Source organism: Nelumbo nucifera, chromosome 2 (assembly GCF_055504915.1).
Source record: "Nelumbo nucifera cultivar China Antique chromosome 2, China Antique-T2T, whole genome shotgun sequence".
NCBI classification, from domain to species: domain Eukaryota; kingdom Viridiplantae; phylum Streptophyta; class Magnoliopsida; order Proteales; family Nelumbonaceae; genus Nelumbo; species Nelumbo nucifera.
Window position 1 is genome coordinate 3,254,794 of NC_142650.1, and position 137,746 is coordinate 3,392,539.

At 38.1% G+C, this 137,746-nt stretch overlaps 5 protein-coding genes across 25 annotated transcripts; all 5 read left to right on the top strand.

Moving 5' to 3' along the window:
* Window positions 1-5,213: 5,213 nt before the first annotated feature.
* LOC104594579 (SEC14 cytosolic factor family protein / phosphoglyceride transfer family protein) lies at window positions 5,214-44,252 on the top strand. 3 transcript variants are annotated; one of them, XM_010254923.3, is made up of 8 exons: window positions 5,214-5,459; window positions 5,774-5,858; window positions 11,504-12,105; window positions 13,412-13,554; window positions 15,142-15,243; window positions 33,970-34,226; window positions 41,135-41,355; window positions 43,574-44,252. In XM_010254923.3, the coding sequence occupies exons 3-8, from the start codon at window positions 11,755-11,757 to the stop codon at window positions 43,943-43,945; spliced, it is 1,446 nt and encodes a 481-aa protein (XP_010253225.1). In that variant the 5' UTR covers window positions 5,214-5,459; window positions 5,774-5,858; window positions 11,504-11,754; the 3' UTR covers window positions 43,946-44,252. The 3 variants fall into 3 exon arrangements, with proteins under 3 accessions (XP_010253225.1, XP_010253224.1, XP_088753685.1); XM_088897559.1 differs by having other exon boundaries at window positions 5,284-5,459; window positions 5,774-5,852; XM_010254922.3 differs by lacking the exon at window positions 5,774-5,858 and having other exon boundaries at window positions 5,263-5,459.
* Window positions 44,253-54,194: 9,942 nt separating this feature from the next.
* Window positions 54,195-57,204, top strand: LOC104594975 (P-hydroxybenzoic acid efflux pump subunit). Its single transcript, XM_010255529.2, has 3 exons — window positions 54,195-54,815; window positions 55,085-55,252; window positions 55,414-57,204. Exons 1-3 carry the CDS (start codon window positions 54,273-54,275, stop codon window positions 57,193-57,195), a joined length of 2,493 nt encoding a protein of 830 aa, XP_010253831.1. The 5' UTR covers window positions 54,195-54,272; the 3' UTR covers window positions 57,196-57,204.
* A 769-nt stretch (window positions 57,205-57,973) lies between these two features.
* LOC104594580 (rhomboid-like protein 19) lies at window positions 57,974-66,056 on the top strand. Of its 10 annotated transcripts, none has more exons than XM_088898791.1 (9): window positions 59,042-59,108; window positions 59,378-59,421; window positions 59,605-59,723; window positions 61,931-61,991; window positions 63,049-63,215; window positions 63,850-63,964; window positions 64,065-64,267; window positions 64,857-65,003; window positions 65,663-66,056. In XM_088898791.1, exons 1-8 carry the CDS (start codon window positions 59,057-59,059, stop codon window positions 64,960-64,962), a joined length of 867 nt encoding a protein of 288 aa, XP_088754917.1. In that variant the 5' UTR covers window positions 59,042-59,056; the 3' UTR covers window positions 64,963-65,003; window positions 65,663-66,056. The 10 variants fall into 10 exon arrangements, with proteins under 10 accessions (XP_019052875.1, XP_010253229.1, XP_088754922.1 ...); XM_088898792.1 differs by having other exon boundaries at window positions 65,707-66,056; XM_088898789.1 differs by having other exon boundaries at window positions 65,725-66,056.
* Window positions 66,057-92,272: 26,216 nt separating this feature from the next.
* Window positions 92,273-96,575, top strand: LOC104594581 (uncharacterized). Of its 4 annotated transcripts, none has more exons than XM_010254928.3 (5): window positions 92,279-92,993; window positions 93,187-93,225; window positions 93,790-94,173; window positions 94,298-94,474; window positions 96,162-96,575. In XM_010254928.3, exons 1-5 carry the CDS (start codon window positions 92,805-92,807, stop codon window positions 96,246-96,248), a joined length of 876 nt encoding a protein of 291 aa, XP_010253230.1. In that variant the 5' UTR covers window positions 92,279-92,804; the 3' UTR covers window positions 96,249-96,575. The 4 variants fall into 4 exon arrangements, with proteins under 4 accessions (XP_010253232.1, XP_010253230.1, XP_010253231.1 ...); XM_010254929.3 differs by having other exon boundaries at window positions 94,301-94,474; XM_010254930.3 differs by lacking the exon at window positions 93,187-93,225 and having other exon boundaries at window positions 92,273-92,993.
* A 2,631-nt stretch (window positions 96,576-99,206) lies between these two features.
* On the top strand, window positions 99,207-137,127 carry LOC104594582 (uncharacterized). Of its 7 annotated transcripts, none has more exons than XR_016082498.1 (10): window positions 99,207-99,689; window positions 99,801-99,886; window positions 125,889-126,033; window positions 126,223-126,319; window positions 126,505-127,181; window positions 131,683-131,761; window positions 131,894-131,952; window positions 135,294-135,459; window positions 135,918-135,972; window positions 136,461-136,495. XR_016082498.1 is itself a non-coding variant. In XM_010254931.3 (10 exons), the coding sequence occupies exons 1-9, from the start codon at window positions 99,621-99,623 to the stop codon at window positions 136,502-136,504; spliced, it is 1,311 nt and encodes a 436-aa protein (XP_010253233.1). In that variant the 5' UTR covers window positions 99,207-99,620; the 3' UTR covers window positions 136,505-136,545; window positions 136,645-137,127. The 7 variants fall into 7 exon arrangements, 4 of the variants coding, with proteins under 4 accessions (XP_010253233.1, XP_010253234.1, XP_088754195.1 ...); XM_010254931.3 differs by lacking the exon at window positions 135,294-135,459 and adding an exon at window positions 136,645-137,127 and having other exon boundaries at window positions 136,461-136,545; XM_010254932.3 differs by lacking the exon at window positions 135,294-135,459 and adding an exon at window positions 136,645-137,127 and having other exon boundaries at window positions 126,508-127,181; window positions 136,461-136,545.
* The last annotated feature ends 619 nt before the right edge of the window (window positions 137,128-137,746 follow it).

A 137,746-nucleotide genomic window follows, 5' to 3' on the forward strand; every position in this document is an offset into this window, starting at 1 on the left:
CTCTCTCTCTCTCTCTCTCTCTCTCTATCTATCTATATATATATATATATATATATGGACTTATAAGAGGAAAGCATTATAGATATTCCCATGCATGTGGGAGGGGGAGTTGGGGGTGCTTTTCACACGTGCGAGCCGAGCCGAGCCGAGTCGGGTTGCAAGTGCATGTATACATGCATTACACCAAATCGGTTTTGTTTTTAACTGAATTAAACTTTTGACTTTTAAATTCAAATTTATTTTTTAAAAAACGTTTATTGTCCGATTGTGTCTCTTCATCATTGTGTCTTTTCGAACAGGTGCACTATTCTAAAGAGGCTTCTGTCTGAAATGACACTTTTGTGTCCATTCGGGTGACTGAGAACACTCTATAAAAGGAGTGTTGGTCGGTCCAGTCTCACACACCAGAACACATTCGAGGGTCTTCTCTTCTCTATTTTCTTTATCAATCAGATCATTATTCTTTATGATTTGCAAAGGTCTGGTAAGCGAGTACACGCCTACCAGTGGCTTGTGAGCTATTTTATCTTGTTGACCGATTTGCGATCACCCGATTCCACCGTAGGGGGCAAATGCGGTTTTAAGGAGAGTGACCAAGTGGCATGACTCAACCCTCCTCTCTACAAATTCTCGGTTTCACTGTTCTGCAACACTACGCTACTGCAAGTTCCTAGTTTAGAAAGCAATTACTGATAAATACCATTCTGCCTTCTTTATTATTTTCCAACATGATTTACTGAATGCCTTCACAATGTTGTTGGAGGAGAATGGGAAGAAGCCAAGAAGGGGCATTAGGCCATGAAAGGGCCTCAGTTAAATTATATAATACCATTCTAAGTTTTTTGTTCCCCCAAATGTGCTCCTTCAATATAAAATGAAATTAATTAATATTTTAGAAAATGAAACAAAACAAAATGTGATGATCATAATGAGTTTTAGAAGAAATATAAGAAACACTCAAGAGATCATTTCAACACATATTTCCATGCAATATTTACTAAATGTCCCATTGTGGGTCCAACACTACCTTTGAGTCATCTTAATCCTCTAAGATACCACAAATATTGTAAAAGCCTTTATTTTATTCTATGTATGGATAATGACACCCCACCACGTCAGCCATATCGATGACGTGATCCATAACTTATGCAATTGTCTAATATGGGGACACCTTGGCATCCCAACATGCATCTCATCATGTCTTCTCGACCTCCAAACCACTTTCTCATGTAAAAAGGTAGACAAGTAGACACAACCTCGCCAAAAATAATAGAGCACACGCCCCAGGCTTATTGGGTAATCAAGTCTACAATGTATTCAAGCTAGGCTGGGTAGTAGGGGTGGAAACGAATTGATCTTTTCATGAGCTATTCAAGCTTGGCTTGTGAAAAGTTTGATTCAACTCGGTCTAAATTGAGCTTCGAGACAAGCTCGAGCCCAATATATAGGCACGTCTGCTAGTCAAGACAAGCTCAAGCCTAATAAAGCTCGGCTCTTGAGGCTCATGAGCCTAATTGAGATTATACACACATACATACATATTTAAAAAATAATTTTACTATGTATAATAACATTTTTAATTTTTATGTATAATAATAAATATTATATATAATTTTTTTTTTATTTTTTATATATGACAATAAATGATTTTTATAATTCTTAAATATTTATATGTAAAATAAAAAATAACTTTTATATGTATGATTTTTATCTTTTATAGGAAGCTTTGCTCACATTCAAGCTTGAGTTGAGTTGAGCTTGAACATGTGAACTCTTAAGTTGAGTCGAATTCGAGCTCAAATCTCTACCTTGAATTGAGCTCAAGCCTGATGATTTTTTGGCGAGCCATGATTGAATAGCTATATATTTGGCTTAGCTCAACTCAAATCCACCCCTATTGGGTAGCCTTATAATATTAGGTCAATCTAGCCCAAATCAAGTTATGAAACCCTCAACCATAAATCTAATGCAACCTAAAAGCTTGTAGTTGGGGTTGGGTTCAAACTTTTCAACATCTCTCTCTCTCTCTCTCTCTCTCTCTATATATATATATATATATAAGTTTAGAAATAAAGTCCATAATTTTCTATAATTTTGATTATAAAAATAAATTGACATTTTATATTTCTTTTTCATATAGTTTATTACTTAAATGGATAGCCAGTTCAAATGCCAAGCCCAAGACATATTATCAAGCATAATGTATGGGCCAATCAAGCCTTTGCAACATTGAAAGTTATTAATGGTCTATAAAAATTTGACCTAAGAGTATCCTTACGTAGAATGTAAATGAAATTTTACTAATTTTTTTAAATATCTAAATGTTTAACATATTCCCCATTGTTCGGATATATCAATTTCAACAATTCAAATGTCCAAATGCATTATATTAATTTAAACAATGATTATGAGAAAATGTCACTACAAATAATATCCCAAAATGAAGATGTTGTAATTTTAATTTGTAACAAATACCTAGTTACCCATCACTATAAATAAAGATTTTGTGACCGATATTAAATTATTCATCACTATAAATCAACTTTTATAATTTTGTGACAAATAATTTTCTATTTAGTAAACTTTAAATTTTCCACTATAAAGTTGTTTAGGACACCACTATATGTCTATCACTAAAAGCCATTTTTCTTGTAGTGATATGGCATATGGGTCCATGTTGCTCAGGTCTAAGGTATATGAACCCAAGTCAACAGGTTGAATTAAATCCCTAGCCAAGGCTTTAGGGTGAGGTAGGTCTCTAGGTGAAAGATTCTAGGTCGAAGTAGGATTTGACCACAGGGTCTGATTTGACTCCAGGTCGGATTAAACATCTAAGAATGAAGTGCTAGGTCTAGATAAGCATAAATGCCCCAGACTATTGAATTATGAAGGTCTATGTCAATTATTTGTTTTATTGCAATTGTGGCTGGTGTGCTAAAAATATCCCCAACAAGGTTATATTTGGATAATATTCTTTTTTTTTTGTGTGTGTGTGCGTTTTTTCTAGAACCCAATTTCATGAAGCATGTTTCAAGCTTTTAATGTGCAGTTGCAGCTTCATAAATATTGTTTTTCAAAACAAGTTGTTGAGATTAAAACATAAATAGGTGTTTAGTTACATCATATTGCTTTACAATTTGACAAGATGAATTCTGTGTCACTTTGTTATTGTTGAAATATATAATCTTTACATTCTCTTAGTTGTGCCATGCTGTGTGGTACAAAATAATGCCATGTGCTCTATATTTTGACACATTTGTAGACATCAAATCTGGCATATATTTTGCCATGTCTTGTAAATTTGACATATGGCATATATTTTGTCATATTCATAAAGTTATCATGTGGCATATATTATGCCAAGTGTCATATATTTATGGGCATCATGGCATATATATTGTTATATGTTGTAAAGTTTTCACATGGCATATATTTTGCCATATTCATAAATTTGCATCGTGTCACATATTTTTGGTATTATGGTATATATTTTGCCATATTCACAAATTTCCATGTGGCATACAATATCTATGGATATCATGACCCATAGTTGTTCCACATGTGGCATACAAAATTTGTCATGTGATATATATACATTTGCATCTTATGCATTTTAGTAAGAAAATATATTTGGCAGGCCCAAATGTGCTTCTGAAACACAAAGTGAAAAAAAAAAACACTTTATACTTTTCTTTTTTGTTGTACAAGTGTCTCGTTTGTTTTTATTTTAAAAAACACATGTTGTCAAATACTAAAGCATTTATTTATTTTAATATTAAGGTTTATTTTAGAAAGAGTACAAATACAAATAATATGTACAATATAAATATAATACAAATATATACAAAATAATACAAAATTCAAAGTTTTATACTCTACAAATTTGTACAAAAGTATTTCAGAAAAACTTATCCAAATATAACCTTAATTTCCATACAAAATATTCCTTCCAAACTGAGCGATACATGTTCTCGATCATTGCACATTAACGCATATACCTATAAAAAATATAAGATATTAATATTTGAAGCACCCCCCGACTTTTGATATCTTTTCGGATTTCGGTGCAATGAAGGATTGTGAGTTAGAACTAGAGATAGAATATCTGACAACACCTCTACATGGTACAATCTTTCTTCGTTCTAAATTGGTACCAGATGGCTCTAGATTGATTTAAGCCAATGGTTTTTCTCTCGGATTCAATCCAGCGTTTTTAAAATTGGATTAGAAAAATTTTGCTGCAGGTCAGTCATTCAATTTTCCAAGTCAAATGTTGCATAATAAATTATAAATAAAAATTTAAGATCAAAGAAAAATATAAGCAACGTATTAAAGTAGATAAAATGTACCAAAAACGTATAAAAAACGGTAAGCAGCGAAACAGTTGTAATATTTATATATTTATATATTCATTATATCAGATATTAAATAAAAATAAGTATTAAGAAACAAAAATTATTATTATTATTATTATTATTAGATAAAAATATAGAGATGTACAAAATATCAGAAAAAAAATAAAGGATTTAGTCTCTCATTGTTGATATATAATTAATTTAGTTCTTAGCTAAAATATACAGTTTTTATTTTCTGATAATTGCTAAAATAAAATTTAACAAGGAAATAGTGAAACAAGATTGTCACTGTGATATGTGAATCTGCCATTTACAAACTGTTTTCAAGTCTCCACTCACAAAATATTATGGTTGTATATTAAAATATCATTTTCATGAATGACAATGAAAATATTCTCAATAAGCGGCTGTAATGTCTTGTGGATAGGGATGTGGATGTGGGAAGTGGGAACAACTTGTTAGCAGATGCCAGCTTGTACGTAGGGATGATGAAGATGACGAACTGATATAAACATTCTTTACAACAACCAGTTTCTAGTAAATGGACAATCAGATTGAAGATTGAAGGGATGTTTTGTAAGGCAGCTGAAAGGTATAAGATTGTGATATACATTCAAATCGTTCACAAGTTCACGACAGGAGTCCGCGGCGCTACCATTTCACGTGCTTTGATCAAACGCTGCAGGGTGTTATTACATCAATAGTTTTCTTTCTAGCCTAGCTCTTGTTTCATATTGACGTGGACACATGGCACGAGGGGAAAGGACCAGGTTGACCCCAACGTTTTACTTTTTGACATTCTCGCTCCAGGTGTCAGCAGGTTTGGTAAACGTCACGTTCCGGTGTGGCCGGGCCCTCACTCCCGTGTTCCTTGTTTTCTCTCTTTTTTGGCACATAGAAAACTGTCAATCGATCAAGACGAGTTTTATTTGTATTTCATTTATTATATTCAACTTCTCAACAGAAACAGGGCGCCAAATCCACCAAACCCTAACTCTCTTTCTGGTAACCGGAATCTTCCATCAATTCTTCGCTGAAATCCGGATTGGAAAAGAAATCGATAATCCTCAAATGCATTGGAAGAACTTTGTTGCCTCCGACTGGGTAAGAAACAAGTTTTCAGGATTGATCCGACCTATCTTATTTAGTTTTTTTTTTCCCGAATAAATTTCATCCGAATTCGAAGATCTCTCTCTCTCTCTCTCTCTCTCTCTCTCTCTCACTAACACACACACACAATGTTTATCGTACCTCATCTCTGTTTCTCCGGATATTCTAAGAATTATTGATGCATTTGAACTTTTGTAGTCGAATGGATTAGTAGTAATCGTAGGTTCAGAAATTCAAGTTTTTTTTTTTAAGAATTAAAAACGGAAATTTTGCTAATAATAGCGTGGACCGCGCACTTTTGATTGCAGGTGTTTATTTGCTAATATATTGCAGCTAATTTAAATTGTAACTATCTACTATCGAAATGACAAATTGGCTGAATTAATTGTACGGGTAAATACTTTACAGAGTATCTGGTGTTTGTCTAGTTATAAGCACTGCATTTATAATATTTCTGCAATAGCGATAACTGTACATATTTTGGCATAGCCAATATTTTACTTAGTACATGAAATGTTTGATCTCTTGCATATATGATTGGCTTTAATACACAATACGTTGCCGAATCAAATTTATCTGAAGTTTTCTTTCCTTGCGCACAAAGCTTAATAAAAGGCAAATTACTTGTTTCCCACTGATGCTATGCTTAATATATCTTGTATTGTCATCTATAATGAAAATAATGCGAGAGTTGGAAAGAAAACCTCAAAAAATGTATTCAGATATTTATAGAGTTACAGAATCTAGAATCCTCCACTTGTTTAACTGGCTTCCACTTGTCTAACTGACTAACAGCTTGTTCGATCTAGAAGATCTTTGTAACAGATTTACAGCTAACTCGGTTAAGTACAAATGATGTCCAGCTGGCTAGTCTAATACCCCCCTCTCAAATTGGTGCATGAAGAGACATAATGCCTAGCTTGCCCGATAAGAAGGCAAACTGATCAATACCAATAGCTTTTGTGAACAAATCTGCTGACTGGGATTTGCTAGATATGTGAAAGGTCTGGATATCTCCACATTGAATGTGTTCACGAATGAAGTGGCAATCTACGTCGATATGCTCTGTTCGTTCGTGAAATATGGGATTTGCTGCTATATGGAGGGCTGCTTGTCTGTCACGGTGGAGTTGCATTGGTACTGTGAGAGGAATGCCTAGGTCTTGAAAAAAGATATTTCAACTATAATAACTCAGTGGTTGCTACATCCATGGCATGGTATTCGTTCTCAGCCGAGGACCTAGAAATTGTGTGTTGTTTCTTCATCTTCCATGAAATGGGAGAGTTGCCAAGCATGATGATATATCCCGAAGTAGACTGGTGAGTGAATGGACAACTGGCCTAGTCAGAATCACAATAAGCCTTCAATGTGAAGTCGTTATTAGATGGAAGGATAATACCGTGGAGTGGTGAGGACTTGAGGTAACGAAGGATGCACAGAATAGTGTCAAGGTGCTCTTGATGCGGGGCACTTAAAAAACTGAGGTATTGCATGGACAACATAGCTGATCTCTGGGTAAGTAATGGTTAGATAAACCAATCGTCCAACAAGGTGACGGTAAGACGAAGGATCTGTGAGAAGAGGACTAGTATCATCAACAAAACACCACTGCTGTTCCATTGGTGATGAACATGGCTTGCAGTGCAACTATTGGTTTCTTGAAAGATGTCCATCAGTTATTTATGTTGGGAAAGGAAAATACCCTTGGCAGACTGTTGGACTTCAATTCCAAGGAAATAGGTCATAGCACCCAAATCTTTGAGATGAAAGCAATTGTTGAGATATTGTTTGAATGAGGTGATCAACTCAGGAGCATCTCTAGTGAAGATCATCTATGTATACCAGCACAACTAGGTAGTGACCATCATGTCGTAAGAAAAATAACGAGTGGTTGGCAACTGATTGTGTGAAACCATAGTTCCAAACAGAGTGGGTGAATTTCTCACGCCACATATGGGAAGCTTGTTGAAGAATATACAAAGATTTATTAAGTTTACAGACTTGACGATTGCTGGAAGAAGAGAAACCAGGTGGAATCAGCATGTAAACTTCCTCATGAAGATCCCCATGCAAAAATGTGTTATTCACGTCAAGTTGATGGAGTTCCCATCTTTTTATAGCAGAAGTGAGAGTAAAACAATTACAAGTTTGGTGACCGGTGCATAAGTCTCATGAAAATCCAAACCTTCCACTTGTGTATGACCTTTGGCAACTAATCGTGCTTTATAGTGCTTGATAGTTCCATCAGAATGAAACTTTATCTTATAAACCCAACATGCACCAATGGATTGCTTGCTAGGTGGTAGGTCCACCAAAGTCCATGTATTATTTCTCTCCAATGCTGCTATTTCGTCGGCCATAGCATTCTGCCAATTCGGGTCATTGATAGCTTCTAAGAAGGATCGTGGCTCTGTATGAGAAGATACATGGCTGAGGAAGACAACATGAGAAGGGGGAATCTCATCATAGTGTAAAAATCGAGGCTTTGAGAGTTATTTCATATGTAATCATGGAGTCGGATGGGTGGCCTATGAGTGCGTTGGGGTCTGGTAGATGGTTTTGATAGGTGGGGCTCTAGCGAGTGCGTTGGTCCAGTGGGCCCAATAGGCTCAATGGTATGATGGCTGCCAATGTGGCAATGGGCCCAATGGGCTCAATGGTATGATGGCTGTCAATGTGGCATTATGATTCAGTAGGAAGGATGTCATCAATAGGGGGAGGTAAAGGAATTGTAGGAGTGTTAGAAACAATTGGTTGTTGGTTCTCAAAGGGGAATTTTGTCTCATAGAAAACCACATCCTGTGACACAAATATGCGCTTAGAAGAGAGATCATAAAGCTCCCTTCTGATTGAAGGGTGACTTAGAAATATGTATTTAGAGGCACGAGCAGCAAATTTGTCTCGTGGTTTGGAGTAGTCATGGGCATAACAAAGCACCCAAACACCCATAAATGATCATAAGACGACACTTGATCAAAAAGGGCTTCATATGGTGATTTCCCTTGAAGCATTGGTGTGGGAGTGAAATTGGTGAGATACGTTGCTTTCAATACACTTCCCCCAAAGTTGAATAGGAAGAGATTCTTGAAAATGCAAAGCCTGAGCCACTTCCAAGAGATGACGATGCTTGCATTCAACAACACCATTTTATTGTGGCGTGTCAACACAAGAGCGTTGATGCATAATACTATGCATGATCTTGCAGTAGGTCAGACACAAATTCATGCCCATTATCGGAATGGATCACATGAACATAACAATTAAATTGGTTTTTCACCATATTACAAAAATATATGAGAAATGAAATGGAATCAGACTTATATTTGAGAAGGTATAACCAGGTATATCTATTAAAATCATCTACAATGGTAAGGAAAAATTTAGCACCCAACAGCGAAGGAGAGTGATATTGGCCCCAAATGTCTACGTGAATAAGATGAAATGGTGCCGGTGCCATTCTGGAACTAGAAGGAAATAATGCCCTTGTCTGTTTGGAACTATGGCAGACATCACAACAGAAATCTGGAGTAGAAATAGAAGGTAAACCAGGAACCAACGACATTTGGTGTCGAGAGGCATGTCCTAAATGCATATGCCATGTGCTGAAAGAAGCAACACTTATTGCCGAAGAAGAAACACAGTTCAGTGGCTGTAGGGTGTAAATGCCACCATCCATATCAACCTTTCCGATGAATTTCTTCGATACTGAATCCTGAATGAAACAAGATGCGGACAAGAACGGAGTAACACAAGTGTGTTGTTTGGTCAAGTTTACTAACTGACAGTAAATTGCAGTGGAAACCAGGTACAAGTAAGACATCACTAACTATGGAATCATTGAACAACAAAATAGAACCCTGTTGTGTGGCAGATAGAACTGAACCATTCGGTTATTGAGCGGATTTAGGACAAGCTAATTGAATGGACTCAACAAACAGATTTGGATATAAAATCATGTAATTAGAAGCTCCGCTATCTAAAATCCAGGAATGAACTAATGCATTCTTACCAGAAACATCAGCAGTGGATACGACTGGTTTGTCATTTCGTAAAAGATTCTTGAGTTGTATGTATTTGTCCATGGTGAAACCAACTACCAGAGAAGGTTGGGTAGACTGATTTCCTGCACAATTAGCCTGAGCACGATTATCCTTATGGGAAGATTTGTTATGATCCCAGTACGGTGGATAGCCAACTAGTTCGTAACATCTGTCTTTGGTGTGCCCAGTTCTGTTGCAGTGATCACATTGCAGCTTAGACTTGCCGTTAGAGTTTCAGGCATTGGACTTAACATCATTGCATGTAAGGCTGTAAGATCAAGATCTGGATTGCTGCAACTGACTGAAGTGAGAGAGAGATGCTTTTCTTCTTGATTTACCAGTGCATATGCACAGTTAATATTTGGAAGAGGCTCCGTGCTCAGAAATTGATGCAGTTTATCATTCTCTTGATCAGCAAGAATCTCCTTCGTCGCTCCACAAGAACACTCAGGAACAGGATTGAGCACAGTCAGTTGATCCCATAAGGCCTTTAGTTTATCAAAATAGGTTGCAACTGAGAAATTACCTTGTTGAAGGAGTGCCGGGTTGCATTTCAATTGATGAATCCAAAGAGTTGTTTTCTAAGAGTATTGCTCGTCAAGATCTTTCCAGATCTTAGATGCTGTTTCAGTGTAGACAATGCTCTCGTCTAAGTCTCTAGCCAAAGAAAACAACCAGGATATGATCATGGAGTTGCACTTCTCCCTTGCCAACTCCTGTGGTGAACCTCGATTTGGATGAGTAAGTGAACCGTCGACAAAGCTGTACTTGTTCTTGGCACTGAGGCCAATTCTCATTGCTCTCTGCCAAGTCAAGTAGTTTTCACCATTAAAAGGACACAAAACCAGAATCATCCCCGGATTATCTGACTATGGAGAAAATATGGCGAAGTTGGATCTGCTTCAATCGCCATTACTGTAGAATGAGTTGCTGTGGACCGGTTCTGTATAGTTGCGGCGGATTGATTCAGGGAAGACATCAGGCTACTTCACCATAGCTCTGATACCATTAAAATAATGTGAGAGTTACATAGTCTAGAATACTCCACTTGTCTAACTGACTAACAGCTTGTTTGATCTAGAAGATTCTTTGTAACAGATTTACAACTAAGTCGGTTAAGTACAAATGATGTCCAGCTGGCTAATCTAATATATATGGTCCAGATGTTTAGCACAATGGACTATAGTGGGTTTCTCTTTAGAAAGCTTCTGATACATGCACTGAATATGTACACATTTGTTTATTTTTTTCCTGATTGTAACCGATTAGCCTTATTCTAAACTATATTCTATAAGTTCTTTACACTGGAGGGTAATGATGGGGGGGGGGGGGGAGGAAGAGGGAGGGAATTGATTGTTGTACTTGACAAAAAGACAGAGTAGCTCCATATTGTTTGGAGAGACCTTGGTATCGAAGACACTTCACCATGGAGGGCAAACCTTTAACTACTACTACACTGAATATCTCATTCAGGATTGATCAATATATATATCATTCAGGTGGGCCAAGATCAGCAGATTCACCAGTAGTCAGCTTGGCGCATGAATAACTAGGGAAGGTTTCTTCATGGGGCTAGATTTTAAAAGAGATATGCAATAGCCTGTAGTCCCACATTACTGTGAGATTTAAATTTCAAAGAACATTGCTTTATTTGAAATACTCTCTGCTTTCTTTCCAAGCAAACAAAGAATGTATCCCAGAGTACCTCTAAGAGGCATTCCCTAATATTTAGAAGCATGCTCATAAGTTTGTAACGTGGTTTATGGATGAGTCTATGCCTAATCCTATGAGTTAGTTTGAGTTGGAGCATCCCCTTGTGGGCTGATTCTGGCTACTATTGAGCTGATTTTTATCTAGAGGTATGCCAACCAAAGGCCACTAATTGGTCAATGCACTAATTAGCAATTGCACTAGTGTCATGGTGGGTGCTGAGATAACAAGACTCTGACAGTATTTCCCTCCCTCAGCAAGTGCTGACATTTTTAATGTTTCTTGCAGGTTGATATTTGATGCTTATATAGACTTCACTGCTGCCCGTGTTTCAACAGTTATGTAATTCCAATGTCAACAATGTGTTATCTAAATCTTGATATTCAAGGGTTCCATAGTATTGCATAAACAACCTCATAATACGAACAGTTAACAGATACTAGGAAGGTGGTTATGGATTACTTCTAGCTTTTGAAGTTCATTCTGGTATACAAGTTAATTGAGAATGTAAATTTTTGGTTCTTCATGAGTATTTCTCAATGGGAGACCCATCACATGCTTCTCATGCAAGTAAAACCTTGGAAGTGCCAACTGTTGTCATGCATAGAAAGAGACAAGATAGATGTTTAGTTGCTTCTGCTCCTAAGTCTTTCTCACGGAAAGTCTTCAGACATATAACTTCTCTGGACCATGGTAGACTGGGATTTACAGCTGGTCCGGCGGCACTTTTTTTACTGAAAGTTGCAGCCCTGGAGATTGTGCGAAGGGTCTCCAGGGCTAAATGTCCATTTGCTTGGTTCAGTCTTCAGACACTGCAAATTCTTTGCTATCCACCCTTCAAGTGGATTGAGAGATGGCCAGTCTTCAAAGGTTTGGTTAAGGGTATGCAGGTTAGTTCTTCTATATACATGCCCATATTCATTAACTCTGACTCCTATAGCATAATATTTATTTATTCTAATGTGAAACCTAAGTACTCCATAAAACCATGCTGCAGATCTTACAAAGTTATGATAATGTATTCCCACAAGACTGAAGAATGTAAATGTAGTGTAATGAAGGCTAGGTGGTTATAACCAGTCTAGATTACCAGGATTGCTGGGCACATATTGTACATTTGTAAATTCCTTTTCATTAATCTATAAAACTAATGTTGTTTTCAATCAAATAAGTATGATAATGCATTAATGTTCCTTTAGCTCTTCTGGTTTTGTTACACAATTTTCTTGCACATGTTTTTATTTTGATTTTGCATTGGTCAGTTGTCACAATGCAGATTAATAGTCTGGCTAACAAATGCTTGTTAGACTCTGGGTCATCAGTGTGAATCATTTAGATTTATTATTAGGGCTATCAATGAGCTGAGATGGATTGAGCTTTGCCCAAGTCTAGATTCTTGCTACCATTGAGTCGGGGTTTATTCTTAGTTAAATGCAAGAAATTAGGTTTAACCTTATGGGTGTGTTAGGTTGAAGAAAAGGTAGGGAAACCTATACAAACCTTCAAACCAAACACAACCTAAAGGATTTCCCATATTTGGTCCAAGTCTTGAAACAATGCCTACTCTGGCCAGCAGTTCAGTTATGCACAAGACCATAATCCAAGCCTGGGTCTCAAACCAATTGAAAGGGTTAAAAAATAAAAGCAATTTAGATAAATTGTTATACTGAGGTTTATTACATCCGATACCTGGATTTAAACTTAGTATAATAGTGGAATACCTAAACTTGTAGAGGTTAAACTGACATGAGACCATCTAATTTGTGAGGGCTCATTTAGCTAATAAGTTGGGCTGAACTCTTGGTCTCACCTGCAAGCTGATGCTAGTGTAGCTCTTTGATAGCCCTACTGGTTGCAACATTGAGACTGAACCTAATGCTATTTAATGCAATTACCCTATGTAATGCTGTACTTCCAAAATGCTCTTGAAGGTTCTAATAACTGACATTACCGCCATGAGGTGGCATTTTTCTTTCTTCCTAAAGTTAAGCAGTTATGTAGGTCGTGCTTGATCGTTTAGTTATAGTAGATTGCTGAAGTTTCTCAATTCAGATAAATACAAATTCAATGTGTGTTTTGGATTTCATCTTATGCCTTTCTTCTCATTCTTTTGTCTTTTTTGATTCACTTTCTTCCTTTGGATGTAGTGGCTGTTGGGCCCTGTTTCTTGATAGTTTTTGGGTTCAATTTTGCTAGACATTGTCGAGGCCATTATTGTTCCTCTCAATTGCGACGGTTTTTTCTGATCAATCAGAGTGCAGTAAAGAAACCTCAGAGGAGACCACTGGTTCTCAACAATATTTGGAACCACAATCAGAAGAGTCAACTCTTGATACAAGGTATAGTGGATGAGTGAACATTTCAATGCCCAACTTGTTTTAGTTTTGGTTATTCATATTTTTAATATATTGTATTACTGTAAAAGCAAGATGATTACATCAAGCACACATATACACCAAGGCACCTACATTGGAACAAAATGGAGGAAAAAGAAATGGTATCAAACTGATAAAAAAGGTATCAATTATCATGGACCAAACTTATGAGTGATGATAATTTTCTGTGGTGTTCTCAAAGTTACATTTTGGACTTCCCCCCAATCTGAATAATTCTAAACATTCTTAACATCATAACCATATACAAGAAGACTTGGGCCTCATTTTTTTCCCGGGAAGTGGGGGCAAGTAAGTTGGTGGATCCCAAGGAAAAGAAATAAACTCACATTCGTATTTCATTATTAGTGGGTCCTGCGGAAAAGAATGATTTCCGAGCAGCTCATTTATTTGGGCAAGTAATACCCTCTTGAGACTTGGGTAAATCACTTACCCATCTGTGCCAAAAATTGCTAATATGTGATGGGACAATATTGTCCCTTCAATAATGTCAAATTTTTGGATAAAACAACCATTGTACAATTTTACCTGGGGAATAAAAGAAACATTGGTAAGTGTTTCCTAGGAAACACTTGGGTTGAATAAGTGCTTTTCTAGGTAAATGACTTACCTAGACGCAAGTGAGGCCTTAAAAGCACACAAAAATCTAGAGCTTTTAGGTGGGTTGTGCTAGGCACGATCCAGTCACTATAACAATTGGGCCATGCCACGGCCCGACCCATACCCCTAGGCTGTGTTGCGCTTGGGTTTTGCAGCCCATGGACTGGCACAACATGGCATGATAAAGTGGGTTGTGCTGGCATGACCTGCAGCCCAACACGACACGGCCTATATATATATTATGTATATAAATTTTTATTTCCAATTTCATTATACTATTTTATTGTAATTTTTAAAATTTTTGTCTATCTTGTTAATTTATTTTAACCTTTTCATTTTTTTTTTCAATTTTTCTAAAAAAAGTCATGCTACTAGAACTGGCAAAAAGTTGACCCAACCCAAGTCAAAAAAGTAGGGTTAGGGTCTCATATTTAGCTTCCTGAATTCGAGAATGACCCAACCTGGAAAAACCTGGGTTGGGTTGGGTTGGGTCATGGATCAACACACTGACCCGATTGTTAGGTCTAATTGGAACTATTTATGTATTGTTATAAATTTTCACTCTTATCTTTACTATTCAGTCTTTACTCTCTATCTTTTACTCTTTGAACTGATGAATGTTCAAGTTTTTTTATTTTATGTTTGGAATTTTAAGGTTAATTCCTTTAATTTTGGCATTTTAAATGGATTTCCTCTTTATTTTTTAAAATTCATTTTCTTGGTTAATATAATTTAGCTAGTGAACTATGGATGTGAAAAATAGTTGAGTGTTTAAATATGTTTTTGAGTTAAATGGACAAGCATGTTTCTTTGATGGGATTCACCCTTTCCTTTTATTTACACTCTACGGTCACACTTGTGTGTGTCGCTTATTATATTTACTCCAAGACAAGTTGTAGTTGGCTCAGGTTATTTTCTTCATGTGCTTTTCAGGACCAATGATGAAAGTGAAACTCCCCAAAGTATGCCATCTGAAAGTTGGTTGATACAACTTCACAGAGAACTGGAAAAGCAGGGAATTACTTTACCAGAAAGGTGATCAAGTATAATTGCTTTAATATGTAGTTTTGGCTGCTGTTTTATGTATATATTTTTTATTGTCATTTTCTCATGCTTTATCTCCTCTATGCAATCCTTTTCAATGAAATTTGCAGGCCAACAGACATGTAACTATATTCAAAAAGATTTTTTTTTTTGTTTATAATAACACTAATGGAATTTGTTTAATACTAGGATAAATAAGTAGTGAGGAGAAAAAACATGGGACATGTAAAGAATGGTATGGTCCTAAAAATCATAAAACACTGGCCACAGGTACCTCTGTGTGGAGCTCAAGTCCATGAGATTGGTCTTGTTGTACAAGCCCTCCTTTGAAAGCATTCATGCTAATAATCTGCTTCCATGTGATGTTTTGAAGTATTTTTTTTCTCAATTAAATCTTCTAAAGGGTATCTCGTAAATCCTTAAGATTTGCTAGGGTTCTACAAACATGGTTCGTAATTTTGGTATTGATGAACATTTTCCATGTAGAGTTGGAGAAATTTCGGAGATATTTCACTAAGATATTTGGAAAATCTAAAAAATCAGGAAAATTTTCTAGAAACATGGAATTAATTAGTTAACTTTCAAGAGATCATTAGAAGAAATATAATTGCACATTAAGGCTCAAAACCATAGCAAAGAACTACTTAAATCAAATATGAAAAAATTACAAGAGACTGTAATAGTTGTGTTTCTCCTTGTCTCCCTTTTGGTCTTTGCCATCTTCTCTTTTTTTTTTTTATATATATATATATATCAATTATTTGTAATTTTAACTTTTTTCTTTATTGTTTCTATTTGCTTTGATTAGATTGAGAATACTCTTTTATGGTTATATATATATACATATAGATTTTCTTTTTCTTTTGAATTATAGTAGTGACTTAGTAAGTAAATCATATCAAAGTACTAAGCCAATTATCCAATCACCAATTCCCTGTTGGTTCTTTTAGGAAAATATTTGAAAAAAAAATGATGATTTTAATGAAATATTGAAAAGTTTTTAATAATATTTTAAAATTTAAATATATAGCCTATCAATGAAATCTGAAATGTTGTCAGCATATTGAAAAAATATCGTAGATATTTGGGGGGAAAAAAGATTCCCGGAAGTTTTTTGTATCACAACCTAGAAAATGGGGATACTTTGGGGATATATCGCTGAATATCGTTGTTATTGCAGACCATGCTACAAAGTACTAACAGGGTGTTCCAAAGTTGATCTTGCTAGATTTCCAACGTTTCTTTTGATCAGTAATGAAGAATATATTCATTGCAGTAAATAATTCATTTGATAAAGGATTGTAAATATTCATTGCAGTAAATATTCCAACATTTCCAACCTATCAAAAAAAAGATAAAAAATAGATTATACCTTCCAAAGGTACTGAGAAGAACAATTCATTTGATTAATTGTGGGGAAAAACTGAGAAAAGCATATTGGAAACAGCTTCTGATTATCAAGGAGAGGGAAATAAAATTAGTATGGGGGAGATGGAGGAAGACTGTGAAGATGGTGAGAAGGATGATAAAGACAGAAGAGGAAGGGGATCAGGTGGTTGGGATCAAGTAAGAGAGGTAGAGGAGAGTTGATTTAGAAAAACTTGTTGAAACAGAAGTTCAATTAAGCAAAACTTTGGGGATTCTCTTCTTGGGCGGGACCGTGGGAAGTAATTTGAGGGAGACCTATTGTGGGAGGGTGCTGAGTTTTTCCTTTTGATAGAGTGATAGCTTATCACCTTTTCTTGTAATCTTTCTTTTTTTTTTTTTTTTGATCAGCAAAAAGATTTTATTAATAACAGAGAAATATTGAAATACAATAGATATAGGTTGCAGAAAGCATTAACCCAATCTGCAAACACTACAAACCATTTACAGTTCTGCCCAGTACAAGGTAGATCTATTTGTCCCCTGTTTTGCTAGAGTGTCCGCCAACCCATTTGCAGTCCTTTTGATCCAGCCAAACTGAGTGTTGAACTTCCTTGCAATTATGTCAATTTCTCTGTATATAAATTTGAGATTCCAAGGTGCTGATGTAATGTTTTTAGCCCAAGAAATGACTAGCAGTGAGTCTCCTTCTATTTCTAAGTCTGTTGCACCAATCTGCTCAGCCATCTTTAAGCCTTGAAGTAGAGCCAATGATTCAGCCTGTATTGAGTCACCAATAACTATTGGTCCTGAGAAGAGTGCCATAACTTCACCTAGATGATTTCTCCTGCCCTTCCCGGGTTGCCAAAGGAGCTCCCATCAAAGTTTAGTTTTAATTTGTTCAGTGCAGGTGGCTTCCACTCCGCTCTCACAACTTCTTTAGGAACATCTGTTTGTGCTACTTCAGTCCAGCTTCTTAGAATCTCATTCGTGGAGAAGTTTTTGAATAGATCCGTGGTCATCACCCAATGTGCAGTTCTGATTTTTATGGTTTCAATGACTTCCTCTTTTTATTTACTTTTTCCTAAGAAGATTCTTTGGTTTCTTTCCTCCCATATAGTCCAAACCACATATGCTCTTTCTGCCTTCTATAAGCACTTTCCTCTTTTCTTCTGTTGCCTCAGGAAGGAGGGGTTGAATAGACTTACCACATTCTGTGGGGGAGCCCATCTGCATCCAAAGAGAAAACAAACAATTCCCAAATACAAGAAACAAAAGAGCAGGATAAGAGTAAGTGGGGTAGGGTTTCACCACAATCCATACAAAGGACACACACATGAGGAGAGAGGCATTTATTTGGCCTTCTTTTTTGTAGCACATCACAAGTGTTAACCTTCCCTAGGAACACTTCCCAACAGAAGGTTTGCACTTTAGGAGGGATTGGTTTACACCAGATTTCTCTCACTAGAAAGTTCACCCCCAAAGGATTAGAATGAGTGAGCAAACCGAAGAAAGAGGCACAAGAAAATAAACCATCAGGAGTTGGGGACCATAACTCTACTATCAGCTGTAGTTTGGTCTAAATAGAACTTCTCAAGGGTTGAAAGCAAAAGCAATAGGGATTCACATTCATTTTCCCTTAACCCCCTTCTGAAGCCAAAGTCCCAAGAGATACCTAGATCTGAAAATATGCCAACCCTAGCAACAAGTTTGTTTTTAAGGTTTGATAAAGAGTAGAGGTCTGGAAAAATATCCTTAAAAGGCAAATCCCCAACCCAAAGGTCTTCCTAGAATAAAGCTTTATTGTCACACCCAACATTGAAACGAATAAATTGAAGAAAAGTTGGTAGTACCTCAAAAATTGCCTTCTAGGGGGAGTTCAAAGCTGCATTGGAAGCTAATTTTGCATCCCAACCATTTTCAGCTTCACCATGAATGCTCTTAATGACCCTGTGCCACAACCTATCTTCTTCACAAGAGAATCTCCATAGCCATTTCCCTAGAAGGGCCTTGTTTTTCTGTAAGATGTTCCCAATACCTAGGCCACCTTGCTCCTTAGATTTACAGACTTGCTCCCACTTCACTAAATGATCCTTCTTTTCATGACCAGGTTCCCACAAGAAATCCCTCATTATCTTCTCAAACTTCCTTGCTATTTTCATCGGGATCTTAAAGGTGGAGAGGAAATAGGTAGGCAGGTTTGCTAGGGTGGACTTTATCAAGGTGATTCTACCCTCCAAGGAAATGTAATTTCTCTTCCACATTGCCAACTTCTTTGTGAATCTCTCTAAAATTGGCTTCCAAAAGCTTTCAGTTTTCGGGTTTCCCCCCAATGGCATACCTAGGTATTCTAAGGGCCAACTTTTCACTTCACAACCTAGCAAATTTGCCAAGGCTTGGATGTCACCCTCCCCTATGTTTATTCCTGCTACACAACTTTTTTCCCAATTTACTTTTAGTTTGGAGGCCTATTGAAACTTGTCCACCAAAATTTTCAAATTCCTCAAACTGGATTCATCACAACTCTTACAGAAAATGATTGTATCATTTGCAAATTGCAAGTGAGACACCACCACTTCTGAACTACCAATCCTCCAACCTTTAAACTGATTTTCTTGGTTAGCCTTGATGATTTGTCTACTCAGAACCTCAGCCACAAAAGTAAATAAGAATGGGGATAAGGGATCACCCTGTCTCAGTCATCTTTTAGCCGGGAAGAAATTCTTTGCTACCCCATTTAGGAGAATAGAGAAGTGTGCCAAGCTAATACACTCTTTTATCCACATTCTCCATCTTTCACCGAAACCCATCTTTTCCATGAGATTCAACGAGAAGGACCAATCCACCATATCATAAGCTTTTTCTAGATCCAACTTACAAACCAAACCTTTTCCACCTTGTTTTTTCTGAGCTGCCACACATTCATTTGCCACTAAGATTTGATCCACTATTTGTCTCCCTTCTACAAAAGCTCCTTGGTTCTATGAAATAACAAATGGCAAGACTGTTTTCAACCGACTAGCCAGAACTTTAGCAATGATCTTGTACATGCTACCCACAAGACTTATCGGTCTGTAATCCTTGGGGGTTTTGGCCTCTTTCTTTTTTGGCACTAGAGCAATAAATGTTGCATTTGCTCCTAGAGAGAGTTTCCCCTTTTGATAGAACTCACCAAAGACATCCATTAAATCATCCTTCAGGATTTCCCAACAATCTTGATAGAAAGCCATTGAAAAACCATCCGGCCCCGGAGCTTTTGATCTATCCATCAAGAAGATTGCTTCATGGACCTCCTCTACATTGAAGTCTCTTTCTAAGATGGCAGCTTTGGTTTCTGGCACTCTATCCCACTGTAATTCTCCCATATCCAAATTGCTTTCAATAGAGGATCTCAGGATTGACTTAAAATGATCCACAAAGCACCTTTCAATTTCCTCCTTTGAGTTTATTTATCTTCCCTCCACCTCTATACTGGAGATTTGGTTTTTCCTTCTCCCATTTGCTAGGGAGTGGAAAAATCTAGTGTTTCCATCCCCCTTCAGAAGCCATTTGCATCTTGATTTTTGTCTCCAAGAAATTTCTTCTTTCCTTAGGATCTCCTCTAGTTGCACTTTTAAATTCCATCTTTCGGCTCTATCCTCCGGCCCACATTCTTTATTTGCTTCCTTTTGATCCAACTCTTCTATTTTCCTAGCTAAATCCTCCTTTAAGACCTCAAGATTTCCAAATTCCTCTTTGTTCCACTCCTTGATCTTTTCCTTCAATCTTTTCAACTTCTTGGTGAATCTCACCACCTTCTCTCTAGCCCCTATTCCACCTTCTGACCACCAATCTTTTACCTTTTGCAAAAACTTTGAAACTTCCAGCCACATATTCTCAAATCTAAAGGGTGTGGGGCCTCCAATAAGGTATTCTTGGTAGAGGCTTAGAGGGCAATGGTCCGAGGTTACTCTAGGGAGGGCTTTTAGTGTTAAGTTTCCCCACAACTCCTCCCAATCAAATGAGAAAAGAAACCTGTCCAGCTTTGAGCATACTTGACTTTCTTGAAGATTTGACCATGTGAAGGAGGCTTGCAACAATGTAGGTTCTCTCAATTCTAGGGATTCAATCAAGGAGTTGAAATGTCTCATACTTGTTGTTATGGTCTGATTGGGATTGTTTGTCTCACTTGTATACCTTATCACATTGAAATCCCCACCCAAACACCATGGACCATCCCATAGGCCCCTAATTGCGGCTAACTCTCCCCAGAATGTATCCCTCTCTCTATATGAGTTCGGGCCATACACATTAGTCAGCATCCACATCCTTCCATCACTCATCCTCTTGGCTTTTATTGATACTGAGTATTGTCCTATCAACTCCTCCTGACAATCCACAAACTCATTCTTCCAAATTGTGAGGATACCACCCGAGACACCCTAAGATGGGGAAAAGGACCAACTTAGACCCCTGCTACTCCAAATACTTCTTATCCATCTTCCATCCAAATCCGAAAGTTTTGTTTCCTGGAGCATGACCACTACCAGTTTCTCTTTTCTTATCACATTCCTAATGATTCTCTTTTTCTTTGCACTCCCTAATCCTCTTACATTCCAACAAAGAATCTTCATTCCACTTTTGGTCTAACCCAGTCCTAGTCTCCTCTTTTTTTCTCCCTCTTCTTGTTTACAGATTTCTCATAGGATACTCCACAGACTAGTTTTTCCACCTCATTCATTCTTCTTTTTCTCTTTTTATCATCTCCTATCTCCTTTCTAAGATAGACCTTCCCTTTGGTAAACTTTCCTCTAGCTTTCTTTTGTTCATGCCTTTTTAATTTGGGTGGTCTTCTGCATTCATCATTTTCCTCACCTAACCCACTAGGTACCTTCCCCTTTTCTTCTATACCGACAACAGTTCCAATTTCGCCTTCTTCCTTCTCTAATAGCTTCTCGTGATTCACTACCAGGATTCCTCCCTCCTCCCTATCTTTATCTCCTCTCCCAACTTCTCCTTCCTCACAGGGGTCATTATCCGCCACCGGTGAAGTTTCTATGGCTAGAACTGCAAAAACCAAATGTTGAGGATTACTACTAGGAATAATATCAATTGAATTTTGAGAGTAAAAAGGGGAGGAGGAGAGAATTGGAGTAAGGGAAAGGGGGGAAGGAACTCCCTGATCATGAATCTAGTTTTTGCCGACCACTCCAAAGACAAACCCTGATGGTTCAAGTTCAGGTTCAGTAGCCACCTGTGCAGCTGGGGGGATCTGTTCCCCAAGTGGTTCCATGTTTGGTTTGCAGCAGGAACCCAACTCCTCAAGAGCCTCCCACTCTCCGTAGAAGAGTCACCAACCCCCGAATCCTGTAGCTCCAGAACTTCCGTACTATCTTCTTCAATAAAAAGGAGTTTCGTTCCATAGTCCTCGAGGCTATAAAATTACAGACTTTTGCTAAGTCAGGGATGCCTATATTCGACGGCTGATCCACTTCTTCATCACCCACATCTCTCAAGTCCTCCCAATCGGAGCCATCTTTAGAGTCCCCTTGCGAATCCCTATTGTATCGAGGGTTCGGCTTTTCAGGCGTCGTGGAGTTCTCTTCAGTAGCCGTCCTCCATTGAAGAGTCTTTCCTTGTGCAGAAGAGGCGCTTGCAACCTGAGAAAGAGAGGGGAAGAAGGCTTTGTTTGTCGTTCCCGTAGGCGCACAAGCGTGCAGGTCCTAAAAGGTTTGTTAAAGTTTGACCTGCCCTAGAATTCTGTCTTGTTCGTTGACTGTAAAGTAAACAGCAAGAAGTAGGAGAGGAAAGAGGAAGAGAGAAAAGAGAGGAAAGAGAGAAAGGCTGGTTCGAATTAGAGAAAAAAGTCATCCCTAGATTCGGCCAGACCTGTTATTATATTATTAACTTATTGGAAAAGACTTAAGTGCCCTTCTTTAAGTAAGAGACACTCGAACTAACATAACAGTACACATCAACATTCTCAACAAGTACAAAGACCGAAATACCCCTTCACTAACACCACTAACACACACTCCCCCTCAAGCTGGTGAGTATATATCATATAATCCCAGCTTGTTACATATGTAGTCCACTCTCCCCCGACTCAAACCTTTTGTAAACAAATCTGCCCACTGGTTTCCCGTACTAACATATGCAGTTTCTATCACCCCATTCAGCACCTTCTCTCTCACAAAATGACAGTCAACTTCGATGTGCTTGGTTCTTTCATGAAACACCGGATTGGAAGAGATATGAACCGCTGCCTGATTGTCACAATAGAGCTTCATTGGAGTACTGATGTCATATCCTATCTCCTGTAGAAGGTTCCTCAACCACACTAATTCACAAGCAGTATGTGCCATGGCCCTATATTCAGCTTCTGCACTGCTTCTTGCCACAACTGTTTGCTTCTTACTTTTCCACGTTACCAGGTTACCCCCCAGAAAGGTGCAATAGCCTGTGGTAGATCGTCTATCAGACATAGAACCTGCCCAATCAGCATCGGTGTATCCTTCTACTACCAGTTTTCCACCACTCCTATACAACAAACCACGACCAGGAGCTCCTTTCAGATACCTCACAATCCTTAGCACTGCATTCCAATGTGGGACCAAAGGTTTCTGCATGAACTGACTCACCACACTAACCGCAAATGAAATATCTGGCCGAGTAATGGGTAGTTTAGTTTGCCTACAAGTCGTCGGTATCTGCCAGGGTCTTCAAATACTTCACCTATATCACTGCTCAGCCTCGTATTTGTTTCCATAGGTGTCTCAGCCGGTTTAGTACCCAACAACCCTGTTTCTTCCAGTAAATCAAGTACATATTTCCTCTGACACAAATTAATGCCATGCTTAGATCTTGCTACCTCTATGCCCAAAAAGTATTTCAACTTGCCAAGGTCCTTTGTTTGAAAGTGTTCCTGTAGGAATACCTTCAATCTGTCAATGCCCATTTTATCATTCCCAGTCACAACGATATCATCCACATACACCACCAATATTATTTTGCCTGCCGACGAGTCAAAACTGAAGACAGAGTGATCAACTTGGCACTGTTTCATACCAAACTTCTTGACCACCTCACTGAACCTACCAGACCATGCTCGAGGGGACTGTTTAAGTCCATAAATAGCCTTCTTAAGTCTGCATACCTTACCATCCTCCCCCTGAGCAACAAACCCTGGTGGTTGCTCCATGTAGACCTCCTCGAGCAAATCACCATGCAAAAAAGCATTTTTGATATCTAGCTGATGGAGAGGCCAATCATACATAGCTACAAGGGAGATGACGACACGAACTGACCCTATCTTAGCAATCGGGGAGAATGTCTCTGTGTAGTCAATGCCATAGGTTTGGGAGTACCCTTTGGCAACCAGCCGCGCCTTCAGGCGCTCAACACGACCATCTGGCAAGTACTTAACACTATACACCCACTTACAACCGACAGCCTGCTTCCCAGGAGGGAGAGCGGTGAGATCCCAAGTGTGATTATGATGCAGAGCAGAGAGCTCTTCTTCCATAGCACGACACCACTCTGGAGAGGTAAGGGCTTCCTGGACATCCTTAGGAACAACCACGGAGGATAACAAAGAGATGAACTGGCGATGGGAGGCGGAGAGGTGGGTAAGTGAAACAAAATTGGAAATAGGGTGAAGGGTGCAAATACGTTTACCTTTCCGGAAGGCAATAGGAAGATCTAGGTCGGAGGCTGGTGTCGGAGCTGGAGCTGGATCTGTCGACGGTGATGAAGCTGGAGGAGCTGCAGCCGGTACACGCGGGCGATGTGTATACACGTGACGGATGGGTGGACAGTCAACCGACGGTGGCACCGGAGGCAAGGACGTAGGCATGACTGGAACCAGAGGAGGTGGATCAACCACAGGAAGAGGAAGAGGAGGTGGTGATGTGGAGGAAGCAGCAGCATCAGACCCCACGAAGAACGGAGTAGACTCGAAGAATGTAACATCAGCACATACCAAGGAACGACGAGAACTGGGATGATAACACTTGTACCCTTTCTGAGTTCGGGAATAGCCAAGGAAGATACACTTCAGGAAACGTGCATCTAACTTGTCAGTCCCGGGACCCAGATTATGAACGAAGCAGACACACCCAAATACCCGAGGAGAAAGCGGAAACAGAGACATGTTGGGAAATAAGACACTAAAAGGAGAATGACCATCAAGGATAGACGTGGGCATCCGATTAATTAAGAAACAAGAGGTGAGCATTGCATCGCTCCAAAAGATTTTGGGAACATTCATGTGGTGCATGAGGGAGCGTGCCGTTTCTACAAGATGGCGGTTCTTTCTCTCAGCAACCCCATTTTGTTGCGGAGTGTAGGTACATGAAGTTTGGTGTATAATGCCATGTTGGTCCAAGTATTCTTGAAAAGATGAAGACAAGTATTCACGACCATTATCAGAATGAAAAATTTTGATGTGAACGCCAAATTGATTGCGGATCTCAGCATAAAATTTTTGGAAGATGGCAAATAATCCACTTCTTTCTTTCATTAAATAGAGCCACGTCATTCTTGAACAGTCATCAACAAAAATAACAAAATATCGGTATCCATTATATGACATCACTTTATAAGGACCCCAAACATCTGAATGAATTAAAGAAAAAAAGACTCGACACACAGTTATCGACCCTAGAACGAAAGGGAACACGATGGTGTTTCCCAAATTGACATGACTCACAATCTAAAACAGAAAGTTGACTCAATGAAGGGACTAAGGACTGCAACACTTTCAGCGAAGGATGACCAAATCTACAATGCCACTGGAGAGGAGAAATGGATGACTGAAGGGCCGTTGACGTTCGTCCACCACTATCAAGATAATACAGTCCACCGGCTTCATGCCCTCCACCAATCTTCATCCCCGTCTTGAGATCCTGAAAAACACACATAGAAGGGTAAAAAGTGATGGAGCACTTAAGGGACTTGGTCAGCTTACTAACAGACATAAGATTAAATGGAAGCTTAGGTACATATAAAATAGAGGAGATAGGGATACAGGGTCTAGGTCAACATTACCAACACCACATATAGATGATGTGGAGCCATTAGCAAGGGTAACAGATTGTGATGTTGAGTAATGAGTGAGAGATGAAAACACACCTGGAGTTCCCGTCATGTGATCGGAGGCTCCAAAGTCAATAATCCAGGGGTTGGGTGTGGATGCCAAACAAGCCATACCTGAGTGTGCAAAGGAAGCTGTGTTCTGCTGCGACTTGGATTGAACAAACCTCTCATACTCATCTCGAGGAACACTCACCATCTCCTTGCCTGGACCATCTGATGGAAAGAAGGCATCGGGTCAGCTGACCGGTTCTCCTGTCTAGAGCTGAAACTGGTGTCACTAGTCATGGCATGGTTGGCCCACGTCGAGGGAGGACCATGTAAGTCATAGCAGTAGTTAATGGTATGTCCATCCAAACCACAATGAGTACACTTCCGTGGACCCGAGCCACGTCCTCTACCACGAGCTCCCCCTGAATCTCTGCCTCCAGTACGACCACCACCACGGATATGTGTAGATCCACCACTACCACTCCTGCCAGACTGGGCTCCTCGAGCCCCACTTCTGCCACCTTGACCTCTCGACACTGCGAATGCTGATTTATCGGAGACATTAGAATCCATAGATCCAATGGAAGCCCTCCGAAGACGAGCAAACACCTCCTCTAAAGATGGAAGAGCAGATCCCCCTAGTATCTGGGCTCGTACTGGTTCATACTCAGACTTCAGCCCCACCAGAAACCGTGTCACATCAAGCTGCTCTCACTGTTGCTGTTGAACTTTGACATCAGAAGTGAGAGGATGATAGACATTTAACTCGTTACGGATATTCCTCACACTGGCATAGTACTCCTCAAGGCTCTGATTTCCCTGTTGCAGATTGAAGTATTCCTGATACAGTTGATATACCCTAGTGGTATTATCCTGACCTGAATACAGTTTCTTAGCATGATCCCACACCTCTTTGGTTGTGTCAAGAAACATGAAGTTCACACTGATTTTGGGTTCCATACTATTCCACAACCATGTAATGGTCTGTGCATCTTCTTGTTCCCAGTCTTCATACTCCTGAGAATTAGCGGGGGGTTTCTCCTCTCTTATATGCTTCACTTTCTTCTTCGCCTTCAGAAAAACCTCTACAGACTTGGCCCAAGGGACATAATTCTCTCCATTCAGTTTAATGGTGGTCATTTGGACATTCAGGTAGTCAGTAGATATCATGACACTAGGTTTTCTATCACTATTATCTGCCATTGCCGAACTCCCTTATCACTGAATTCTGAGCACTACACACTGCACACTACACACAGACACTTCACCGAAATCTGCACACTGGTTTCAACAGTAATAAATGCTGAGAACTGCAACACCACAAACCCTACTCACCGAAATCTGCACACTGGTTTCAGCAGTATTAAATGCTGAGAACTGCAACACCACAAACCCTACTCACCGAAGTCTGCACACTGATTTCAGCAGTATTAAATGCTGAAAACTGCAACACCACAAACCCTAATCCACAGCTACAGGAAGTTTCACCATTAAGTAGACACTATTGCCCTTCGAATCACACACAAACCAGAATAAACCCTAGCATACTGCAATCTGAAAACCCATCATGCGAATTGTACTACACCTCTCATGTATTCCATAACAGATAATATGCATAAAAAAACTTTACCTCATTGCCTGAAGGCCAACCACACGAAGGGCTGAGACACCACTGCACCACACGTACCAGCCCTAACTAGGGCTTAGAAACCACAGCAACCAATCACCAACGACACAATCGGAGGCATAGGAACCTCCTAGGGAAGAGGGCGATCACTCCTTTTGAGCCCTTTTCCCAGTCTCCAACTCACAGCTGAGAACCCAAGAGAAACCCTAATTCGAATGCGCAGAAGACAGAATTCTAGCAAGTCTGATTTGTTGAACCTCGCTCTGATACCATGTTAAAGTTTGACTTGCCCTAGAATTCTGTCTTGTTCGTTGACTGTAAAGTAAACAGCAAGAAGTAGGAGAGGAAAGAGGAAGAGAGAAAAGAGAGGAAAGAGAGAGGCTGGTTCGAATTAGAGAAAAAAGGCATCCCTAGATTCGGCCATACCTGTTATTATATTATTAACTTATTGGAAAAGACTTAAGTGCCCTTCTTTAAGTAAGAGGCACTCGAACTAACATAACAGTACACATCAACATTCTCAACAAGTACAAAGACCGAAATACCCCTTCACTAACACCACTAACAAGGTTGAAGGGGAGGTCGATGGGGACGATGATAGATCACATCTATCGTCCCCCAACTGCATACAGAACCTTTGCGTGTGAGAAATAAGAGGGTCACGTGACCCAACTAAGCTCTTTGCAACCGGTTTAAAAGCTTGGGTCGGGTTATGTAGCCCCGGCCCAAAATTCCCAATTTTCTTTGTGAAATGGGCGCGAGAAGGCCCGCTTCTCGATTTCAGCACCTCAGAGTAGGATTTTCTTTGGACCGTTGGATCCCATTCAAATTTTTCCGAAAAATCTCCCATAAATGGCAAGGAGTGCTTCTTAAGGCTTTCCCCCGACTTTTCAGTTTCCATAATTCCCTGGTCAGCTTGACCTTTCGGGCGGTCCACCCAGCTCTTACCACATGGCCTCCAAGAGTCCATGTCAGTGTCTTCTTCCTCCAAATTGTTCCAGAGATTTGCTTTGACTTCCGACACCAACCACACCGTTCTCCAACAGTCATCAGCAAAGATATCCATACTCCTTGGGATACTTGCAGATTTTACTCCTGCCACTTTGATTTTTGCCGCTTGAAGATTTTCCACGCAGAACCCTTCCAAAACACCACCACAAGCCACTGCTATTTTGTGGAAAAAGTGTTCCTGCCAGAGGTTAAAGGGTGACCCCAGAATCTTGATGACTATGGTCTTCTGAGAGATGTTCAATTCATTGCAGGAAGGCGACCAGTTTTCCACTGCAATCTGGCCATATCTTGTTTCAAGGATTCTGTTCTCAAACTGAAGTTCGGCCATGTCAAGTATTGCTTTACATCTCTCAAAAGGGATAAGGGTGAATTTCTCCTTTGGCTGAAACGTCTCCCTCAAGATTTGCCGAACTTCTTCCCTATTTCAACCTATTTTTTTACCTTCATTACCTTCCTCTTGTTCCATTCCACATTCCTTCCATCCCACAATATTTTCGGACAGGTATCTGTTGAGAGTACTGTTATGGGGGTAGTCACTTTATTTTGTTTTAACTGCATTGTTTTCCCAGTTGAACTCTCATTTGCCTCTACTGATTTTTGTTCTTCCCTCTGAGTTTGCTCTTCAGTATTTAGGATCACCCATTTTCCCTGGTTGAACTCCTCAAGAGCACCTGCGACCTTCTTCCACCCCTGTTTAGCTTGTCCCTCCGGTAGGCATACTAATTGTTTCCTCCCTTTGCCATAGAACTCTGTTAATACAATAAAACCTCCATTTCTGTTTCTTCTATTTTCTACTGTAAATCTATTTCCCTTGTTTGTCATTTCATTTCTCCATCCTTGTATTCTTTCTGCAAGTAGTAAACCATCTACAAAACCTTGAAACCAGTCGACCACTTCTGAGTCCATTAGGATCGTTGCTCGTTAGTCTTCTCTTATTTTCAGATGCTTCTTCCCCCTATTTGTTATCTCCTCCATGAGGATCTTCTTCTTCTCCAGCTGAAATACTCTTTTCCATTTTGTCGCCTGAACAAAGTTCTCCGTCTCTCGATTCTCCATCACACCACAAAACCTATTTTTTCTTTGGTGGAAAACCGTAATCTTTCTTTTCTTTGATCAATAAATTTACTTTATTTATTCATTTTTTATAACTTTAAATAAAATTAGTACTACTATCACCTTCCATCCCTCAATTCACAGCAGTCTTGCAAACATGCCCAAAATAGAGTTTCCTGAGTAACCCCTTGCTTTGCTAAAGCATCGGCCAAGGTGTTTGCTGACTTTCTAGTCCATTTAAACTGTACTCTAAGCTCCCTTGTTAGGTTCAAAATTTCCCTTACAGATTGTCTGAGGGACCAAGTGCCTAAGCTATTTGTTTGCACCCAGCCTATTACCGTTTACCAACTTTGGTTGTCCCTCCACTTCCAACTGCTGAAAACCCAACTGTTTAGCCAATCTGAGCCCTTGCAGTAGTGCCATTACTTCTGCCACCAAGTGAGTCACCTCTCCCAATTAATCCAGAGAATAAAGCCAGATTCTTCCTTCCACATCTCTAAAAGCACCCCCAACTCCTGAGGGACCATGGTTACCTACAGAGCTGCCATCAAAATTCAGTTTTACCCTATTCTGTAAAGGAGGGGACCAGCTTTCATGAATAGTAGGAGATGAGGAAGAGGAGCCCGCTACTGCACTCCAGCCTTTAATCAAGTCATCTACTGAAAAAGCATTGAACAGATCCAATGTTTTCATCCAATGCATGACCTTGATGGTTATTCCTTCTATCAATTCATCCTTTTATTTTTCTTGCCCTTGAAAGATCCTGCTATTCCTCTCTTCCCACTGCCCAAACAATAGCTGCTCTTATTGCTCTCCACATCACCCTGCCCTTTTCTTTGGTTGTCAGAAGAATACTTTGCTTATTCATTACCAAAAACAATCCAAAAGTGGAAAGTAAGACTGGTACAAGTTGCTCATTGCCGTCTAGATAGAATTACCACTATTGAGTTTGCACAGCTATATGTCCTTTTGGGACTGGTACAAGCAGCTATGTGTCCTTTTGGGATGATGAATCAGGATTGGATTGGTTTTTCCCACTTTCTATTTGGTATTGATGCTTAGCTACATTCGAGGTGGTCACATTGGTGCTTTCCATACCTCTTGATGTTGATTCCTAAATAATGGCACATGACAAAAGAGGTGGAATTCCTAGGGTTAATTATGGGGAAGAATGGCTTGGGATGCTTGTAGGATATGTTGACCTTGGATGTAGGAACCGCTTTTAAGGAATAGTTACTTTACCTTGGTGCAACAGTTGGGTTGCTCCATTGCAACCTGGGTGACCAGGGTTCAAATCTTGGAAACAACCTTCCTGTATGTGTTGGGGTAAGGCTGCGTACATCTCTCCCTCTCCAGACCACACATTGGCAGGAGCCTCATGCACTGGGATGCCCTTTTTACTTTACCTTTTCTTGAAAAAAAATGTTCCATCTGATTGTGAAAAGAAATCATCAGGAAGAAAGTGTGAGAAAATGGTTAGGGAGATGTTGTTGGCAGTGTTTTAAAGTCCATGCTTTTATTGCATTCTATTCAAGGGTGTACTCATAAAGTCCATGCTTTTATTGCATTCTATTCAAGGGTGTACTTATAAAGTCACAACTTATAATATTTTTGTCATACTTCCCACATATAACTAATTACTGCTTGGAATTGATATTCTAAGCGAAACAATGGATGGAAGAAAGGATTGTCAATCCACAGTGATATCTAAAACAAGTAGTGGGAGAGAAAATGAACTGATAAATCAGCCAATTAACTTCTTGAGGAATAGTTTTAAGGTCAAATAATTTAAACAACAAAGTTGGAGAGATATAGAACTAAATTACCGAATTCTATAATTAATTTTGGACATTTATAGATAGGCTAGTCAAAAAGCAAACACAGAAAGGATTTTATAGGTTGACAAACCTAAAGCAGCTGTTCTTTTCCTGATAAGCAATGGTAACTCATGATTTGTTTTTGATAATGGAAAAAAACCCTATTTTTAGAAGATGGTGGAAATGGTGGAGTTGAAGATAGGGAAGGATGTGGTGGAGTGGAATTCAAGACATGTGAAAAGAAGCAGTTTTGAAGTTGGAAAGGATTAATGATAATGCTAAAGTTGTTAAGGACTTTGAGAAGAACCTTAATGCAGTGAAACATTTTAAAAGGTTTAAATGCCATCAAGCTTTTCCGGTTTCAGAAGTATTTGCTAGATTGCGAGCAAGTGTAGTTGGTGTGGGGCCTATCAGGAAGGTGAAGAAACCTAAACAAGTTATTAAGTAGCGAGGTTGTGGCAGTCGCCTATGGAGTAGCCAAATAATTGAATTCAGTTTGAATGGAGGTTGGTGGTGGTAGAAGATTTTGGTTGGTTGGTATGATGCCGGGGTATCTCGATGGGCGACTCTTACAACACCCTGGAAGGCTATACATAGAATCCTTCCCAAATTTCTCAATTTGGTCAGGTATGATGTTAATTTTGGAAACAATGTTCTTTTTTGGGAAGAACATTTTTCCCTCTCTTTACACTCTTTCCCTTTATAAGAAAGAGCTGGTTTCCAATTTTATTTCCTTCCCAATTTCTTCTTTGGCCTTAAACTGGGATTTTGGTTTCCGAAGAGGGTTACGTGATGATGAAAGTTCTTGTGTTTGAAAACTGTTGTCTTCACTTGAGTCTATTTGCTTAGATCCCCTCAAACTTGACACAAGAACTTGGACCCCTAACCCGAAAGGCATTTTCACATGCTCTTCTTTCTTCAAATCCCTCTGCTCCACTTCTGCACCCTAGAACTTCCTAGTTAAAGAATTTTGGACTAGACTTGTTCCCCCAAAGATTGTTGTTTTTTGTTGGGAAGTTTATTATGGTAAGATCAATACCTTTTAAAACCTGCAAAAGAGGAGACCAAAATGGTGCTTATCCCCTAATTGGTGTGTTCTTTGTAAAGCTCAGAATGAGGACCGCCACCACTTACTAATCCCTTGCTCCTTTGCTGCAGCCTTGTGGAATTGGATTTTTATGTTGTTTGAGTGTAGGTGGAACCTGCCATCTAATACTAGCTTGCTGTTTAGTCTGTCTAGCTTTGAATGGCACACAAAGAGAGGGAGAATTATGTGGAAGTGCATAAGAGCAGCTTTGTTGTGGACTGTTTGGGAAGAAAGGAGCACCAGAATTTTTTGTGAAAAAGAAAGGAGCTTTTCGGAAGTTAAAGAATGTATTTTGACAAGGGCAATTCAGTGGCTGAAAATTCTAAATTTCTTTGATGCATACTCTTTTGATGACCTATGCAGAAGCTGTTTAGCAATGGCTAATACTTCTACCAGGAAGGACAGATATGTGGTTGAATGGATGCCACCTGGGGAAGAGTTTATTAAGTTGAGCTTTGATGGGAGTGGCTGAAGTAACCCTGGACCTTCAGGTATTGGAGGAGTGCAGAGAAATAAAGACGGTAGCATTATATCTTTGTATCCAGGTCCTGCGGGTGTGGGAGACTCTTTAAGGGCCGAGTTACTTGCTGCTGTGCAAGGAATCCAGCTCGCAAACCAGCTAGGAATAGAGCATCTGATTATTGAAGGGGACTTCCAGGTGATAGTGGGTTGGTTGCAGGATGGACTCTGTGATCTGGGGCTTTAGAGGTCTCCTCAAAAAGGTTAAATGGCTAACAAGGAATATGACAATCAGAGTTCAGTGGGTAGGCAGATCAGCAAACTCAATGGCTGACTCACTTGCAAAACAGGGTTTTTTTGGGCTACTTTGGGCTTCTGTGTAATTTCTTTTGAACTTGTAATTCTGTAACTAGTTTTAAAGGAAAGGTCGCACCTCATGCCTTTCCATGGGTTGCCTGTAACTCTTAATTGTTGGATTAATAAAATCTTACTCATTTATAAAAAAAAAAAAGGATTTTTGTTGGTTGGGAGTTTTATTGCTGTCTTCTTCAGGAGTGGTCAAGATTGAAGGGTGGTTTGGGGGTTCAGTTTTAATCTGTTTTGGGTGGAATTTGTGTAAGAGGCTATGGCTAGTGGTTATCTTGGTTTCCTTGGGTCAACGGTGTTATTGTGCTTGAGTTTTGAGCCTGTTGGTTGGGGTTGAGTTTGGCTCGAGTCAGTAGGAGGTATTGTTTTTCTTTGATTGTTTTACAGTTTTTTCTTCTTTCAGGTGATACTTGTCACCTTTCTTGTTTTCTTCTTTTTTCCTTTTAATAAAGTTTCTATTTTATCTTCAAAAAAAAAACACAAGATGCTGAAAAGCAAGGTATCAGCCTCTATGGAGTTTTATTGGTTGGGAAGGTTTCTTGTAAATAATACCCATTCATATGTACAAAGCCTTTTAATTGTTGCTAATGATAAAGAAAAGCCAAATCCAAATTTGACTTTTGTTAGAGAATTCTATCTTATTGAGAATAAATACTACCATGTGATTCCCACCAATATAAGTTTCCTTCTTGATGTGGTTGTTATCATCTTTCTCAACTCTTTCTGCTTCTTCTATTTACCTTTTTGTTATTTATTATAAAATATGAATTATGTTATTCTTCTTACTCGAGTTCAGTACTAGTTAGAAGTGTTTTCCTGGTTTCTTGGAATGTTTGATTGTGTTATAAGTAGGATGTAATGATATGCAGGATTAATGAGGATGAGCTCTGTAGATTCTACACTGCTGCCAATGGTGACTTTTCATGCTTGCTTTCATCAATCAAGAAGACCATCCGTTGGAGGGAGACTTATAGGATACTTTCTGCTCAAGAACTTGAGGTTTGGTCACATCTGGTTTTTTGGCATGGATGTGATGCGAAGCTCCGACCTTGCCTTATTATTCGTCTTGGACTGGCTTGCTCCAGCTTAGCATCTCATGACAGACCTCGCTTTGCTCAGGCAGTGGGTATGTTTTTCTTTCTTTTTTTTGGGGGGGGGGTGAGTTTGGGTTTGTCTGATTATATAGTGCTACTTATCTTTTTTCCGAGATATTAAGAAGTATAGAGGTTCAAGCTTTCACCAATTCAAATGGATTGTAGTTGATAATGTTGGCATACTGAACGAAAGCAATTACACTTAATATATTTTAACTCAACCCTCTGGGGTAAGACGACTATTTTTTATCAGCTTCATTGGTGGACTTGTGGAAACTATGTCCTTTCTTTTTTCTTTTGGCTTGACCACTTGAGCACTGTACTCTTTGTGAAAATATATCACATTCAAGTCTCTAATAACTTCATCAGATCGTTCATTTAGCTAAATAATGTGAACACCCATCTGAGTAAACTGGGATTTTCTTTGGACTGCTAAAAAAGTAAAACTATTCCAAGTCTCTTGATCTGTTCTCAAGGGCTAAACTTAAATTGGATTAGGAACTTAGTAAATTCTTTGTATTATCTTGAATCAAAGTTTCCACTTGATTAGAGACTTCAGCTCTGAAAACCTTGATGTATATAAAAGGCATTCTAGATACAATGGAAAGGAAGATTAATAGAAAAGGAATCGTCTATAGGCATAGTAAGATTCCCTTGTGGACAGATGCCCAAGACAAAAACCTTAGCAGTAGTATTCCTTAGGATTTCATTAGACTGGGAGTATTTATTTCAAAGATCTTGTCATTTCTTTCCATCCAAACTGTCCACAGGATTGTTGCAGGGATCAAGCACCAGACCTTCTTGCCTTTTCTATTCAGCCCACCAATGTGCCAGCTGGCAATCATCCCCAAAGTTATACTTGGGCGTTTCCAGCTCACATTAAGGCATCAAAGGAAATGAGTCCAGACTTGGTGAGTGAGGGGACAATGCACCAAAGAGGTGGTCAGTTGTTTTTGTATCAAAATTGCAAAATGTGCAACGTGTGGGTGGGAGGGGCATGCCTATCTTAACTAAAGAAGCTATCACAGAAGTGATCTTCAATAGAGTATTTAATTGGGCTAAATCCTTGGAACATTTTAAGGATTTTCCCATGGAAGATTTTGTAAGGAACTGGAAGGAAATTGCTTCTTCAGCTCTGGTAAGAATGTCTTAATTCCCTCTTGGACACCCCCAACCAATGGGTATATCAAACTAAACTTTGATGGAACAGTGTTGGAAATCCAGGGCCCTCAGGAATTGAAGGAGTTTTTAGAGATGAGGAAGGAAAGTTTATAGCTTTATTCTCAGGCCCAATTGGAGAAGGTGACTCTCTAAGGGCTGAACTAATGAAAGTCTTTGGAGGGGCCAAAGGGGCAAAGGAGATGAGTATTTGGAAATTAATCTTGGTGACTCCAAGTCAGTGGTGGGATGGCTGAATGATGAGAGGAATGGCCTTTGGAATTACAGCAATGAAAGAAAAACGTTCAAGTGGTTAACACAGGATATTGAAGTTAAAGTGGTATGTACCAAAAGAAGTGCCAACTCCATAGCTGATGGGCTAGCAAAGCAAGGGGTGAATAGAGATGTAATGTTTTGGGCTCGATTTTAATTGTTTTTTGGTTTTTTGGTTTGACTGTACTCTTCAGGGACAGTTAAGAGAGCTTCTCTCCCTGTTCTGTTCTTGCCTTTAATTTTAATAAAGCAACTGCTACTGATATGAAAAAAAGACCTTAATGACCTTGTCTCTAGTAAGATATTTATCTAGAGTTTATGTCCAGATCATAAAGGCCACCTTAGAAGGGGCTTTTGAGGTCCAAGTCAGTTTATTGGGAAAGGGACATGGGTAAAGGGAGCCAGATGGTTTGCTAGATTTCACTGTAAAGGTATCAGACCATTCCCATCTCTAAATTATATGATCACCTGAATGTATGCTTGACTGATGATTTTTGAGAAGGTTAAGCAGGCCCACCATTTATCTGATTTTCCCGTCTTGTAAATTTCTTCAAATCTTATGTGTCCATACAATGTCCTGACCATCCACACCAGCAGTCCATCCAGGTTAACCTTCTCAAAGTTTGGGGAAAACATCATACAAGGTTCATCTTCCACACTAGCAGTCCATCCAGAATAAGATTGTTTTCTGCTGATTGATTATACACAAGAATAACTACAAATCTGATTGAAGAAATGAAAATCAAGAGTTTGAAATAATAGAACTTTTTTCAACCCCAAACTTTGCTCCTGGTGGAGGGGTGGCCACTGTAAATTTTATTAATAAAAATCAAAGACCTAAGAGGGAGGGATGTAGAAACTTGACCCCTCAACAAAATCTATACAGTATGGTTAGCGGTTCATACAACTTGAGGGTCTGCTAGCTATTTTAAGAAGGCCACTAGTCCAATCTAATAGAATGAATCTGCAGAAGATCAAAACGTAGTAAGTTGTGGACAATGTTTTGAAAATCGTAGGGAAAGTTGAATCGAATCGAATAATGAATTGTATCGTAAATCATAAGATTATTTCTATTTTTTATAAACTTGTCAAATTGTAGGATTCAAACAAAAATCATAAGATTTTTGCAGAAAGAGATTCAGACATAAGATTTGAATCGAAACCCTTGGGGTTCACAATTCAAATTGTGAATTGTATCGTAAATTGTAAGATTTTGACAACATGCATTCCGTGGGAGATCATTTATACAAACTAAACACAATCAAGCTGGCACTGTCACAAGCTATATTTGCTAATGCATCCGCTTCCATGTTGCCTTCCCGGAGTGTGTGTTGGAATATGATATTCAGTTCCTCTCTATATTGATAGATCCTATCAATCCAAGTCAAGGCAGTGAATGGAGGCTCATAGATACTGAAATAATAGAACTAGAATGAACAACATCTTTTACCTACTAAAAAGAAAGGAAACTAGGAATGAAGGTTAGGATTAGGATTCAAGATTTCGAGCAAACTGATTAGGGAAATCCTACAGGGTTCATTTGGGAAATGACACCATTTGGGAGCATGTGTGGACTAACTCCATAGAAGAAAGCACAAACAGATTTAGTTCTTTACTTGGTAGCACCACTCTAAATACTTTTCTATCATCCATGGCAATCTGCTGGTCTGCTTGGAATGAAAGAAATTCAAGGATTTTCAAAAGGCAAATGTGCTCAAGTGGAATCTATTATGAGCAAGGTTGAAGGATCTTTAAGGCAATTGGTGGCCTCCCTAAAGGAGTTTAAGGGCATCTCTACTAATCATAATCACCTTTTAAATCAATGGATTTTTGTTATATTTATTCCTCTTTTGTTCCATAGGCTGTTTTTGTTTTCTGCTACCCTATGTTTACTTTTATTGTCTGCTCTTGTATGACTCTTTCTCTGAGGGAACCTTTCCCTCCTTTTGAATAAACCCATCATTTATCAGAAAAAAAAATCTAAACCATTAATAGTTGTATACAGAACTTATGTAATAGCTTTTCCTTAGTTTACCTTTTTTTACAAGGCTTTCTCCTTTCATTTGTTCATTTTCCTCTCTTGTTAATTTTATAATAATGACCTCTCTAAACTAGAGTTGGACTCCCAATTGTACTAATACTAAAATCCAATTGATAAAAACTAGTTTCTAGCTGTGAAGAAAAAGGTATGGTACAATAGGTTATAGGTATGAGATTAAGATACTGAACTATGCTCACTACTTGGGTTTGGGAACTCGTCCCTCAATTGATGAATTGAGTCTACAGGTTGGAGTTTTGGACATGATTGGGAAAGTCCACTAGGTTCTATATAGTAACTGAATATTATTTACCAGATGATTTAGCCTCATCATATCCCCAAAAATGTGCAAAGGAAAGGAAAAAAAGCTTTACAATTTAATGATTGATTTGACTCAATTACTATTCTTGAATATCTAATTATATTTGGTCCATCTGTACATAGCACATGTATGCAACAATCCAGATTCAGAGTTCATTTTTCCTTTCACTTTTTTGGTGTTCTTTTCAAATAGGTCTGCTACTATTGTTTTCAACTTTATCAATTTTTTCTTTTATAATAAATGTTTTTCTGACATGCCCCTTTTTGGTAAAGTAGAGATGACTGTATCTCATTCTTAGGGATGGCAAACCTGGCGGTACTTGCCTTTTTTATGTTTGAAAAGTGGATTTTAGGGTGGGGGTGGATTTTGAGATTTTACAACCCATATGGGTACAGGTAGGGTTAGGCACAGTATTAGGCTAAATCCGACCTTCCCCCAACCTGTACTTTATGTGTTGAATTCAATAATGTTTTGAAGCTTATGTGAAGGAAAATTGATAGTTTATGTGCTTCCTACATATTTCAATTAAACAATTGGAATTTTTTATGTCTTCATGTTATTTTGTGTGTTTATTGCTTATATACAACAATAAGTAACAGGAAATTAGATGCAGGTTTTGAACTCAACCTGCCAACCCGACCCATCACCCTCAAATGTGGGGGAAGATTTGGATTCTGAAAACCCAACCCATTGTGAGTTTTGGGGAGGGTACAAGCTGGGAGGTTTGGGGGGGCGGTGAGGGTCTAGATTTACAAAACCATCCCCGAACCCACCCCACTGCCATCCCTACTCATTCTCTGATTTGTTGCTTATTAGTAAGGCTTATACCCTTACACTTTCATATAATGTCAAACCCCCTGATGGTGTTGACAGTGAGTGAAAATTTACCTAATTGTTCAATATCATTTTTATGCTTTTAAAGCAAAAATTGAGACTAGGTGATGTCTAATGGCAGAGATCATATGTTCTTCCATATGAGAACTTTGGCACATCATTCAGATGGATAGATCCATTGATTCATTTATGAGTGCCACTTTGTCAAATCAGATCATTGGTTTAATTGGTACGGCACTTTTTTGTGATAAATAAAAAAGAAACTTTTATTAATCAAAATGTAAGAGTACATCTAAAAAGGTCATCAGAGATCACCAAACAACAGTAACCGATGCAAAAAACAGAAAATACAAGAAAATTCATCTAACAAAGATAATTTTAAAGATGCCCAAAAATTACTTTCAAAACCTTCCATTGAAATTCCTTCAAATTCTGGAAGCAAGATCAATCCATTGCTGTATGGGACCACTTTGATGGCACTTTTGCTTTGATTTGATACATTATTTAGACAACCTATGTTAGTTGAAATCTTGGCATCACTTGGATGGTTGAGATTAATCCATTGAGCTTAGGAGACCATTTAAATGCTTTAGATCTATTGATTTTCTGCCTCATTTGGATAGGCCAAATTAGTTGAAACCTCATTTCATAATTTGGATAACTGAGATTAATTCACTGATCCTAGGAGGCTGTTTTGATGGTCCAGATCTTTGACTTATTTTGTACGTCACTTTATTTGACTAGATTGTTTGGAAGGTTGGATGCCCAACATTAATTCTTTGATCTTGTGAGACCACTTTTATAGCCTAGATTTTTGGGTTGACTTAATTGTTTTAACAATCCAGATTAGTTGAAATTTTGGTACATTTCTTGGATGGTTGAAATTAGTTCACAGATTTTAGGAGACTGCTTTGATGGCCTAGATCTTTGGGTTGATTGGTTACATTACTGGGATGAGTTGGATTAGATGAAACCTTGGCACATCATTTGGATTGGAATTAATTGTCTGATATTAGGATGCTGTCATGATAGCCAAGATCATTTGAAATAAATGTTTTAAAATGTAGAGATGTTACGTGATGTGTTTCTTTACCTGGAGGCATGGGGTGTAATTTAGAATGCAAGAGACGTGCGCCTCCTCAAGAGGAGGAAGAAGAAGGAAGAAGGAGAAGAAGTTCTTGGTTTTCTTGTTTCTTTTTGGTGAAAGATGTCTTGTATTAAAAAGAATGAAGGTGCATAATACTAAAAGGAGGGTCCTGTCGAAGCGAAGGCCAGCCCAGACTTCCCTTTCCTTTCTTTCTTTATGTAGGAGGCATGTGTGAAAGCATTGGCCTCAGAAGCATAAACACTTCCAGCATGACCAAGATTAACTATTGGTTGATATCTTGTTAGCATTGCTTGGATGTCCAAGATTAACTATTTGCCTATAGGAGACTATTTGGTAAATCTAGATTTTGTGTTGATCTGGTACATTTTTTGGATGGTCTAGATTAGTTGAATCTTGGTATATCATTTGGATAGTTGAGATTAATGCACTGATCCTGAATGACCATTTTGATGTCCGAGATTTTTGGGTAATTTGGTACACAATTTACTAAACCACGCACATCACTTGGATTTTCAATATTAGTTGATTGATCTGTAGGTGTGAATTCAATGGTCTAGATCTCTAGTTAAAAATTTGTGACAAAATATCTCTTTAAGTAATATTAAATAAAGAACAAAATTGTCTTTTAAAGTAGGGCATGGGTATTTTAGGATTTTAGAGATGTCTAACAATGCACATGATGTGCACGTGAGTATTTGCTGTCAACTCATTTGAAAGAATGGTAATGGGGTTCTTTGTCATGATATGAAAGTACAGGGAGCTAAGTGTCGGAAAAAATTAAAAAAGGGGCTAAGTTTCACACCTGAAAAAGTTCAGCATCTCCCTGTAATTTACCCAACGAAGAGTTAGCAATCTTTTTATTTTTATTTTTGATAAATAAATTTCATCAATTTTCATTAGAATCAAAGGACAACATCTGTTACAAGCATCCCAGTGGGAGGCACGAGGTGCAGCCTCATTCTTTAAAAAGAAATACAACAGGTTTACAAATGGGCCCAGTACATCTGATCCCTAGTTACCCCTTGCTTAGCTAGAGAAGAGTTAGCAATCTTGTGATATGCATGTAATGCATATATTTGGACCTTTTTGTTCCTTACTGCAATATGTCAGTAGTATATGGTCATGTGCATGAATGCACACACCCACACACAGACACATTTCTTTGAAGCATCTATTGACATTGCTGAACCATTTTCTTGTTTTGCAGTATCTCAAGTAGAACATGGGGTACTACATCTGGTAAACATAGAAGATCCTCAGATTACAGTCTTAATGGATTGTGAAGGGCTCTCCCCTCTCAGGTTTCCCATGCAAATGATGAGATCTTGTTTAGCACTCATGCAAAATCATTATCCAAACCGTCTTGCCTGTTTCTTTGTTATACGGCTTCCTCCAGTTGTTCGAGTCATTGCACAAACTTTTATTCAAGTAAGATCCTTGATCTGATTAGGATTTGACTGGTCTATAATAGTTTGTTTTCACATATGCTTGGTTTTCCTTGTTGCTGATATCTTGATAATGTCTTGAATCTTGATGATGATTAACATGTAAAAATACTTTTCATTCTAGGCAAAATTCTCTCATATTGTAGACTACAGTTCATTCGTATCAAGTTACATGTGCAAAATATGCATGGGAGTTGGGATGGAACCAAATGTTGCATGCTAGGAGATGTTCCTTGGCCAAATTCGCCATTTAATGAACTTATCCATATCCTTTTCTGAAATGAAAACCAAAACTGAAAATATGGATAATCCTATGATTGTTTAACTATTAAAGTTTGTCCGAAACCACTTTAGGTATTGATTCTTGTAGTTCTTTCTTTTGACTATGAGAATTTCTGTGACAAGATGCATTCTGAATTCCGATCAAAATATCACTTTTGAATTGCTTCTTTACACCATCATAGAAAGTATATTGGCTTTAATGTGTCTGCTTTGGCCGAAGACTAGCATTTAAAGAGAAAGAGGAATTAAGGAATGCAAGATGTTTATTTTTGTTTTTTTTTTCCTTTTTAACTTTGAAATGTTCGTGATCCTTTTGAGGGTGGGCCTTGGCACAATGGTTGGGTTGCTCCATCGTGACCTGGGTGACCAGGGTTCAAATCTTGGAAACAGCTTCACTGTATGTACAGGGATGGGTAAGGCTGCGTACATCTGTCACTCCCTAGACCCCACATTGGTGGGAGAGAGAGAGAGAGCATTTACAAATCACAAAGAAGCTGAGCAATGGCCATGTCAATCAATTATCACACTTGTCAAAAGAAGGGGAATGTCAAGTGTCAACAGAAAAGGTTAAGGTTCTGTCTCAACCAAAATATGATGTTTTTAAGACAATCCTTTGTCTCCACAGGCTTTTTTTATAATAAACTTGACTCCATGGGCATTGCCTGTGGAATTAATCCAAGCCTGGTGCTAGGTTTTAATGGAAAAGGGAAAGTCCAAAAATGACATGAATTAGTTTCTGTTTGGAGTATCAGATCGTTTTGTTCTTTTTATCTCTTCAAGAATGAATATAGGGAAAATGGTTCCAAGTAGGTGTTGACTAATGTTCATGGCCTGGAACCGGAATCTTATAGAGAAAGAATAGATCTTTGGGAAGAGCTTTGGTATTTGAGGTTTGTGGATTGGTGTAAGGGTGAAACTCGCATATAATATTTTCTGCAATGAGAAGGTGGAAATGCTCAGATCATGCTAATTATGAGGAACTTCAATAGATGATCCATATTTAGAAATTGGTATGCAATGATTCTTAGTTTCTTGCATAGTGATCAGATGGCAGGGTGGTAAAATGGGTGACTTTGGGCCCAGCACATATAGTTAATAAGCACTTGTTGTGTTTCTAAACAAAACTATATTGAATCGTGTACTTTCCAAAATATACCTAAAGATATTTCTTTTTTTGTAAGAAAGAATATAATATGAAAATGATATGGATTTTCAAAAATATAGATCCTTAATATATTATCTTCCTACTTTTGATATACTGTGCATGTATTTACATATAAAATATGCCAAAATTTTCATTATGCATTTCTTAAAAGAAAATTTATTAAACATATTTATCTTTCTTGTACTGAATTTATTCAACTGAAGTTTTTTCATCCTTTTTTTTAATTTTTGAAACTGAACTGTACAGGAAACTCCCTAGTCCCCCTGTGATATTTATGTCGTACATAAAATTGCTATTATGCCTGGAGCTCAATGGGTATCTGCTGGAAAATCTGTCTGTGCAAACTGCAAGGTTCCACCTAGGGTGTCAATGGACCGGTTTTGGGTTGGACTCTGTCCAAGTCAAAATCCATTTGGACGGATTGGACAGACTAATAAAATATATTGAATTTGGATAGACAGGATGTCCAATATGACATATTAGATTGGACCTGGTCCGTCTATAATGAATTTATATTTGGATTGAGCCAATATCTGGTCCATTGATAGAAGATAAGAACATAGGTGTCAAAGGATCAGATTTGAGTTGAAACCAATCTAAATTAACTGAATATTTAGTTAAGTAACTAAATATCTTTCAGGAACGTCATAAAATCCATACTCTTCAACATGAAATTTGACTTCTATGAAGCATGCAGCTTTAGAAGCTTGACTAGGATTTGTGTTTGTGCGTTGTGAATGTTGACTCTTACCAGGTTCTGAAACCTGTCACTCGGAAAAAGTTGAGGATTGAAGGGGATACGTACCAAAAGGTTCTCAGCGAGTTCCTCCAGACTCTCCCCGCATTTCTTGGTGGCAGTTGTACATGCTTCAAGTGTGTGAATCTTGGAAGCCGCGATATTTGGCGTCAGACAGGTCGGGAGACTGACAAGAGACGGTTAGTTGTGGATTCTTCAAACCATGAGGACCTATCCTCAGCAGTGGATGCATACCCGGTCGACTTTGACATGAACGGTAACTGGGACCAGGTTCTAAGGACTGCCATAGTAGCAATCCTCATGTTGTTTATTTTTAGTGCCTTTATTGGGGGGTTGTATGATCCAGATGGTCTTCCCATGCTCTCATGATTCATATAAAGCCAATATCATATGCTTCCTTTGGGTGTCTCAAGTCAGTTATGTCCACTCCCTCTTCAAAATTAGTTCTGTTTATGAGCTGAAGAATCTTAACTCCACCGTTGTTACTGAATGTACTGTTGTATCAGTGTTCACATTGGAAGAAGCACCAGTATATATTTTTGACGTGTATGTTTGCTAGCTGGAGAGGTTATTGATATGTAAATAAGCTATTATGCAGTTTGAACCTGTCAGGTGAATTTATGCTGTTAGATGTGGACAGATTGTCATACATAATTAGCTTGGATTGATTTTGTTCCGTGATGTCTGATGGAACCTGTTCTTACCCTACATTATTTACTAGTCCTGAATCGGGTTGATTGAATAGAGCAGTAATACTCATGGATCTGTCTGATAGTATGAACAGAATTCATATTCTGCGCCCCACAACGTCCCACAGCACATCTCCACTGTGTATTGGGAACATCTTTCGATGATGACATCATCGGTTTTAGTACTATCATCGGAAGATGTTTCTAATACATGGCGGGGATGTGCTGTTGGACGTTGTGGGGCGCGGATCTGAACTCGTATGAACATTGGTCTTATTCTAGTGGTAGACAATTTTATTGTTAATTGAGGTCTCTTTATAGGATGGCATGGCGGTGGGTGGACCACAGTTCACAACAAATGGAATTCTAAACCATGGTTTTCAAAACGTCATTGACTCAGATGGTCAGACTGTTTGGCCCGGGAACCATTCAAGCAACTGGTTCCGTTTTACCCAAAACCTGGTTTTTGGCCAAAAATCATTGACCTGAGCTGTCAATCTATTCAACGATTTTTTATCGTTTTTTATTTTTTCATCAGAATGGACCATCTATTCGAACCTGACGGTCGAACCGTCAATCCAAAAATCGATGACCAGAACGGTTCTTTTTCTGGGTCGTTTTTTAAAATCATGCTCTAAACTGCAAAAATGTAACACTGGGCCAGATAATACAACTGTTACGTCAGCAGAAACAATATAATTTTGCCGAGTTGTAGAAGCAAATTTATAATGCTCCTCGCAAAGCTGCGAACGAATTGCAGCATAGAGGTTAAAGATCAAGAGGATATCGTTGCCTGGAGGTGTTTATTGACACGTGACACAGTGACAACTGACAACATGTGGCATTGGTTTTCCTCAAAAAAATTAAATCTTACAAATAATCCCTTCTCTTTATGGGTTTTCATGAAAAAAAAAATCGAAAATCTGAGCTGAACCATGAAACTTAATAAAAAAATCTGTTTAACTAAAACGGCTGATATATTTTTTAGATATTATATATTATATATAAATGTATATGCATTATATATATATATATATTAACTCTTTTACAGAGTTTGATGTTTGTTTGTAAAGCTGAAAGTTACATGGTATCATGCTTTTAAAAAATGATAGCTGAAAGTTACATGGTATCATGCTTTTAAAAAATGACTTGGAAATAGAATTGTTCTGGTCACCGGTTTTTAGGTTAACGGTTTGACCGTCCAGTTTGAATGGACGGCTTTTTCTAACAATTAAAATAAAAATAATAAAAATAAAAAATGGCCAAAAACCATTGAACGGATCGACGGTTTGACCGCCTAAGTAAATGGGTTGTTGAACGATTCAATAGTTTTTGGCCAGTGACCAGGTTTGGGGTAAAACCAATGTTTTAAAAAACGATTCGGAAATGGAACCATTCTAACCACCGGTTTATGGGTCAACGATCCAACAATTCGGTTTGAACGGATGGCCCATTCTAACAAACAAATTGAAAAATTAAAAAAAATAATTAAAAATAAAAAAATTGTCAAAAACCGCTGAATGGGTCAATGGGTTGTTGACTTTTTCAATGATTTTTTACCAAAACCGGGTTTGGGGTAAAACGGAACCGGTTGCCTGGACGGTTCCTGAGCCAAACAGTTCGACCGTTTGGGTCAACGACGATTCAAAAACCTTGGGTAAAACGGAACCGATTGCTTGGACAGTTCCTTGGCCGAATGGTCTGACCGTCCGGATCAACGATGGTTCGAAAGCATGCATGGTATGATGAAGCCTGATTATAATTTATAACTAACTAGCCTTTACAAGGTTTGAAAACCATGCATGGTTCGATGATGCCTGATTATAATTTATAAGGAGAAGTAAGGACATGCCCAATACAAATATCTGATTTCCACCGCAAAACTATAAATATTCAGAAGGTCAAAAAACCACACTCTATGCACCCATACCTGTCCGTATCAATTTCGTGCCGCACCAGCCCCAAATGTACTTTGAGCCTACAAACTCTGACCCTGAGCTGAACCGTTATTCTCCCTAATTTATAACTAACTGGCCTTTACAAGCTATATAAATAAAAAAGGTTTAGTGTGTTGGATTGTCTATAAATATGTACAATACTAACTGATATGAAGTTGGATAACAGTGAACGAAGGTCGGATAACAGTGAACGAAGATGGCCTTCGTAAAAAAGTTCAGTTCATTCAGTAGATCTGCAACCTGTGTTTATAAAACTTACTTAATACTATCAGAAAATGCTATTAGATTGTTAATACTTGAATCTGCCGCAGTCACAAGACCATGCTCACGAGCGGAAACAAATAGGCTTAGCAATGTCAAATTCTACCAAAGTAAAATCCAACTGTAGTGGACTCGAGTTGGATACTTGGAACTATCAAAGTAATTCCTAAGCTTGCATTTCACTTAAAGAATTCTAGGGCAAAAAAAGTTTAGATAAAAGAGTTCGACTATAATACTAAAAAGCTTACAATCAATCAATCTGTATCACAAAAGAGGTAAACCAATTAAGTGGTGTTCATCAAAATTTATAGAGATGCTTTAATTGATCAATCTTTTCAGGTATCATAGATTTTCCCAGATGAAAAAGAAAGATAAGCTTAAGTGAATCACATTCTGACTTATTAATTTGGCCTCAATTTTAAGGCGAGGGTGAATATCTTCTCTCAATTGGATGGGGTCTACAGTGGGTTGTTGAAACTTAGTTTTCAGATAAGCTTTCACTAAGCTTTTCGGCAAGAAGGTTGAAAACAAGCAGGCAAATACTGAAATACTGTTTTATCATGTTTTTGTAAAGGCGGTCTCATTTTCAACAGAAGTTTTTTTTTTCATGGTTTTTAAAATCGACCCAGTGACCGAATCAGTCAGGGGCCCGGTTACTGGGTCAAATGGTTCAACCGTTTGAATTGAATGTTCGGCCCGTTCTGATAAAAAATAAAAAATAAAAAATAGTCAAAACCGTTCGAACGATTAACCACCCAATTTAACGGTTCATTGACAAAAATCAACAGTTTTAAGGAAAAATCCAGTTTTTGGGAAAAACAAAACCAATCAAGTGACCGGTTCTCAATTTTTCTGGTCCGACCATCCAGTCCAGTCCGATTTTGAAAGCCATGTTTTTTTCTTTTCAATACACCAGATATCTTTATCTACAAGGATCTCTGGAGTTCATTCATTGATAGACTAATAATTTAAGAAATCTTCGGTGTGTTTACGAAAATCTACAAGGTGCAATTTCCATGAGATTCGCCTTAACAAGCCTATCATTCTTTGGAATATGTTATTAGATCTACAAAGATCAGTTCAAGGAAAAGTTCTGATCAGTCTCAGATTAATTAAAAACCAAGCTCGTCAAGCCTTTAGAACATGTTACATGGAAAAGTATCAAAAGTTTTTCTACTGCCGAGGATTAAAACTTAGACATTGTGTTTATTTTTGTGCTTATTCAATACATTTTTGTTAGATCACTACTGTTATAGTGTATAATTGTCTCATTATATAGTTTGATACTTTGATTACAGCTATTTCAATCATTTAGGTTGGACACCACTAGTGGGATTAAGGGTGCAATCTAAATGGGCCGAGCCAAATTTCAGAATGTCTTTGATTCGGTTTGATTAAAATACACCTAATTTGGGTTTTTGTTTGAGTTCAATTCGAATTGTATTATCCTGTTTAATTATATTGAACCAGATTAGCAAAAATAATCAAACTTAAATTCGAAAAAGAAAAATGAATTTATCTTGAGATTCAAATTCAATTAACATCAAATTCGAATCAAGCCTAATCGAATTTGAGGCTGAACTATTCAATTTGATCATACCCTAATTGGGATGGTCTTGATTGGCAAATTGACAATAGGCACTGGGAACAGCTCTAGCTTTGCAAGGTTTGGGTCCAAATGTCTCAGAATAATCCGGCCTAACTCTCAACACAAGTTACTTGGTGCTCAATAAATGTTTGAGACTTTTGAGTATAAGCTGCATTTTGTTTTCGGTGGAAAAACCATCGATGTGTAACTCAATCAATGGAAAAGTCAATTGATGGGTTTTATGGACTGTTGAGTTTTTTTTTTTATGTGATAATTGATATAAATGTATATCGATAAAGTCGATGCTATTTACAACGATTGTTGATGAAAAAATCAGTCAATTAGAAGGTTTCAATTTTCGATGTAAATTTTACACTGGAAGCAAATGCCTAAAAATACGGACTAGGTGTGAAGTTTTATATCGGTACAAACACATGTAAACACGAATCGATATTAGAGTTTTACATCAATTATCATTTACACCAAAAACAATCTAAGCCTAAGGATCCTACAATCTATAGGATTTTCTACTAGTGGATCTAAGACTCTAGATCTCGAAGCACCCGTTATACCCCGGCCTTTGTCAACCGAAAGATTCCTGCATCTTCTATATCCCACCGGCCCCTTTAAAATAAGCTTAGTGAAGTGCATTTCCAACGTGTTGCCGAGTAATTGTAACGTTTGCTATTGTAATTTTTTGCTTATACGTGGAAGTGGAAAGGTAAGGGGTAATTTTGGTTTCGTCTCGGATCATCCTTCAGGGTTACTTACGTTTATCTTTCATGGAAGACCTCTCTCGCCATGGATAACCAAGACTCTATTTATAATATTTATCTTATCGTAGTGTATTTGCAATTTTGCATCACAATTCTAGCTTGCCACATCATGTATGTCATCAACTCACCTGATAATACCAGGGGATTGGAGTACATGGTGTCAAGGTTCAAAGTATGGGCCGATAAGTATCGTGCCTGTGGTTTCCCAATACGCCCCTACAGGGTTGTACTGGGTCAGCCACTGGTTCAGACTTCAGACAGTAGCTCTGGATAGTATTGAGCGTGTGATCAGTACTTTGAACGTTTGTATTTGACTATTTGCCACTCTCAAGTCTCAACGCCAAGAGGTGTTCAAGTTGTGTTTGGTGAGTTCGAATAGGTTGAGTGTAAATTCAGGTTTAATTTTGTAATAAAAATAAGAAGTAAAATAATGTAGTCAAGATAATAATGGAGATAAGAGAAGTTATTTGTTTGGGAGTGAAGTAGGAAGCAAGATAATTTGGTCCCCGCATTATTTGAGAGAGGGTGGTGAAAATTTTGTACAAGTTTTTGAGATATAAATTTTACAATTTTTGTGAGTACAAATAAAAACATACAGATTTTGTATCAATAAGAGTCCAAATTATCATTAAGAACAAACAAATAAATACAAAACTGAATTACATGCAAGATTTGTGTCTGATTCAGATTTGCACTGCAATAAGTCGTAGCCATAGAACACTAGAACCTTGCTCTGTTGCTCATTTTTCAAAATGGTAAAACTCCATTCTCCAAATTTCAAAATTGTCATGTTATTTCGGTTCCCAAAATATTTCTCATAATGTGGGAAGTGGGAACCCAAGCTTTGTAGGTTAGGTTTTTAGGTGATTTAAAAATGTTCTTCCAATGCAACCCCCCGCCCAAGTGGTTCAAGCTTTTCATAGCCACTCCCATAGAAGTAGAAGCCCCTTCTCTCCGTTGGGAGCTGTGCACTGCTTGCAGAGGACTTTAAAGAGCGTTTCGCCGTTTCCCATCTTTCTCTATCCATCTTGTCAGGTGGAGTGCTAACAGGGTTGTATCAGTTGGTTAAGCGGGAGGTTTTTAATGTCACCCCTGATAGAGGAGGGTCTAGTCAACCATATACTGATTATAATGGCTCTGGTTCTTTGATTTTGTTCTAATTAATAATTGAATCGATTCAGATTCTTATTTGTCTCAAATCAGTTTAAACTTATAATCGATTATTTTATTAAATTTATATAGAAATAATTTTTTTTCTATTTTTCTTATAATTTTTATCCTATTTTATGTTTCAAATAATAAAATTGATAAATAAAAATAAGATAATATTAATTAAAATGTTTAATATATTAACATATAAAATAATTTAATATTTTTCTATCAATTAGGATGATTCTGGGTTTATGATTTTATCCCGACTCACTCCCAATTAATTGGCAGCCCTAACTTTTTTTTTTTTTTTTGTGGGAGGAGATTCCGAGTTGGCAGACGCCACCTTAGAACTTAGAATGCTTTTGAAGGTCAATTAACAAAGTCGATGCCCAATTGGAGAGATGTGAATGACCAAACACCAACTCAATGCTTGGAAAGGAGTATTAACAAGGGCGTGACACGAATGCACATTTCCACTTTCGTGGCGATTAAGGGCTTTCCATTTAATATTGAACCTTATGGCTTGTCCTATCCACTTTGGTGGGGATAAGGGCTTTCCATTTAATATCGAACCTTATTCCCATAAAAGTATATATGTAATAATGTAAAAGCAATAAAATTGGCCCTTCTAGCTCCCAACGGCTAACCGGATGTGCTGTAACTCAAAATAAATATATAATTTGTCTGGATCACAAACAAATAAAATGATCCACTATTCCACCAATCCAACACGAAATTTAGAAACACATGCATCTCTCTTTTGCATTATCTCAAACCGTTGTAAACCTCTTCAGAATTTTAGAGATTAACCTGCAATATCGATTATGGTTTTCAAAAATGACTTGAAAGGGGAATTATTCTGGCCACCGGTTTTTGAGTTGATGGTTTGATCGTCCAGTTTGAATGGATGGTTCGTTTTAATAAAAATTATAAAAACGGTAAAAAACTATAGAACGGATCGACAGGTTGACGGTTCGACTGCCCGGGCCAACGTGTCGTTGACTGATTCAACGATTTTTTGCCAAGGACCACGTTTGGGGGCCAAACGGTCTAACTGTTCGAGTCAACGGAAATTTGGAAACCATAATCTCGACCAACCACTTCAACCTCGACCTTAAGGATTCCTAGGTTTGATGTGATGATTCTTTTTTTTCTAAGTGCTAAAGTGAAAAATCATTGAAGTTGTAATAAAATGACTTCCATACTCTTTATCAAACAAAGAAATAGATGATAATTTAGTCCAGAAAAACTTCCACTCTATATCTGCAATTTTATATATAGTATAGATCTTTTTTTTGTTTATTTATTAGAAAAATGTAAGACTTAAATGAGAGAATTGAATGACGTGAAAAGTAGTAGTTTAATTTATAATTTAAACCTTATAATTAAATAGAGACTAAATTTAAAAATAAATCTTTTAGTCTTTTTTTTTAAATCGGACCAAATCAAACAATCAAATCATTTTGGCCCAAGAATTGGTCAAGTCACCGGCTTTGTTTTGGCCCTGAACTACTATTTTACAAAAAAAAAAAAACAAAATTGTTGAAATGGTTAGGGAATTGTTGATCATGAAGTTTAATTGTTAAAACGTTCAACCCAATTAACGGTTCTCAGGTTTCTTTCAAACCAATTCCAGTTTTTTTATTTATTTTAAAAATAGAAATTAGAAAAAAAAAAAGACAAAAGAAACTTTCATATCTCAAAATCTTGTTCGATTATTCCCAATGGCCAAATTTGGTTAGGATTTTTAGTTATTCCATTTTGATTTTGAATTTTCTCATTTCTATGATTCTTTTTAAGTTGTAACAACAAAAAAATTGCAACTCCAATGACGAAGTTGAAAAATTAATGCAAAATATGAGAGATCAAACACTGATTTTATATTAAAATATGAGATACACCAATGAATCAAATGATTTGGGATTTGGGAAAGATTTAGATAGATGGGAGAGATGTAAGAGGAAGGTAAGTGGTGTTGTAGTGACAGTTGAACCGTTGACTCAGAAACCGGAAGCCAAAGCAGTTTCATTTTTGGGTCAGTTTTAAAACATTGATTTTAGCCAAAAGAAAGTTCCACTATCTTATTTATATTTTTAATAGTAGTGTAAATATAGAATTATAGATGTATTCAATTTTTTCTATATTTGTTTTACTTTTTTTGTGTAAAAATAATTCCGATATGTCATACTTACCTTTTGTTTTACATGATAATTAATTAATATTATACATGTATCAGAATATTTTTTTGCAATATTTATGTATTTTTATATTTTATTAATTTTTATTATTTATTTATGACATTAAATGTTGATACATTTGACCCAAAAGTTGAACTATTGATCTTTGCCTAATAGTAAAAGAATTTCATTTTTGGTAAGTTGTAAAGTATGTATTTTATTTTCATTATCAATAAAAATAATTCTTTTTATTACACTTATTTTTTTAGTTTGATTAATAAAAGTATCAAAATGTGTCTAATTTTTCTATATTTTTATAATTTTCTATATTTATTTATATTTTAAATTTTTTAATACTTAACTATGACTTCATAGGTTTATCAATTTGATTCAAATGGTTGAATTGTTTAGCCCTCACTTGGATAAAGAATGTTTTTATTTTTTAGCTAGTTTTAAAATATATGAATTTATGTTGTTAAAAATATTGACATAGATCTAATTAGTACCATTTATTGGTGAAAAATAACTTAAATATAGGATTTAATAAGAGAAAATGGAATTAATACCTTTAAGTATAAGACTTAATGAAAGAGGACTAAATAAGGTAGAAAATAATAATTGAAGTTACATTTTCAACCCTTACAATTAGATATAGATTAAATACACAAATATGACTATTATAATAGTCATTAAAATTATAATAAAATAACTTTTATATCATTTTTAAAGAAAGAAAATAATTTTAGTCAAATAAAAAGTTCACACTACATTAACGTTTTTATATATAATATAGATTTTTTGGTTCTAAATTAGGTTTGAACTGAAGTTTTCATGCGTATGATAGCACATGGCTAGGTCCTAAATGGCTCTATTGATGACTCAAAAGAAAAACATTGCTTACCCACTTTTATGTCAGAATGCACAATGTGGGCTCCACCCACAGACCCTAGATGCGTGGACATGCGCGCCATTGGAGAGATTCATACAAGGTTCAAGGTGAAATAATTATAAAGCCAATATACATATGCTGATTTAAATCAAAGGGGGCCTTCCTGTGACAAACCTGGTTCATATATATAAGGTTCAGCGCGACAGGGTAAATCCGATTGGATGGCTTTGCTTTAATTTTCAGACTATTATATTGGGTAAAAATATGACAAATGATCAACTTGACTCTTCCCTATTTCAAGGAGTCAAGGATAAAAAAATCCAAGTACGTCTCCCACTCAAAATATAATCTTAGTGGAGAAAAGTAGGCAACCCCGTACTATGCATTTAAGGTGTAACATGTTGCCTATGTTTAATTTTCTCATCTGGAAAGTTCCAAGTCTAAATTAATTTTGAAGGGTTTAAACAATAAAAGAGATCATATTACAATCATTCACAGATCGCTCAATGAAAAAATAAAACTTTGATTCAATGCATCAATTGTTTTTATATCGAAAGTATCAATACTTTGAACTTCGAGCTCAAAGAAAATGAGAGTTCACATCTACTCTGAACGTGTGACTACGGTCATATGTGACCTATGGAGTGAGTCACATGCCACCAAAATCAGCAAAGTGAAACTTTTATTTAGTCCCGTTCATTTATAAATTTTTAATTTATTCTGATAAGTACATTTATTCAAATAAATATTTATCAAGTATCATTTATTCATATTTTTTTTTTATTTTAAAATGTACTTAATATAACGATGTTGTCCCATTATGTTTTAATTGACCAACTTCCTCCCGTGGAAACATTGTACAGTTCAGAATGGCAATGGATTGGGTAGAGAGTTATTATATCAGAAACGGATGAATGGGCTCTTTCTAGTAAAAGTAAAACGTCCACTCTTGCTAAAACGTGTGAGTAGGATGGGTGTGATATCCACGCTTTCATGCATCTCTAATTTTTGTATGAATGAATAAAGCCTTTTTTTCAACTTAAAAAAGACGTATGGTGCGAGTCCCACTAAACAAGACTTGTGGAGGGGGCCAATTTGGATCTCTCCTCGCTACAAAATCCCACTTCAAATCTCAAACGAGATTGCAAGAGAGACTCATTTGTTTCCTCTCACAGCTCGATCACAAGCTGAAGCTAGCTAGTCAGGATGCTAACGCAGCCAGCAAGTGATAGAACACGAACCATATGGCGTTCGCGCCTTGGCTCGGCACTTCGGACGTCGCTCGCTTGCACCATAGTGGCCTGTGCCACCCTCTACGGTCCCGTCGCTCTCCAGCGCCAGATATCATTCCCGGCTCTCTGCTACGTTACCATCATCCTCATCGTCACCAATGCCACGCTAGGCGACACTTTGCGTGGCTGCTGCTACGCTCTGTATGCTACCATTCTCGGCGTCCTTCCCGCTATTCTGTGCTTGTGGGCTATCGGACCTGCCCGCCTCTCCGCCATCACCATGTCTCTCGCAGTGGCGCTCAGTGCGTTTGTCATTGTACTACCCGAATCGACTCATTTGATAACCAAGCGGATAGCACTCGCTCAGGTTGTTCTTGTGTACGTCGTGGCTTATATAAACGGCGTTCACACTGGTGCCATCACGCACCCTGTCCACGTCGCAGCAAGCACGGCCATTGGCGCCTTGGCTTCTGTCGTGGCCTTGCTGTTACCCTACCCTCGGCTGGCATGTCACGAGGTAATTTACTTGACCAGACTGCTTCTACTTTGCTCCTTTTTATATCGACTGCCTCCCAAGAGGCCTACTTTCCTTTTTTTTTCCATTTCTATTGACATTTGTCTCTTAAAATTCCCCCAGCCTATCCTTGAAAAACATTAATATCCCCATTTGACAGTTGTCAGTGCTCATTTAACGTGCTTAATTACTTTGTTGTGCTTACTTAGATCCGGTTCCATCTCCTCAGTCTGATTATAATTTTTTTTTTTTTTTACCTTTCCGTATTGTAGGTAAGAAAGAAGTGCAAACTATTTGCTGAGACGGCTTCAGAGAGGCTAAACCATTTAGTACATGCTTTCTGTGCGGATGAGAAAACATCTACACTTGCATCTCTCTCTCAAGCCAAATCCTTGTCCAAGACAGAAGCCAAACTTCTTCAGAGTATCAAACTCAAGCAAGTAAGCCATCTATCTATTTCTATTTTCAACCATTATGTGCTAACATGAGAATGGAGGGCTTTTAAATTAACGAACCCCCTAGCTAGTTAATCATAAATTAATAAACTTGTGGCTTGGTAATAGTCTAAATTTAGTGTTAATTGTGGTTCAAATTCGGACAGGAAAGTATGCAATGGGAGAGACCTCGAATCAGCTTCTTTCAACACCATTGTACGAGCCGAGGGGATAGATTACAGGGAATAGAGATATCCCTAAGAGGGATGGAAATTGCTCTAACTTCTTGCCCTTCATTTTCTGTTAAAGTACTGGCAGATGAGGAGCACAAAAGCTTCCTTCATGCACTACAAAAGCATGTGAGTCTGACGTTGAAGCGAGCCAATCTTTATCTACCTAGTTGTGATTCATCAACTACACCGGAGATAAAGGGATCAGAAGCTGTAGATGATAAATTTATGCAAATCCTTCAGGTCGTCTTCCCAACCTACAAGGATCTACCATCTCTTTTCTTCCTCTTTTGCTTGAAACTTCTTCACAATGAATTAACAGGGACCCCAACCCCATCAAACGGGATCTCTCTAGGAAACAGTTCTGCTCCCTGCACCCAATATGGGACGCGCTCAAGCAAACAGTCCTGGGGTGCCATTTTGAGCCATTGGCCTGTTAAAATAGGTAAGCGAAGGCTCATTTTGGCATTCAAGCGAGCACTTTCTTTGGGTCTTTCCGTTCTGTTTGGGACAATGTTTAGTAAGGAAGATGGGTATTGGTCGGGATTGACAGTCGCCGTCGGCATGGCTTGGGGGAGAGAAGCAACGTTTAAGGTTGCAAACGTTAAGGCACAAGGGACAGTTTTAGGGACCGTCTATGGAGTCTTGGGTTGCTTCATCTTCCAGAGATTCGAAGATATTAGGTTTCTCTCCTTTCTCCCATGGATCATCTTCACCAGTTTTTTGGGACGGAGTCGGATGTATGGCCAAGCCGGGGGCATTTCAGCTGTAATTGCTGCATTAATTATATTGGGCCGGAAGAATTACGGTCCTCCAAGTGCATTCGCCATTGTAAGAATCATGGAAACCTTTATCGGATTATCATGCTCAATCATGGTAGAGCTTCTCTTGCAGCCCACAAGAGCCGTTACCCTAGCTAAAGTTGAATTCTGTCGGAGTCTAGGGACACTTCACGACTGTATCCAATGCATAAGCTTTTCTTCCAGCCACACAAACGACGATTATCCTTGTTTACAGGAGTTGAATGAGAAGCAAAAGAAGTTGACTACCCATGTGACTGAACTAGCTAATTTCATCGCAGAGGCTGAGGTAGAACCGAATTTTTGGTTCTTGCCTTTTCACAGTATCTGCTATGGTAAGCTCTTGAAGTCACTGTCAAAGATGGTGGATTTCTTGCTTTTCGGGTCTCATGCAATGGGATTCATTGTACAAGCATCACAAAGATGTAGGGTTCCATGGAAAGAGATCCAGGAACACATTGACGAAGATCTACAACTTTTCAAGGACAAGATCGGGTGTGCCATCAAATGTTTCGAGCAGGCCACGTCTATCAAGTCACTCGCAGCACTAGAAAAGGAGCTATGGAAGAACATCCCTCGCGATCTTGAGTTTGGAAAATCGCCAAAACCAGATGGGTTTAGGGTTTTAGATGCAGATACAGATGAAGATGAAGATGAAGATAAGGTGGAGGAGATGCTTACTTCATTTCTTCAACATTCAAGAGAAATTATAGACAAATTTCATGCTGCTGAAGCTGAGGAGGGGCTCAAAAGCCAAATGATTCTCTGTCTCAGTGCCCTAGGGTTTTGCTTGGGTGGATTGATCAAAGAGACAAGAGAAATGGAGAACGGAATCAGAGAACTTGTTCAATGGGAGAATCCTTCTAGCCGCATAAACTTATATGAGATTTCATGTAAGATACATGCTTTAAACACATAAACCTCGTACTAAGAATACAAATACAAATACAAATATGCTGAAAGCAAAACCTTGTATTTTGTATGTATTTATATTGTTCATATGACTTGGTTTGAAAAGAGTATAAATATAAATATGTAGAGTATAAAACTATATATTTTGCATGTATTTGTACTATATATATTTGTATTTATACTCCTTCCAAATCGAATCTATAATACAAAAATTTGTATTATTTTATATGTATTTATACTTGTACTCTTTTCAAATACAAATAAGACTCATTTTGAAAAAAATACAAATATTGCAGAGTTTGGATTTCCTCTCACAAAATTTGTCCTCATATACTAATAAACAATTGCAGCTTGATCGGAAACATTTCGATAAATGCACGGTTGGATGTCTCGTGAGTGGATGTAAGGAACTAATAATAAATTTTGTGAGAGGAAATCCCGATTGACACACAAATATGTGTTATTTTGTCTTTTAGAAGAAACGCGTGGCATTAGAATTGCGATTTCAGATCTAGCATCTATGCTGGGACCATATCACGTGTCCGTAAACTTGTTTCAAGGAAAGAAAAGGTTAAGAAGATATTTGTCCTTTTTATATCTTTGTCTCTCTGTTTGGTCCATTTAATTGACTTCTGTAAACTTTTAGGTTGACTAAAATGCCCAACACATTTTACCGCTAACTTGCTAAGCTTATTGCATCATTGCATGGTCCGACTGTGCACCGACAAAGGCACGATACCTACAAAAACTGATAACTAATCACCCGGTTTTCATCGATGTTAACGGGGTTGTGTTTACTGATTAGTCACTGTTCTTCCTATATTTAGCCTTCCGGTACCATTATAATGATAGTAACGTAATAAGGGGAAATTAGTCATGTTGACTGGTGATAAAAAAACCCGAGCCCTGCGCTGTATGTAATCCCGCCATTTCCTTTTTCGTGATAGGCACCGCCATTTCCTCTCTCTCCCTAACGTGGATTGAAATTGAACAGCCGAACCAGAAGGAAATCCGCTCGGTATTGCTACAATGTCTCTCTCTAGTGTAAGTACCTTCTCCTCCTTTGTCCTAAATCCTAATAAAATGTAATATCTGCCTTTATTTATTCATACTTGCTTATCTTCATATATTTTTCATTTTTTCTTGCGGAGGAACGATTTCTCTTTGTGGTTTCCACGTCAATCTGACAAACTTTAGCTCTTCTTTCGTGTTCTGAATACCATATCCCAGATCTGCGGTACCAGAGAACCGACCTACGGGAATACCCTATTTTCCATTTGTTTCCTCTCTCTCTCTGGTGGAATTTTCTTCTGTTTTTCTTTCCTTCTTTTGAAAAATATAGTGGACGGTAGATCATGCGAGCTGATTTGGTAGTAGAAAAATATCATGGACTGATTTTTCATCCTTGTAACAAGTAGGAATACAATTGATGAAAGGATTGTCTTCTTTGAAATATAAATAAGGACTTTCTAAAAGATAATGAATCACTGAATGCACGGGAGTGAGGTAAATGCATGGAGAATTAACTAGACGTAGGATAATTACAGTCGACTTGGTATAGAATATCCATCAGAATTTCAAGATTTTGCTCTTTTGTGAAACAAGATGATGCACATCATTCAAGTTAGGGTTTCTCTTCTATTTCCTTTAATGTTGTTGGATTCGAAGCTTTCATCTTCATTAGTTATCCCCTTCGGTAGTCGTTAATAAAAAATAAGAGCAAACCAGCAATCTCTCATTCGAGCAAAAATAATTGCTACCGGAGTTGCATAAATCATGCAGTTTGAAATTCAACTTGAGAAAAATTTGATATGGCATTCTTCTTTTGTAGTCAAGATGATTAAAGATGAGGACAGTCTGCCAAATAAATGGGAGGACCTTTACTAAACACTGAGGGAGATCTGTTTTCTAACCTAATATGTAAATGACTTTTCACACCTTGTCTGATTTGGCCATGAAGTTCAAAAAGAAAATTAATTAATTGCTCATCTTTTTAGCTGAAGCCCAAATATCAAGTAGAACGTTAATAACTTAATATTGTATAAAGCACTTTGCTGTTGGTTCTTCCAGTAACATGGTATAGCTGGATGATAATTATAGGTGGAGTAACCTCTATTTTGTGTTCCTTGGTTTTAATTCTTCTACTGATTGTTTCTTCACTTTTTATCTGACTTCTGTTTACTTACAAGTGGTTTCGGTAACAACTTACAACTGCAATTTTCTTAGCCTACCGGTAAATATATCGTAATTAAGATTTTCTTTTGATTGCTCAATTCTTTTTCATGCATGAAAAACCCATAATAAATTTATCCAGTTATAATCATTTAGATTTTCATTTTGTATTTACTTTTTCCCTTTCATCTGTTTTCTAATATAATTATTTGCTAAATAATTTTTTCAATGCTTTTGATTCCAGCTAGGGTTAACAGAATTTCCTCGACTATCCAAAGGGTTATGTGGGGTCCTTTTCCTTGGGTATCTTCTTCAAATACTATTTCCTTGGATAGTCGGCTATACTGCACTTGTCCCAGCAAAGTAAGAAATAACTTACCTGAAATTCAATAATTGTATTTGATAAAATAAATCATTCTCTTGTATTCTGAATTTTAATTGCCAGTTACTGTGACCCCCCATCTTTGACATGTATTTGATACTGTTTGCCTGCCAGCACTGTATAATAGATGTATGATCATATTCTTACTCAAAGATACAAATATTTTGAATTAATAGGTTCATCCTTTTGGTTATTTCTGTTTCCATGTTCTCATTTGCAATTTATGGTTTATGAAGAATTAATGTGTCCATTGCTCAGGCAGTGTTATGCAAGTCAATATTTCAGAAGGGGGGGGGGGGTTCCCACTTGGAAAAAAATACACTAGTTGAGAGTTGATGTGATCTTTAGTTTGGTCCTATTTTAGAACTTTGAAGCTCCTTGACCAAGACCCAGCATTATCCCAATGCTCCTAACCAGTATTAAGTTGGCACATGACATGGGTGTAAAATGTTCAAGTACAAAGGTATCCAGTGTGTTAAAACATAGAAACCGTGCTACAGGTTAAAAAGGGCTAGAAGAACTTGGGCCAGACAAAGAACATGGATTAAGGCAGTAAGAAATGATTTAAGGGCTCAAAATTTAACAATGGATATGACATTGAAAAGAAAGGAATGGCAAAACAGGATAGATGTAGTCAACCCCATATAGTTGGTACAAGGATTAGATGGTGATGATGATGATGATAGATAACTTTAGAATGTAGTAGAAGTAAGGAATTAAAGAAAACATCTTTTTCATGGCGTTCTATTTATGAGTTTCAAGTTTTTTTTTCCTTTTTTCCTTGACCTCAATTTCAAGCATCATTAAAAATTTAAAATGTTACAAGTGTTCATTCTCATTAACCATGTCCAGCACCACTAAGTTCCCTGGTAGTATTGTTCCTCGCATTTAATCTCTTCCATGTTTTCTACAGTCAGAATAATGTGGTTCTTATGTTTGGAAATTGGAGTGTAGATCATTTAACTAAGCCTTTAACTGCTCATGGTTGCTCCAATATCATGAATGACATCTCTGATGTTAGTTACCGTCACTTCTAGCAATCACAGCGGTAAGGGGCACAATATGGGCTTTGTTCTTATATTGATACAAATATTACTCACAATATTGTTAGAAGGAAAACTACTCATGCATGACCATTGGTGGAATAATCATATTATGATCAATCTGCTTTTCTTCTCAAAAAGGTTTATGGGACATCCGATCTGTATTGTATTTCAGGTTGGGGAGGGTTGGGTTTTTTCTGCTCTTCCCTGCTATGGGAGCTGGTGTACTGTACTACATCCATATTTTATCAATAGAATTTTACTTTACCTTTCTCAAAAAACATTATGATGAACCTTTGCCCTTAATTTTAAATTTTTAACAGGCCTAATTTTAGAGAAAGGCTGGGAGGCAGTTGCCAATGGTTTAACTTTTGGTTATAAAACATGGTAGGTTCTTTTTCTTTTTCTTTTCCTGTTGTAAGAAAAAAGAGATGGCTCAGGAATCTGCCAATGCTTTAGTTTCTTATTTTGCACTAGTACGGGACTATGATTCCTCAAAATGATCATGGTCTATTAAAGTTGACATTGGTTCCTTGAAATCAAATGTGAAGATTGTATGGAAAAAAAACAATTAAAGTTTCAAATATAATCTGAAAAGAAATAACAACGATTAGAAGAAAGCAAGAAAGAAGATGGCTACACTGAAACACTCTCAAGTCGTGATAGGACACTAAATCCTTTTGTATCATTCTGCTAAAACTGATCTATATGTTGTGATTTTGACTAACCCAATAAATAATTATTTAACAATATATATAACAACCACATAGATAAAAATAATGATAACTATTTATAAAAAAAAATAATAATAACGATAACCTAGTTGTCACTGCTTTCTTTCCATGTCTAACCCATTTATGATGAGTCCTAAAATGTCATTTTACCTTAATTATTAGGAGGCAATTCTCCTATCTCTTGTGACCATTTTTCACATGGATCATCAGGTATTGATCTTTCTTTCATGTAGACTTAACGAAATACATCAGGAAATTGAATCAGACATAATTATGCAGGCGTGCATATATTTCTCCTAGTGCATATGTGCATCACCATGTCTTATGATACTATCTACTTTAAAGTCTAGTAATTGTCATTTTTGTGTGTGAGTGTGGCCATGTGAATTCATTGTTTTCTTCTGTATGCAGGACCATTCCTTTTGTGTGGAACATCATTACCGCAGGTTTCATAGAGCAATCAATATTTGGAGTAATTCTTTACCTGTTCTTGTTAGAAATTTCAGAAAGACTTCTTTCCTTCATTTTTTAATCATGAACAAAGCTGCAATGGATGGTTCCAAAAATCTTTGTTGTGTGATCTGGAGGCACATTTATATAGCGGTTGTTCCACTGGCTTCTATATATTGTCATCCCCCTCTTTTCTTCAGAAAAGAAAACAGCAAGGATTTTGTTTACATATTTGTTTAGAAGATTTGGGTATCATAAATCATCCATGGACATGGTACCAACCCCATGTAGTTGGGACAAGGCTTAGTTGAGTTGACTTGAGTGTCCATGGACTCTGCCAAAATGTGAGATTTGTCTAGGACTTTTTATACCATCCCTCAAGATGGGTGCAGACAGAGAGAAATTGTTGTGTGTACATATAATGTGGAAGACAATGCTCAACCACTTCAATCCACTAGAAATCAGTTCTTAATGAGAGAGGAATTTGTTCCAGATGAAAATTGAAAGCAATTAGCTACATGTTCAAGTGACTGCATGTCCTAGAGATGCAAATTTTAGACTTGATTATGTGGTATCTTGCAACAATATTGGTGGGGTAAATTTTGGCCAAATTTAAAACCTGGTTCATTTTTAAACGTAATTCTATTTCTTTGTTTTCTCAGTTGTTTTTGTATTTGTTTCATGGTTTTCATTTTTCAGTGATTTTTGCCTATTATTTTCCAGTCATCATCCATTCAGTTGCTTTAGCTATCATATTGTTTTGGGTCATTAATTTCTTCAGTTCATTTCTGAAACTTCATCTATAAGAAGGAAAATATGCTTATGAAAAGAATTCATATACCAACCTTAACTTCCCATGAAAGTGAAAGTAACTTGCCTGTATGCCATGAGTTTTACAAGAGTGGGTGGTCATGGTTGACTCAGATGCATGTTCTTGAGTTTTGTTTTTGAAGTTGTACCTTTTTTTTCTGCAAGTTTTTTTTAGCTTTTCAGACTATTGTTGACTTCACTGCACATGTTTAATTTTGATTTTTGTATGTAAAACACTGAATCTAAGATATCCAATATTTCTTTTGCAGTTGATTGTTAGTATATTTGGCCTGCTTTTATGTGGCAAGTTACTAGAGCCACTATGGACATCTAGGGAAGTTTTGAAGTTTGTTGTTTTTGTGAACACCTTCACCCTATTTGGGGTCTATGCCACTGCAGTTACTTCTTATTATATAACAGGAAGAGAACGATTTCTGTGAGTATCTCTACATTGCTACTATTACATTCTTCTTGGAGTTTTCCTTCTGTAGATTGCCTCTTTTTATGAGAAACCTTATAATAGGAATTGTAAGTGCAGTAGAATAAATGATAATTGTGTCGGTGCACATTCTGGGAGTCATGAGCCTATGATGCATGGTCCATGCCACCTCACTGGGATCTAACCTCAAAAAATCAACATGGTCCAATAACTGTAGACCCACCACATTCTGTTTGTAGTCAGTTTTGTTGGATAACCACAAAATGGTCTCTAACCAGGTGATTAAGACCATGTTCCTGCAATTCATGACTTTCCTAGGTGAAACTTGTTAGATGGTAAGTTTCACAATCTCTACCACAGGTGTATGGCTGTGATGGTTCTAAACATAATTGAGATTGCTAATGTTCTGACCAGAAATCATATGTGGCAGAAATAAGGACAATGGTATTTATATCTTCAAATATGAAGAGTGCTCCATGATGCTGAGCACCTATGGTGAAATACTAAAATCTATCTTTCTAAATTTCACTGTTAAAATCCTAAGCACAAGCTAATTTTTTTTTACAGCAATCTAAGTTCTTGTAGAACAGTGATGAGGATTTTATCTGATCTGAGTATCTTCTGCAAGCAGATATACAAAGCTTTCTGGGTTCCATGGTGTCCTGGCTGGGTTTTTGGTAGGCGTGAAACAAGCAATGCCTGATCAAGAATTTTCACTATATGGTATCTCCCAGATAAGAACTCAGGTTGTACAGTGACCTTAATAATGATATTTATTCTTTCTCCTGTTATTGGCTTTGGCTATCGCTGACCTTTTCATCTGTCTTCTTGATTCTCTTAAAACAGTGGATGCCATCATTGCTGCTATTGCCATCAATAATTATTAGCTTTGTCACACCAGAAGCAATTAGGTTCTTACCATTCACAATATTTGGAACTTATGGGAGCTGGCTTTATCTGAGATATTTTCAACGGATACCTGAAACCAGTTTAATGGGCAACCCAGAAGATGAATTTGCTTTTGAAACATTCTTCCCTCTCTTCATCCGGTATTTATTCCTTATCTTCTTTAGAATGGATAGTTCATTAATATCTATAAGTAATTTATATTCTGGGTTTTATGAAAATTTCCTCAATTTGTTTCAGTGTAAAAATAGAAAGGAAGCAAAATTTTTTGGCCTTGTGTGCCTACCATGAAAAGAGGCCAAAGGCCCAAAAAATCATTTCTGAACATTCGCATAGAAATAAAAAACTTGCTTAAGGAATTTTCTGAAATTAAAGATTGAAATATTTTTCACTAGGGTGTTTGGGACTTTGAACCACAAGAATGTCCATGAGTTCAAATTTATCAAAATATCCTTGAATTGAAAGGACTTTACAGTTACGCAATCCTATATACAAGATCAACTTTTTTGAGAAGTATTGGGTAATCCCTTTGAGCAACAAACATTATGGAGTGCAATCACTTGTAGATAAGATGATGAAACTTTAGAACCACTTGACTTATAAAAGATTCTTTTTTATTTCCCCTCTTTTATGGAGTGTGAGAGTCGCTATTAAAGATTCTTTTATTAATGTATATCAGTATGGATGCTTATTGACAGCTGGTGATTTCTTTCTTTTCCTCCAATCCTCCAGGCCTGTGGTCCATGTCTTTGCATCTATTTTTCATAATGTGCTGTGTGGGAGTAATCACCAGAGAAGAGATGGCCACCATTCAGAAACTCCATCTGTGGCAGTTTGAAACTGTTGAAGCTTCCCGAAACTTGAAAGAGGTATCTTCAGGTACCTTCTTCATCTGAGTGGTGTTCTTTGTGAATGAACCTGGATTTCTTGCCCACAACTCCCCACCCACAATATGCTGCAGCCACACATCTGACAATACAAGATCACGATATGCAGCTGTAGTGTATTTTGGGTAGAGTGTTGGTGGGCAAGAAATCTGATGTGCTTTGTGAATATGGTTGATGATTGTAGGATTCATAGCTTTAAATTGACTTCCCTAAGGTAGGCTTGAAAGATCAATCAGGAATAAAACAAAACAAAGGTCTAAGCTCCAAAAAATCTCATTCGTTCTGCTTGCAAACCATAACAGGTAAGGAAACCTAAATAGTGGGAGCAAAACATACTCCCCATAGACTACACATAAGAATACATTGCCTTGGCCTCTCAAGGCTGAAATATATTCTATTGAGGAACCTTTTCTTTGGGTCCTCTGGATGACATGCACTGCTTCTACAAGCAGATCAAGAGCATCCTTTTATATTGAACGTTAATTCATTGTGATATCAACTTGTTTTTTATCTCTCTTGATCTGCCTTATTAGTAGTTCCAGATTCATATATTGCCTGATAAGTAGTAACCAGAGATTAATTATGTTGAACTCTGATGTCTACCCAATCCCGTTATATTGGTCATCTGATCTGTCATAATATTTTGAACAGAAATGCTTCAGGTTCTTGATTTTGCCTTTTCTTATGGTCTTTAGCTTCAATGCTCTGTGCAGTCATGCTGGTATTTTTTTGTTGAGGTCAAAATTCAAAGTATATTTGCATTCTTCTTATGAGGGCTATCTGCTAAGAGGGGCATAGTCAGGACATCCCCAGCAGAGCATGATTGTTGAAATCGAAATCTGTGATTCCACCCCAGGAATTGGAGGAAAAATGGTAATGAGCTCTAGATTTGTTTTCTTTTTCTTACTTATAGATGGATGCTAGGCTGTCATACACTATTTGGCAATAGTCCACCTTGTAATCTTTATGGAAGTTGGTAATCAGATTGATTGTATGCTATGACAAGCAATGAGAAAAGTTACGAGTGCCCCACCTCATTCCTTCATTGCTTTTATATATTTTCAGTGGTTTCTTTGTTTTCTGTTGAACTGCTTAGGGAAGTAGCTCTTGAATATGGTTTTGGAAGCAGGTCAATCAACTGTAGCATTGGTATTTACAAACTTTACCAACCTAGCAGCTTGCAACTCTGTCTCAGTGGAGCTTGAAACATCTCTGTTTCAACGTATTTGCAAGCCACTCGGGATCTGCTGCCCAGTAAAGAAAATACCGACTAGGGACTACTTGGCTATAAGATGACCAATGTCGATGTGTGTAGTTTGATAGAACAAACATAATCAGCGAGCTCCCCTACACAATCCACCTATTTCTCCCACTACATGGCAACTGGCAAGTTCTATTTGGCCGAGATTTTTGGCGTGAATAGAGGTTGTGATTATTCCCCGACACATGAGAAAATGTACTCATGCACTCTTTTAAGGAAAATGCTAATATTGTGTAAATTTATGATATGAGAATGAACTGTGACCAGTGACCACACAACCCCCCTTGTATACATGAATGGTTTTATGTAGACTTGCGAGGTCCAAGTAGTACCTTCAGGCAGATCCAAACACATCATGAGGGTAGATGTCCACTTTATGTTACAATGGTGACTGGTCAATGATCTGGAGCACCATTCCATTTCCATCGAGTCCGTGGGACGATGGGAGGTTTGAGTGGATCAGCTTTGTAGGCTGCAAATGGTATATGTTTGTCTGGAATACAAATTAATATGATTCTATCCGAATTTGATCGTAATTTTTAAGTTATTTTATTTATGATATTTAATATTAAAGTACTTTTTCATTCATTTTGTCAATAATACATAGCATGTTGAGTCTGATTTGAATCTGACAGATAAGATTTGATTAATGAATGTTGGTATGTTCAATTCAATTGATCTTTTTGCATCCCCTAAAACCATCCCACGGTACGATGCCCAACAAAATACAGTTAGAAGAGTTGGAGAAATGTTGAAAAAGAAAGTAACTAGATGTTGTCTTGGTTCATATCCAGTGCCTGCTGGAGATGCTATGGAACCTATCCAGTGCCTGTTGGAGGAATCTTCCCTCTCACCTTGGTCCATAGTAGGTGGTTTATCCTCTGCTTTGAATCAGTCTTGGTCTGTCATGTCAAGAGGAATTTCAACCGTGTTGCTCATAAATTTATTAAAATTGATGTCAATGATCATTACTTTTGGGTGGGTGACTCTCTCTTGTATTTCTCTTCAGCTTAATTCTGATTTGTCTACCGGTGAGACTACAGTAAACCAAGACTTAACAGGTGAATGAAAGTTGGCCTCAGGCCTTTCTACTAAAAAAAAGAGATGTTCTCTTGGTTCTTGAAATGGTTTAAGCTGTTCCTTATGAAAATGTTTTTGTGGTATCTTTGAGCAAGTCCGCCTGCCCCGTCCCATTCTATCTTTGAGCTATTAGTTTAGTACCAACTCCGCGCTTTAATATTCATTCGGCAATTACGTTAACCACATTTTAAGAAAATTTAAAAACCATATCCACGCATGGTTAGCCGCTTACTGCCGCTTTGCAGGGCTATCACTTCGTTAAGCAGACAAGAATAACAAAATAATCATTAGGGCTGTTCATAAGAAGGCCCAACCCAACCAAATCGACCAACCTGAACCGATCCAACCCGAGTCGATCGGGTTTTCATCAGCATGGGTCGGTTTCGGGTTGTGCAAATTCTTAAATCGATGATTTGGGTCGGTTTCGGTTTTCACACAAGAAAACCGAAACTGACCCGAACTGAACCGACTTAGTTCCTAGTTCAAACATGAAGTTCCAAAGCTCATTAGGCCACTTTGTTTTTGAATGGTTGCAAGAAACTTTGGATTAGTGAATAGTGATTAATGAACAACTTTTGTGATTAACTTTTCATTTAAATTTTATCATAGGAGATTGCTGAAATGATGTTCAATTTATGACTGTTTTTAAAATTAGCAAGATTTTATCACAGGGATGAACTTAGAACCGAAACCGACTCAAACCAACCAGATCGGTTTTGCTTAACATTGGGTTGGTTTCGGTTTCTATGTCAGGTAACCCGACCAAGTCGGGTCGGTTGGAAAAACCGCAGTAAACCGACCCAACCCGACCCGTGAACAGCCCTAATAATCATTTTTCTATTCAATTAAAAAGAAAACAATCATTTTGCTAGAATGGATGGTTGGATACACCTTGAAAAGCGCTTTGGTGAAAAGTGGGGAAGAAAAATCTGAAAGAAAAAGTTGAGAAGGAGACTAAAAGGTGTATGGGATGGCTTTAACCTAGGGTTGTTTTTACTGTTTGATGAAGATTGAAGAATACAAAGTACGTGTAGAAATAAAAGCCAAGGGACAGTTTAAATGTTTAGTAAGTGGAATCCAAAAATCTTTCTCACATCCAATTATAGATGATGAAATGTTTATTTATGATAAAAAAAATGTGGCTGCTGGGATTGGAGCCCAGGTCTCCACGGCCACAACGTGGAATTCGTACCACTAAACTACAGCCACATCTGTTTAATGGGTTATTAGTGTTTTTTAAAAGTAATTCTTTATTCTTCATTAATCGCCAAAACAGCTCACTCCAACCAACCAAAGGCTGGCTTGCTGGTGTGTGTTATCTGATTTGTTCCAGCGTTGAGGTGGAATCAAATCCTGCAACCAGAATTTTGGGGAAAAAGGGATCAAGGGGAAGTTATTAATGCTGCATAGCATCGAATACAAAGTAGGTGTTTGACATCGGTTTTGGGAGCATTACACTATTTTTTAAGAAAAATGGTACTAGGCATGTAGAGTTGTAAGCACCTTTGTTTGGAACTGGTGCTGCCACATAGGTTTTTTCTGAGAAAATATCACTGGTTTTATTTGGTACCAGTGCTGGAGTGCTGGTAGCAACGTTTTCAACATGGTCTATATTATCAAGCGCCCAAGATGATGCCACATCATTGCACCGCTGGCAGCAATGCACCGTTTTCTTATAAAACATTGAATTTGGTGTTGCTTTAAACCACACTTTCCGGATTTCCAAGGCATGGTTTGGAGCAACGTTTTTTTTGAAAAAATGGTACCAAACAAGAGGGCGTTATTTGAAACACCACTTTCTCTGATGTGGCGCCATTTTCTTAGAGAATGGCACCATTTTCTCAGAGAATGGCATCGATGTCAAACATCGCCAAAATCAGCTCACTCCAAGAAAATTGATGATTTCAAAATATTATTTTATTTCAAAACAAATTAAAGAAAGCACATGCTATATTGCATCATAACATTTTCATGTTTTTCAAAATATAATTAAAAGAATTTTATCTTTGAACTTTTTTAGCCTCATAGGACACACAAGTAATGCAACGGGGTACCCCATCCCTCCCCTTAAACCCCAACCCTGGTGGCAGCGCGATTTCCTTTGAACTACTTTTGGTTTTAAAATCACGTTTTCCTCTTGTTTCATAAGTATGTAGCATTCATATAAAGTTCATGATCAAATGGTAAAATGGGCATTCATTTACATTTTTTATTCATCTTTGAATTGAATCAAGATCCTTCTAAATGTGGTTTTGTATGATGAGATCAATAATCCCATACCTCACTTGTAACTTGTGAAGAGGGTTTTGGGGAATGTTCAATCATACTTTGGAGGATGCTCTTCTGCAAGACCAAACTCGTGCTTCCACTTTGGGAGATGTGAAGTATGGATGGCAACGGGGCAAGTTCGGGGAGGATTTTGTAAATTCTAAATCCTATCAATCTCTTTAAACCTCTCAATTCGCATATGCCCCAAAACGCACAGTGGATTGGATTTTGAGAATCTAAACCCTCCCTACATATGAAAATGCAAAACCCTCTCTATATTCAAGAATAGGGGCAGGTCAGGTTTAGAACATGTATCTAAGGTGGTGTTCGGCACCACGTTCATCTCGTGGACGGGACCGTAGCACCCGCTCTACTGGTTGTGGACAAGACCGGTCCATGCCACACTATTTTTGATCCCCTGCTTCACACTCTCCCTAAAAGGCTGAAACCTTATTGTCTGTTTCATATTTTAATATTTTTTTCAATAAAATATTAATTATTTTACTTAATTTTTATTTTTTTTTAATTTTAATGTTTTTATCAATAAAATAATATTTTTAAATATTTAAAAATATATATTTTTTAATTTTTAACTATTTTACTATTGTTTTATAAAAAATTAATATTTATTGGTTAATATTAATTCATCGATGCATTTTTCAATATATTTATCATATAAAATGCAAAAATTAGATATTTATGATTAATTGTGTAGATCAAGGTTTTTGAACCATCGTTGACCCAGATGGGCGGACCATTCGGCCCGGGAACTGTCCAAGCAAGTGGTTCAGTTTTACCCCAAACCCGGTTTTGGCCAAAAACCATTGAAAAAGTCAACAACCCATTGACCCGAGCGGTCGAACCGTTGATCCATTCAACAATTTTTTACCATTTTTTATTTTTAATTATTTTTTATTTTTTTTTTAATTTGCTTATTAGAACAGGTCATCCATTCAAACCGATAATCGAACCGTCGACCCAGAAACTGATGGCTAGAATGATTTCATTTCTGGGTCGTTTTTTAAAACGTTGGTGTAGATCATTCATAAATGTATATGAGATACATGGGATCAAAAAGTGTGGTGTGGACTGGTCCACACCACGCCTACAAAACACCACTATGGGTGTGGACTGGTCTAGTCCACACAATTTGTCCACAGATCAAAACAGTTGTGGACTGTGGTGTGGTGTGGACCAGTCCATACCCACCAATTTCTCATCCGCACTATAGAACACCCTATAATTCTCTAATCTTTCTTGTTATATATAAGTAATAAATAAATAAAATAACACAAACAAACAACAAGATTTCTAATTATTTGATTAAGACATGTAAAAATCATATAAACTATCAATTATCTTTCACATAAAATTTAAAAGATTATTAAATTCAACACTTAGGGCCCCATTTGGTTCGCAAGAATAGGGGTCCGGAATCGGAATTGGAATTGGAATGGGCTATTCCGATTCCAACTATTTGGGTTGGGCGAAATCAGAACCCCATTCCCATTCCTACTGGAATGGCATTCCCCCATTTGAGGGAATGGCCATTCCCTGCCCCTCCCTTGGGAATGAAATCTCATAGTTTCAATAAATTATTCTGTAATTTCAGTTTTGATTGGGCTCCATCAATACATAGTATGGGATTCCTGTTTGTTGTTGCATGTTTAAATCAGGTTTTCGTGTCTTTCTTTAAATACAAAAAAACCTTCATCTTCTTCTTTTTCTTCTTTTCTTTTAATTTTATATTTTTTCTTTTTTTTTCGTTTTTATTTGTTTCTTGTTTTATGCTGCCCGATAGTCTTAGAAGCAACTCCTACTCGAATGAAGCAGTTTTTCATTATGTTTTTCGATTTCCTTAGATGATAGCTATTAATGACGGTTGGATTCTACCAACCCTTCATATTTCAATTTTCATGTAGATTTTCGTTTTCTTTTTGTCAAATCCTAAACGAAATTTCGTAACACTTCAAGACTCTACGTTTGCTCATGGATCCGAAAAAGAAAATAATAGTAGTAAGATGTTTTTTAGCTTTATTCAGATAAAATCCACGATTTTCTTTTTCAATTTTACACATCTTTTCTTCTTCCCCTTTTCCATGTTTTATTTTGAAAATTTGAAGAAGAGTAAAGGGTAAAATAGTCTTTTTTGTCTTTCTATTAACGGGTGCTAACAGTAAGGGAAGTATTAATCAATTGTCAGAAACAATACGGTAGCGTTAATTAATTTTCAAACAGTAAGGGTACACTTAATCAATTAGCTAAACTATAAGGGTAGGTTAAGAAATTTACCCAAAAAAAGAGAGAAACATATAATAGATTAAGAAAATGCTACTTAAAATACCATCATCAATAAAGTTTTTGCATAACCAATAAATCACAATATGCACCAACAGTTTTTTCAAAACACACACACACACATAAAGTGCATAACCAACAAAGCTATATTTGCAACACCAAGCTTAATCAATCATGTTGTTGCATGATCTGACTACTCCCAGTTGGAGGGCGATCTGGCTTCCAATCGAGCAGCGAGTTGGATCTATCTGCAAGACAGTGGATCAGAGAACCCAGGGTGGCTAACCCGGTGAGGTCGCTCTGATGCTTAAGTTAGTATATTGTAATGCGAGTTGAATGCTTGTGAGTTTGAGAGCTTGAGAGCTAGAGAGTAGAGTAACCATGCGTACCTTTGTCTTGAGGTTCATGTCTTTATATATTGGAGTAGTCGTGGGTCTCACGAAAGAACTTCGGGATCTCCGGGGTGTGGAGATAGGGTTCGTTCTGCTTTCGAAGGAGCAGTACGTAGATAAGGCTTTATCGTTTCACTTTCGACTCTGGCGGAACTGGGATGAGTCCTCATCGTGATCTCAGAAAAGTCGGGATCTGTTAGCTCATCGTGATCTCGAGAGATCCGAGATCTGTTAATTCATCGTGATCTCGAGAAATTTAGGGTCTGTTGGAGAGACCTCTGGAGTCAGTTGTGGCGATTCGGGTTGTTAGGCCCGAGCTTATACTTTGATTCTTTAGTTCCGAACTGGATTGGATGCCGAGGTGCCACGATGCCGAGGTGAGTTTTGGGCCGGGGTGGCTGAATACCCGAGCTCAACTGTTGCGAACTAGGCTTGCCAGGCCGAGCTGTCGTCCCTTAGTGTGTCCATATGTCCTCTTCTCGCTAGGTCGGGCCAAATCACCCTTCATCAAATCATGTTTAGGACTCCAAGATGCAACACCAACCTTTAAAAATAAAATTATTAAATATAAATTATTGTGTAGTAAATTATAAAACATAATATAATAACAAGTAACATCATTTTGGTGAAATGAAATGTGTTTACCATGCATTAGATGAAAAGATCAACTTGTGATGGGAAGGACAATCTCAATTGGCTTCTTCTCTTTCTACAAAGACAAGAAAAAACAGAAAATAGTCTATGTCAAAGGCTGAAATAGAAATACACTAAATACATTGTAATTAATAAAATGAATGAACTCACCTTGTTCTTATTCTTCACTCCATGAATATTACGACACCAATCTCCGCTACAAAGTAAGATTTACACTCTGTCAGGAGACAATGAGGCATGATAAGTATTAATGACTCTACTCCCAGCACTAAAAGTAGCTTCTGAAGCCACTGTAGTGATAGGAGTAGCCAAAATTTCTTGACCCATCTTGGATAAAACATGGAATTTCAAATTATTTACTTTCCACCAATCCAAAGCATTGAAATTGGTCAAATATCCTTCACATATAAAGCAGCCTTCTAGATAAATATCTATATTAGATTTTTTGTGGTTGAACGGTTTCAATTACCCTCACAAATTGTGCAAATTTTGACCAACTCGAAGATGAAGATTGTGCACCACTTGCAATATTAGAATTAAACAATTGAGGTTCAACACTTTGTTCACCATTGCTATAATGATATTCATCCACATATTCGCCATAAAGATCATACATAGCATCTCTCACTCTTGCAATGTTCTCTCGAGCTTCTCTTTCAGGGTACATTCTAGGGAAACAAAACTCGATCACCCTCATTTTGCACCTCAGATCCAAGATGGCAGCTATAGCCATCAACAAATTACATTCCCTCCAATACTTGTCAAACTTCTCCTTCATCTTTCTAACCATTGCTCGAATGAAATATGTTTCATCTTGTGACTTTTTATCTAACATCTTTAAGCGATAGCGATACTATTACGTGCATGGCGCATGTATGTATCCAATCAGGACTCCTAACCTATCTTGTACACTAAGTTCTTCTCCTACTGTACTAATCCTCTTTGTAGATAACCCTTATCCTAGTAATAGTTATCCATGTAGATTATCTTTGTAAAGGATAACACTTATCCTAGTAAGATAAGTCTTATCCTAAATAGGATTACATCTAAACCTATCATAGATCAAATAGAATTCATTCTTGTATATCCCATTCTTATAATCTATATAAATAAACAAGACAGAGTCGAATATATCAATTTGACCAGTATTCAAATCCCTCTCTCTTTGTTATTCTCATATGTTATCAGAGCCATAAGTAGTCGATTCAAGACTTCCATCATGTCTTCTACTATGTCTACCAATTCGAACAACCAATTAAACTTCGAAGCATCAAGGAATCATATTCCTCAATTGATTTTGGTTGGGTTGGATGGATCCAACTACATCGTATGGCATTTTCAAGTTGAGAATGCCCTTCTAATCCATGAGCTCCTCGGCCATGTCAATGGGACTATTCCTTGTCCACCTCGTTCAATGGTAACCATAGCCACTTCAGGATCTTTCACTTCGATGATAGAACCCTATACACAACGGGTCAAGCAAGACCGATACATCTTCAGGTGGCTCTTATCCTCTCTGACAGAAACAACACTGGCACAGGACGTAGGAAGCAAAACAAGCAGAGAAGTTTGGGTAACCCTTGAGAACATTTATTCCCCTCTAGGAGCAGCTAGTGTTGTTGGTCTCAGGAATGAACTAGGAGCATTACAGAAAAATGATCTCTCCATGACTGATTATCTTCAAAAACTCAAGGTATTTAGTGACAAGCTATCTGTAATCGGCGAGCCTCTAACAAATTCATAGTTAATTCATCATACCCCCAATGGTCTTGGTCCAGATTATGATGCTTTCTCTATGGCAATCATTATCCGAACAGATGAGCTATCCTTTGTCAGCTTATAAGGTATGCTTATAGCTCATGATAATCATTTGCTTGATTCAGTAACTGCATCTACACAGGCTAGCTCTTCTTCTGTAAATCTTGCCTCTAAAGGAAAGGATTCCAAAAAATATAATAAACTTGATCTACCACAAACGGGTAATGGATCCTCTAAGCCCTCCAAATACAGCAATAATTCTTGCCAAATTTATGGAGGACGAAATCATTCTGCCAGGTATTGCCGAAAACTCCTTGCACATATTGACAGTCTAAAGAACCCTAAACGACCACAACCTTTAGCGTTTATGGCTGCTTCCGGACGTGACAAGCAGAATACAGATATTTGGTTTCCTAATTCTGGTGTGACTCATCACCTTACTTTAGATCTGAACAAATTGCAAATACATTCTGACTATGATGGTTCTAATCGCATCTCCATTGGCGGCAGTTCAAGTTTGACGATTGCTAATTCTGGCTCTTCTACTGTTTCTGCTTTATCTTCCAGATCATTGGTTATGAATAATATTCTCCATGTTCCCCAGATTTCTTTCAGTTTCCTATCTATGGCCCAGTTTTCTACTAATAATAATGTCTACTTTGAATTTCATCCTCATGAATTCTTTGTGAAGGATCAACGCACCGGGATGATACTTCTTCAAGGGCCGAATAAGGATGGTTTATATCAACTTCATCTTCCAATCAAGATATCAGCTATGGCTTCGTCTCCTTCTACATTTCTAGGTACTCGTACCAGCCCTGAGATTTGGCATCATCAATTAGGTCAGCCTGCTCTCAGAGTGACTCAACAAATTATTTCTTCTCAGCATTTACTAGTAGTTTCTAGTATTGATTTAAATTTTTGTTCAGCTTACTTAATAGCTAAGATCCATGTACTTCCATTTTTCTGGAATCATGCCATTAGTAATTCTCCCTTAAAGTTAATTTACTGTGATTTATGGGGACCCTCTCCAGTGACATCTGCTTCTGGCTATCGTTACTACATTCTTTTTGTTGATAATTTTAATCGCTATAGTTGGATATTTCCCCTTACTTGTAAATCTGAAGCATTTCATACGTTCTTGAAATTCAAAGCCAATGTTGAATTACTTTTTGATACTAAAATTAAATATCTTCAAAGTGATGGTGGTTCTGAATTCAAGACCTTTGAAACCTATTTCAATCATGTGGGTATTTCTCGTTGAATACCATGTCCACATACATAAGCATAGAATGGGCGTGCTGAGCGCAAACATCACCATATTGTTGAAATAGGCCTTGCCCTTATGACTCATGTTGGGATTCCTCCTAAATATTGGTTTGAGTCTTTCTCCACTGCTGCTTATCTCATTAATCGCCTTCCTACTTTGGAGCTTGGATCATGCTCTCCGTTTAAGAAATTATTTGGTCGCCCTCCGGACTACCTCAAACTTTGTGCATTTGGGTGTGAATGTTTTCCAAATGTTCGGCCATATAATAAGCACAAGTTACAGCCTCACTCTCTTTCATGTGTATTTCTTGGCTATTCTAACTCTCATAAGGGGTATGCTTGCTTACATCGCTCTACGGGGCGAATTTTTATCTCTCGCAATGTTATTTTTAATGAGGATTGCTTTTTGTTTCTTATTGCCACTGGTACTGCACCAACCACAACATCAACTCCACTTCTTCCAATTAGGGCCCCTCCCCTTATTGTTGCTTCTAAATTGACTTCTCCAAGTAACGTTTCCCCCTCTCCCCCTTCACCCTATTGTGATGCACCGCCACCTTCAAGTGTTGAATCCACTGGCTCTACCTTGTCGCCTTCATCTTCTTTGCATCCCATGACCGCTTGGGCTCGACATGGTATCTTCAAGCCAAATCCGAGTGTCAACACCCGAATTTTGCTCGGTCCATCGCCTGAACCTCCAATTCACCCCAAACACCCGATTAGACCCTTCCAACCTCTCCAAAACATCCAAAAACCCAGAAAGCCCAACTTTCAGCCCCAAAGCCCTCAAATCCACCATTAAACCTGCTCGATACCTATCTGATGGCCCTGATTGACCCTCACTTACACCTCAACCATTAGATCAGACACAACCAACAGACCCAAGACCTCCCAAAATACCTACCCATGAAATTTGAACTCAAGAATCCTTCGTTCAACCATCCATCAAGCAAAGATTCCATTTAGACCCCTCTCGTTAGCCTAAACATCAAAAAAAAATCCTAGACACCTCCAAATACCCAGTTGTGAAATCTCATCCCAAAATACCTCGTTTGCCCCTTCCTCAAAAAAAGATTCCATTTCAAGGCTCCGGATTGACTAGATTCTAAGTCTGCCTGATCCGAGCCTAGTTGGCCCAATCCAACCTTACTAATCACCTCAAACTACCCAGAAATCCAACCTTGTGAAATTTCACCCAAAACATCCTTTATTTGCCCTTCGATCATAGAAAGGTTATATTTTGAAGTCCTAGATTAACTAAATTGAACCCTTTCCAAATCTGCCTAATCTAGGCTCAGTTGAGCCAATCTGATCCCACCAATCAACCCAAAATGCCTTAAAACCCCACCTTGCCAAATTGTAGCCAAAAATACCCCCATTTACCCTTTCATCTAATAAGATTATGTTTCAGTCAATCTTGTTGGCCCACAGGTACAAAACCCTTCTTGGCAGTCAAAACTATCTCAACCCTCCACTTTTTTTACCCGAAACCACCCACCAATGGACCAGAACCCTGGTTCAACCCTTGGACCTGGTGTGACCCAATTTTCCAAAAATTACCAAAATGCCCCTAGTTACCCAAAATTACGAAAATGATCATGATGCTCATTATAAATTCAACCTAGACTTTCATTCGCCCGGATCCAGAGAAAACTCGAAGATATACACTATTCAGCTCCCCCTAGTTCGAACCAGAAGAGCGGCGACGGATTTCCTCCCCCGCACCACTTCCTGACCATTATATCCCATCTCTCTCTCTTTTCCTCTTTCCCTATCTTCTTCTTCTTCTCCTCGTTTTGCCCACTCTTTTTTTCCCGACCGCCGCTGCAAAGCGATCTGCTTTCAACCGACCCGCTTTTAATCTCCTTTCTTCTTCCTCAACCTTTATCCTCTCTATTTCTTAACCTTTATTATTATTATTATTATTATTATTATTATTATTATTATTAAACAGCAAGAAAGATTAAACAAAGGGTAAAAACCCTTCCCTGCCTCAATATCCCTCATCCAAAATCCCCAAAGATAGTGGAAACCGATGCTAGTGAAATAGGATATGGAGGAATCCTAAAGCAAATAAGGGATGGGAAAGATGAGATAGTTCGGTTCACCTCAGGAACCTGGAACGATACCCATAAAAAAATACTCCACTATCAAAAAAGAAATGCTCATCATAGTTCTTTGCATCACTAAATTTCAGAGTGATTTGATAAAGCAGCATTTTACTCTTCAAATTGATTGCAAATCAGCCAAAGAGATTTTGGAAAAGGATGTTAAAAACCTAGTTTCAAAACAAATTTTTGCTAGATGGCAAGCTATTTGTCGGTTTTTATTTTGATATTAAATATATTAAAGGATCTGAAAATGCTTTGTTAGATTTTCTGACCAGGGAATTCTTGCAAGGTTATTTAATTAAAGATGACCAACAGAAGACTTTGTCTTCCTCTAAGTCCTAATTCCAGGTGCCCTAAAAGGACTAATGAGTCCAATCCAATATCTAATTATGAGATCAAGGCAAGTTCAAGGACTAATCAGTCCCCATTAATGTCTCCCTTAATTAGGGATCTATCTCTAGCAATGGAAGAGGCTAATTCCAGCCAGTACATGCCTAACTCCTCAGATTTCGTGGTAACTATCTCACGAGAGGAAGCCGCCACCGTATCCACTCATGTCAATCCAGAAGGAGCACTCTAGCACCTTGCCCTCTCCATTCTAGACAGGCATCATTTCACTGTTTATGGTCAAAATAAGGACGAGAAGTATTATGAAGAAATTCTCCTTCATATAGGATCTACGCGAATTCAGCACTATTTTAGAAATCAAATAAAACTGAACTAACTTATTCTAAGCTAGTAATAGTCAAGTTTATACCTCTGACTGCCTAGGGTGATGCAAGCAAGCCAAAATTCATTACTAAGCCTATTGATAGAAGACCCAAAATATTCAACTACTGGGATTATCAAGACGCTTGGTATAGAGTATTTCTATTGCAGAATTCCATTTTTAGGCATTCATGGTTCATTCATTTTTTCAAAGATTTTTAAGGTCCATACCTTGACTGGGCATATGTTTGATAGACCTCTTGGGGAGCTTCCAATTATATCTTCCCTCACCAAGAGCTCATGGACAAATATAGAGCCTTTGGTAAAGGGACAGCTTATTTGGAATTTGAGCATGTAAAACAATTCGAGTTCTTCAAGACATTTCGTCTCCCCTGGATCCTAAAATGGAGTTATCACCTAGATATTTCTTGGATGTCTCCAGCTATTGAAAGGAAAATTGAAATAAAATGGTGAGATAAATTTGATCTCACAGATGTCCTCAAGCATACATTGGAAGAAGATGACGTTTTTTAGTCCATCTTTGAATCCTACATGGACAAGCTTCGAAGTAAGTTCCCCGACTTGGACCCATTAGAACTCAAAGAAACGTCCCTACGTATGGACGAAAAGATGAAAGACAAAGGTAAAGGCATCTCGAAGGACCTCGAGACAAAAAGTGTTCGCTCTCTCAGCATGCACCAAGGTCATGACACTATTTGAGGATTCCATCTCATCTGAAACAGTAAAAGTTTTGACAGTTGTTCCTAATATGGCAAGAAGGTAATATGGGAGCATCTCAATAATTAAGATGCACAATAAGAAAAGGTCAAGAGGCATCTCAATTATAGAAGCCTTAGAGATAAGATTGAATAAAGTGGCTTCTAGTTGTCTCGCTTTGGAGACCTCGACCACCTCTATACAAATCTCTCTTCTCTCAAGTAGAGGGTGTGCAAGGTTTTGGGTGCAAGATTTGAGAAAGAAGTCTATAAGTCCTTAGAGTATTAAGTCTTGTTTGAGTGTTTTTCTTTTCTGAGAAGTTTTGAGTGTTCTCTTTCTGAGATATTTCCTGTAATCTTGTAAGAGTCTCTACTGTTGTACCTGTGTGTGCTATATCTCTGTAAGTACTATTATTAAGATTTCTATTAAGAAGTTTTCCAATCATTATATGCTTTCTGAATAGTATTTTTTGAGTATTGTTTATCTCTCTGCATAGCATTACTGTTCATCTTCCCCGTTCATATTATTACTGTATTCTGCTTCGTTTCCTAGGGCGATTGTTCTTTCGACAGTTCTAATATTTAGGTCCACCTTTAGAAACTGTAAATATAAGAAAGGATGAGCTTATAGCTAGCCCAATAAAAAACTCAATGATAATAAAAGAGTTTGGAAAGGTCTCGCCAAAACACTTTCTTCCCTTTTTCCTTGGTCGCAGGCTTGCGAAGCTCCTCTGTTTTTGGTCATGGAGAAGATCGCACAATAGAGGGACCCATCGATTTTCTTCTTGCATTATGTTTGGTTATCCCTTCGTTTTTGTACCCCTGTTTATTTCTCATCGTCTACATCTCTTCTTCAATGTTTCGGCCTCCCCAAACCCCACAAGAAATCTCTGTAACACCCCCCAGTCGATCAAATTTGATGTGTAGAGATAGCACCAACACCGTTATCACAATCTCTTGAGTCCCAACGGTTACTTCTTTCCAACTCTCCCGGTTGTAGCAATCGGTCCCAATCCCAGGCCACATCTCCATCTCTAACACTCAGTCTTTTTGCTCCATCGACTACTGATTTCCACTCGTTTTCTTTGGTTGTACAAGTTCATATCCCTGGCTGAGAGGAGAGAGACCGAGCCATTTCAATCTCTAGTAAATCTCAGTATCAGCCCATATTGATTTATTCGATCCCCCTTTTTAGATATGCATATTTCGTTTGAATTAGTGGTTTTATTTTGTTTTTTTTTAGTATTTTGTTTTTCTTTAAATCGAATCTGCAAGTTGAATCTCAGTTCTCCCTGTCAGTAGTTATCGTTGATTCTATATCGAATTTCAAAGTTCTTTCGAGTAGAATAGTTGAAAATAATGAATACTAGTTGATCATTCGGTCCCATCTGTTCACATGTGTTTATGTTTTTTTTTTAAGTCAGAATGGCTAGTTTAATACTAGATTTTGTTATGATGGTTGAGTTGAATAGCTATATGATTTTCATTTCTGAAATAGATGAAATAAGGATTGTTTGTTGATTAATGGCAAAGTAATCAAAATGATAATAGATATATAAATAAATGGTGTTTGATTCTCTTGTACTAGTTCATTATTGTTTTGTCTCACTTGCTAGTGTACTTGTAGTTAATTGAAGTAGTATTTGTTCATGCTCACGCTTGAACGGAATTCCCATGTGGACCCCAACTATTGGACCTAGGAGAGGGTGCCTAACCCCTTTCCTCTCCCTTCCGAGTCTTATTTGGACTGGTTTGGGCCAGTGCCTTGGGTTTTAGAGTCACTATTAAAAAAAAGCATTTTAAATCATTTTCAGAGGTCTCATCACCTCCACTTCCTTATTTGATGGGTGGCGACTCCATTTCCAGCCCAAGTGGCAAGTGAGCTGGTTCTTCGGCGCTCACACTGAGGTATGCCCTACTTGTTGGTCCCCTCCCAAAATTAGAACCAACATGTTATTCTCAGGCTCACAAGGATCCTCACTGGGTCCTTGCTATGACTGATGAGTATAGGGCTTTACTTCAAAATAATACATGGACTTTCGTTCCAACTCCACCTAATAAAAATATTATTGGCAACAAATGGATTTTCAAAGTCAAATGTAAACCTGATGGTTCGGTTGAACGCTTCAAAGCTCGTCTTGTTGCCAAAGGATACTCTCAAGAAGCTGGCATTGATTATGATGAGACATTCAACCCTGTGGTTAAACCGGCTACAATTCGCACAATCTTATCTCTTTTAGTTTCCTTTAATTGGGATGTTCACCAGTTGGATGTTAGCAATGCCTTCTTACATGGTAATATTCCAGAAGAAATATATATGAAGCAACTGATTGGTTTTGTTGACCCCATTTTCCTAACACATGTTTGTCGTCTCCATCGACCCCTATATGGTTTGAAACAAGCACCACGAGCATGGTTTACAAGGCTACGTGATTCACTTTTATCCATAGGGTTTTTCGAATCCAGAGATGATGCCTCACTATTTATATCTTGTTCTTCATCTGATATCATTTTGGTTTTTGTTTATGTAGACGACATCATCATCACGGGATCCTCTCCCTCTGCCACTAGCCCTCTAATTCAGCATCTTGCTTCTCAGTTTTCTCTTTGAGATTTGGGCTCCGCACATTATTTTCTTAGTATTGAACTTCACCAATCATCCAATGGTTTTCATCTATCTCAGCACAAGTACATTGATGATCTTCTGCATCAAGCACAACTACATGATGCCAAACCTCTCTCCACTCCTATGTCTGCCTCCACTCGGCTCACAAATTTGAAAGGGGAACCTCCCACAAATCCTACTTTCTTTCGCAATATTGTCGGTGCTCACCAATATGTGACTATTACTCGTCCAGAAAATGCTTTTGTAGTCAACAAGGTATGTCAGTTCATGCAAACTCTCACTACTATCCACTGGGCTGCTACTAAAAGGATTCTTCGATATCTAAAAGGAACAATTATTTATGGTATGCTTCTTCAACCATATCGTACATTCTCTCTTGTTGCTTACTCTGATGTTGAGTGGGGAAGCTGCCTCATGGATCGCCGCTCTCAAAGTGGTTATTGTGTGTTCTTTGATTCCAATTTGATTTCTTGGAGTTCCAAAAAGCAACCAACTTGGCTCGATCAAGCACTGAGTCAGAATATCGTAGTTTAGCTTTTGCAGCTGCTGAGGTTCTATGGCTTCATATGGTCCTCCAAGAATTAGGTATCTCCCTCTCTGCGACTCCTTTGATATGGTGCGATAACATGGGGGCTAAATTTCTTGCTACTAATCCTGCACTTCATTCTCACTCTAAACACATCAAGTTGGATATTCACTTCATACGAGAAAAAGTTGCAGCTAAGCTTCTTGATGTACGGTTCATCCCCTCGGCTGATCAATTAGGAGACATTCTCACCAAGCCCCTTGGTCTTCCACAATTTGAGGTTCTTCGTCACAAGCTCACCGTTTCTCCCCCGGTTGCGCTTGGGGGAGGGGTGTAAGCGATAGTGATCTATTACGTGCATGGTGCATGCATGTATCCAGCTAGGACTCCTAACCTATCTTGTACACTAAGTTCTTCTCCTACTGTACTAATCCTCTTTGCAGATAACCCTTATCCTAGTAATAGTTATCCCTGTAGATTATCTTTGTAAAGGGTAACACTTATCCTAGTAAGATAAGTCTTATCCTAAATAAGATTACATTTAAACCTATCCTAGATCAGATAGAATTCATCCTTGTATATCCCATTCTTATAATCTATATAAATAAACAAGAAAATGTCCAACATATCGATTCGACCATTATTCAAATCCCTTCTTCTTTATTATTCTCATAACATCACTTTCACCTTATACATTTCATTAAGAAACAAATTTGAAATTGGATAGTCACTCCCATAGATGATATTAGTGGCATGGCTGAACATTTCCAAAATTTCACAAACTTTCTCCACTTTCTCTCAGTCTTCTGTGCTTGGACAACAAAAATAATGTGGCTCTCGGTCTCTAAATCTTGGAAACACCTCTTTAAACTTGGATGCAGTAGATAACATCTCATACGTGGAATTCCAACGTGTTTTGCAATCAAGAATGAGCCTCCTATGAGGCAATTGTAGTTGTTGCACGATCTCTAAAAACACTTCCCTTTGCTTTGATCAATATAATAAACACACTTATGTATATCCTCAATTATGTCATTGATTTTAGAAAGGTTGTCATGTACCATAATGTTCAAGATGTGTGCACAACACCGAAAATGGAACAACTTCCCTCCACAAAGTGGCTTTCTGCTCCTTGAGAAGTTATCCTTCAAAATCGTTATTGCTGAATCGTTACTTGAAACATTATCAACTTAAAGAGTATATACCTTATTCTCAATTCCCCATTCTTTCAAACACTTATAAATACTATATGTAATCTCAACACCATGACGGGAAAGATGTATATGGACAAAGTTGATAACACTTTTTTGCAATTTCCAATTAGAATCTATAAAGTGCCATATAAGAACCATGTACTCAACCTTCTAATTTTTTGACTTCCATAAATCAGTTGTTAAACTAATCCTATTGACATTCTTCAAAATCGTCTTCAATTTCTTTTTTTCTATGTCATTCACCTTCACATAACCATTTTTATTAGTATTACGTGATATCCTTTCCCATTCAATCATCCCACACCTTTGCATCATATTAAAACCTTCCTCTACTAAAATCGAAAATGGATGCTTATGCATTAATACCCAATGTGTAGTTGCCTCTCTCATCTTTTCCATGTCAAATTTGCCATCTATAAGTACATAAAATGAATTTGTTTCACAATTTGAATCCACATGCTGAAAAATAATTCTTTGTTGTCATTGTCCTTGTTGTTTTTTATGCAACTTTCGCCTATTACAAGACTTCAAGTGTCTTTTAAAGTGGCATGTACTCTTAGTTGCAAGGATGAAAAGCTTTTACTTACAATGAACACACTCAAACTTCTTATAATCATCTGAAAGGTCCACTTCTTTGAACTCCTTCCAAACATTAGATGTTTTTGGTCTTTTTTTCTTTTGAAACGGATTGCCATTTTCATTATCTTCTTGATTTTCCTCTTCAATTTCATTAGAAGGCATTAATGGTTGGTGCTACGTTAGTGTTTTCTAACTTAATTCGACTTTCAAAAGAAATCTCTATTGGCTGATTTGGTGTGGAAGAACCCTCTCTTGCAGTAGATGACATACCTATTATAAAAGTAAAAGAACAAACTAGTTAATTAAAGATCATAAATGGATTATTTCTGACCCAATTAAAGAAAATTGTTAGGCTGTAGCAGATAATTGTGTATAATTAGTCAAACAACAAGGTTGGTAGAAGAAATGTAGTTAAAGAAAATTGTTATGATTGGTTATGCTAAATGTTGATCAAGGAGTTCTACAAAAATGGTAAATGAATGCAAGTTACACTATGAAGAATAGGAATGAGAGCTGCTCTCATACTACTGAAGGGATGAGAGATCCATCATATAGATGGCCGAACCCTGTAGGAAAGTTGGGTGAAATTTCAAAAATTTCTCTCTCTCCCATGTGGGAATCGCATTCTCTATTTTAGAAAACTGCATTTTCAATGATCAATCTTGAAAACCAAACTAGACCAGATCTGAAACCAAAAGGGAGTAAAGGGATATACCTGATACGGAGTAAAGACTAAAGACTGCTTCCACCGAAGATGACCCGGTGCGAGGTGAAGCAAAATCAACAAGACAATTCTTCAACAATAACTGAATTCTTCAGCAAGAATATGATGGAGGGCTGGTGAGCACGACTTCATATTGCCTTTTCTAGCAAATGGCAATATCAAGAACTATTCTTGACCACTCCCACTAGTGGAGATCGAACTGGGTAGGGCGGCAAAAGCAGGAAATAATAACAACAGAAGACATTGCAGTCAAACTGTGTTGTCTCTCTCTGTAATTCAACAGATTGTTAGATGATTTGGATGTTCACCCTGCTCTTCTATTTATAGCCTTAAAGAGAGGTTCTCCTAATCCCATTAGGAGTTTCTTAATCCAAATCTTATATTTGGATCTGGGCTCTCTTTTAAGTGATAAGGATAATCCCTTATCTTATTTGCAAATAAAGATCAACCTTCCTAATCTAATTAGAAATTTTCTGATCCAAATCTTTATTTGGATCTGGACTCTTTGAGTGGATAGGGATAATCTCTTATCCTATCTGCTGATCCAAATCCCAGAACCGCCCTCTTTTAATTAATCTTATTAAACCAATTTGAATTGGGCTTTAGGCCCATTAAGTCTATGTGCTCACTTATCCTCTCAATCTGCTGCCCAGTTGGTTATCCTTGTATGGCATGGGACCCAAACATTGATCTACACATCAGCCACATGGGTTCAGCCTAGCCTCTGTCACAAGGCTTAGTCGAATTCACTATAGAATACAGTGAACCCCTGAGTCCATCACCATGGGCTCTTAATGGGCCCAACATTTACACTAAATGGTCTTTGGGTCAAGCCACCTTATAAAAACCCATGGACTATGGGCAGATGTAAGATTAGCCCATCAGGTATTACCCTCAATGGTTTTACACTTAACCTCTCAGCCCATAATGATCAAACACTACCCGACAAGAGAGGACCACTCCCTCAACTACAAGGTACAGTGTTGCACTCTCTACTCACATGGATCCCGGGAATTAAAACCTTTTGCAAACATAATATATATCTCTTATATAAATATATTTTGCAAAAACAAATTTCAACGGTTGAAATCAACTGCCAACAGTTTTGGTTTCTATCAGAGAGAATACATCCCCGATCATTCACTTTGTCCGACAAAGGGGCTGATCTTGTCACTATGATCACCCACTCAGATGAATTCTCAGACTGTCCCAACATACCCAGGTTTTGACCCCCTCTAAGGATCTCACTGATTGACATATCAAAGACAACCCAATCCAACACCTAGTGTAGTATCATAATCGAGTCTAGGGGTCAGGTGTAGCATTCCAGTTTTGCCCATCTATCTCCAAGGTCCAGGGCAATACTGGAATTTTGGTCTGGTTCAGGGTTTCAAGAAAACCCACACTGCATGTACCTCAGGTCTCACCCTGGCAGCTGAGACAAGCCACCCCAACCAATTTGGCGACACATCAGTGTCAACCTTGGCAGGATAAATCTCCCCAGATCTATCCAACGAGTGTGAAGATTTTAAACTAACACGAGTCTCATATGTGTCCAGTTTAAGGGTATTACACAGAAACACACCATAATAACATGAATCAAATATGTACTTTATTCATTTACATTAAATGTCATAATGTACATCATTCTGATTAGAGCTAAAGGCATACACTGTCTAACAACTACTTTACTCAAAAGAGAAAAAAGAATAAACAAATTGAAAAATGAATCATTCCACTAGTAATATGAAAATTAATTGGAATAATGGAAGAAACAAATTGAAAATCAAATCATTCCATTGGTTTCAGACATTCAATAGGCACTTACCTTAATATTGACGCTGGAGATGATAGATGGAGTTGTTGTTCGTTGGTTCTAGAAATTATAGAAGAATAGTGACCGAATAGAGAGGAGAGACCTTGTGGAGTGGCTAGCTTGCTAGAGCCCAAAGACCAGAGAAGGGGGGTGTTGCAGCAAACCAATGGTAGTGAATGCTCGAGCTAGATTAGATAGATGGAATGGTGTTGTGATTCGGTGGTTCCAGTCTTCCAAAGATCAAAGAAGAGAGAACAAGTGGTAGTAACCATTGAACAGAGTTGTGGACTTGTGGTGGAGCGACTAGCTTGCTGGAGCCCAGAATGCAGAGAAGGGGGAGTTGCGGCTCACCAGAACTAGAGAAAGAGATGTTGGTTTGCGGTTGAACTGTTGGAGACCGTAGATGAAGACCAGTCACAGTCACAGTCACCTAAACTAGAGAAGGAGATGTTGGACCATTGGATTGCGGTTGGACTGTTGGAGACCTGAGACTGGATTGCAGCTGGACTGTTAGAGACTGGAGACCGAAGATGGAAACTAATCATGCGGCACTACAATGGATTGATGCCCGACACTCGACGGTAGTGAGTTTGGAGAGAGAAGGCTCTATTGCTTTATTAGAAAGTAGAAACAATGCCCTAGCCGCTAGCTCACAAACTCTTAAGTGGCATTTGATAAATATGAAATTTCATATCTAAAAAGTTAAAAATATATTTTTTGTGTTTGAAATAAGTTTGTCTGTGTTGGATCAACCCTTTACCATATGAAATTCATTGATTTTACTATTTTACCCCTAGAACATATTATTTGGAATGTTGAGTTCAATTTGCATTATCTCATAAAAAATAATTTTCAACCTCAAACTAATATTGAAATAATATAAATTAATAATTAATAAGTGAAATGATTAAAATTAAAAAAATAATTAATGAGTATAAAAATATAATAATAATAATAATAATAATAATAATTGGCAATGGTAGGAAGATAGGGGAGAGAGAGAGAGAGAGAGGCAAGTAGCGGCAGTGGTGGGAAGACAAGGGAAAGAGGGAGAAAGACATAAAGAACCACCGCCTTGCAGCGGAAGTGGCGAGAAGACAGGGAGAGAGAGAGAGAGAGAGAGATCTGCAAATCGAAACCATACCTGTGAGAGAGCTTAACGATGGTGGAGTTTCGTTCAGGCCACAGTGAGGGTTCGAATGATCTAATTTTCGAGCTAATATGAAGGACAAAATATGTCGTATTTAAATTTCTTTCGGAACATTTTTGTCTTTCACACACCTCTGAAATACGTCTGGTCGCATTAAGGACACTGTCCACCTCTTATTAATTAAGATCTGAATTTGGATTTCATATCTAGTAATAAAAGGTCATAGCAACCAAAGGTGGCGTCTGAAAAGTGTTATCAAACGTCACCTAAGTATCGAGTATCAACTGGTTTTTTTAGGGAAGAAATAAAGTATATTAACTTATATATATATATAATACTTTAAAAAGTACGAATAACCTCAAGAATATTTCTGGAATTTTTTGAGGGCAAAATTTATCCATCTATATTTAAATTTATTGATAAAAATGAGGGCAAATAGGGTAATTGGTTATTGATATTAAATGAGTTGAAAATGGGTAATTTTAAGATATTCGATGCATTTAATTCTCTTGCATTAAATCCAACATTTAAGGTATTAATTTGCACCTTAATTGAATTATATATTTAAGGCTTTTTTGTTTCTTCTCATCATTAAATTCTATAATTAAATCCATACATAATAAATTAATAATTTCGATCCATGTTGCCACAATTAAATAATAAAATTCAAAAATACATAAAATGCAAAAAATAAAGAAATAAAAAAATTGGGAACCTTTTTAACATCATATATTTGACATATTTAACAATAGTATGTATGATAAACAATGTTTTAAAAACCAACTCAGAGGCCGACCTGTTTTTGCCTTTAGGCCATAGGTCACCGGTTCGACTATCAAGGTCAAACGAGTCAAACCGCTTTGTGTCAATACTACATGTGTTGTGTGTGTATAAAATACATATTCTATCAATAAATAGTATAATTATTGATGATGCACAATCTGGCCGGTCTTAGCTGTAGATGATCTTGCCTCTGAACTGAGTAACAGGGACCTGAAACGGAAGGAGAAGAGAAGCTCCGGGGAGAACCCGGCGTATGGGCTCCGAAGCTCAAGTTAGAATCCTTCAAAGGCAAGATAAACCAGATAGCGCGAAAGTTAGCATACCTCGTTCCTGGGGGGTAGAAGCCTTTTATAACCACCTCGCGCACTCACTTCCAGGCCTCCGTCAGGTCGGGCATGATTACTTCTGAACTCCTGTCAGTTCGGGTGTCATTTCCTCTAGCCAGACAGAACCGCCACTGTTCCTTTTGTCGGAGCCGTCTCTGCGGCAAGTGACGACGGTTGCGGGTGGCGGTGGTAGGAAGCCGTTTGAAATGCGGCTGTCAGGCGTCAGATCCCAAATCAGTCAGGTGCGTCGCCCTTGGATACGGACGTCCTTGGTGTCGGGTACGTTTGGCTGGCCTGGTGCTCTGGAAGTGAAGTGTTGGTGTGGCGAGCGAGGTGCCTTGAGTTCGGTTTGGAGTGTTCCGAGCTGCCATGGGCTAGCTCGGGTCAGCTTTGTGAGGCTCGGGGCCTAGTATAGTTCGTTCTCCTTGTAGGGAGCTCGGGTTCTCAGTAGGGAGCTCGCTCTTAATAGGGAGCTTGGACTCCCAGTAGGGAGCTTGTTCTTAATAGGGAGCTCGGACCTTTAACAGGGAGCTCGCTCTTAACAGGGAGCTCGGGCTCCTAGTAGGGAGCTCGGACTTAGGGAGCTAGGTTCTTAGGGAGCTCGGACCCTTAACAGGGAACTCGCTCTTAATAGGGAGCTCGGACTAAGTACAGCGGTCTGGAGTTCGGGCTCGGTAGTGAGCTTGGACTTGCTTCCGATGTTCGCTTTGGGCGCTCTACTGCCCCGAGCTGCTTGCCTTCACCATGTGTCGGGCGATCGCGAGGTCGGGCCAAATTTCCCTTCATCAATTATGTTTTACATATATTAATTACATATAATATATGTATTATGTTACATTTATTTATGTTTTTTAATTCAGTTTTTTATTTTTATTTATAAAAAAATATTAAAAATTATAATTTGGGGCCAAAAAAGGGTTTTTTTGCAAAAAAAAATAGAAAGGAAAAATGCCTAAGGCCCTTAGGATGTATAGATCTTGAAATGTTACTCCAAAAAAAAAAAACCAATTGGACATCAAAGTGCAAGGTTTTGGCTTCCAAAAGTTTGCATGTAATTAAGTGTGCAACCTACGACCTGCTTACTAAGTCGAACGGGTCAATGGTTGAACATCTCGGATTAGATGGCTTTTAGTTGAAATGGGGAGTTTCAACAGAACCAAACCCAAAATCAAGGCCGAGTGACGGTTTGAACGGTTCAATCAACCAAGTTAACAACAAGTTAAAAACATTGATGATAAATAAGAAATGTTTTTATTAATGATGAAAATAGAATATAAAATTTAAAACCAATTGGAATTTGGAAGTAAAACTATTTTCCTATTATCTCTCATTAAGTCTCATATATTCTCTTATTAAATCCTATATTTAAGATATATTTTTCTCATCATGAAATTCTACTAATTAAATCCACAATATTAATTTTAATAATATAAAAATAAATATTTTGAAAATTAATTTGAAAATAGAACCATTTTCTTCCCTCTTAGTGGTGGGTAAGCAATTCAACCATTTGGGGTCAAATGCATTAATAAATAATGTCATAATTAAATAATAAAAAATTAAAATAAATAAAATATATAATACATAAAAATAAAAAGAATCGGGTACATCACTAATATTGTATATTCATTATATTGAACAAAAATAAATATGAAATGTAAGAAGTATTTTTATAAATGATGAAAATGAAATGCCAAAATTAAAATCAACCTATAAATGATAATAAAATTTTTAAAAATAGAAAATACAAAGAATCACAAAATAAATATTATACATAAGATATAATATAATCAAAAGAATATATAAAAAATTATATATTAATAATGTCAAAAAAATTAAGAGTGATAAATAAAAATTATTTATATAATGTTGATAGAATATATAATTTAAAAACGAGCTGATATGAAAGCAAAGCTATTTTGTTATTTAAATGGTGGGTCAATTATCCAACTTCTCAAAGAAATTCATGATGTTGAATAATAAATATTTAAAAAAATAAAAAGTACAGACTTTTGTTAAAGACATTTCGTAACTTTTTTAATGTTATATAGTTATCATATTAAAAAAATAATTATTAAAACAAAATTTATTTTTATTTAAGACAAATGGAATACAAAATTTAGTAGTAGTAGTAATAATAATAATAATAATAATAATAATAATAATAATAATAATTATTATTATTATAATTTAAAATTTCTGCAAATACACATTTAATACTATTTAAGTTTATTTTTAATCATATTGTTACTTTTATTAATTATCAATTTCTATCTTAACTATTATATATCTAGAATCCACCCATAAATAACATCTTATTGATTACCACGTTTGACTCTAATTGACTGGTTAGAAAATTTTTAGACATCATAATCAAACCCCATTTATATATATATTCGAATAGACTCGCGAACCCGAACCAAGTGTTTAGACGTTCAAAGTTCAAATTATCAATAAGTCGAATTCGGGTATTCATCGAATTCGGGTATTCATCGAGTCGAGCTCGAATAACTCATGAACGGGATTGACTAGCTTACAACCAAAACAGGATTCAGCAAAATCCATTCGAACAGCCATCATAGCCTTGTATCGGAAATATCTCCCAATGAAATAAAGCATAAAAATACGGATGCAAGTGTTCCAACAGACTTTGATCTGACTGAAGCAGCCTTATTAGTGTGTGCTAATGAACGACTCGGATTAACCACATTTGACATTTGTGGTCCCTCGCAGAGTGCAAAATCTCCACGTGAATATTACAGTGGGAACGGGCCTTGCAGTGACTGAATCCCATCACGGATACGTCGTAAAGGCGCTTGTTCGACTTCGACCGTTCGTCATTCGACGTTCAATTCGCTTGCCAAACGATGGTACAAGAGTCATTTTTCGTTTGTTTTGTTCCTCGACCACGATGTCAGTTTCATTTGCTTTCACTTTATAAAGCAAATTGTGAATGTTTCTTCACCTACCATATTAAATAACACCGCACTATCTTTTACCGTGAACCCTACAATCACATGTGCACCATCGTCACTCGCTATCTCTGCTTTAAACCATCTTAGATTGTGAGATGAGAATCAGATGGGAGATCGGAAATGCGGGATCATACTTAAGAGAGAGGAGAAAAAAAGAAGAATCCAAACCTTCTACCCTTGTGACTGCAAATTTTATTCTTCGCCTCATCGCTTAAAATGTGGAGTTCCATTACTTCCATATTCTTTGAATGTATTTTCTTCATCAAGAACATATGATTTCCAAGCCCATTTTCGCTAAGGCGGGGTTCTCGTAGTTCTTTCTAAAATCTAAATTTCATTTAAAATACGTAAAATAAAAGAAAGAAGGAGACAAAGAGGAAAACTGAGGACTCATAAATCTCGTTTATAATCTACTCCAGTTCAAAGCCTTTTAGGGTTTAGAAGAATTCCCGAAAAGAGAATCGGAAACTGTAGAAACCTTGGAGCAGCTTTGGTTTTGTTTTTTTTCTTTGTTCCGATCAAACCCTAGGGTTTTTGCGGATACTAGGGTTTGGTGGCGATGTCTGCGGGAGTTTGCGGTAAGCGTCTGGGATTCGAAGAAATCTTCGGATCTTCGACGCCGACGTCTTCGGCTAAGAGAGCGAGGTGTTCTAGTTTTGGTTCTCCTATCCGTTCGGCAGATTTCGGGTTCGGCTCTGAGGATAAGGTCTCCCTTTTGCTACGAATGTTCCCTTCGATGGATCGAGAGGTAGGTTTGCCGGCTTCTTCTAGATCTCCATATTTTTCTGTATTTAAAGATTGAAGTAAATTCGATTAGCATCTTCTGATGTTTCTCCCAATTAATTCTATTAATTTTGGTGGTCGGTCGCCGGCATGATAGGTTTCGAATTGGAATTCGTGTAATTATTACCAGAATTCGATTTTTTTTTGGGTTCTTACAGGTTGTTCGTGCAGAAATCTTTTTCGTTTTGTCCTTTCTGGTAAAGTTCATGAAGCTTTGAAGAATCAAGTTTCAATTCTGTTCGTAGTCTGTGTATACTGTGTAATTGCTTGGGAGTGAGTGCGTTGAATGGACTTTGTATTTGAGATCCCATCCACGCTTCAGCTTGCCATTCCATGAATGCTTGTGAAGCCTCTAAAGAGCATCAGTATGTACTTTTGTATGCGAATGATTTAGCTGGGTTAATGGCGCAAAATTCTGAACTTCTGTTTGAAGAGTGACCGGAATTCGAGCTTTAGTTTATGAGGATCTATGTGATTGCTGTCTATCTTTCAGGAAAATCAAGTGATGGCGTTTTGTATGTTCATCACTTTTGTTACGAAACAACATCAATGCTCTAATCAACTCTTGACATGATTATAATGGTGCTGAGAATGTGTGTTATAGATTATATCATGTCAGATATGTATCCATTGTTGCATGCGATAATGCCCATTATATATCCTTAAACCTGCAACAGAAATTTTGATTAATTTGTTACTTCTGTATTCTCATTACTTTTCAGACTGCAAGCATCTAATTTTTCATTTTTGTTGCTTTGTAGGTGGTAGAAACTGTTCTCAATACTCACAATCACAACATTGAAGATGCTATTGAAAGTCTTCATGCTCTCTGCCTTGGTAGCATTTCTGCCAAAAACGAAGCACAGAACCTTGATCCAATGGTGATTGCAAATTGCCCAACAGGTTTTAGGTCTGCACATCCAGGCAATGAAAGTTGTCAGATATCAGAGCAGGAGACTGAAAATTTAGAGGATAACAATTCAACTTGTGAGGGTAAAAACGCTGCAAGTGGAACTGCATGGATAGACATTTTTGTGCAAGAAATGATGAACGCCACAGATCTTGATGATGCCAGGGGTCGCGCTGCTACAATCTTAGAGGCTTTTGAAAGGAATGTTGTTGCTCAGGCAAGAACATTGGAGGAGGTAGTCAGCAGTTTTATATGGATTCTTTTGTGTTTCTTGAATTATTGAAATAGGAAAACGTATGTGTCTTTGGCACTCACTAACAGGTTGGCTATCTTGGTTGTGGCACTTTTTCATGGGGCAGCAGGAGATTGCTTCTCTAAGAGAGAATCTGCAGAGCTTGTTGAAGGACAATCAAATACTGAAGAGAGCAGTTGCCATACAGCATGAACGCAATTTGGAGCAGGAGGAGAAGGTGAGGGAAGTACAACAGTTGAAGAACTTGATAAGTCAGTACCAAGAACAAGTACGAACATTGGAGGTAATTGCTCTCTCCATCTCTCTAAGATCTGTCATGGGGATCACCAAGGTTTGTTTTCTAGACATCAACAATGTACAATGTGGAAGATTGAGCAATCCCAACTGTGCGAACAGAGGACCATTCGACGTCTCATGTTCATGACACTGTTAGGCTTGTCAATCTTTTACCTCTTCATTTTAAATAAGTGATAATTGATTATTTTCCTTGGCTCCTTTTGTTTGCAATGCAATTTCATTTACACTAGTACAAATGAGAAGAATGCATATTATGGTTTTACTTTAATTTGCTTCAGATTTTAGTTCATTTCATTTGCAATGCAATCACACAAAATAAGTTATTTATTTATTTAATAGAAAATAAAAGAGAGAAAGAAAGTTGAGGGAAAGCTCTCAAGGAAACCATTTGCATTTTTCTCCTTTACACTCCCATATTTTTGCACCAGTGCAAATGAAACCAGGCCTTACAAAAAATAAAAAGAAAAAAGGTAAAAAAAAAACAGAAAGAAAGAATAAACGAAAAGAGGTATAAGCAAGGTTCAAAATATCACTAACGCTATATGATATCAGAAAGCTTGGATAAGGATATGCTTTGAATATGCATTGACATGGTGGAAAGATATGGATAACTTGGATACATTAGAAAAGCTCTTACAAATCCCACAAATACATCAATAACATTAAATCTGAGGTTGAAATAACTATGAATAAGGTATAAACACATGAGAAATGCACATTTTAGTAGTTTATATTATATGAATAGATACATTACAATCAACAATACCAAGAGTTTGGAACATGTAGGTGTCATACAATAACTTCACTAATAACACATTAAACAATATTTGAGCTTCTAATCTACTAAAAATTCATTACTAGACACACCAATTTCTTTTTAGATCAATGAGTTTGATACTTGATAGATCATTGATAGATCCATCTTATAGTTGTTTCTTACCATAAAAATCATTTAGAATATATAAAACAAATTATTTTTGTAATTTTTGGTTTTCCTGAAGAACAAAGGAAAAAATCATTTTTTATATAAATTCATAGATCATTGAATTTAATAGATAGTGGATGGATCCATCATTTACAAATTACAATATATCCAAAAATATTTTTTTTATAGTGTTTGGATTTTTCCATTTTTTTTCAAAAAGTCCATAGATCTAACAAGTTTGGACCACATATGTATTTGGATATATATCAGTGGCCCAAATTGTCAGGACAGGCTACAAAAACTGTCAATAGTTTGGAGGAAGAGGAATATTAAATAGCAATTCATTGACCTATTCCAGTAGTCAGGAACTTTTACCAGTGGTTATAACCACCACCACAGCCATAGGTCCTCAGTGGCATCATGCCAATCCACCCATGCCTTCAGTTTCCGATATGATACGCTTTGTATTGGGCGCCTTATGTCGATACTTTGAACCTTGGGGTGTAAGAATGGCTCTTACTTGCAAAGGTCAACTTGCCTTGAGACCTGAAATATGCTACATTACTTGGCTGTGACCTGTGCTTGTATATAAGGTGAATCATGCTTTCCCCACCCTTGTTATGAACAATCACCAACAGGTCCTTTGCCAAGGTCCTACATTTTAAATAGATAAACTTATTGGCTTCACTTCCAGACCAATATGATGATGGGTTGTTAATTGAAGAGACTTAATGTTCATGTGGTGCAGCTGAACAATTACACACTGAAGCTCCATCTGCAAAGGGCACAAGAGAGTAGTTCCATTCCGGGGCATTTTCATCCAGATGTATTTTAAGCCTATTTTTCTCTCCATCTGTTATTTGTGGGTATGTATTATATAATTTATTTGTTGATTCCCCAAAGTGTTATGAGCCACCATAAAAAATGAAGGTTCTTGCGCGGTTCTGACCAATCTGGCAATCGGTTATAGTGTTATACAGTTCAAACCACCATGCGGCTGCTGTGGCAATTTCCAGTTATCTGCCAAGTCGCCGGTCTCTGCTTAATAGGTGTTTATATATATATATATATTTGAAATGCTAGAAAGAGGGTATGCTTTGCCTTGTATCAGTATTATACATTGCATCTTTTCTTTGATTAATTCCACTTAGATGGTAAGTTATAATGGTTGTATTATGGCATGCCCTTAGATGCTAAGGGCATGTTTTCTTTCTTTTTTTTTTTTTTTTTTTTTTTTTATCAAGTATATACGATACGTTTGATACAGAGTGAGAGAATAGCTCCAAAGGGCCTAACATGTCACCGGTGGAATGATGTATCAGTATTTTTTTAGATCTCTAATTGTGGATTTCAAATCTTGCCATAAAGCTTCAACTCACATCCTTCTAGGATGACTTGGAATTAGGGGTGTCAATGGACCGGTTTTGGGTTGGACTCCGTCTAAATCGAAATCCATTTGGATGGATTGGATGGACCAATAAGGCATATTGAATTTGGATGGATTGGACAGACCAATTTGACATATTGGATTGGACCTGATCCGCCCATAATGAATTTATATTGGATTGGGCCAATATCTGGTCCATTGATAAAAAGTAAGAACATAGGTGTCAAATGGACCAGGTTTGAGTTGAAACCAATCCAAGTGAACAGGAATTTGAACAGATTGGACAGTCTCTGGACCGTTCCAAAATGGTCCAAAATATTCATTGGACTGGATTGGACCAGGTCCATTTGTAATGGACTCACATTGGATTGGACGAAATCCAGTCCAATTGACACTCCTACTTTGAATTAGGGATAAGATTATGATTTTTAATTTTTAGTCATTTACAAAAGTAAAAATACTAAACAGAATTTTTGTCAGTAATTAAAATTTATGAATTTGAATACAATACCATCATAATGGATTTATATTGGTAGAACCAATATCCGGTCCATTGATAGAAGATAAGAATACATGAGTCAATGAATTGGGGTTGGTTTGGAACTAATCTAAGTTGAAACAAATTTGAACAGTGATGGTCTAGAGTATTCGTTAGATGGATAGAGATGTGATGGTTGAGCAATCATCTCCCTTCATCTCTGGATGGTTAATAGAGATTGAACTTGTTGACAGGAGGGAAAGTGATGTAGATGTTGCAATCTGAAAAAGATCCATGTCAAATAAAAGAAAGGTGTTCAGAACGGGTAGGCATGCATCCCATTCAATAAGTAGATGAGAGAGAGAGAGAGATTGTAAATTTGTAATTGTTTTTAGATGAGAGATTGTTGGAGTTTCTATAAGAAACATTGTTGGCCGATCTGTTCCAACTAAATAGTTAAAATTTTCTGTTTATCCAAATTTTTAATTATTAATCCTAGGGCTTTGTTTTGAAGAGAAGATGGAGAAGAAGAGATAAAAGATAACGATTTAAAAAAAAAAGAAGTTTGCCAAACATGATTAAATAGCATTTTTTTTTCCTGATGTGCCAAGCTAGTGAAATGGATCACTTGATACTCATGAAATGCATTGGCGTCAACCACTCACTAAATGACACTGGACAATAAAATAAGTGGAAAATGTGAAAGGGCATAAATTCAGTTTTTTTTTTTTTTTTTTTCAATAATACCCTAAACGGTTCTCATATCAATCTTTTAAAAACAAGCCCCTTCCCCCAACTATTCATGGGCCAGGATGGGGCTTAACTTTTACCAAAATGTATATGGGCCTGGCCTAAAGCCTGATCCCAATATAGTATAGGATTCAACTATGATATCAATCAGGGGGTATTCAACAAAATTCATGGGATACTTTGATTGGTCAAATTTCTTCTGGTACCATATCTTTCCGGGCTTGAAGACAGGCCAATTAACAGGTCCACCGCTTCTGCCCCAAACAGAGATGAATTTGGATTTGCTCCTCATAAAATATGTCTTACAAGTCACACCAGCCTGACAGTATGTTGCAGCCATGCATTAGGAAATGGGAATATACGACAACACCAATGTGTGGCTGCAAGTGCTATAAGGCTGGTGTGAGGCACCCTCTGCGAGTATGAGGAGCAAATCTGGATTCAAGAGAGACACACATGCTTCCAAAGAAAATAAAACCTCCCTCACATTGATAGGGGTGTTGTTGGACCAGAAGACTTAGGTGCTGTTTGGTAAGTCTTTTTTGACAAATCTATCAGAAGATTTGACAGTTAAAAGACATTGTGAGCATTTTCATTAAGATCTTGGAAGCTCAAAGATCATTTGGTTTGAGTCATTTTCTATAAGCCTGAATTGAATTTCTCGCGTTTTGTCCTTTCTAAAAAGATGTAGACATTGATTCCCTTCACAAGATTTGGAAGTCCATTGTATGGTCAGGTCCACCTCAAGATAGCATTAAAATCAATTTTGATTCTTCTCGTATCTTAGATGATCATACTGCTGTGTATTGCCCGTAACCATCTTTGTCATGTCTTGGATGCCAAAACTATTAATATTGGATTTTATAGAATTAATCAAACCAGAGCGTGGGCTGCCTGGGAGGCCATTAAGATGGCCTTGAAATTTCATCAATTTCCGATCATTATCAAAAGAGACTCAAAATTGGTGATTTTGTGCTTCACCCAGAAGACAAAGCCTCCTTAGAAGATGAGGAACACTACCAAGAACTGCATTAGAATGAACAACTTTACTAGAAGATTTATCTTTCAACATGTCTACAGAGAAATGAACCACGCTGCAGATTGGATTGGTAGTGAAGCCCAGATAGTTACGAGTTTGTGTCATTTCACTTATCTTCCCTTCCCCTTCTTTTTTAACCACGCTGCAGATTGGAGTTTATATCATTTAAGTATTAACCAAGCTGCTGGGGGCGCACTACCCCGTTTGATGCAGTGCTCTCTTATTTTATTTAAAAAAAAAATCGATTTTTTCGCGTTTTTTTGGACCACGGTCTTTTGACGAAAAAATCTTCCTCCTCCAACCATATGGAAGAAAATGCAAACATGAGTCAGACGACAGCCCGCACAGAGAAACGCGCCTTAGGCTACGTGCGATTGAGTAAAACAATTGCGAGTTATAGGGGTGTTTTATCAATACGCCAAGTAGAGGATACGCTTTAAAATTCATTCCCACTTGGAAAGAAAAGCCGCGCTTGAAGAAAGCAGCTGAAGGGACGATCAATGATTTTTTAGACTTTGTTAGAATCTGTATCCACTCTGCAACTCCCTTGGTGATGACCACTGATTATGCTTCAAGTCAATCCCACGTTAACAAAACCATATCTTCCTCCTTTCTCAGAACAGTACATCTTCTGACCTCAACACTTGTCGGGACAAATTCCTTAATGATGTTCTATTTCCATCTAAGCATGTTCTTCTTCTTCTTCTTCTTCTTCTTCTTCTTATTTTTTTAGGTTTGTTTACAAGATTGGTGGCTGATTAAAGCTGAAAAGGACTTCGATGGGAAGAGATTAGCCATTGGAGGTTTGACATCCAAACAGTAAGTCCTTCCCTCGCTAGAGTTTTCGTTTGCTGGTCGGCTGGATCTTGTTCCCGTGCTCAGTTTTACTGTTTATGTTGTTGATTTACCAATTTAAGTTCTTACAAGTTAGAATTAAGTGTGAAACTAAGCTGAAAAGGAAAATGCTTCATGGCGTCGATTTTAGGAGAATTGGAATAAAATTTAAATGACGAGTACAGGTTATTGGTTGTTAGGTTTTACATGTTTGGCTATGAGGTTTGCTTTTCTATCGTTTCATCTAGCATGATTGCTGACTTCGTCACTATTTGGCTATTTGCTAAACCCTTGTTCTGTTCTGCACCGAATTTCAGATGCTGATTATTCATGTAAAAGGCAGGTATTGTCATTGGAGCGCTGGCACACCCTACTTCGACGGCATAAAATGATTCCAGTATTTTAACATTTCTCATCCTGAAAAGTTTCCCTTGGAGTTTAATGGAAATAAGGTCCTTCAAAGTCGGCTTCCAATTGTATGTTTTCCTTGCTAGGGTAAGAGAGGAATGGATTTTCTAGCATTTCATGTGAGTATTCCATCCCTGAATCCAATGGCGTGTCAATGTGCTCAAATATCACCTCAACGATCAGCATCATAGGGTTCATTTGACGCCATTGTTGATTCGTAGTAGAAAAGAAACCCATGCCTTGTTGCAAAGAAGAACCTTTACCTATCTTTCCAGGATGCACACTTTATGAAATTGATGGATTCACTGCTCAACCCATCAATTTTATAAGGTTTTAAGTCAGTAGGATTGTTAGATCAATATCAAATTTGGACTGTCTCAAGTTGGTCCTGTAACCATTACCCAGTATTGTAATGGTTCTCAAAGGACATTGTTCCCTTTGTGAAATACTTTACAAGGCTTGTTTTCCTTTAGCAAATTCTTTCCTCAACCAGTGACATGATGGTTGGAGATATCATATAGCTGCATGGTGCTTCACTTAGCATTCTCCTTGCTTGGTCTAACGGTAAAATCTTAGGCTACCAAATATACGGGTTACATTTAGCATTTTCATAACATTGTGCAAAAAAAAAAAAGCCAAAAGTTAGGTTTATATCTAGTCAACCTCACTGTCCTCACTCACCAAGAGAGTAGATAGTTGGGGCCAACATTGGGTTATCATCATCATCTAAGCCTTATGCCAACTATATGGATTACATGAATCCTGTTTTGCCATTCCTTTCTGTTTGCTATTGAACTATATGGGACCATCATTGGATAATGGCCTTCATAACTGCCATCTATCAAGAGCCTACTTAGACGAAGTAAGCAAGATATAGAAGACAATGAAAGCCTTTATTGGAAATGTTGATGATAAAAGTGTCTTAGAGATTGCTCCAAATGGTCAACCACACTTGGTCCAAACCCCACTCTTTCTTGAGGTTTTAAATTGACCAAAATTTTGGGATTTTAGTTTCTTTTTCTGCATCAAAAGTTTTCTAAAGTTTGGATTTATAGAACTGATGCCTTCTATCATTTTATTAGTTTGATATAATTACTAGAGTACACTAAACTTTTAAAAAATTTCTTTATCCAAGTTTGAGATAAACAAAAGTTTTCTAAAGTTTGGACTTTACTAGAGTGAACTTTACAAAATTATTTCTGTTTGTTTTTTTTTTATAATTATATATTTTTATATGATTTTTATGTAATTATTTCTATTCTCAAGTGTTTATTAGATATAAAAGATGCTAATCAAAATGATGTCTGATAACACTGGTACTCAAGCTTACCCAAATCATGAATTATGTAAATGAATTCTTTATTAGTTTAGCAATTAATGTAGGACTGTTTCATCTTGTTGTATGGATTTCTACCTCTTGTTAGAATGCCTAATGGTTGCTTCCATTCACATTGTGCACTGAGTTTGACATGAATAAAAAAAGAGCAAAGTATAAAAGCTAGAATGATACAGCGGATCATATAAGCAATAAAATCATAGATTGAATCATATTATTAAATACAATAAATAACTCAGTTGAAATCTCCTTTTGAGTCTTGATTTATTTTTATTATTATTTATTTTCAAAATGCATTTGTACACCAAAATACATATGGACAAAATAAAAACCAGTGTGTGTGAAAATAAGTACAAATAAAGACATTTACATACTCTCAAGTCTTGTGAAAAATAAGAAAATTTCGAAATTGCAAATAGAACCCCCACCCAGCCACCCCAATTGGTAATTCCTGATTTTGTTAGTCTTCATATTCTGAACAAAATCCCAAAATCTGAAATTTCATAGCATTCCAAAAGTCTAGTAGAAGATCAGTCTACTAGACTGAGAAAAGTGAGAGAAAGAAGAGAGAATAGAAGAGGAACAGGAGAACACAAGTGGTTGAAAGGAGGAACATATTCTAACAGATCTGCCGCCGCCACTTTCTTATTATTTATAGGTTATGTTTAGTATACAATGGAAAGGACACATCTGCCCTTAGTACTTACATAATAAATAAATAACAACTGAATTAACAAACTGACACTACTATAACTGAAACAAATAACTACACATGCTGTCCTACGAACACAGTGGGGACCACTGCAGTGGGGCCCACATCAGTGTTCTCTACACTCCCCCTCAAGTTGGGAGTAGATATCTATCATTCCCAACTTGGATAGGTCTGTCTCTAACTTCTTCCTTGGTACAACCTTGGTGAGGATATCCGCGAGCTGCATATTAGATGTGATGTACGGAAGACACACTTCTTGTGATGTGACCCTTTCTCGCACAAAATGTCGATCAACTTCGATATGTTTAGTTCTGTCATGCTGCATTGGGTTGTGGGCTATATTAATAGCTGCCTGATTATCACAATACAACATTAAGGGCTTTTCATAGTCAATACCCAACTCTTCAAGTAGTGACCTCAGCCATAAGATTTCAGCCACTCCATTAGCCATTGACCTGTATTCCGCTTCAGCACTGGAGCGGGAAACAACACTCTGCTTCTTACTCCTCCAAGAGACAAGGTTACCTCCCACAAGGGCACAATATCCAGAGGTAGACCTTCTGTCATCAACACTCCCAGCCCAATCGACATCTGTATAGACTTCCACCCTCATGTGATTATTATTCTTGAGCAGCTCTACCCGGGCATCTCTTCAAGTATGCTAATATTCTCTCTGCCGCAAGAAGATGAGAAGTTCTAGGGGAGTGCATGTACTGGCTAACAACACTAACTGCATAGCTGATATCCGGCCGAGTGAGGCAGAGATATAGGAGCTTTCCAACCAACCGTTGGAACATAACTTTGTCTTCAAGAGGTTCCCCGCCCTCTGCACTAATCTTGTGATTTTGTTCGATGGGTGTATCAGCCGGCTTAACCCCCAACTTTCTAGTTTCCGCCAACAGATCTAGAACATATTTTCTCTAAGAGACAAAAATCCCCTGCTTGGATCTAGCAACCTCAATACCCAAAAAGTACCGTAGTGCACCAAGATCTTTCGCCTCAAACTCTTGATGAAGGAGTTGTTTGAGGGACTCAATCTCATGATTGTCATTTCTTGTCACCACAATATCATCAACATATACTGCAAGTAGTGTCAGAGAGGACTCCACCCTCTTGATGAATAGTGTATGATCTGACTGAGCCTGTACAGAACCAAACTTTCCAAGGGCTAATCTGAACCTATCAAACCAGGCTCTAGGTGACTACTTCAAACCATACAATGCCTTGTTTAGTCGGCAAACCTTCTTACCTGTCTCAGTATCATAGAATCCAGGAGGCAACTGCATGTAAACCTCTTCCTGTAAGTCTCCATTCAGAAAGGCATTTTTAACATCCATCTGAAACAGGGGCCAAGAATGATTTGCTGCAAGGGATAACAGAACTCGGATGGTGGTCATCTTGGTTACTGGGGCAAAGGTCTCCAAGTAGTCTATACCATAAGTCTGAGTGAACCCCTTTGCAACCAGCCGGGCTTTGTACCTTTCAATAGAGCCATCAACATTATGCTTCACAGTGAACACCCATCAGCATCCCACTGGTTTCTTTCCTCTTGGTGGGTCAACCAGTGCCCAAGTATTATTCTTCAACAGGGCATCCATTTCGACTTGCATTGCATCTTTCCATTCTAGAACTGATAAGGCTTCTTGCACTGTTCTTGGACCAGACGATCATAGGATAAGAACTGTGAGATGCTATGAGCTGTAGAAGTGGTGCAATGTCGTTTCCCTTTGTGAATGGCAATAGGGAGATCAAGGTCATCCACAAGAGAGGAAGTGGCAACAGTGAGGGGTATCTCAGTAGGGTCTGGATCTGGAGCCGCAGAAGGAACTGGAGCTGGCCGGGACTGCCGATGACTAGGATCAACCTGCCTGCATCGCCTGTGATAGACTCTCAACTCCAGCTCCCTCTGACCACCCTCACCACTACAGCCTTCATCATCCAGTGGAATAGGTAAAGGAACAACCCCACTCAAAACAGCCCCACTTCCACTCTCACTGCTCTCCCCCTGAGGAAAGAAACTCAAAACAGCCCCACTTCCACTCTCACTGCTCTCCCCCTGAGGAAAAACCCTAGGATAATAGGGTGTCTCCTCAAAGAAGGTGACATCCATGGAGACAAACCGTTTCCCTGAAACCGGATCATAGCAGCAATAACCCTTTTGAGTTTGTACATAACCAAGGAAAATGCATTTGGAGGCCTTAGGTTCAAACTTGGAATGATGAGGCCCGAGAAGCTGAACGAAACAGGTACAACCAAAGGTTTTAAGGGGAACAATGAACAACTCCTCGTCTGGGTATAGAAGGGAAAAGGGGGTTCTCATATCAAGAACCCGGGAAGGAACTCAATTAATGAGATAAACTACCGTGAGGATAGCATCACCCCAGAAGCGAATAGGTACATTGAAGGTAAACATAATGCTTCTAGCCACCTCCAAGATATGCCTATTCTTCCTTTCAGCAACGCCGTTCTGCTGTGGTGTATAAGGGCAAGTGCTCTGGTGAGTAACTCCATGGCTAAGAAGGTAGGAGGTCAATGGTTGAGCAAAGTATTCCTTTGCATCATCAGATCTAAGGACTTTGATTTTGGTCCCAAACTGAGTGAGAACCATCTGATGGAAGTTTTGGGTCAGAGCAGGAACCTCATCCCGAGAGCGCATAAGATAGACCCAAGAAAACCGGGTATGGTCATCAACAAACAGTAGAAAATATCTGTACCCACCCATCGAAGAGATATGATACGGCCCCCAAACATCAGTATGCACAATATCAAAAGAGGAATTACTCCTTTTATTACTTAAAGAATAATAGGTTCTACAATATATGGCAAACTCACAACTTTCACACCTCAACTTTGATAACTCAACAGACTCAAATAAAGCAGGAAACAGACTTTTCAAAGACTTAAAAGACAAATGACCTAATCGGTTATGCCAAAGCATAACCGAACTCACAGACTGTGAAACAAAAGACTTCTTATCCACTGACTCCTCCCGACGAGAACTCTCTCCAAGCAGATAGATCCCGTTCGTCTCACGGCCAGTCTCAATCACCTTCCTCGTCTCCAAATCCTGAAAAACACATCGGTCGGGGAAAAAGGTTACTGAACAGTTCATGTATTTGGTAATACTACTAACTGAAAGCAGGTTGGTATCAAGCTTAGGAACATGCAAGACAGAAGATAAAGAGATAGTATCCGATAGCTTGATGTCCCCCTTGCCCGAAATGGGAACAAGAGAGCCATCAACAATGGACACTCTATCTCGGCCAGAGGACAAGTGATAAGAAGTGAACAAAGATGGCAAGCTAGTCATATGGTCAGATGCACCTGAATCTATTACCCAGCAGTGGTCAGTATTACCTGGAGCTGAAGCATGGTAAGCTGAGGCCCGAGTACCTGAATGTGCAAATGCAGATGTGGCAGAAGCTGATGGTGACTGAGATGGCTGAGCTGAACTCCCAACTTCCTTTTCCAACTGTATGAGGGCAGCCCGAACAACAATTAAAGTCTCTAGGGATGTGCCTGATGAGGATGTTGAATCAGTGTTCACAGCCACATGAGCATTACCCTTCTTATTTCTTAGTTTTGCTGGGACCAAGTGAGGATGTAGCTTCCAACAAGTATCTTTTGTGTGCTTGGGTTTCTTGCAATGTTCACATATCAGATCCCGTTATCTTCCTTATTCCGGTCCCTTTCTGAGTCACCCTCTGGCTTAGGTTTAATAGCTGTCAAGGTTGGGAAAGAGGGCTGAGGCTGCATCATGACTTTCCTCCTGGTCTCTTCACTATGCACCAGGGAGTATGTTTGAGAAAGGGTCACACTATCTCTTGTCAATATCTGTTGTCGCACAATGTCATAATCTGAATTCAAACCAGCCAGAAACTCAAATACCCTATTCGTCTCGACTTGCTTTCTGTGAGTCTGTGCATCTTTGGGACTCTCCCACTCAAGGGTCTCTAGATGGTCAATCTCATGCCACAAGGATTTCAAGGTAGAGAAGTAGACAGAAACTGACTTCTCTCCTTGTTTAAGGCTGTTCACCTCACACTTCAGTTCATAGGCTCTGGCAACATTAAGGGGTTGGGAATAGGTTTCTTTCACAACATCCCATATCTCTTTGGCTGTCTTTGCTCACAAGAAATTTCGACTGATATGTGGCTGCATAGAATTATACAACCATGCCATAACCAAATAGTTCTCTTGAACCCACTTGGTGTATGTAGGGTCCTCCTTGGAAGGTTCTTTCACATCTCCCAAGAGGTAACCCAGTTTTCCCCTTCCTCCAATAGCCATCATGGCTGATTGAGCCCACTCCAAGTAATTTGACCCATCAAATCTCATAGTTGTAATCTGAAACCCGGTTTCAGATACACCACCAAAACTGTTGTTTTCAAAACTACTTTCTCCCTGACCCTTAAACTCCATCTTTGATCAAGAATCAATGGCTACAAACTGTTAGAGCCACTATACCAGAAAACAGAGTAAAACAAGCAGGTCTGAAATCTGATCTGAAACCAACACAAAACTGATCTGAAATCTGATCTGAAACCAACACAAAACTGATCTGAAATCTGATCTGATCTGAAAACAATCGCCTATCACAGTATATGCAAGAAATCAACTCAAATCTGATCTGAAATCAATCGGCATGCACAGTACCAGGCAGCCTGTCAATCTGAGATGCTATTTTCTGAAATCACTACTGTGGGGCCCACTGCTGCGAGAGCAAAATTAGGGTTTCAACTGTAGGTCTGAAATAAGTGCGCAGCTGCACTCTCCAAACAGTCCGCACAAGTGGGACTTGTCTTAGGGCAATATGAAACCCTAAAAACTAATCACCTCTGAGAGGGGGGGGGGGGTTCGGCCCAACAGTCAAACCCTAGAAACAAACTTAAACATAGTTCGGCAAGTCAAACCCTAGAAACAAACTTGAACACAGTTCGGCCCCTCCTTCTAGACAGGTTCAACCTATCTCGACTGATTGCAGTCTCTGAAACTCAATAAAAAAAACTTATGTACTTTCGGTTTACTGTCTTCTAGGGTTACCTGAACCCTAACCTTTGCTGCTTCTTCCTGATTACCAACTCTCTGCAAGCCGCGACAAGTCTTCAACTGCTGCGAACCTCTCCTGGTAATCTCCAAAATTCAGCCACCGAATACTTCTTCAAAGCTTCCAGCCCTAGCTAGTCCTCATGTGGTCGGCTGGACTAAACACACATGAGAAGCCCTAGATAGGCTCTGATACCAAGTAGAAGATCAAGATTGTAATCAGTCTTGAATCCTAATAGGTTTTAGGTTTACAAAATAGAAGAAAAGTGAGAGAAAGAAGAGAGAATAGAAGAGGAACAGGAGAACACAAGTGGTTGAAAGGAGGAACACATTCTAACAGATCTGCTGCCGCCACTTTCTTATTATTTATAGGTTATGTTTAGTACACAATGGAAAGACACATCTGCCCTTAGTACTTACATAATAAATAAAGTAAATAAAAGCTGAAATAAATAACAACTGAATTAACAAACTGACACTACTATAACTGAAACAAATAACTACACATGCTGTCCTACGAACACAGTGGGGACCACTGCAGTGGGGCCCACATCAGTGTTCAGATCTGCCACCACCACTTTCTTATTATTTATAGGTTATGTTTAGTACACAATGGAAAGGACACATCTGCCCTTAGTACTTACATAATAAATAAAGTAAATAAAAGCTGAAATAAATAACAACTGAATTAACAAACTGACTCAAACTGACACTACTATAACTGAAACAAATAACTACACATGCTGTCCTACGAACACAGTGGGGACCACTGCAGTGGGGCCCACATCAGTGTTCTCTACAACTTTAAAATATTCTGATTCTAATTTTCTACACCAGAATTGAAATTGAAGTTCTGCTAACAACCTTGTTCTCTTTCTATATTGTTAATATCTATATCCATATGTATACTGAGACCTTCTCTATGGGATCTATATATCAATATCTGTCCTAAATCCAATGGCATTGGAGATTAGGCATCTATTGTATAAGAGACATGAATATTGTCTTATTAAGCAGATGTCATTGGAGATTCAATGCTTGAAGGAATAGTTGGTGGGGGCAATTGATTGATATGGTCTCTCTGAAGGAGGTTGTGACAAAATTAATTTTCTCCGTACCTCAAATAAATCTGTTTGGAAGGGAATCCAAAGGACCCATTCTCACTTTCTTGAAGGCATTGCTAACGAACTAGGTAGCGGTACTCACAATGATTTGAAAGGCACACCTAGGTGCACAGGCAAAACACATTTTAGGGTTTGCACCTTTGCCTAGGTCCAGGCGCAACCCCTTTGAAAAGGTGCACACCTAGTGCACCTAGACGTGTACTTGGTGCAAACAAATCCATGTTAGTGTTTTTTGAAGCATGCTGGCCCTCCAATCAAGCCCCTTAAGGTAAGCACAAAGAAATCCATGTTAGTGTCCTAAATTCTTAATCTCTACAAAAAATGATTTTATAATTTTAAATATAGAAAATATCTTTTATCATGAAGAATGATATGAACAACATTAGTAAATAAGGGGTTATCGGACTGGAATAAAACACATTTATTTGCTAATGTTGTTCATTTGATCATTTCATTCTTCTTAATAAAAGGTATTTTCTGAATGATAATTAAAATTATAAAACCATTTTTTTGTATGTATTAAGAACTTGGGACCCTAACATGGATTTGTTTGGGCTTGCCTCAAGGAGCTTGGTACAACAGTGGTTCATAGAATTAGGAATTTAACATCATATTCTCTATTTGAAATAGTGCAGTTAGGAAAGATATAAAGAAATTGAAAGTTTAACATACCTGAGTATGTTTTATATGCTATGATTGATTTTATTATTTGCATTTTCACTTTGAATATTTTTTATGTTATGGTTATGTATTTTAATTTAATCTGTAAGAATTTTAAAATATTTAATTTAAAATTAAAGTTTGTATTTTTAATTAATATTATATTTAATTTATTATTATTTATATATATATTTTTTACATTTTTGCATATTGTTTTTTGGAAGTTTTAAAATTTTGCACCTTGCTTCAAAAATTTGCCTGCCTCACACCTTAGGCACAAAATGCCCTTTGCACTTTTAAAACACTGGGTATCCATGTAAAATTCTAGAAGTATATCTGGTGCAGTGATAGACCTTTGCAGAAGCATTTCCTAGTTTCTTTAATGTTCTCTTCTGATGGCCCCATATGTAAGGATGATGTAGGACCAGCTCAGTTCTAGTCCTTAGAGAATGTTAAATGGTCTTCTTGATCAAAGTTTTATGGCTGTTGATGGCTGTAATGGCTTCTTGAATGAATAAAAAAGAAAATAGGGAGAGAAAGAAGAGAGAAAATACCTGGAATCCACTCAAAGGGTGCCTAGAATCACTCTAGGGCATAGGAATAACTCACCATAGCTAGCATAAGCTGAAGAAAACTCAATATATTTCATTGCCTTTGTGTAAAACGTTCATACATATTTATAGACTCTAAACCCATAATAATCCTAGGAGTCAAACTGTTAGACTCATAATAGTCTTACGAGTAAAATAGTTAGACTCAATAATCCTAGTAGGATTCAAACTAAGTTGTCATATCCTATTTCAATTCAAAGAAGACTCAATAACTTTGATCCTAGTTATGCAATGATTCTGAAATTTTAAATATAAACAAACTATAGCTAGACAATTTAAACCCTATCATTGGACCCCACAGAAAATTGCAAAAATGACAAAAATACCCTTGGTATTTCAATTCAGCCCAAATCCCAAGTACCATCACTATGCCATATCAGGACTTGTTGTAAGGCCTTCTTCTTTCTAGAATAAGTCTTTAAGGGTGCTGATCGATTCCTATCATCTCTCCTCGGCTTGAAAGAACTCGATCTTGACGAGTTAAAAGCATGGTACCTTTCATAAAGATCTGGGTTGAGACGATGAAAGTCTTCAACAGTGATCCAAGAACTCTCAGACATAGTCTTGCCTTTCCACTTGACAAGGAATTTCTGATACCCTCCTGTAGCAGTAGATATTATGTCCTCATCTAAAACATCCTCTGGAATGTCATTTGGAGATGTAATAGTTGGCAATTTAGTTATAGGAGTTTTAAAAGAATCAACATGTCCATGTATTCAACTACAGATAGCGTACCTTGCTTGAGGTTAGTCAATTCCTCATATAACTCATCTTGGAAGTCCATTGGGAGGTACTTGTCTCTTAAATGTTTCTTCATTTCTGACCATGTAGAAATTGGACCATCACCTCTATTCTCCAATTGTCGCTCCATGCTTCTCCACCATACTTTAGCATGACCGCCAAGCTTCATATGTGCAAATTTGGTCCTCCAATCATCAGTCATGTCATACCAGTCAAAGTATTCCTCCAGTGTAGCCAGCCAATCTGAAAAAGATTGAGGGTCTAAATCTCCATTGAAATCAGAAACATCCACCTTTACCTTCTTGGTTATATCATCTGCATAACCATCATGTTCAACTTGTTCCATCATCTCATCAAATAGATTTGTGAGCGATGCTTCTTGATCAATTCTATGATGGGTATTTCGGGTTCGATTAGCTTGTGTAGGTGGTACCCTTGTGCAGTTTGCAGCTCTTTGTCATCCTCTAAGATTAATAGATCCTTCATCTGCATCATTATCATCTTCATGGATAGCTCCGTTGTTTTGCCCTCCATCCCTTTCATTGATTAGAGGCGTACGTATGAGGCATATCCTTGAAGCACCTGAGGCATACGTGTTTCGTCCTCACACGTATGCCTTAGGTGTATCAATGGAGGCGGAAAGAAAGTGGGCTGGGGGGCTATGCATCTTCATTTTCTTAATATAAAATATTTTTATTAAAAATAAAGAAAAATGAGATCTTCCTTCCTCTTCTTCCGCCTCATCCCCCTCCTCTTAAGGAAGCTTACGCCTCCTTGTGTTCGGGAGGCTTATGCCTCTTATGTTCTAAACTACACCTCATGCCTCTAGGTAGTGGAATACCTTGCGTCACGCCTCCGTGTTCTAAAACATTGTCTCTAATACCATTCTAGACTTCCTCAAAGGCTGGTTGCTGGAGAGTCTTTCCAGCAATGGCGAATTGGTGTGGTACATGCTTCTTGCTGATGTTTTTTTTGGACTATCTGGATGGAGAGGAACAACAGAACTTTTGATGGCAATTCCTGTCTAACTGATGAAATGATACACAATATGTTAGCTAAAATCCATTCGTGGGACCATGCTGTTAATATATCAATAGAAGTCATCTTTTTGTAATTATTACTGTTGAAGATTAATTAGTTTTATGATGTTTTTCTAAGTAGATGTTTTATGTTAGTTGTTAGATAGGAGGTGGGGACCACAGTAGTTATGTGAGTCCAAATTTTATTATGTTTTTGAGTTATATATATGCTGTTTTATGTTTTGTTGCCCTATAAGGGCATAGTTGTCTTTGTACTGTTCTATTATTTTAGTATAAATAATAAGTGAAGGGGGCGGCCAGATTATTGCTCTCTTTTCTTTTCAACTTCTGTTATTCTCTTCTTCTCCTTCTCTCTTCAAGAAACTACTTTCTTTCATATTTTTTTAATTCAGCAGATTCCTACTTGCTATCAAAGCATCAGCTAGGGTTTCTTGAAGCATTCTCATGCAGCCCTATATCAGTCGACTGCATGAAGTAGTAAAGGGCTGATCAATCTGTTATAGATTGCCCAGTTCTTGGAGTTTTTGGTGGGATCTAGACATCAGGAAGGTGATCTATTGTTCGGCATCAAAATTAGGAAGAACTGGAGTATGGGGAAGAGTCCCAGAAAAGTTGGACTCTTTGTTTTTTATCTGATCTTGGGTGCCTAGGTATTGCTAGTTTTCTTTTGATTTTCTGAAGAGGGTGGTTTGGTTTCTGAAATTTTCTAGGCCTCTCGGAGTGATCGATTCACTTTTCTCTCTGTTGGGAGGCATGGGGAGGAGAGAGATTTCCCTCCAACTAGGGTTTTCTTCTTTCGGAAGGGTTGGTTTCTATGTGTGTGATATTAAATTATTTTTTGAAGGTCTCCAATCTATTTTTTTTTTTTTTACTGTTGAACTGTTTGAAGTAAAATGGAGAGTTGGAATACCGAGATGAAATCTACTGGTACTGTGGGATTGGGTGTTGGAGGTAGTAGTGATATTTTTGGGTCTAGGATCATTACTACAGTAAAAGTTGATGGTACAAGTTATTTGGAGTGGGCACAATCAGCTAAGATGGCTATTGGTGCCCGTGGAAAATTATGGTATCTCACTGGGGAGGAAAAGAAACCTGATACAGACTCTTCCCGATGGGTGCAAGAGAATTACATGGTAATGTCCTGGCTGTGTAATTCTATGTTACCTCATATTGCAAAAAATTTCCTATGGGCTAATATTGCTAAGGAGATTTGGGATGGAGTGACTAAAACCTACTCTCAGAAGCAAAATGAAGCCAAAGCCTATCAGTTAAGAAATCAGGTGATAAGTATGAAACAGGGAGAAAAACCTCTTGCTATGTATTTCTCCATGCTGAAAACCCTTTGGCAGGAAATAGATCACTTAGAAACTGTGGTATGGGAAAGTGTAAATGATGCAGCAACTTATCACAGACTGGTAGAGAGGAATAGGGTTTTTGAGTTCTTGGCAGGGCTGAACCCTGAATTTGACATTACTAGGCAACATATTCTTTCTAGGGAGGGTGTGACACTCTCTCAGGCCTATGCTTTTGTCTATGGAGAGGAGAGTAGGAGGAATGTAATGCTGAGACAGCCTGGGATTGACCAGTCGGCTATGGTTGGTACAACAAAACGTAAGCCGAATGGAGACGGGGAGTAGTGAGACTAGAAGGGAAGATAAAAAGGACTTGGTGTGTGATTATTGCAAGAAACCTAAGCATGCCAGGGACACTGTTGGAAGCTTCATCCAAATCTTATGCTTGCTCAGATAAGAAACAAGAAGGGAAATACAAATGTAGCCACTACAAGAGACTCTTCAGCCCCTCTCTCCCCAACTGATTGGGAATCCATTGCAGTAGCAGCAGTGAGAACAGAATTGGAAAGGTTTAGACAGCTTATGAGTAAGAAAGATTCACCCAGCTCTAGCCTTCCAGATGGACAATAGAATGCAGGAGCCAACTACACCACTTCCTTTGCACACAGGTAGTTCATATGCAACTGCAAATCTTGCATCCACTTCAGGTAAGGAGGGACCTCCCTGGATTATAGACTCAGGAGAATCTGAGCATATGACTAATGCCCCTACCATTTTCAGTTCCTGTCAGTTGTGCTCTGGTAGAGACAGAGACAGAGTCTCTACAGCAGATGATTTTACATATGCCCATTGCTGGGAATGGGACAGTTAGAGTGACCAATGATATAACTTTGTCTTCTGTTTTACATGTCCCTAGACTTCATACCAACCTACTGTCTGTTAGTTCTTTGACAAAAAATTTGAATTGTTCTGTGACCTTTCTTCCTGATAATTGTGTTTTGCAGGATCTGGAGTCAAAGAAGATTATTGAGAGTGGTCGTGAGGTGAATGGAGTCTACCTTCTGGATGAGGTTTCGAGACATCAGGGCCATCATGTTAGCAGCAACAGTAGTAGTGGGTTAGAGTCAGTGAACTAGATTATGCTTTGGCATAATCGCTTGGGACATCTTTCTTTTAGTTCTTTGAAATGTCTTTTCCCAAAGTTGTTTGAGTTTGTTCAATTATCTACTTTGGAGTGTGAGAGTTGTCAGTTAGGAAAGCATTGTAGACAATCTTTTAAACCAAGTAATAAAAGAAGTACTTCTGCTTTTAATATTGTCCGCATTGATGTATGGGGGTCATATCAAATCCCTTCCATGGGAGGATTCCGTTACTTTCTCTTATTTGCGGATGATTATACACGATATTCTTGGATATATTTGATGAGATCACGTGATGAGGTTCTTAACTTAGTACGACAATTCCACCAGATGGTTCTCACACAATTTGGAGTGAGAACTAAGGCTTTTAGATCAAATAATGCTAGAGAGTACTTTGAGAATGACCTAACCACATCTCTTAGAACATGGTGTAGTTCATCGGAGCAGTTGTGCATATACACCGCAACAGAATGGAGTTGCTGAGAGGAAAAACAGACAGATTGTGGAGGTGGTAAGGAGTCTTATGGTGTGTGCTTCAGTTCTTGTGCAGTTCTGGGGAGATGCAGTTCTTATAGCTGTACATGTGATTAACCGTGTTCCTTCACAGACTTTGGGGTTTAAGGTGCCATTTAGCCTTCTTTTTCCAAATGGAGAGATATTCATATACCTCTGAGGGTTTTTGGTTGTGCTTCTTTTGTTCACATTCTTGGCCCTCATCGCAAGAAATTGGATCCTAAGGCCAAGAAATGTGTTTTTCTTGGATATGCTCAGAACCAAAAGGGGTATTGTTGTTATGACCCAGTGTCGATGAGCATATTTGTCACTATGGATGTTACCTTTTTTGAATCCACATTCTTCTTCTCGAGTGGTTCTCCTCAGGGGGAGAGTTTTGGGGAGAAGAACTCACAATCTGTTCCTCTTCCTGTTTCTGTGGTGCCTCAATCAGTTCAGCCAGCATCTACATCAGTTCAGCCACCACCTGCACCATCAGTTCAGCCAACACCTATTATGTTTTCTGATGATAATGTTTCTGTCCCTAATACCATTGTTGCAGCTGATCCCACTGACCTTGATCTTCCCATTGCACTTCGTAAGGGGAAGAGAAAGTGTACAACCCACTGCATTTCACACCATCTTTCCTATAGTGCCTTATCACCCTCCTACCGTGCTTTTCTTTCTTCCCTGGATTCTGTGTCTATACCCAGGAATGTTACTGAGACTCTCTCCAAACCTGAGTGGAAAACAACCATGCAAGATGAGATGGATGCTTTGGTAAAAAACCAAACTTGGTAAATAGTTGATCTCCCCCCATACAAGGAGATAGTCGGGTGTCGATGGGTATTCACAGTGAAGTATAAGGCCGATGGCAAGATAGAGAGGTACAAGGCAAGGTTGGTAGCAAAAGGGTATACTTAGACCTATGGTGTTGATTATCTGGAAACCTTTGCACCAGTAGCTAAGATGAGTTCAGTTCGTATCCTTTTATCTTTAGCAGCCACCTATTCATGGCCCTTGTTCCAGCTTGATGTTAAAAATGCTTTCCTCAATGGTGACTTACAGGAGGAGGTATATATGGACATTCCAGTAGGCTTTTATGAAAATGTTGGTAAAGGAAAGGTGTGCAAACTCAGAAAATCTCTGTATGGACTGAAATAGTCACCTAGGGCTTGGTTTGACAGGTTTAGAGGGGCACTCATCCGTTTTGGATACACACAGATACAGTCTGATCACACCCTCTTTGTGAAGAGGAGAGATGCTTTGGTGTCAATTATGATTGTGTATGTGGATGATATAGTGGTGACAGGAAATGATCTGGAGGAGATTGATGATCTCAAAAAATTATTGCAGCAAGAATTTGAGATCAAAAATCTTGGTGAGCTCAAATACTTCTTAGGGATTGAAATTGCAAGGTCCAAGCATGGGATCTTCTTTTCACAGAGAAAGTATGTACTTAACCTACTGCGAGAGATTGGGAAGCTAGGGACCAAACCAACAGACACTCCTATTGATCCAAATCACAGAATTAATGGTGTGGATGGTGAATTGGTAAAGGATGTGGGGAGATATCAAAGAATGGTGGGCCGACTGCTATATTTGTGTATGACACGACTAGATATTTCTTATGCTGTTAGTGTTGTGAGTCGGTACATGCATGCACCTCGGGTTTAGCACTGGGAAGCTATTGAGAGAATACTTGCATATCTGAAAAAGCACCCTGGCAGAGGCATTCTTTTCTCAAATCATGGGAATCTGAAGCTAGAATCCTATACAGATGCAGACTGGGCAGGATGCTTAGATGACAGGAGGTCTACATTAGGAGTGTGTACCTTTGTAGGTGGAAACTTAGTCTCCTGGAAGAGTAAGAAGCAAGCAGTTGTGGCAAAGTCTAGTGTAGAGGCTGAGTATAGATCCATGTTTCATGGTGTCTCAGAACTTCTTTGGGTTAGATCTCTTTTGAGTGAGATTGGGGTGAAAGTAGAGGAACCTATGATGTTATACTGTGACAATCAGGTTGCAATCAATATTGCCCACAATCCAATTCAGCATAATAGGACAAAACACATTGAAGTTGATAAACACTTTATAAGAGAAAGGGTAACGACCGGATAAGTTTGTTTGCCTTATGTCTCTTTAGAGTTGTAGCTGGCTGATGTTCTCACTAAAGGGGTGGCAAGGAACAAGCTTGAACATGATCTACGCAAGTTGGGAACGTGTGACATTTACTCCCAACTCGAGGGGGAGTATTGAAGATTAATTAGTTTTATGATGTTTTTCTGAGTAGATGTTTTATGTTAGTTGTTAGATAGGAGGTGGGGACCACAGTAGTTATGTGAATCCAAATTTTATTATGTTTTTTGAGTGTTATATATGTTGTTTTATGTTTTGCCGCCCTATAAGGGTATAGTTGTCTTTGTACTGCTCTATTATTTTAGTATAAATAATAAGTGAAGGGGGCAGCCATATTTTTTTTTTATCGATAACACTTTCATTAAATCATCAATAGAAGATTTACAAGAGGAAGACAAACACACTTATCTTCCAAGAGCATCAAAGAACCTCAAGAAAAGGAAAAAAAAAAAAACACTATAGTTACAGCTTAGCCCAAAACAGTGAATCCCTTTCTGCCCCTTGTTTAGCTAAACTGTCAGCTAGGGAATTAGTCGATCTTTTAACCCAACGTGTCTTAACTTCCATCTCCCGCACCAACCACTTGAATTTCCTCCTCTCATTATTGTACTTCCTGAAGAAAACTGAAGAGAAGAGAGTTGAGGGTTCGGCAATGAGGGTCTGAGAAGAGGATTTCGAACTCACTCTCAGCCCCCTAACACAGTTTTATTAGAAATATTTGAATAATTACAAGGAGGCCCTTAGTTGGGCAAGAATTTACACAGAACTTAATATTGACAGGATGGACCCAGAATAAGGCCCATTACAGAAAAGAAACATAAATAACAAGAAGGAATAAGCAACCTATGGGCCATTCAGCCCATCTTCTCTACACTCCCCCTCAAGCTGAAGTTTTGCCCTGGGAATGCCTTTGGTGAGAAAATCTGCCAACTGTCCTTCAGATGTGATGAAAGGAATACACACTTCACCCGAAGAGACCCTTTCCCTAATGCAGTGTCGATCAACTTCAATATGCTTGGTTCTATCATGTTGCACTGGGTTGTGAGCAATGTTGATGGCAGCCTGATTATCACAGTACAACATCATTGGCTTGTCATATTCAACTCCAAGTTCTTCCATCAAAGATTTTAGCCATAATAATTCAGAAACCCCATGTGCCATGGCCCTGTATTCTGCTTCAGTAGAAGACCGAGCAACAACCGATTGTTTCTTGCTTCTCCAAGAAACAACATTACCAGCTACCAAGCTGCAATACCTAGAGGTAGATCTTCTGTCATCAATGTTCCTGGCCCAGTCAACATCGGTGTAGGCTTCAAGTTTCATATGACCATGCTTGGCAAACAGAATACCCTTTCCTGGGGAGCCCTTCAAATAACATAGGATTCTCTCTGCAACTGCCATATGAGTGTCTCGGGGAGCATGCATGAATTGGCTAATGCAACTGACTGCATATGCAATATCTGGCCGAGTCATGCATAGGTACAAAAGTTTCCCAAGAAGTCTCTGAAAGATTCCTTTGTCTTCTAACAATGTTCCTTCTGAGGCTGAGAGTTTATGACTCATATCAATAGGAGTAGCAACTGGTCTAGCACCCATCTTTCCAGTTTCAGAGAGTAAGTCAAGAACATACTTCCTTTGGGAGATAAGAATCACGTCCTTGGATCGAGCCACTTCTATGCCAAGAAAGTATCTCAATTCCCCCAAATCTTTAATCTCAAACTCTGTATGTAGAAAAGATTTTAGATCGTGAATTCCTGAGGCATCATTACCAGTCACTACAATATCATCTACATACACAATGAGGTATACTGCCAGAGGTCCACTCCTCTTCACAAAAAGAGTATGATCGGACTGTGTCTGCACATAACCAAAGTTAACAAGTGCTGTTCTAAATCTCTCAAACCATGCTCTAGGAGATTGTTTTAGTCCATAAAGAGATTTTTTCAGCCTGCATACCTTCCCTTTCATATCAGTTCCATACATCCCTGGAGGAAGAGACATGTAAACCTCCTCATATAACTCACCATTCAGAAATGCATTCTTCACATCCAATTGATAAAGGGGCCAATCAAAGTGAGTAGCTAAAGATAGAAGAACCCTCACAGATGTCATCTTGGCAACAGGTGCAAAAGTCTCTAAATAATCAATCCCATATGTCTGTGTATAGCCTTTTGCAACCAACCTGGCCTTGTACCTTTCAATGGTGCCATCAGCTCTGTATTTGATAGTAAAGACCCACTTGCAACCAACAGGATCCTTCCCTTCAGGCAAATCCACCACTTCCCATGTGTCATTCTTGTGTAGGGCCAATTTCAAATCTCATAGCATCCCTCCATTCTGGAATCTTAAGAGCTTCTGACACAGACCTAGGAATAGGATGAGAAGCAACAGAAGAGAGATAGGCAAAGTATGAAGGTGAAAGCAAACTGTAAGAAAGGTGCTTGGAAATGCAGTGTGCAGTGCACTTCCGTTTTCCTTTTCTAACAGCAATGGGAATATCAAGGTCAAGAAAGGATGAATCCAAAGGTGCTAAAACAGTACATGTTGTCTCTTCTGTGACTGGAAGTGTATGAGGCTCATGTGTTGTAGGAGAAACAACCTGCACATTTCTGGATCTTTGCCTGTGATACACCTTGGGATTGAGGATAGGACGAGGAGGTAGAGTACTGGGACAAGGAGAATGGAGCGACTGATCCACCCTTGATTCATTTGAAGGAGAGGCAGACACATCAAGAGACTCAACAGGGACAGGAAGAGGAAAAGCAAACACCTGTGTCAAATTCTCCCCCTGTGGACAATGTCCTTCTGGAGAGGAACCATAAAAGGGGGAAAGCTCATCAAAGGTGACATCCATTGAGACATACCGATTGCCAGACTTTGGATCAAAACAACAATAACCCTTCTATGTGGGGGAATAACCAAGGAAGATACACTTTTGAGCTTTGGGTTCAAATTTATGCCTTTGGACACTTGGAACATGTACATAACAGGTGCAGCCAAAGACATGAATAGGAACAGGAAAAAGATCCTTGTCCGAATGAAGAAGAGTGAAGGGAGACTTAAACCCCAAAACCCTGGATGGCATGCGGTTTATATGGTAGGTAGCAGTAAGTACAGCATCACCCCAAAACCTGGTAGGAACATGTGAGGCAAATAAGATACTTCTTGCAACCTCAACAATATGTCTGTTTTTCTTCTCAGCAACCCCATTCTGTTCTAGGGTCCTAGCACATGAGCTTTGATGAATAACCCCCATGTCAGAAAGATAGCAGGATAGGTTTTTCTCAAAGTATTCTTTTGCATTGTCCGATCTGAAGATCTTAATCCTGGTATCAAATTGGGTTAGAACAAATTCATGGAATTGTTTTACAAGTCTTGGAACTTCATCACGGGATTTCATCAGGAATATCCAAGTGAACCGTGAAAAATCATCAATAAACAGGATAAAATATTTGTAACCACCCATGGAGGGTAAGTGGTAAGGTCCCCACACATCAGAATGCACAATATTAAAAGGAACAAAAGATCTTTTATTGCTCAAAGGATAATTGCTTCTACAATGCTTTGACAATTCACAAGACTCACAATGTAGACTGGACAGACTAATTCCCTTAAACAGTTCAGGGAATAGATGACTCAAGGCAGAAAAAGACAGATGACCAAAACGATAATGACACAACATAATCCGACTAACAGACTCTGAAGAGACAGATCCAAGAGCAACATTCCCAAGATGATCAGTGCATTGTCCCGGAGTATCAAGCAAGTATATTCCGTTCGCCTCATGGCCACTCCCAATCACCTTCTGAGACTCCAGATCCTGAAAAACACAGTAGGAAGGAAAAAAAGTTACACAACAGTTTAGTGACTTGGTTAAACTACTCACAGACAACAGATTTGTATTTAGTTTAGGTACATGAAGGGCAGAAGGTAGGTACAAGGAATTCGTAGCCTTGATGGTTCCCTTACCAGAGATAGGGGCAAGTGAACCATCAGCTAAAGTGATTTTATCACGTCCAGGAAGTAAGTCATATGAAACAAACAAGGTAGACAGATTGGTCATATGGTCAGAAGCACCTGAGTCAATAATCCAAGGGATCTTGAGATTACCTGAAGAGGTAGCATGATTGGCAGAAGCCCTTATACCTGAATGAGCAAATGCTGAAGTAGTAGAATTTCCCGAAGGGTTGGAAGGAGAGGTCACATCACTCAGCTGACTGATCATCTTCCCAAACTTTTCATATTCTGCTCTCATGGCTGCCAACTGTGCAGAAACAGACATCTCTTCACTATCTGGCCCGACAACTACATTTGCACTTCCTGATCTTTTACTATCATGTTTTTTTGAAACCGAATGGGAACAAGATTATGATGTAACTTCCAGCACTTGTCTTTGGTGTGCTTCGGCTTCTTGCAGTACTCACATATAACTTCTTTCTTTCCTGTGCCACTAGAAGTTCCAACATTACCTTTAGGTTTAATCCCCATATTGGCAAAGTGATCATTAATATCAGCCCTTTGAACCTGAACAACCCTCCTGCTCTCTTCACTACTCACCAATGCATAAGCTTGTGACAAAGAGACACACTCCTTGGAAAGAATATTCTGTTTTGTGATATCATATTCTGGGTTTAGTCCAGTTAAGAGCTCAAAAACCCTGTTCCTTTCAACCAATTTTCTGTAGGTCTCTGCATCATTGGTGGTGTCCCAAGTTACAACTTCTATTAGGTCAATCTCTTGCCATAGGGACTTAAGGGTTGAGAAATATACAACAAGAGGTTTCTCTCCTTGCCTTAAATTCTTTACATCACTTCTCAATTTATATGCCCGGGCCACATTGAGTTTTTGGGAATAGGTTTCTGCAACACTGTCCCAAATTTCCTTTGCTGAATTCATCCATAGGTAGTGTTGACTGATTTGTGGCTGCATTGAGGTCACAAGCCACCCAATGACAGTGTAATTTTCTTGCATCCACTTCTCGTAGGATAGATCATCTTCTAGGGGAGCCTTCTTACTCCCGGAAATGAACCCCCACTTTCCTCTACTTCATACATGAATCTTTACTGATTGTGACCATGCCAGATAATTAGTTCCATCTAGTTTAACTGTGGTCACAGTCAATAAGGAGTCACTTGGAATCCCTTGAACCAGTCCATATTCAGCACCACTTTTGTTTTCAAACTCTGAGGAGTACATCATGTAAACACTCCAAATATGATTTCAGATGACTTCTACAAGTATACTGAATAAGGACAAGCAAGAACAGAGTTCAGCCGACCACAAGAAGGCAATACACTGAGTTCAGCCTTCAAGAAGTAAAACAAAAACTTCTAGATACTCAGCCGAAGTACCCTTTTCAAATCTGGACTTCAAAGTAAATACCACTTGGCACTCAGCCGAAGTACCCTTTTTACAAACACAGTGTGGGCAATAGAGACAACCTCACTGTCAAGAGGAGAAAAAAGGCCTCAAGAGCAGTTCGTACAGCCCCCCAAAAACAGCCAGATATAAGCAACAATCCACAGCCTTGTTACAGGGATGTTTCGGCTGTTTGACAGTCCAATAAGGAGTGAAAAACTGCCCAGAAATTTTTGGGTTAAACCAGATTCAATGGTAGCCGAAGGTAGTACAAAACAACCAAAGCTTTCAGATAGTTCAATAGTCCAAACACAGTCGAAAGCAATACAGAACAACCGAAAGAAAACTGAACCCAGAAATCTGAGTACAACTTACAGTTTCGAACCAGAAGAAAACTGAACCTAGAAATCTGAGTACAACTTACAATTTCGAACCAGAAGAAAACTGAACCCAGAAATCTGAGTACAACTTACAGTTTTGAGCTTAAACAGAACCGAACTGTTCCTCTTCCCCTTTTCTTTTCTCTGATTCTTCCTGGCCACCGAACCACTTCTCCAAGAGATTCAAGTCTTGGGCACTTCCAATGACCTCCAAGAATCAGGCAACACGAGTCAAGCTTCCAGCCCTAGGATACTGAAGTTCAGGTATGCTCTGATACCATGAAGAAAACTGAAGAGAAGAGAGTTGAGGGTTCGGCAATGAGGGTCTGAGAAGAGGATTTCGAACTCACTCTCTCTCAGCCCCCTAACACTGTTTTATTAGAAATATTTGAATAATTACAAGGAGGCCCTTAGTTGGGCAAGAATTTACACAGAACTTAATATTGACAGGATGAACCCAGAATAAGGCCCATTACAGAAAAGAAACATAAATAACAAGAAGGAATAAGCAACCTATGGGCCATTCGGCCCATCTTCTCTACACTTCCATAAGCCATATCTTTAATCAGCCACCCTATCACCACCTCTGAATCCCCTTCAATTATGAGTTTCCTGATGTTCAACTCCTTAGCTTTCTAGACTCCTTCCATAACTGCAAAGATCTCAGCTCTAAGGGAGTCACCCACCCCAATTGGGACTGAGAACATGGCAGAAATGACCCCATTTTCATCCCTAAAAACACCCCCAATCCCCAACTGTCCCGAATTTCCCCTACTACACCCATCAAAGTTTAGTTTCACGAATCCACCAGGTGGAGAGGTCCAAGCCACACTCATTACTGACTTGGTCTGTGTGCAAATTGCAATTTCATCCCACTTCCTCAACATGTCATCCACAGTGTAATATGTGAAAAGCTCCAAAGATTTCAGCCACTGTACCACCCTAATATGTATGATAGCCCTCAGATCTGCTGCTCCTCTCTGAGCTTCTGAGAATATACTGGAGTTTCTTTCTTCCCAAAGTGTCCAACATACTGCAACCCTTAATCCTCTCCACATTGTCCTACCCCTTTTTATCCGCCACCTGAAAAAAGAAGGGGAAAAAAGGCCCTGCAAGTCTGATGGGGGATTCCAGCTACATCCAAATAGGGAGAAAGCCCATTCCCAAATTGACCTCACAAAATGGCAAGACACCAGTAGGTGAAAACCAGTCTCCCCATCCGCTTTACAAAGAACACACCATTGAGGTGACAAACAAGTATTGGGTCTCTTCTTTTGGAGTAGATCACCAGTGTTGATTCTTTCCAGATAGACTTCCCAACAAAAACTACCAACCCCAGGAGGTATTGCTCTGCACCAAACCTCATCAACAGGAAAAGGGGGGAAGGTAGGACTAGTGGACTGACTTAAGACTTTGAAGAAAGAAGCACAAGAAAAGATGCCGTTGGGGGTAGGTGTCCAAATTCTAGAATCCGCCCTAGTGGGGTCTAAGACAACGTTATCAAGAAGTGCAATAAGGCTCGAAATACTGTCGAAGTCTGAGTCCCTCAAATCCCTTCTTAGACCCAAGTTTCACCCAATCCCAGAAGTGGAAGAGGACGGGGTGGTGAAAGACGAGATTGGCTCATTTTTCAAATCAGAAAGAGCATCATACAAAGAAGGAAACTGATCCTTTAAAGGGGCACTCCCCACCCAGGTTTGTTCCCAAAATTTTATGGAGTTATCGGAATTCAAATCATACCTAGTAGCAGGTCATGAATGGCTTTCCAAGGAGAATTGCTTGTGGTCCTAGCTCTGATTCCAGCGTCCCATCCATTATGCTCCAGCCCATGTATACTTGCCACTATTCTAGCCCATAGCTTCTCCTTCTCCATAGGGAATCTCCACAACCACTTTCCCAACAAAGTCATATTCCTTCTCCTAATACTCCCAAGCCCCAAACCACCACAGGTCTTACTCCTACAAACTATCTCCCAGCTAACTCTATGATCCCTCTTCTCTCCCGGCTCCCACAGGAAATCTCTCATTAGCTTCTCCACTCTGTTAGCAACCTTCACTGGGATTTTAAACACCGACAGGAAAAAGATGGGTAAGTTAGCAAGCGTGGCCTTAATAAGTGTAATTCTCCCACCAAAAGAGAGGTAGTTCTTTTTCCAGGAAACCAGTCTTTTTTCAAACCTTTCCACCACCGGGTTCCAAAAGCTCTCTCTCATGGGATTATCACCTAAAGGCAACCCTAAGTAGTTCAAAGGCCACCCCGAGACTTCACACCCCAACACTTCAGCACTCTCCCTGATCTCTCCCTCCTCCAAATTCACCCCCACTACACAGCTTTTCCCAAGGTTAACCTTCAAGTTGGACATTTGCTCAAACGGTTGTATCACCGACTTCAAGTTCCTGATAAAGCTCACATTACCGCCTTCACAAAACAGAATCGTGTAATCAGCAAACTGCAAGTGAGTGAGAGGGGTTTCCACCCTCCCAACTCTCCAGCCTCTAATGAGCCCCCTAGAATCTGCTCTGTGAATCAGTTTCCCCAAAACCTCCGCAATTAGAATGAACAAGAAAGGAGAAAGGGGATCTCCTTGTCTTATACCCCTACTGGCTGGAAAGAAATCTACCATTGTCCCATTCACTAGCACTGAATAATGACAATTCCGGACACAACCCATGATCCACTTACACCATCTAGCCCCAAACCTAAATTTAGTCAAAACTTTCCTCAAGAAGTCCCAGTCCACCAAGTCCACCAAGGTTATCCCCAAACCCAAATCTGGGGGCGGCCAGATTATTGCTCTCTTTTCTTTTCAACTTCTCTTCTTCTCTTCTTCTCTTCTTCTCCTTCTCTCTTCCTTCTCTCTTCAAGAAACTACTTTCTTTCATATTTTTTTAATTCAGCAGATTCCTACTATTACAAATTCTGAATCTCTGTCCATTCTCTTACTGTACTTACTATAATGGGTTTCTACCCTCACACCATTAATACAAATATACTTTACTTTTTACTCAAAAAAAAAAAAAAACTGTCCTAAATCCAATAGCAATGCTTGTTGAACAATTCAACTTATTGATGGTCCTGCCTACAAGGATATGCCCCAAAACCACACAGGCATTCCTAACCATCCAATATATTGACTTCTTGGAGGTTCACTTTATCCCTTGACTACATATGCTCTTGGGTAGGTGGTTGAGTTGTGTGTATTATGTTGTAAGCAATCCATCCAATGGGCTAATACCTCAGGTTGTATTCTGAGAAAATTTGGAAGATACAAGATGAAAGCGGCCATAATATGCCCAATCTTTTTGATTTTGTTCCAGATATGGCATTGGGTGGTTTACTACATTCTTACAATTCCCTGCATTGTGCAAGTGTAAATTTCAACTGATTGCATTTCTTCTTTCCATTTTGGGTTGACTTAGTTCCAATGAAAAGATGATAGCTTGTAAGGTTACATTTTTTTGATGAATGGCTTGTAAGGTTACATTCACGAATTAACTACTCTTGTTCAATAGATGCCAGGTGGGGAGAGTTTTTTCATCTGCACCAATCATCAAAAGATATGATATATTTACACTTGAGACAGCTGATGGGATCAATGTTATGATTAAGGGCTTCATAAATAGATCTCGCACACATCAACATGGTTTCCCTGATGAGGTCCATTAGTTATTTATTTTTACTGTGTGTGTGGGTGCGTGCATGCACACTTATAGATTGGAGATTGCTACCATTTTAACTTACGGCTACATTGAAATGTTCATGTGCCAAGTTCAGAGTGGCAATGGTGCCATTAATATTTTCTGTTTTTGTAAGTTAAATATTAGAACTAATACTCATTCTAAGCAGGTCTGTAATCATTTCCTCATTGGATTTCCTTATGATTGGGAGGCTTATGCTGGTGAATATTTTGGCAATGAATCCAATATTGGAGGCATCCCTTCAGGTATCTCAAGTTTCAAAATTTTAATGAGTTAAACCATGTTTTCTGGAAATAATGCAAATTATGTTTCAGCAATCTGTGTAGATGATTTACCAGTTATTAGAATATTAGAATTTATGCTCTTCTAATTTCCAGTGCAATTTTAAGGAGTCTGTGCTGAGACAAAATATTTGCCTCTAATGTGCTAGGAGAATGCAGTGTGAATGTTGAAGCACCTGCATGTCCGAACATGAAGAGTTCCAGTTCATCCAATTGGCTTGCAACCTTTTCAGAGGAAACTCCAAATAAAAATAAGAAGGCCAAGAGTAAACAAGAAGAGTGCCGAAATAAGCAGTTGAATGGAAATTTTAACAATGATACTGGTCCATCTAGTGACAAAGTGGATGGTGTTAATGGAATCCCAGGTCAATCTGAATCCAGGAGATCATGTTATAGGGCTAGGAGCTTAAAGATCAAATTTAAAGAGGGTCAAACAACAAACAGTAGCCAAGAGGTGTCTGATTTTGTAAAGAGTGTTGTAAATAATATTGACTGCAAATCAGGAGGCAAAAGTGCCTTTGATTGGCCTGATGCTGGACCTCAAGATACTAATAGTGAATCTTTGCTAAAAGATCATGATAGTGGATGTCATAAGCATGTATCTAAGAACTGCCTGTTGTCCTCTACTACTACTGATGCCAGACAAGAACCAACCAATGAAAATTCTATGGGTCATGGTGAAGCAAAGAGTAGCAACCTAAATCAATCCTTCAGGTCTCTGATTGGTAGTGCAGACTGTACAAATGAGTTGAAAAATACAGTTGGAAATGAAAAATGCAATTTTCATGACATAAGCATGTCTGGGAGGAAAACAAAGAGGAAACTGGTATGCAATCTGCATTTGAGCTATGGTCGAAACTTAATTTCAGCATAGTTATCTTTTGTTCCTGACTTGGAATTGTCTGCTGAGGATTTAAATGCCAGTTGTTGCAGTTTACCATTATTCTTGCATTCTGTAAATCCCTATTTTATGATAATAAATTTTTCTTACCCTCTTGCTCCTAAAATGGTCAAACTATGTATTGCCTTGTAAAACATCAACTGGCAGCCATCAATCCATTTGAAGTTGAGAGTATAAACCTATAAATTTTAAAATAGAAATGCCATTTAGCTTGTGCACCATAGTTGTTGTTTACTTAATAAACAGTAAATGTACCCCCTTCATATAAATGTGATTTAGATTTGTCTTGGACCCTATATTTAACCTAAATTATTAACACCATACTGAATTACTAATAGTTGTGATGGAAATTTTGTGGGAATTTTCTGATACCTGATCCTAAGAGGACCCATTTATTTTTTGACTTACATTGTTTTGTTTTGTTCATTTATATAAAAGAATTCTTATATGGAGGAATTCTGTGTAATGTCAAATGTTATGGTTTTATGTTGGTTCTTTTTGTATGTTATTGGTTGATGATGAACTTTGAAGAACTTTTGCATGTAGTTTAATATTGAACCTGAAGTCTCTTTTCTGAAGTATGAATTGAAGCTTTGTTATGTATATTGGATGCTGAGTAGGGGTGGGGTGATCATGAAAAACCGAAAAATCGAAAACAAACCAAAAATCCCGGTTAACCGAACTGATTGGTTTAATTTAGGTTTGGTATTTTTGGAAAACCGGAGGTACTTGTTCGGTTTTGGTTAACCAATATAAAAAACTGGTGGTTAACCAAATTGACCGATATACATATATATTATTTATGTATATTATATATATCTTATATGATCTATATATATATTTTTTATGAATGATAATAAATTTATTAATTCAGAAGCTGATTTAGAGTGAGTTCATACAACATCCCAGGGAGAGGCGTGAGCTGCAGCCCCTCCTTGAATCTTACAAGTAAACTAGGAAAGAAAAGCAAGAATGACAGCTGAGCCCAAAACAATTCTTCCCTATTTACCCCTTGCTTGGCTAACACATCTGACAAAGTATTTGCTGATCTCCTTGCCCACTGTACAGTGATCAACATATTCCTTGTCAACCAACTAAATTTCTTCATTTCATGCTTGTAATGCCACCTAGCCTCTTCAGGATTTTTCAACCAACCCACCACCACTTTGAAATCCCCCTCGATTATTAGGTGTTGTACCCCCAGCTGGTTTGCAAATTGCACCCCTTGTACAACAGCTAATAGTTCTTCCCTGATGGAGTCCCCAATTCCTAAGGGACCTGAGTATAGCAATAAAATCTCTCCCTTCTCATTTCTCAAAGCACCCCCTATTCCGGATAATCCTGGATTACACATGCTACTTCCATCAAAGTTCAACTTCAGTGAGCCTTCGGATGGAGGAGACCAGCTTATAATTGATTTGTCCTTTAGGGATGAACACCTCACTACTGCTGACCAATTTCTCCAAAGGTCATTAAAGGAGAATTGATGAAAAATTTCCAAGGTCTTCAGCCAAGGTATTGCCCTACTCAGCACACAGTCTTTCAATTCCTGATTGCTCATTTCCTTATCTTGAAAAATTCTAGCATTCCTTTCTTCCCAAAGAGTCCAAATCAAGGCAGCACGAGCACATCTCCACATAATTCTCCCTATTTTTGTAGGCCAGTAAAAGGTAAAATGGTTGAAGAGCATGCGGACTTCTATATATTATAAATGAATATATATGCATTTGTATATAAAAATATATATATATAATATGTAATATATTATAATTTTTATTATATATTTATATATTTATTTATAGTATATGTTGTAAAACTCAAAAAACCGAAAAACCAATGAACCGAACCTGCAGTTAACCGAACCAATCAGCTTTGGTTTGGTTTTGGTTACTGGTTTTCTAAAAACCGGTACTGCTGGTTCAGTTTGGAGAATAGGCCCACAATTTGGTTAACCGAACCGTGAACATCCCTAATGCTGAGCAGTGAGCATTCTTATCTTTTTAATGGTTTTTTGGTACTACCCTAACTGACCTGTTTAAAACCACTTGATTAAATGATAATTGGGTGAGATGGTCATGATGGGTTTGGGGCATTGGGAAGGGAAGTTAAATGGATTTGGGATCATAAGTGCTTAGGTGGGTTTGGAAATGGGAAAGGCAATTTTTGCGGGTTCCCTACCTGTTGCCAATGGACTGGTTTTGGACATAGGTTTGTGTCCTTAAAACAAGAATTTTCACCTATAACTAGGTTGTTTGTTTTAATCCAGCTTAACACCCCTAAGAAAAAGCTCATTTTTTTTCCTGACCAGTAATGAAAGCTTAATTTGACTGCATGAAGAAAAGTATTACTATGTTTGATGAGCAATAGTGAAATTTTATTAATTCAGAAACTGATTTAGATTTTTAATCTCATACAACAGCCCTTGAAGAGATGCGAGCTGCAGCCTCTCCCAACAGAAACCACAGCTGAGCCCAGAACAATTCTTCCCTATTTCCCCCTTGCTTGGCTAACACATCAGCCAAAGCATTTGCTGATCTCCCCACCAACTGGATAGAAATTGACATATTCCTTTTTAGCCAATTAAACTTCTTAATTTCGTTCTTATAGCACCACACAACATCCTCGAGGTTCTTCAACCAGCTCACAACCACCTTGCTGAGTAAGACTATTGGATATGTGTTAGATTTTGATTCCCATGTCTGTGTCCATGCAAAACTGGTTTTAGATTTCATCTTATGCCTTTCTCCCCATTCTTTCGTCTTTTTTAATTCACTTCCTTTGGATTACAGCAGCTGTTGGGACCTGTTTCCTGATAGTTTCTAGGTTCAATTTTGCTAGATGTTATCAGGACCATTATTGTTCCTCTCAATTGCAACAGTTTTCTGATCAATCAGAGTGCAGTAAAGAAACCTGAGATGGGACCAGTGGTTCACAACAACATTGGGAACCACAGTGAGAAGAGTCAACTCTTAACCATTGTGACAAGAGGGCTCTAAAGGAACTGTACCCAGGTTTGTATTGCAGTGGCTGATGATAGGGCAGCCACTTCAAATGCATGGAGTTATAGGGGGGAAGGTGGTTTGGACACAAAACCTAGAGGAAACCTGCAAGACTAGGACATCGAAGAGTTCATGGCACTTTTACAGAAACTGGGAGGAAAACATATAGCAGATTAAGGGAGGACAGTAGGGAGTGGAGATGGGAAAAGTCAAGAATATTTTCTGTGAGATCATTCACAAAGCATTTATTGGCAACTAGTCATGACCTTTTTTCCTGCCAAGGAGATTTGGAAATCTCCAATCCCATCAAGAGTGGCTTTTTTGATGTGGATAGCAGCTCTGGATAAATGCCTAACAAGGGGAAAAGCAAGAAGAGGTTTGGAGCTACCATCTTTTGATTGTGTATTATGTAAGAACAAGGTTGAAAGGATGGATCATTTATTTATTCACTGCTCGTTCAGTGCAGAGGTGATCATTTCTTGAAGGTATTCTAAATATTAAACAGTGCTTTCCCAAAACATTAGAGAAGGTTTGTTAAAGCATGGTATGTGAACAGTCTAAGCAAGAGGGGAAGCACCACTGCTATATGCTGGGCTCTATGGATGGAAAGAAATGGCAGATATTTTGTTACAAGGAGTGGACATTGAGGAGGTGACGTAAGAGAGAGATGGCCTCTTATCTACTCATGACTGTCTGTGAAGATTGAAGAATGAGCTGAGGAAATGTGTATATCTCAGAATTTTTCTCATGGGAAATATTTTTTGCTAACTGATGTTTATTGGGATTGGGTGTTTATAGCCTTGTACTGTCACTCACTGTATAGGACCTATATGAATCAGTTATGTATATTATGATTGGTTTCTCATCTTAATTAATACAAATACAACTTATATTTTTCAAAAAAAAATGTAATACTGTATAATGACTCAACTTCAAATGACTGAGCACATTTCTTGGGTAGTATGCTATGCAGCAAAGGGAATCAAAGAATTGAAGATTGAAGAATGAGCTGAGGGAATGTGTGTATCTCAGAATTTTTCTCATGGGAAATATTTTTTGCTAACTGATGTTTATTGGGATTGGGTGTTTATAGCCTTGTACTGTCACTCACTGTATAGGACCTATATGAATCAGTTATGTATATTATGATTGGTTTCTCATCTTAATTAATACAAATACAACTTATATTTTTCAAAAAAAAATGTAATACTGTATAATGACTCAACTTCAAATGACTGAGCACATTTCTTGGGTAGTATGCTATGCAGCAAAGGGAATCAAAGAATTGTCCATCTTCTTTTTATGCTAAAACACATTATATATACGTTTAGTCAGTTTTTATGCTAAAACACACTATAATGACTCAATTTTGTTTCATAGTTCTTAACAATCTTAATATTTATTTCCCTGGACCACATTTTGTTCAGGTTTCTACGTTTAGTCAGGAGAGAAAACATTCTTCAATTGTCTCTCCAGAATGTCTTAGTTTCAGAAGGTCCAGGTCAGGTAACTTTGTGATCCTAAAATTATTTGATATCAATTTTATTCTTAGTTTCTTACTAGTCTTTGTTATTTGATTATATTGGTTTACTATGTATGTCTTTGCCACTCTGCTTAATGTAGTTGGATATTTTGCAGGACGTCTACTTGTACCTACTCTAGAATTTTGGCACAATGAGCAAGTTGTCTATGATGCGGTTTGTATTTTCTTTGATTGCCATCTTGATATGTAAACAATCAGAGATGTTATTCTATCAGCTTTAATGAATTTGCATGTTAGAAGTTGTAAAGCTGCTGTAGTAAACTTGTATCCATAAATGGAAAATCCAAATATGTGTCTATCTATAGGGCCTTACATTGGGAATTATTTAAGCTTACAGTCATCAAAGTTGTAAATTTCTTGATAATAACAAGAAAATTTTCATTAAAATAAAAAAAGGATAATACAATCAACCCTCCAGAAAGACCCACTGAGTTCAACTCCAATCTGAAATTGTCATTAACCCTCCATAAAAAAGGATACAATAAACTTGTATCCCATAAGTTAGATCCTATCTGAAATTGTCATTAATTCTCCAGAAAGACCCACTGAGTTCAACTCCAACCATTCCCCACAACTTGAACCCCAAATTTCATACCTGACTCTCATATTGAAGCCTTCCAGCTTTGTCTCCTGGAGCATCACCACCTCTGGCATATATCTTCTTATCTGATGTCTGACCATCACCCTTCTCCAATCTTCCCTTAGTCCCTGAATATTCCAGGACAGGATTTTCATCTTCCCCAACCCCTCTTCCAGTCCACACACCTCCCTTTCAGTCTTCCCCTTCAAAAGCTTCCTCCTGAATCTCTCCTTTGTCCCAAACTTCACCCCCTTCCACCAACTTTTTCTGATCTCTCTTCTCTTCTTCTCAAATTGTTCAAATGCCTTTCTTACAAACCCCTCCCCTCCCCAGAAGAATAGTCCTTGTGTTCTTCCCACCACCACCTCCCTTTCTACTACTCTGTTAATGTCCACTCTTCTCTCACCAGCTATCCCTTCATCCGAAATTGAAATCTTCCCACCCTCTTCCTTCTCAGTCCCTTCTTCTCCTGCCACCACATTGTAAAGTTCTTATGGTTGAGTTTTAGTAGTCCAAGGAGCAGTTTTCCAAGATGCATGATTTTATTTTTATAAAAACAAAGCAACTGCCACATCAATGAAACAAGTGTTTTTCTGATGTGGTAGTTGTTTTCTTTAAAAAAGAAATCATGTATTGTAGTGATCAGCACCCAAATCTTCAGTTTTTAAAGTTAGGCGTCTATCTTCTCAATGCCTAAACTTGAGATATCTAATGCAATATAGAAGAGTAAAGAAACATGGACAAGGAGGGAGGAGTAAGAGAGAAAGGAAAACTAGATTGTACACAAACAAAAGGGTAGTCAGTTCATCCAATATATTTTATAAATCAAGAAGTTAAATTACCATTCTGCCCTTGGATATGTGTACATTAGACATTCAGCATTCCCCCTTAAGCTGAGCATAGATATTGAGTATACTCAATTTGCACATACTCTTAGTGAATTTGGATTTAGTGAAACCATAAATGTAAATACCAACTAACTAATTTTCTGATTTGGCAAAGTGTAAGAAAAAATCTTTTGCAGTGTCTTTCTCTAATAAAATGTCAATTATCCTTGGTATGCTTGGACCAATCATGTTGAACAGGGTTATGAGCAAATATTCATAGTTGTTTGGTTGTCATAATACCATTTGAAAGGACTATCAAAATTGATGTCTAAATTACTTAATTAGGAATTGCAATGGCGTGGGGACCATACTCCCCATTCCCGATCCCAATCCTTGATGGAGACGGGGTTCCTCATCAGGGACCCCAGTCCCTAAAGTTTTTAATTATTTTTTTATTAAAATAAAAAAAGTTAAAAATATAAATGATATTTTAAATATATTTTGAAATATAATATAAATAATATTATGTATATATATAATTGGGGTTGGGGTGGGCGGGGACTTCACCCCCATCCCAATCTCCATCCCTGACCCGATTGGGTTGGCGAAGCTGAGAACCCCCAGTGGGGCTGGGGATGAGGAAAATTGCCATCCCTACATTCAATAGAATCTCTAGCCATTAGCAACTCATATACACCATGCGCCATTTTTTGGCATTCAACTTCGCCACTTGATTGAGCTACCATAGATTGCTTTTTGCTTCTCCATCATATTAGATTACATACAACTAATGCACAATACCCTTTTGTGGAATGTTTGTCATATACAAAACCAGCCGATTGAATATCTATCTGCATCTTAATGCTAGAATGTCCATAGTTAAAGGGAAATTACCCAATAATGGTCTTGAGTCTTGACAATCCATGATCTTGGGAAGGGTAGGCCAGATATGAACCCTTGGGATTTTTTTTTTCCACACCTGCTCTTAGAACCTAAAATGTCCATGAATGGCATATATTCCTTTTCCCTAGTGGACTTTCGAACAAGTGCCTGTTTGGGAGGGCTTGTGGGACACGGATTTTGGCATACAAGCTGGGCCCCACACGAGAATGCCAGAAGCTGTGTTTGGTGAAAATCCTGAAAGCCCACCACTGATCCGGGCGTGCCAAATGCAACTAAAATAGGAATCTACTCCAGGTAGCTTCCCCGTAACACGGGTGCTCAATCACCATGGCTGAATCAATGCACCTCACCTCCAACACAGAAGTCCTCCCAAACGGGTTCTAAGATAATATCTGTGTAGCTGCTTCTGTATGTGGAATGTGTAGCTTATGCATATAATAGCTGACCAAATCACATTCATCAAAAAAAAAAAAATCTGACCAAATCAAACACATATACAAGTCCTGAAGAAGTTCTTTACTACATGAGAAATATCTAAGCTAGACACAAATACAACAGTCTCCCAATCAGTCTTTGATACTTGCCTTGGCCCTCAGGAAGTTCTCCTTGATCAGCAGTTGGTCAATGATCAGGATCAATTGGGGGGATATCTACTGGTTTTAACACCTCAGTTTTCCAATATCCATTTAAGATCTTGGACATACTTGCACTGGGATAAAAATGCCGTTGAATCGCTACTTCAATGCCTAAAAGTTTTCTAAATTCTCAGGATATTTGATCTCAAAGTCAGCACTATAAAGATTTCTTCAAATTGTCAACTTCAATAGAAATGATACTTGAACTAGCAATATGATCAACATAGACAATCTAAGCAAAGAAGTTACCAAACTTTACCATTGTTTAATGTAAACAAAATCCTATTAATTTGTTTAATGAGAATTATTTTTATCCTGGCACATGACACACAACCTTGCCCATGTACCATTTCTAGTATTTCATTTATGAATTGTAACCGCTGCCTTTTTATATGACCCTTTTCCTTTGAGAATGACCTTTTTCCCTCAAAGGAAGATACTTTTTATGTGATTGATTCTCTAATTGTTGATTGTTCCTGATCATCATATATACCTGCATGGATCATGTAATCTTGCTTCTTCATCATTCTGCTTGTTTCTCTTGTACCAGCAATTGAACCTGATGACAAGTGGCACTTGTATATACCTTCAGGGTCCATTTTGACATATCCAAAAAGATAGGCAACACTTTCCTTTATCCATGCTCTGGGTTTCCCAGTTTTTAACAGTGCTCACTTAGAATGCTAGAAATATTCCATTGACCTGATGGCAATGAGGTAAGATCTTTTTCTTTTTCTGGGGGGGAGGGGGTGCTTGGTGGAGCAGTGGGAGGTGGAGAATAGGGGCTTTTTTGGTTAAGTAGGGTAGAGGCTTTTTCTCTACCAATTTGCTGATTAGTAATGCCAGTCGATCTACTTTTAAAGAGATTATTAATTTGTTTCTTAGATGTTTCCTCCATTTAAATGAGTTTTTGATGTTACAAATAGAAGGGACAAATTTAAACACGTCAAATTGACAACAGTTTAAATCATAGCTTAGTACTGTGAGTTATGGGGATTTATTTATTGAACAAGTCATCAGCCATAATCTCCAAAATTCATAAATTTGGAAGAATTTGTGTCTTAAATTATGTCTGTTTCTAGTTTTTGTGCATCGAATAGTGATTTAAATTCAGACAATATAAGTGCATCTGTCTTCCTGTTATCTCTCCTCTGACATAATTTTTTCTTTGCAGGATGGTCAGATCACTGGAATCCAGAAGGGTCTCCCTACTATAGAAACTTCTGCAGGTTTATTTTGTTCTAGCTAATGTTTTTTTGCATAAAAGTTGGTAACTCTGCTTAAGTATATATATCTACAGCAAAGTTTTGTTAGGCCCTAGATGTCAATACAATTTCATACTGTTACTTTCCCTTTGTAATATGTCAAATTCTTTGTAGATTAATACCATACACTATCTTTAGGTTACTTAAATTAAAAATTGTTTAAGAGGCCATTACTTTGTGCAATTGTAAAATCTGAGGCTTACAAGATTGAACGGGTCTGAGCCTGAGAATGGCCACTTTGTGCAAAATAAGAAGCCAAAGGTTAGTTCTGTATCCAGTCTACCTCTCCCATGACCCTGGATAGCCAGAATCATCATTGGCTAATGGCCCTTAAAATTAAAAGGAAAATGGTGTTCTGTGCTTTTACATTGGTTGTAGTTATCAGGGCATCAATTACTACAATATGCTAGTACTAATGATAGAAGGGCAATATCATGGCATCTTGTTGGCAGGAAGTAGATCTCATACCCAGGAAAAGAAAAAGAAACGCGTATGAGTACACTTCACTATTTATTAGAATCAGCTTTGACAAAAAAGGTAGGAAGTATTCCAATTTATATGGAATTAGAAGTTACTGACACAGATTAAAAAAATAGATCTCCTTGTATCCCTAATGACATAATTTTGACTATGCAGAGGGAAGCAACATACTAAATGGGATGGGACAGACAGGCTACACTGGCTTAGTAGGGGGCTCACTCAACTATGCAGAGGCAACAGAATTATAGATGATCCAGTTAGACCAGCTTTGTAGAGGCTTCACCCAGTTCTCAACTGGCCAATTTCATGGTTTTGGACCCATAACCTCTAGGTAGGAAAGTGCTTCTGAAACTTGGCTTTTGTGACAAATGAATTGGATGGATCAAGGAATATTTTTCTACAACATCCTTTCAAATCCTTTGTTAATGGGTTTGCTTCTGTAATCTGCCTAGAAATAGACCTTATATTCAAGAGAAACATTAAACAAATAGGAGAAGAGAAGAGTGAAAGAAAGAAAGAAGAAAGGAAGAAAAGATTAGGGCTACAAGCTGTAGGAGATATGTTCATACATTCCTATCTACTGCCCAACTTTAATTAATAATATAGAGACATGGAATTACAACTTTGCCCCTGCTTAAACAATATATAAATAAGTAATGACTTCTATATCTTGCCGCCCATATATTACTCTTAACACTCCCCCTCAAGCTGGTGCGTAAATGCCATAGAGCTCCAGTTTGCTACAGATGTACTCCATCCCCATAGACAACTCAAACCTTTAATGAAGAGATCAGCCAACTATTCCTCGAACTTTACATAAGGGATAACAATATCTCCACCTGTTACTTTCTCTCTCACAAAGTGACAGTCCACCTTTATGTGCTTAGTTCTTTCATGAAACACTAGATTAGAGACTATGTAGATTGCCGCTTGGTTGTCACAAAATAACTTTATGAGCTTAGGAATAACCACTCCAATCTCCTAAAGCAAAATTTTCAGTACAAAGCAAGTCATAAGTAGCATGTGCCTATAATCCAATACTCTACTTCAACACGGCTTCTAACAACTACACTCTGCTTTTTAGTCTTCCAAGAAAGAATATTTCTTCCAAGGAAAGTGCAATAACCCATTATAGACTTACTATCAGTCGTGGACCATACCCAATCTGCATTTGAATTCCTTCTAATGATAATTCTCCCCCTTTCTTGTATAAGAACCTTCACTCACCCTAATAACACATTCCTAGTGATTAGACTTG

Bases quoted from the DNA above. Each gene is read 5' to 3' on its own strand.
- LOC104594579 (XM_010254923.3), top strand. From the start codon at position 11,755: ATGGGAGACCCATCACATGCTTCTCATGCAAGTAAAACCTTGGAAGTG. The intron at 12,106-13,411 runs GTTAGTTCTTCT...CAATTTTGCTAG, and splicing joins GTTTGGTTAAGGGTATGCAG to ACATTGTCGAGGCCATTATT. The intron at 13,555-15,141 runs GTATAGTGGATG...TGTGCTTTTCAG, and splicing joins GAGTCAACTCTTGATACAAG to GACCAATGATGAAAGTGAAA.
- LOC104594975 (XM_010255529.2), top strand. From the start codon at position 54,273: ATGCTAACGCAGCCAGCAAGTGATAGAACACGAACCATATGGCGTTCG. The intron at 54,816-55,084 runs GTAATTTACTTG...TCCGTATTGTAG, and splicing joins CTCGGCTGGCATGTCACGAG to GTAAGAAAGAAGTGCAAACT. The intron at 55,253-55,413 runs GTAAGCCATCTA...AAATTCGGACAG, and splicing joins AGAGTATCAAACTCAAGCAA to GAAAGTATGCAATGGGAGAG.
- LOC104594580 (XM_088898791.1), top strand. From the start codon at position 59,057: ATGGGAGGACCTTTACTAAACACTGAGGGAGATCTGTTTTCTAACCTA. The intron at 61,992-63,048 runs GTAATTCTTTAC...TTTCTTTTGCAG, and splicing joins TAGAGCAATCAATATTTGGA to TTGATTGTTAGTATATTTGG. The intron at 63,965-64,064 runs GTTGTACAGTGA...CTCTTAAAACAG, and splicing joins TCTCCCAGATAAGAACTCAG to TGGATGCCATCATTGCTGCT.
- LOC104594581 (XM_010254928.3), top strand. From the start codon at position 92,805: ATGTCTGCGGGAGTTTGCGGTAAGCGTCTGGGATTCGAAGAAATCTTC. The intron at 92,994-93,186 runs GTAGGTTTGCCG...GGGTTCTTACAG, and splicing joins TCCCTTCGATGGATCGAGAG to GTTGTTCGTGCAGAAATCTT. The intron at 94,475-96,161 runs GTAATTGCTCTC...CATGTGGTGCAG, and splicing joins AACAAGTACGAACATTGGAG to CTGAACAATTACACACTGAA.
- LOC104594582 (XM_010254931.3), top strand. From the start codon at position 99,621: ATGACCACTGATTATGCTTCAAGTCAATCCCACGTTAACAAAACCATA. The intron at 99,887-125,888 runs GTAAGTCCTTCC...CTTGTTCAATAG, and splicing joins GGAGGTTTGACATCCAAACA to ATGCCAGGTGGGGAGAGTTT. The intron at 126,034-126,222 runs GTCCATTAGTTA...CATTCTAAGCAG, and splicing joins AACATGGTTTCCCTGATGAG to GTCTGTAATCATTTCCTCAT.